The sequence below is a fragment of the Acinonyx jubatus genome, chromosome C2, assembly GCF_027475565.1.
Source record: "Acinonyx jubatus isolate Ajub_Pintada_27869175 chromosome C2, VMU_Ajub_asm_v1.0, whole genome shotgun sequence".
Lineage (NCBI taxonomy): Eukaryota > Metazoa > Chordata > Mammalia > Carnivora > Felidae > Acinonyx > Acinonyx jubatus.
This window is the reverse complement of record NC_069384.1, coordinates 118915161-119059339: the sequence shown is the minus strand read 5'-3', so window position 1 is coordinate 119059339 and position 144179 is coordinate 118915161. Positions and strand designations below refer to the sequence as shown.

General features: G+C 38.3%; 2 protein-coding genes across 14 annotated transcripts in view; one reads left to right on the top strand and one right to left on the bottom strand.

Moving 5' to 3' along the window:
• TRPC1 (transient receptor potential cation channel subfamily C member 1) overlaps nt 1–49133 on the top strand; it is a 65045-nt gene extending 15912 nt beyond the window's left edge. For 2 of the 13 annotated variants that reach the window (XM_027061678.2, XM_027061679.2), the window contains 12 exons: nt 4910–5011; nt 6438–6557; nt 9415–9617; nt 22807–22938; nt 25725–25920; nt 29556–29892; nt 31707–31846; nt 33520–33663; nt 43427–43602; nt 45263–45464; nt 46027–46221; nt 47206–49133. In XM_027061678.2, the coding sequence (XP_026917479.1) occupies nt 4910–5011; nt 6438–6557; nt 9415–9617; nt 22807–22938; nt 25725–25920; nt 29556–29892; nt 31707–31846; nt 33520–33663; nt 43427–43602; nt 45263–45464; nt 46027–46221; nt 47206–47433 (2175 nt within the window). In that variant the 3' untranslated portion in view covers nt 47434–49133. Of the gene's footprint in view, nt 1–4909; nt 5012–6437; nt 6558–9414; nt 9618–22806; nt 22939–25724; nt 25921–29555; nt 29893–31706; nt 31847–32112; nt 32233–33519; nt 33664–43426; nt 43603–45262; nt 45465–46026; nt 46222–47205 lie in introns of those variants that run through there. The other 11 variants (XM_015080430.3, XM_053221359.1, XM_027061681.2 and 8 more) reach the window with 9 other exon arrangements.
• Nucleotides 49134–59485: 10352 nt separating this feature from the next.
• On the bottom strand, nt 59486–121080 carry PCOLCE2 (procollagen C-endopeptidase enhancer 2). The gene is made up of 9 exons (XM_027061675.2): nt 120914–121080; nt 119856–119964; nt 82829–83084; nt 79074–79198; nt 76043–76179; nt 68940–69094; nt 64857–64940; nt 62319–62486; nt 59486–60063 (listed from the first exon to the last, which is right to left on the bottom strand). Exons 1-9 carry the CDS (start codon nt 120994–120996, stop codon nt 59933–59935), a joined length of 1248 nt encoding a protein of 415 aa, XP_026917476.1. The 5' UTR covers nt 120997–121080; the 3' UTR covers nt 59486–59932.
• Nucleotides 121081–144179: the final 23099 nt, after the last annotated feature.

Below are 144179 nucleotides of genomic sequence, written 5' to 3'. Positions count from 1 at the left end.
CATCAAAATAGTTTAAATTTCAAAGTGAAACACTTAAAGGCATAAGCTTCAGTGACCTAGAAAATAGTTATAAAGAAGGACCCTGATGATTCTGGATAAAAGAAGTATTATAGTATGATAATCATTTTTATCTTTTTACATACATGATCCTGTGTATATAATAATTCTGCAGTATACATGGTTCCTGATCACATTTGAACATCATAGCCAGCCTATATAGCTGTTATATTTTATAGACCGGAAAACTGAGGCTCATAGACTTTAATGAATTGCCCAAAGTTCTAAAGTGAGTGAGAGGAAAGCCAAGATTTGAACCTGATCTTCTGACTGCAAATCCCATGCTCTTTCCAGTTCACTGTGTTCTGTCTCAGGTCATCTCCGTCTTACCTATCAATCAACAGATGTCCAAAGCTTTTGGTTGGGTGTGATTGTGGAAATGAATAAGTAAAACATGAGGTCTGTACTAAAGGATATTAAAACTAATTGGACAATGAAAGTATAGTTGACCCTTGAACAATACAAATTTGAACTGCATGGGTCCATTTATATGTGGATTTTTTACAGTGTAGTACTGTAAATGTATTTTCTTTACCTTATGATTTTCTTAATAACGTTCTTTTTTCTAGCTTACTTTATTGTTAGAATACAGTATATAGTACACATAACATGCAAAATATATGTTAATTGACTGTTATTGGTGAGGCTTTGGTCAACATGCTATTAGTAATTGAATTTTGGGGGAGTCAAAAGTTATATGCAGATTTTTGAGTATGTGGGGGGTGGACACCCCTACCTAACCCCTGTATTTTTCAACTGTACATATGAATTTCTAATCAGTTAAATAATGCAGAAGTGTATTTGATAAGTACTGAGTGTATTATAATACTTGACCCTTGTGTATTACTTTGAGGTTAAAAAGTGCTATTATGTATTTTATCTTGCGTTATGCTAGTGGCTCTCAACTGGGCAATTTTGCTCTCCAGGGGACATTTGATAATATCTGGAGACATTTTTGGTTTCACAACTGGTGGATGGACCACCACTGGCATGTGGTAGGTGGAGGGTAGGGATACTGCTAAACATCCTGCAGTGCACAAGACAGCCCCACAACAAAGAATTATCGGGCCCCAAATGTCAATAACGTTACTATTGAAAAACCATGTTTTATGGTTAAACTTTTGTGCTTTACAACAGATGTTTTGGAAACATAGAAAAGAGAAAGTCACTGTGTATCTGCTATCAAGGTTTCATGGAAGTGTGTCACTTGAGCTCAGCTTTCAAACATTAATAATTACCAATATTTATGTAGTGCTATTGTATGCTAGGAATCTTAAATATATTCACTTCTTTAGTCCTCACCACAGCCCTATGAGATAGGTACTATTATTATTTCCATATTATAGTGGAGAGAACCAGCATACAAAAAGGTTAAGTAACATGCCCAAAGGTACAACACAAATGGCAGACTTGGAATTTGAACCCAGGTTCTGGCTCCAGGGTCCATGCTTTTACCTACTACTGAAACTACTCTCAAAAATGTACAGATAGCTCTGGAATAGGAGATGTGGAAAAGGATGTAAACAAAAGCACATGCAATGTATATTTTTGAGACCATGGATAATTTAGCCTTCTGAGGAAATTATTTGGGCTGGATGGTAGTGGGAAATATCTGGAAAAATAACTAAAACAAAACTAATGAAAAGGGCCTGAATGCCAGGCTAAGGAATTTGGGTGTATAGATAGTGGGGTCATTAAATGATTTTTGAGGAAGAATGTGATGTGTCCAGTAATATATTTTAGGAAAACCATTCTAGTGGCTGTGTTCAGTATAGATTAAAAAATGGAAAGTGGGGAAGGCCATAGCTTGGGTGAACAGTTTTTACAGTAATCCAGATAGGAAGAGGTTAAAGCCTGAACTAGAATAGTAGCTACAAGAATAGGAGGAAAAATGGCAGATGTGAAAGATGTTATGAAGGAAGAGTTGATAGAACTTAGTATTTAAATTTGGAGGGGAGAATTTAAAAAGTCTAGGATGATTTGGAAATGTTAAACATAGGTGGCTGGGAGAAGGATGAAAGAAGTTAAGTCAAGCGTGGGGCAGAGAAATGTGAATTCTGGTTTTAGTCCTATTTATTTGGGGGGTATCAGGCAGTTTCCAATACACAGTTACACATGAAGATTAAATCTCTAGGGAGAGGTCAGGCTGGAGAGATAGAGCAGTCATGGACATGGGATGATCACCTGCATCATGAAAGTGGATGAAATTACCGAGGAGAGCAAAGGGCTCGTGCTGATTCTTTCTCAGGGAACATCTATGCTAATAAAGGCAATAGAAGGAAAGGGTTCCATTAAAGGAGTTTGGGATAGTGCAGCATTGTGAACACCAAAGAAAGAGTTTTAATGTGTTGTTTAGAAATCAAAGAAAATGAGGGAGTAGAAAAGGCACTGGATTTTGAAACTGGCATCAGTAGAGTTAGAGAACATGATATGCATGGGTTTGAGAAATTTGACAGAGTGAGAGAAAGAAAACTTGAGTGGTGAAAAGAAAAGACAGGATCAAGTCAGCTTCGCAAGAGTGAGGAAGTATTTCATGTTTTGGGAGATGGGAGCTAGGACTGTTTTTTCTGTAAATGAAGGACCAAGTGCCTATAGAAGAAAAACATTAAATAGAATACCAAGGTGGAAAACAGCTTTGGAAAGAAAATAAGAAGCTTCTTACTTTGAGCTTAGGGGAAAGAGTATGGGAATTGTTGAAAAGACATTCTGAGATGGGAAGGAATATAGCAAGCACCCTCGTTAATACATAATAAGTATACATATTGAATACATTGGTATAAGGGAGGGATGGTCAAATATTTGTGAGAAACTGGGAAGCAAAACTAATGACCTTTTGTCCTAACAATATTTTAAACATTATTTGAAACTTTTTCATTCGGAACTTCCTTTGATTTATCAAATAAATATGATTTGTGCAGAATAAGTTAATCGTAACTCCTTATTTACACGATTTTTTTTACGCAAATAGTTTTTATTCCTGAAGCTTATCCTTTTAAGCATTAAAAGATTTAACATGAATCTTTCTTTATTCTTCACAAAATAGTGTATCTGAATATAATTTAACTTTACCATCATAAGTGGGAATTGTTGAGAATATAATTGTTTTGTTTTGCTTTATATAATCTGAAAATATTAACATGTTTGTCCTTACATTATATGGCTTCAGACTGCTCTGTATTGATAGCGATTTTGCTATATTGATATTTTATCTTTTCATTGGTCAGCTTTTAGCAATTTTTTCACTTCTTTCTACTTTGTTAGTTTTAACCTAGCTGTTTCCTTATTCAGTAAAGACTTGGAGAATACTTGGGAAAGCCAGTTTTCCTTCATTTATAGACAACTCTTAAGTCAGTATGGTTGAGGCAATTCCTCCTGGGAAATAATGCCCATGAAGTTAGTTTGTGACAGCTCAATATAGTTATTTTGGAAATTTGCAGTTGGATCCATGGCTATGTTTCAGATAGTTGGAGTTGACTGGTGCTTTGACTTGAAGAGCAGTGCCATTACTATAATTAGCTTTATAGGTTAAAATTAAGTGAAATGTTTAGTAGTAATGAATACATAATTCTTTTTGTTTGCTTCACCTGACCAAGTATGGTAAAAACTGAAGAGAAATGTTTGCAAAGTAGAAGAAGAATGATGCTAAATTCAAAGAATAGGCTACAGCCCAGTGAACCCTAAAAGTTTTAAGGGATAAAATAATTACATTTCTCATTAGAGTGGGGGGTTTTTCCTGTGGCAATATATAGGCAGTTCCTAATGATTGAATGTGGCCCCCAATTCTTTCTTTGGTGTGCTTAGTCCTATTTTTAGATATCCAAATAAAGTCTTCCATTTTTAGTCCTATTTTTGACATCTAGAGAAAGTGAATGGAAGTTTTATTCTTTTCAGCTACAAAGAATACTAAAGATCTGATAGAGTTTCATTTTCAAAAGAGAGAGGATGTTGATATAGATGGTTGTCAAAGACTATGACAGTTTTTCAAGTGTACAAATTGAAAATAATTGGGTCATTTTTTAAGATTAAAACATTATTTATCCCCATGTTTCCCTTCTCCCTTTATAGCTTTCTTTAAGAAAACAAAACAAAACAAAACAAAAAGAAACACAGAAACCTGATGTCACAGTTGCCAAGTATAATAATAGGACTGTAGACTTTGTTGCAGTGTTGGAAAGTCCCTATTCTCAGCTTCTATTTACTTTTTCTTCCAGTCAAAGTTGGAGTTTCAAAATGAACTATAGTTTGGGATTTTTAAAACTATAAAGTCACTTCTCCATCTTGTCTCTAAGGACATTGGTGGCCTAGTTTTTTGTGGCTTTTACTTGATAAGATTGCTAATATCAATGTCAAATTTGTACCATTTCAGTCAGCCATGTATGTTTTAAAGTTGAGAACAGAGGGCTCCCCTTATCCTCATGGTTGCATTGATGATAATTTTTATTAGACTGAACATACCCTGTACCAGTAGTAATAGTCCTTGGCAATTTCTTTAATACATCTGGAATGTTAAGATTCTTTTGGTTCAAAGTTCAAAAGTAAAGATCTTGAAAAAAATTTTCAACTTTAAATATGGCATGGATCCATGAATAAACCCTTCTCTTCAAGCATTTATTATTTCACCGGTTTATGCAATGAAACCAGGACAGAAATTTGTGTGTGTTGTGGTACACAAAAGTACTGCTAAGGCCAGCAAATGTACTATTTATTTGGATAGTCTAAATTTTTAAATATTTAATATTACTGTATATAATACAGTTTAAATTTAAAGAGTTTTATTTAGGAATTAGTAAAAATAAATAGTTTACCTTTTTATCCTCCATTTTCATTTTTAACCTTTTTTTTTTTTTTGAAGTCCGCAGATGCACTTTTGGTGGCAATCGACTCTGAAGTAGTGGGAGCTGTTGATATACTACTTAATCATCGACCAAAACGATCATCAAGACCAACTATAGTAGTTAGTACTCTTAAATATTTATTAATTTGGATTTTTAAACCAAAATAGATCTGCCCCATTGCCATTTTTTTCTTCCCCCAAATTTATTTTGTTCTAAAGAAATAGTTTTTTTTACTGTAAGGTATTGCCTTAAAGTAAGTAGACACTTTGAAGAATAATTAATATTGCTTTCAGGAAACCTTTTTAAAATTAGTGATATTTCCATAACTTTGTCAGTGTGGATCAGTATTTTTAGTTTTGAACATTCTATAGATTAAGTTGAAAATTCAGGTTAGTTTCCAAATGGATTTACGAATTAAATATATACAGTGAAACCATAAAACTGGAAGAAAATGTAGGTGAATATTTAAGTGATTAGGAGTGGAAAGACTTTATAAACTTAAAAGCAAAGGACAAAAATCATAAAAAGCAATGGCACAACCATTGGCTGTATAGAAGTTAGATTTCTGAAATTCAGACACTGAAAAAATTTAGAAAGCAGATGGATAATTGGAAAATATATTTCCTATATATCACAAATTAATCTTAATAATTGACAAATTGATGAAAAATATCAAGATGAGAAAAGGACATGAAAAACATCTCAGAAAAAGATTAAAAGTTACTACTAATAACACATGAAATACTAATTTTTGCTTGTCAAATTAGCAAACATTTTTAAAAATAATGATCATTGATTGCAAGGGAGTAGTACAGTCTCACACACAATTGGTAGGGAGGGTATTTTGGGAAGCAGTTTGGCAGAATGTGTCATAAACAAGAAAGATGCTCATATTTTTTAGTGCTTCCTCCTCTAGAAGCTGGTCAGAAATGTGGACAAAAATGTTAATTGTGATCTTATTTGTAGCAATGAAAAAACCATATGACACAATTTAAACACCCCCAAATAAAAGATGGGAAATAGTAATAATTACATATATATTAAAATGGTATTTTTCAAAGAATATATACAAACCTGAACAAATATCACATAAGAAGTCAAAAAATGAGAATAGTAAACTGGACATACAATATATAGTCCAAAGTTAAAAACATGCACAGACAAGGAACTATGAAATGTAGCAAAATGTTACCTCACAGCAGTCATCTCATTGCTAAATTAAGGGTATTTTTGTGTTACTCATTTTTTCTTTATTGCTTTTATAATTAGGAAGATAGCCACTAATCAAATTCTACTTTAAAAATGATATATTTGTTATATATCAAAATTTAGCAATTACAACCTTCATTATTGGTGAGGAGGTAGTAAGACAAGCAGTTTAAATAATTGCTGGTTGTGTAAACTGGCTATACTCAGAAAAATATTGTTTTACAAAAGAATTATAACTTGGTTACAGATTATCTGCCATTATCTGAGAACAATTAGAAACTCTGCTAAATTGCATACTTTATCACATATTAACTGAAATATTTTACTTTCATTTAGATATTACAAAGTTTGTGTAAGCATGACTTTCTCCAGAGGAGTGTACCAACTAGTTTAAGTTGTGGCGAGAGACCAACAGGAGCAGAAAAAAAGGCCAAGAATACAGCCCCTGTCCAAAGGGTCAGAAATATCTGGACTCCTATTCAATTTTCTGTCACCTGTCTTGCAGTCATGATTATATTTTGGTATACTTATTCCACTTTCTAGCCTTTTAACCCCTTTACTTTTTTGGCAGGGAGTAGGGGTGTAACCTGCCAGGGTACTGGAGCAGCTGACTGGCATTCTTTTATCACCATTACCACTGTCAGTCGAATCTTGAGTTGTACTCAGTGAAAAACACTTTGTACTTCATCTGTAACCAAAAGGCTTATCCAGCCTTTGCTTGAGTACTTCCAATGAGGGCAGGATCACATTTTAACAGCCCTGATACTTTTTGACAGGCAGTGTCAAATATTTTTATACACTTTTTTTTTTTTATCATTTCAGTGAATTCATTCTGTATTCTTGGCTTATCAAAATTGTCTATTGATAAATTTTGACTTTCTAATACAGGTGGGGTGTTTTTTTTGGTAGTATGTAGATTATATAATGAGCAATTAAATTATGAATTTTAATCTTCTAATAATGTTTTTCATGTTAAGTATGTTTTATAGGAAAACTGAGGACATTTTTCTTTTAAGAGAATAAATATAATTTTCTTCTCTATAACCAGTAATAAGGAGAGAAAGGGCTAAATTTTTAGACTTCTTTCTTATTTTTAAATAAATTCATTAATTTAAAGTCCCCAATAAATAAATGGGAAGTACATAAAGAAACTATTCATAAAAGAAGAGGAAAACAGCTTAAGTATGTCAAAAAATAGTAAAATTTAACTAGTAAAGTAAATTAATATTTCATGGTAGTTTTTTTTTTTGTGTGTGTGTTATAAATTGGGAATGACCATGCCTAGTGCTGCCTAGCTAAAGTGTGAAATGGGTACATTCCTATATTATTGGCAGTGTAAAATATGAAAAGAATTTTGGTAATATATATCAAAAGCTTCAAAACTGTTCATGGCCTTTAGACCTATTATTCGACTTCAGGGGTTCTGTGGTTAATGACTTTATCCTAAATTTCAAAAAAGCTGTATTCATAAAGATGTTTGTGGTAGGTTGTTTAAATAAAGAAAATAAAATATCTTGAGCATAGATCTATGAATTTTCTTAAATTGCATACTAAATTCTAAATACACGAATTTTATTTCCCAGAAATTCTGGGCTGTAGCTTTTTTTTGCCCCCCCCCCCCTTTTTTTAACAGAGGGTGAGAGAGAGAGAGAGTTCAAGTGGGGGAGGGACAGAGAGAAAGGGAGAGAGAGAATCCCAAGCAGGATCCATGCTGTCAGCATGGAGCCTGATGCAGGTCTCAACCCCATGAACCGTGAGATTATGACCAATAGTCAGACAACTGGCTGAATCATCATGGAGCCCCTGAGCTGTAGCTTTATGAGATTATTAGAAGGGTCCTTGGAGTTCAAAATATTAAGGACCATTGTTTTGTTTTGTTTTGTTTAATGTTTTATTTTTTATTTTTGAGAGAGAGAGAGAGACAGTGAATAGGGGAGGGGCAGAGAGAGGGAGACACAGAATGCAGAAACACGGTCCAGGCTCCAAGCTGTCCGCACAGAGCCCAATGCAGGGCTCGAACTCACCAACCGAACCGTGAGATCATGACCTGAGCCGAAGTCAGATGCTCAACAGACTGAGCACTCCAGGTGCCCCAAGGACCATTGTTTTTAATCATTGATGCCAAATCACTTATATCAAAGATGTCCCTAAAAGGAGGTATAATAGAGGTCTAGAAGGAGATACTATAAAATGTTTGTTGCTTTGGAGGAATACGGGAATTTTTATTCTTTCTGCTTTTCTATATTGTTCGGATATTTTATAATGTGTATGTATTACTTTTATGATATTAATAAAAATTACCAAAAAAATTCTGTGAACTTGATAAGCTTATGCACTGGAATCAAACATATCTCCTGGAAATGTGTGTGAAAAAGTGAGAAGTATTGGGAAGAGTATGCAATAGGCATAAAATAATCAACCATTTTATTTAACCCTGATTCTTTATTTACATAGTTTCTTTTTTCATGTCATGCCATCACCAGGCCCATGAGCCCATGTAGTGAAAGCAGAAAGAAACTATTCATAAAAGAAGGCTCCAGTGTAATACAGACCTGAGTTCTGATCTGCATTTTGCCACTCTGTTGCATAGCTTGGGCACATTAACTTCTCTGAGCCTCAGTTTCTTCATGGGGATTATAATGCGCAATTTTGCAGGCTAATATGGGGATGAAATGAGGTGATAAATGTAAAGTGCCTAACAGTTTCAGGAGTGACTCATTAATAGTAGTTAGGATTGTTAGTGTTTTCGTGCCTTTGTAACAGGAAGTAGTATAGGTATTGATTGGGAATATGTAGAGAATTCTACAAAATGAAGAGTGCTTCCTATTTACTTATCCCTTTCAGGCAGCTTCACTGCTATCAATGTGGCAAGATTTGCCATAGAGGTGGAATTTTTAAAATTTTTCTCATGCATTTATACTCTGCCTATTTTTAACATTTCTGTTTTTCCTTTATATTCTTTTTCTAAGATTCTTGTTATCATTGTCATGCATGTTTCCATAATCTTGTGAAAATTAAACACTTTTTTCTAAAGTATTTCTCTAGGTATCTTCACTTCTTTGTTACAAAAATAGAACTCTAGATGTATGAATGTATCCTATTGAAGATTTTTGACTGTCATGATTTATTGTATTTATTAATTAAAATTGAGTTTTCAGGTTTCAAAAAAAATTTAGTCTTGGTAAAATGTTATCATATTTCTTAATATAATTCTTATGTTCTTTGTGCATTCTGATTTTTTCATTTCATTTTCAGATAAATGTGTTGTTTTGCAGTCATAAATAATAATTTTGGACATTTATATATTTTTCAGAAACTAATGGAGCGAATTCAAAATCCTGAGTATTCAACAACTATGGATGTTGCACCTGTCATTTTAGCTGCTCATCGTAACAACTATGAAATTCTTACAATGCTGTTAAAACAGGATGTATCTCTACCCAAGCCCCATGCAGTTGGCTGTGAATGCACATTGTGCTCTGCAAAAAACAAAAAGGACAGCCTCCGACATTCCAGGTTAGAAAGTTAAGGTTTTGATGAATAGGTGTGTGATACAGTAAGGTATGTCAGTGAAATTTTTGTTGTTTATCTTTCTATGCAGCTTTTAAGAAATATGGTACTGGGATGCCTTATAAAAGCTAAACTTCTAGTTCTTTTGCTTAGTATGAGTTTTACATTTTTAAAAAATGTTTACTAAGTGATGAATAATTAGCAAAATCCTTCAAATTATGAAAGGTTTACCTCATACTTCTACTGGTGGGGCTTGAAGACACTATTTGCTTTTTGAAAGCAGAGTTTATTAATCTAAGAGAATTTTCAAATAATGGAAGGGGTGGAGATACCCCTTCTTATTTATAAGGAAATAAATATTTTCTGTCTGACTAAATATTTAACTTATTATGCCTCTTACTTCCCCTTTCACACAGTATGCAAGTTTTTTTCTCTTCCCATTATCCCCAGTCAAAATGTTGAGAACAACTGAGGAGAAAATGAACAAGAAAGTATCCCATTTTGGACAGGTTGAGCAAGATCACATACACGGGCATGTTGTATAAGGTTCTGGGCTAGACTTGAGATCTAATTTTCAGCATAAGCCTATATATAAATCATCTATGTAGTAATCAAATATAGTTGAAATTGTATCACATATAATATTTACTGTGGAAATGTGGTCTCGAAGTCCTAAGAAGCCTGTTGACAAGCTGTTTTTACAGTATATGAAATTAGCTTTAAAGCTGCAAAGTATTCACCCTTACTTCTTCCTTACCTTAAGAACAGATCTTTGGTAGATTGACAGATAGCGACAATCCATAAATTGAGAAAGTCTCCTGGGAATCAATTTAATGTTTATTTGCAGAGGTTGAGCTGAAAAATTTTTCTATTTTCAAGTTGATTTACAGTGAGATCTGTGTTTCTTTTTGATAAGATCAGGTTGATAGCTATGGCTTTATCATTTACTTTTTAGTTTTAAAATGACTAGTCTATAAGATGACCAACAGAAATGATCTTTAAGGCCTCTTCTAGTTTTGAAATCCTTTATTAATATTAAATATAAATATTTCCAGATTGTATGCTTGTTAGATAGGTGTGTAGTTGAAGCAGCTGAGGGTAGAGGAGTTGGAGCTGGAGAGAACACTCAGCCTGGCTTCGTTTGAGGTGGGGAAGACGCTTTGTTCTGAAATCTTTTAGAGAAAGAAAAGAGAAAGGAAACCATAAAACAGACTTTTAACTATAGAGAACATACTGAGGGTTGCCAGAGAGGAGGTTGGCAGGGGGATGGGTTAAATGGGAGATGGGTGTTAAGGAGGACACTTGTAATGAGCGCTGGGTGTTTATTATATGTAAGTGATGAATCACTAACTTCTACTCCTGAAACTAATATTACACTATATGTTAACTAACTGGAATTTAAATTAAAACTTGAAACAAAATAAAATAAAGTAAGATGAAATAAAATCAGGTAATGTCTTTCATCTTTTATGTTTTTTTAAATATTTTTGGTTATACTGTGTCCTTTGCATTTGTAGATAAAGCTTAGAATGAATTATCATTTTTTATAAAAATACTTGCTTGAATTTTTTTTTTAAGTAGGCTCCACACTCAACGTGGGGCTCAAACTCACAACTCTGAGATTAAAAGTCATGTGCTCTACTGACTAAGCCAGCCAGGCACCCCAAATTTTTAAGAGAAGTTGCATCAAACCAATTTGGAGAGAATTGCCGTGTTAATAATATTAAATCATTCAAACTGTGAACATGGTATATCTCTCCATTTTATTAGATCTTCCTAATTACTCAGAAATGTTTTCTAGTCTTCAATGTATAGGTCTTATACTTCTTGTTTACAATTCATTCCTAAGTATTTTATCTGTTTTGATAATACTGCACATGAGTTGCTTTCTTACTTTCATTTGCAGATGGTTCATTGCTAGTATGTAGAAATAAAACAGATTTTTTTGTATACAGGTTTTGTATCTTGTGATCTCACTAAACTCATTAGTTCTAATAGGGTGTTTTGTTTGTTTGCTTGCTTGCTTTTTAGATTCCCAAGGATTTTTTACATATAAGATTATATCATCTGTAAATAGAGATAGTTTTACTTCTTTTACAGTCTTTGGGCCTTCATTTTTCTTGCTTTATTACACTTACATTTTCTTGCTTTATTATCCAGGGTGATGTTGAATGTAAGTAAGACTGAATATCCTTGCCTTTTCTGGACTTTCTATTTGGGAAAGAATTCAGTCTTTTAACATTAAGTATGATGTTAGCTATAAGTTTTTCATTGATTTCCTTTATAAGAATAAGTAAATTCCTTTATATTTCTAGTTTTTGAGGGTTTTTTTTTTTAAGTCAAGAATTGATTTGGGATTTTTGCCAAATGCTTTTTTGCATCTATTAAGTTGCTCATATGGTATTTGTTCTTTATTCTATTTATATGATGTATTATATTAATTTATGTTCAGATGTCAAACTAACCTTGCATTCCTGGAATAAACTCCACTTGGTTGTGTTATATAATACATCTTAGGGGTTACTGAATTCATTGTGCTAATATGTTAAGTATTTTTGTGTGCATTTTCATGAGGGATAGTGTTCTATTACATCTTTTTCTATGTCTTGTCTTGCTTTGACATCAGGAGAACACTGGTCTCATAAAATAAGTTTTGAAATATTTCCACCTCCTCTATTTTCTGACACAGTATTGTTTAGGACAGACACTATTTGTTCCTTCCTTACATGTTTGATAGAATTCATCAGTGAAGCCATTTGGATCTAGATTCCTTCTTGGCAGGATGGCTTTTAATTTCTAAGTCAATTTTCTTAATATAGGGTTCTTTGGATTTTCTGCTTATTCTTGAATCTGTTTGATAATTTGTGATGGACTAGGAATTTTTCCATTCCATCTATGTTGTCTAATTTGGCATAAAGTTGCTCATATTCCTTTAATATTTTTCCTTTCTGTAGGATCTCTTTTTATTTTCTTATTTGTGTCTTCTCTTTTTTTATTGGTCATTATAGCCCAGAAATTGCCCAGCTACAGTCTTCAGGTCAAATCCAGCCCACCAACAGTTTTTATAAATTGAGATATAGCCAACCATTCGTTAATTTATTGTCTGTTGCTGCTATCACTATATAACAGTAGAGTTGAGTAGTTCTCAAAGCCTAAAATGGTTATTATCAAGCCATTTACAGAATGAGTTTGCTGATTCCTAATCTACCTAAAGGCTTGTCAGTTTTATTGATCTCTTCCAAGAAACATTAATTTCATTCTTCTCTGCTGTTTTTCTTTTTTATTGCTTCTGCTTGGATTTTTATTATCTCTTTCTATTTATTTTGGGTTTGATTTGCTCTTCTTTTTCTAGCTTCTTAAGTTAGAATTTAGCTTATTGATTTTAGATTTTCTTTATTTTTAATGTAAGTATGTTCAAGATATTTTCTAATTATTTTGTGATTTCTTTGATTATCAATATCATTATTATTATACTTCCTTTTTAAGAGAAGTTTTAGGTTTAACAAAACTGAGCAGAAAGTACAGAGTTCCTACATACTACCAAATTCACTCCCTCCCCAGCTTCCTGAAGATCAGCATTCCTCACTTAGATGAACAAACATTGACCCATAATTATCACCCAGATAATTAGGGTTCACTCTTGGTGTTGTACATTCCAAAGGTTTTGACAAATGTATAAGGACATGTAGCCACCATTCATAGTTTCATAGAAAATAGTTTTACTACCCTAAAAATCCCCTACATTACACCTATTTGTTCCTGCCTCACCTCAAACCCCTGGCAACCACTGATTTTTTTTTTTTTTTATTGTCTCAATGGTTTTAACTTTTCTGTAATGTCATACAATTGGAGTCATATATAGTATGTAGCCTTTTCATATTGGATTCTTTCACTTAGTCATACACGTAAGTTTCCCTCATGTAAGTTTGCCTCACATGTTTTCATGGCTTGACAGTGCATATCTTTTTAATATTGAACAATATTTTATTGTATGAATTTTCTACAGTTTGTCCATTCACCTACTGAAAGACATCTTAATTGCTTTCAAATTTTGGCAGTTATGAATAAAGCTGTTAGAAACATTCATGTACAGGTTTTTGTGTGGACATAAGTTTTCAATTCATTAGATAAATACCAAGAAGTGTGATTGCTGGATCATATGGTAAGAATATGTTTACTTTTACAAGAAACTATCTTCCAAAGTACCCACACCATTCAGCATTCCTACCAACAAAGAATGAGAGTTGATGTTGTTCCACATCCTTACCAGCATTTGATATTGTTAGGGTTTGGATTTTAGCCTTTCTAATTGGTATGTAATGGTACTCATTGTTGCTTTAATTGCAGTTCCCTAGTGACATATGATGTTGTACATATCTTTATATGCTTATTTGCCATCTGTATATCTTCTTTTGTGAGATGTCTGTTCAGATCTGTTGCTTATTTTTTTATTTATTTTTTAATGTTTTTAATGTTTATTTATTTTTAAGAGAGAGAGATTGAGAGGCAGAGCATGAATGGGGGAGGGGCAGAGAGAGAGGGAGACACAGAATCTGAAGCAGGCTCCAGGCTCTGAGCTGTCAGCACAGAGCCCGACGTGGGGCTCAAACCCACAAACCATGGGATCACCACCTGAGCCAAAGTCAGACGCTTAACCGACTGAGCCACCCAGGCGCCCTTGTTGCTTATTTTTTAATTGTGTTGTTTTTTTCTTATTATTGAGTTTTAAGTGTTCTTTGTATACTTTATATACAGAGTCCATTATCAGATATATTTTTTGCAAATATTTCTCTCAGCCTGTGCCTTGTCTTTTCATTCTTTTCATTCATGGTCTTATTTATTTGTTTATTTATCTATCTTATTTATTTAAATGTTTATTTATTTATCTTGAGAGAGAAAGAGAGTAGCACATGCAAGCGGGGAAGGGGCAGAGAAAGAAGGAGAGAGAGACTCCCAAGCAGGCTTCTTTCTGTCAGTGCAGAGCCCCATGTGGGGCTTGATCTCAGGAACCCATGAGATTATGACCTGAGCCAAAACCAAGAGTAGGACAATTAATCAACCGAGCCACCCAGGTGCCCCCTGGGTTATTTTAAAGTGTGTTGTTGTACTTGAACATATTTGGGGATTTCCCAGATTTCCTTCTACTGGTGACTTCTAATTTAATTTCTAATGTAATTAATTGATTGGAGAATATACTGTATTTAAAAAAACATTTTTTTAATGTTTATTTTTGAGAGAGAGAGAGACAGAGACAGAGCATGAGTGGGGGAGGGGCAGAGAGAAATAGAGAGGGACAGAATCTGAAGTAGGCTCCAGGCTCTGAGCTCTGAGCACAGAGCCTGACATGGGGCTCCAACTCACGAACTGCGAGATCATGACCTGAGCTGAAGTCGGACGCTTAACCTATTGAGCCACCCAGGTGCCCCTACTGTAATTTGTAAATAACTTTATTGAAGTATAATTCATATATAATAAAATTCACCCTTCTGTAATATGCACAGAGTTGGACATTGACCATCATTATCTAATTCCAGAACATCTTATCACTTCAAGAAGAAACACCATGCTCATTAGCAGTTACTCTCCCAGCCCCTGGAACCACTAAATTTACTTTCTGTTCTTGTGGGTTTGCCTATTCTGTATATTTCATATAAGTGAGATCTTTCAAGCTGACCATCTTAGTGGTCATTTGCTTATCTTCTTTGGAGATGTCTGTTCAAATCCTTTTCCCAGTTTTTAATTGGTTATCTGCCTTTTTATGGCTGAATTGTAAGAGTTCTTTATATATTTTGGATACAAGTCCCTCATCAGATACATGATTTGTAAATCTTTTTTCAGATCCTGTCAGTTATATTTTTACTTTCTGGATGGTGTACTTTGAAGCATGGAAGTCTTATATTTTGGTGGAGTCCAGTTGATCTCAATTTTGAAATTATAGCTAAGATACCATTGCTTAATTTGGAGAATGCACTTTTTATGATTTTGTTCTTTTTTTTTTTAAACGTATTAAGACTAGTCCTATGGCCTACTATGTAGTCTAACATAGAGAATATTCTATGTACTTTTGAAATAATGCATATTTGGCTGTTTGGGGTAAATAAATATCAGTTTGAACATACATTCCTTCATAGCATTTGAGTCTTCCTTATCCCTACTGGTTTTCTATCCATTTACTCTATCAATTTCTGGGAGAGGAATATTAAATCTCAGAATGTATCAGAATATATAATTTATCCTTGTCAGGTGCAGTGTTCTGTAGATGTCTAGTTGGTTAATGGTCTTGTTTAATTTTTCTCTTTCCTTTTTCTCTTTCTTTATATCTTTTGTCTGGTTGTTCTATCCATTTTTGAAAGTGGGGTGTTAAAGTTTCTAATTGTTATCGTTCAGTGTCTATTTCGTTTCTGTTCATTTTTTCTTCATAATTTTAGTACTTATTGTTACAAATATGTTTATAAATGTTATATCTTCTTGAAAAGGTTCACCTTTTATCATTATAAAATGTCTGTCTTATCACTAGTAACAGTTTTTTTTTTGTTTTAAACTCTGATGTTAATATGGCTACTCTAGCTTTCCTGTGGTTGCTGTTTGCATGATACATCTTTTTCCAGACTTTTACTTTCAATGTATTTGTATCTTTGAATCTTAAGACAACATATAGTTAGATTATGCTTTTTTTTTAAATCTAGTCTGACAACTTCTACTTTTGATTCGATTATTTAAACCATACACATTTAATATTATTAACATAGTTGTATTCACATACGTCATTTTTCTTTTTGCTTTCTGTATGTCTCCTTTTTTGTTTTCTATGTGTCTTATATCTTTCTTGTTCCTCTGTTCCTTCATTAGTGCTTCCTTTTACATTGAGTGTATATTTTATTTATTTTAAAGTTTTGTTTTTGTTTTTTTAAATTTTTATTTGTTTTTGGGAGAGAGGGAGAAAGAGCACAAGCAGGGGAGGGGCTGAGAGAGACAGAGACACAGAATAGGAAGCCAGCTCCAGGCTCTGAGCTATCTGCATAGAGCCTGATGCGGGGCTCGAACTCATAAATCATGAGATCATGACTTGAGCCAAAGTCAGACACTTAACCGACTGAGTCGCCCAGGTGCCCCTACTTATTTATTTTAGAGTGAGAAAGAGAATGGAAGAGGGGCAGAGAGAGAGAGGGAGAGAGGATATCCCAAGTAGGCTCTGTGCTGTCAGCACTCAGCCCAGCATGGGGCTCGATCTCATGCACCATGAGATCATGACCTGAGCTGAAATCAAGAGTCGGGTGCTCATTTGACTGAGCCACGAGGCACCATGAGTGTATATTTTGTAATGTAGCATTTTAATATTATTAATGAATTATTTATTATATGTTTTCAGGTTGGTTTTTTTTTTTTTACTGGTTGCCCCAGAGCTAATCATATGCATCTTATCAGAATCAGCTTCAGATTTTTACTAGCTTAATTTTAATATATGGAATGCTATATATGTGTGTGTGTGTATATATATATATGTAGTCTCTTTTCTATCCCTTTAATTGTATTATTGTTATACATATTTCATCTATTAATGTTATAAACCCAACAGTGTATTGTTATTATTTTACTGTCATCATTTCCTTAGTCTATTATAGCTGTAGTCCTGATCACTTATTTTGTGCTGCTGTTGGTGAATACATTACACATGTATTACATTTCTCTGTTATCATAGGCCAAACAGTACATTATTATTTTATATAATTGCTTTTTAAAATCAGTTAACAGAGGAAAATCTGTATTTATAGTGTCTTTAATAATTATATAATTTTGCTGGTGCTCTTTGTTCATGTGGACTTGTATTACCCATCTGGGATCACTTGCTTTTAAGAGCTTTCTTTAGTATTTCTTCTAAGGCAGGTCTGCTAGGAACATATTTAATCAGTTTTTGTTTTTCAGGTAAAGTTCTTATTTTGCTTTTACTTTTAAAGAATAATTTGGGTGGTTATAGTATTTTTGATAGTTTTTTCTTTGAGTGTTTTGAATATTGAATCCTCCCTCTATTGTTTCTACTGAGAAGTCTGCTGTTAGCCTTATTGGGGTTCCCTTGTAAATGCCTCATCATTTTCCTCTTGTTGTTTTCAAATTTTTCTCCTTGCCTTTGACTTTCAGCAAATTTATCATGATATTTCTGTTTGAGTCTCTTTGTATACATCCTTCTCAGAATTTGTTGAGGTTCTTAGACGTGCAAGTTGTTGTTTTTCAGTACTTGGTAAATTTTGGTAAGTTGTTAGCCATTATTTTTTCAAAACTTTTTTTCTTCTTTTTCTTGTGTCCTGGTATACCCATTATGAATATGTTGTTGTACTTAAAAGTATTACATATCTCTGTGGATTTCTGTTCATTTTTCTTCATTCTTTTTTTTTTCCTCTTTGTTCCTTGGCTTGCATAATCTCTATTGATACATCTTCAAGTTTTGTAGTTCTTTCTGTTATGTCCTGCATTATTTTGCTTAGGGCTGTCATAATAAGGTACCACACTGGATGACTTAACAGAAATTTATTGTCTTACAGTTTTGTAGCCTATGAATCCAAAGTCAAGGTATTGGTATGATTCATTTATTCTGAGGACTCTGAAGGAGGGATCTGTTCCAGGCCTCTGTTACTGGCTTGTAGATGGCCACCTTCATGTTCAGAGAGTATTCTCCCTGCATGTGTACCTGTCTCCACACTACCCCCCACGTTGTTATAAAAACACTAATTATATTGGATTTAGGCCCACCTTAATGTCTCATTGTTACTTGATTACCTTTGTAAAGACCCTGTCTACAAATAAGGTCACATTTTGAGATACTGGTGGATAGACTTCAACATATGAATTCTAGGGGTACACATCTCAACCTATTGCAGGCTCCTCTAATGAATTGAAAATGCAGTTATTGTACATTTCAATTCCATAATTTCCATTTTGTTCTTTTTCATAATTTCTATCTATTTATTGATATTCTCTGTTTGATACAACATTGTCATCATGCCCTCTTTTACTTCTTTAATCATACTTCCTTTAGTTTTGGAATATATTTATAATGGCCACTTTGTAATCTTTTTCTGTTAAATATGACTTCTGGTTACTTTCAAAGGCAGTTTCCATTACCTGGGTTTTTTTTTTTTTTTTTTTTCTTTTTCTCTTTGGGTATGAGACATGTTTTCTTATTTCTTTTAATGTCTCTTAATTTTTTACTGGAAACTAGACATTTTAGATAATATATTATAGCAACTCTGTGTGCCAGTCCCCTCCATTTTCAGGGGCTTATTGCTGTTATTTGTTTGTTTGTTTTATTTTATTTTTTTTAGCAACTGGCTGGATTATTTTAGTGAAATCTATTTTCCCCCTTAGTTGCTGTTTGGTGAGGGACAGCTTGACTTTTTCTTGCACATCTAGTATTTCTTTGTTTGAAATCTGGACAGTCTAGTATATATTATAGCAAGTCTCAATACTCTTTTACTTTTCTAAGGTTTTTTAAAAATTATTTTTCTGGTCTGCTGAATCTTGTCTCCCTGTGAGGTACAATCATTGATCTCTGTGCTTAGCTTATTTTTTTTTTCTTATTTTTATTTTTTAGCTTTGATTCTTTTTTTTTTCATATTTATTTTTTGGGAGAGCACAAGTGAGGGAGGGGCAGAGAGAGGGGGACAGAGGATGTGAAGCAGGGTGTATGCTGACAGGCTGACAGCAGTGAGCCCAATGTGAGGCTCAAACTCACGAACCAAGAGATCATGTCAGATGCTCAACTGACTGAACCACCCAGGTGCCCCTTAGCTTTGATTCTTAAGGGTCATTTTAGGGTCTCTGTAGGTGAGCCACTAATTTGGTAGAAGTTATGTTAATACACTTTGGGCCTATAAGAGTTCTGCTGTCTCCTGATGAATCTGTGGGTTAGTCAAAGTTGCAGCCATTTCTCAATAGTTCTTGTCTTTTCTTTTTACCAAACTGTCTGATGTTCTCCACATATGCCTACTACGTTAATCTGCCAGAGATCTCTGGAGACCTTGTATGAATTATTTTATGGCTTTTTTCACTTCCAAGATCTCTCTGTTAAATTTCTAGTTTGTCTACTGTTTGTTTCTACTCAGACTCTAAGCTTGGTTTTATAAAACTGCAGGTTTTCCTTGTTCATCTCCTCCAAGTCCAACCCTTTCAGCCATCAGAACTGTAGGTTTTTGCCTCCAGTCGAATTGATTTTCCCCTTTAAGCACAAAAGTACAGGTTTACCAGTCTCAGGCTGGAAAACTGCAGTTCTCCTTGACAGAACTGGGGGGGCAGAGGTGATGGAGGTAGCCTCAGGCAAGAAGACCACAGATTCGAACCATTCTTACCTGAAGCTCTAGCAGTTTTTCAGTAATTGATTCTCAGTAGAGAATTTCCACTGCCCTGAAAAGGTTGATTTTTTAAAAATACAGTTAACTCTTGAGCACTGTGGGAGGTAGGGGCACCAACCCCCTGTGCAGCAAAAAAATCCATGTATAACTTTTGACTTCGCAGAAGCTTAACTACTAATTAGTCTACTGTTGACTGGAAGCCTTACTGATAGCACAGTCAGTCAACACATATCTTGTATGTTATATGTATTATGTACTATATTCTTATAATAAAGTAAGCTAGAGAAAAGAAAATGTTATTAAGAAAATCATAAAGAAGACAAAATACATTGATAGTACTGTACTGTATCAAAAAAACCCACAGAGGTGCCTGGGTGGCTTAGTCGGTTTAGCGTCCGACTCTTGGTTTCAGCTCAGGTCATGATCTCGTGGTTTTGTGGGTTTGAGCCCTCCATTGGGCTCTGTGCTGGCAGTGTGGAGTCCGCTTGAGATTCTCTGTCTCCCTCTCACTCTACCCCTCCCCTACTTGCTTTGTCTCTCTCAAAAACTTAAAAAAAATTTTTTTTAAATCCCACGTAAAAGTGAATCCATAGAGGTCAAACCCATGTTGTTCAAGGGACAACTGTAATTGTATCCATTTGTATACATATTTTTTGTGTGTAGTGGAATCATTGACCTCTTCACACCACCATTACTTTGATAGTATTTTGAATACCAAATTGATAGATTTTATAAAATGAGTCAGCCCCGTTACTTGTCAGATTCCATCTAAGTACTTTCTGTACAACAGTACTTGATTATTACTCTAACACAATTGGTTGCCACCATTACTAGCTGTCACTCTTGCTGTGCATTTTGTCATTAATCCTTAATATATTTTGAGACATGATAATGTTGGTTAATACAGAAGTCATTTTTTTAGACATCTGATAAAATTAATATAGAAACATTGATAGAAACAGAACAGTTGCTTAGTTATACAAATTTTTCTCAAGTTTTTGGACAGTTTTGTTGTCGGCAAATATCTCTTTAGAAATCCTTAAGACAGCTATACTTGTTTTATTGAATAGCTAACTTATAATTGGATTTCACAAATACTGTTTTCTTAAAAATGCATTATACAAAATTTACTTTTATATCTTAAGTAAGACCTGAAACCTATACGGTAAATAAGGAATATTTCAGTAAGTTTGTTTAAATAAAAATTTATGGGCACCTCAGTGGCTCAGTCGGTTTAGCATCATATCCTCTGTCCCCATCTCTCTCTGCCCCTCTCCTGTGCATGCAATATTTCTCTCTCTCAAAAATAAATAAACATTTAAAAAAATTTAAATTCCCACATGGGAAAGTTCAATTGCAAACAAAGGAAAAAGACAAACAAGAAACTGGGAAAAAGTATTTAGAACACTGTGACTAGACAGAGGGCTAATTTCTTTGATATGTAGATCTTACAAATTGATTAAAAAAAACAATTATCAGAAAAATAGGCCAATGAAAATGAACAGGCAGTTTACAGAAGAAGTATAATGGATAGTGAACATACAAGGATGCTTAAGCTTATAAAGAAATGCAGAATAAAACAACTCTAGAATTACAGCTTTTATCTGCAAGAGTGGCAAAATATTGATGATGATGTAGGGAGAAATGAGCTCTCCTTATTGTTAGTGCTTTGGAAACATGTTAGAATTTAAAATACACATGCCATTTTATCCAGCAATTCTAGTATGCAAAAGATATGTGAACTAAAGAATATTCATTGCTGCATTATTTATAGAAGTAAACAATTAGAAGCAACTGAAATTTCCATTAATGGAGATCTGATGAGCTGCCATCAAATGGAAAACCATCCAGTTTTAGAAAAAAATGACATGACTCTATATGTAGTGACATAGAGTTGTTCCTTTACATAGTATGTCTGATTATGTTTGTGTGTGAATTGAAAATATCAGAAAGGTATTGACAATTCTCCATAATGTGACCATCTTTGAAGAGTAGAGTGGTGGAAGGCGAATTAGGGACCATCATGTTTCTGAACTGCTTGCTGTTTTTAATAACAAACATGTATTAATTATGTTTAAAAGAAAATACACATTATATAATATCTACCAAATTGAGAAATTAAGAATTATATGCTTACAAATTAAAGATATATAGCAAAAATTTTCTGCTTTGCTTCCTATTTATGTATTGAATATGAAACCTAATTAGTTTACAGAAGGTAAAGGGACATGCTTTTCTGTTAGAGAATGTGCATAAATGAATGATTTCGTTCTTTTTTTTTTTTTAAAGGAGAGAGAGAGCACTAGTGGGGGAGGGACAGAAGGAGAGAGAGAGAGAGAGAGAGAGAGAGAGAGAGAGAGAGAGAGAGAACCTTAAGCAGGTTCCACATCCACCACTGTGAAATCATGCCCTGAGCTGAAATCAAGAGTCGGACACTTAACCAACTGAGCCACGCAGACACCCCAATGATTTCATTCTTAAGATTCAAAATATCTTTTAAAAAATAACTTGGTTGAGTAAGTCATATGTTACATATATCTAGCATATGAAAGCAGTCTCATCACTGAGGAAAGAAAAATTTAATAATCATTCACATCATATTCAAAATGTATTAGTTATTAGCATATTTCATTTAAAATAATATTGGGTTCAGGAATAGAAATTTTTTAATTAAATTGGATTGTAGAATACAAAGACTTATTTTTTTTAAGTCTTCTTATGCAGGTTATCCTGTAATAAGTATATTATAGTTGTTTTGTACTTTAATTTTAAATTTATGAAAATCATAGGTTAAAAATATTATATGTGTATAATACATTTATTTTACATTACGGAATCGAATTTTATCACAGGTTTCGTCTTGATATATATCGCTGTTTGGCCAGTCCAGCTCTAATAATGTTAACAGAGGAGGATCCAATTCTGAGAGCATTTGAACTTAGTGCTGATTTAAAAGAATTAAGCCTTGTGGAGGTGGAATTCAGGTGGGAATGAATGGAAATTGTAAATTACATCTTTTTTTTTCAGAATCTCTTCAGCCTGAGTTTTTTTCATAGACCAAATTAATGTTTATTTTTATTTACTTCTGATCCAAGGGAACCAGACCTTGCTGCCACCTATTTGGGATTTACCTTCAGATTCAATGGAATAGACCTTGGTATTACTTAGGTCACTGCTTCCCCACCTGCCCTTTGCCATTCTTGCACCATCCTTAAGCACCACCCCCCCCCCCCCCCCGCCACCTTTATTTAATGTTGCCAAAGGCATTCTAGGACAGTGTAAAGAATAGTGGAAGTAATAGCATTAAGAGCAAATTTATTTATAACTCCTCTGTGTTCTACCTCCCCTCATTCCCAGATTCTGTAATCTTACCTGGAGCCTGATCCTTTATCACTTTCAGAAGCATATAGAATGCTTTCTGTGTTTCAGGGCCATTCCACACACACAGACATAGTCCCTTTTCACCATTTGGTGAGATTTTCTATTAGGAGACACATAACATGTAGACATTAAAATAATACTGGTTAAGAGGGACGAATGCCACTCTGAGTTTTCTTCTGAAACGAAGAGTTAAATGTAATTTTGGCACTTTGTATACTCAAAGAATCATTGTTACAGTTTCTCTGAGATAGTTAAATCGGAGGTACAGAAAAAGGCTTTGGAAAAACCAGCCTATTAAACTACTGATTTAAATATTAAAAAAAAAAAATAGTCCTTAGAAAACTACATTTTGTAGACTTGAGGAAAAGCTTTGAGACTTCCCCTTGTGTTAAAGTATCCCTGGTGCTCTCCAAAGAAGGAGGAATTGATCAACATTTCTTGCCAGTTCCTGCTGTAAGGTTTCTGGGGGGCAGGCTATGCCTATCCCTACCTTTCCTTTTAAGTGTAGCTGCTGTGGGAGCCCCATGTCTTGCATTATACTCCTCTAGTGACTTGACAAGATTGGAAAAATTCAAACTTTTATTTACTGGAAGGGCAATAAGAAGCTTGCAGTTGTCTTATGCCTTAATAGCAGTTAAGTCCTTGACTAAGAAGCAGTGTGTTCTTGATAGCTCTGCGTTCTAGAAACTTTTTAAATATACCTGTTCATAAGTGTTCAGGTTTGGAACTAGTATATTTCAATTTGGATAAATTAAAATTTATTTAAACCTGTTATTACATAAAGTATATATTTTGATGAACACATGATTAAAATGTAACTTGTTGGTACTTTTAACTTTATTAGCACATGAAGCTGTTAGTAGATTATTCCTTTTAAATATGAAGAACTTCCTGTTATAGTCGTATAATTGGAGTTCTGAGTTACCATGTAAAATAGAATTTATTCAACTCCTTCCAAAAAGGATTTAAAGCAATTGCCAAGATTATACTGTAATCATAGGATAACAAAGTTAGGTTTTGAAGTGATCATAGAAGCGATCATTTACTTGTTTTACTTGTTCCTGGTTTTTATAGACAGGAAAAGTGATCTATATAAGTTAGATATCTTACTGATAACAGCATCTAATTAGGAACAGAGTTGTAACTAGAACATAGGACTCTTGGCTTCTTGTTTACTGTATTTCCAGCTAAACTATACAGCCATTTACTAGTTTTCTAGTAATTTGTTCAAGATTAAGCAAATTAGATTAATACAATGTATTAGTTTTACCTCTGAATTTAGTGGTCTGTCAGTGTTTACCTAAAGATGGGACCTCTGTGTAACAACATACACTTTTGATGAATATTCCTATCTGTAATTAGATTCCTAGACTAAGAAGCAGTAATATTTCATTTGTTTAAGAAATCCAATTAGTATTCTTATGTAGTTTTGGTTATATAGTAAATGCAAAGAGTGGATGAGAAAAATGTTAGCCTCTGAGGAAATTTTTTAATTCTTTGAGTTATAATTTTCTGTAAGCTGGTCATAGAAAATCCTATTGTATACAATCCTATTGTAATCATGGGGAAATTTTTCTATTTTCCCTTCTTCTCCCATTAAGGAAAAAAAAAACTGAATAAAAAATTATTTTCTGAAATCTGACCCTAATTGATTCATATATATTTCTAACTTTATTTTCAAGTTATTACACTAAGACGTAAGTTTAACGAACCTGATGTTTTTAAAGAGGATTATCTGCTAAAACTTAATTTCTCACAAATTGGTTGATTTAGGCCTGCCTTTAACCAGCAGTTAAATCCTAAGTTTCAAGAAACAGTGATTCTGAAAGAAAATTCTTTACTAGGAGTATTTCAATGTCTTTTCTTCCCAACTTGAATTTTGTTCAAGTGAACACTTTAAAAGTGAATCAGAATACTATTTTAATATCAGAAGTAGCATAGAACATGTTATAGACTATTATTGAAAGCACCTCTGGTTGAGTTACATAGTAATATTTATTGGATAGCCTTATTATTATCTATTGTTTAGATAAGTAATGTAAAAGGAAGTTTTATACCAAACTTACAGAGAAGAAGAGCAAATGAGTTAAGTGAAGAACTGGTTGACAACTATAATCCGAACTTCTAAGAATATCAGTATATATAAGGAAATACTGTGCTCATCTAAAATTATCAGTGTGAGCACAGGCAGTATAATTGTGTTACAGTTTTCCCCAAAGCTTTGGAGAATTTATGCACCAGTAGATTCTTCTGACCATCAGCACAAAATGACTTCAGATTTTGTATGACCCTATTAGAATTAAAATGTTACCAAGTAAGTAATTTTCTATTGAAAACAGCTTAGAGACTAGAAGTGACATTTCTAATAATAGACTGTTGCATCTTGCAGGAATGATTATGAGGAATTAGCCCGGCAATGTAAAATGTTTGCTAAAGATTTGCTTGCACAAGCCCGGAATTCACGAGAATTGGAAGTTATCCTAAACCATACATCTAGTGATGAACCTCTTGACAAACGGGGATTACTAGAAGAAAGAATGAATTTAAGTCGTCTAAAACTTGCTATCAAATATAACCAAAAGGAGGTATGAGGTTTTCTGTGATATACATAAATTATTTCCTCCACAGTAGTGGAGTGACTCAGAGCAATTACTTAAGAATTAATTAAGGTTATGACTTAGAGTAATAATGCCTTACTGTTTAAAAATAAAGTATCAGATATCATATTTTCTGGTTCTTATTTGTTAATTCATTGAAACCCAAAGGTGGAGAGGCACATGATATGATAACTAAATTGAATCTGGCTCTACTGGCATCATCCCTTCCTATTAAGGGAAATACCTATTTCTAATCCACACACACACACGATTCAGGAACTTGACGAAGGAAGGTATGCATTTTAAATTTTATTTTTTGAGACAGTTTACTAACAATGAGTGTTTATTTGTAGATAATGATATCCAATTAATAGTATGAGGTATTGGTAAATGGTGGTTTTAAGATATTTCTTCTAAGACTCATTTTTATTTTTATTTTTATTTATTTATTCATTTTTTTAATATATGAAATTTATTGTCAAAGTGGTTTCCATACAACACCCAGTGCTCATCCCAAAAGGTGCCCTCCTCAATACCCATCACGCACCCTCCCCTCCCTCCCACACCCCATCAACCCTCAGTTTGTTCTCAGTTTTTAAGAGTCTCTTATGCTTTGGCTCTCTCCCACTCTAACCTCTCTTTTTTTTTTTTTTCCTTCCCCTCCCCCATGGGTTTCTGTTAAGTTTCTCAGGATCCACATAAGAGTGAAACCATATGGTATCTGTCTTTCTCTGTATGGCTTATTTCACTTAGCATCACACTCTCCAGTTCCATCCACATTGCTACAAAGGGCCATATTTCATTCTTCCTCATTGCCACATAGTACTCCATTGTGTATATAAACCACAATTTCTTTATCCATTCATCAGTTGATGGACATTTAGGCTCCTTCCATAATTTGGCTATTGTTGAGAGTGCTGCTATAAACATTGGGGTACAAGTGCCCCTATGCATCAGTACTCCTGTATCCCTTGGGTAAATTCCTAACATAAGACTCATTATTTCATACTCTTTTGTAATAATTTCATAATCATTTTATTATGTTCTTGGATTGTTTGGGCCAGGAATTAGGAAAGGGCACAGCAAGGATGGATAATTTGTCCTTGCTTCTCTATGTTTAGGGTCTCAGCTGGTGATAGCTCAGATGATTGGGGGCTACAATCATCTGGAGTCTTTGTCACTCAAATATCTGGTGCCTGAGCAGCAGCTGAGGACTGAGACAGGGAACTCATGAGGGGCTGGGTGCTCAGGTGGGTGGATCCATAGAGGGTGGGCCACCTGAGCACTTACTACTGGAATCATGGAGGGGCATAGCCATGATGGTGAGTTGACTATGAGGAGATGGTCTGAGAAGCCTCTGAGGGCTGCCCAGAGTGCCTGCATGTAGCCTAGGCTTCCTCACAGCATGGTAGCTTCAGGACACTTTATATGGCCGTTAATGGCTCCAAGAGCAAATGTTCATCAAACAAGGTGGAAGCTCAATGGCCTTTTGAAACCTACCCTCAGAAGTCACATAGCATCACATCTTCCAGCTGATTAAAGCAATCAAACCTTGTTGAATTGAAGGGTAGGAAACACTGATAATCCACCTCTTGATGAGAGGAGTAGCAAAAAATTTGTTACAATATTTTAAAACCACCACAAACTTAAAACATTTCCAGTTGAAATTTTGTCCTTCCAATTACATATTTAACATTACTCTTAATTAAATCATCATTATAGAGAGGGAAGACAAGGACAGCAATCAGTTCTGAGATTGCTTTGATATTTGGGGGAAGGGGAAACCACTAAGTTTGGGATGCTACTAAACTGGATAGTTTGTGAGAGGAAAAGCTATTTCTCTCCCTAGTATTTCATCTTAGAGACAAATTAAGATTCCCTAAGAGCACTGCAATCTGAGCAGAAGAATGGAGAATGAAATAAGACTTCAGTGCCAAAACAAGTATAGTATATTAGGAAATTTCTTTTCTTTTTTAAGATTTTTAAAAATGTTTATTTATTGTTGAGAGAGGGGTGGGGAGGGGCAGAGAGAGAGGGAGACATAGAATCCGAAGCAGGCTTCGGGCTCTGAGCTGTCAGCACAGATGCGGGGCTCAAACTCATGAACGGTGAGATCATGACCTGAGTCAAAGTCAGACACTTAACAGACTGAGCCACCCAGGCGCCCCCAGGGTAAATCATTTTAAAACAGAAGATTGACCTGTTAGTATTTAGATATCTGAATGACATTATGATCTCTTGTGCTTTGGTAATTTCAAACCTGATCACATTATTATGTCCAGAGTTCAGAACCCTGGTGTTGTCCTGCACAGCATGCACATTATATTGAGAAAATACTGCTTCTGAAATTTGTAAACTCAGAAGCCTTTGTAAACTTTGGTAAATTTATTTCTGTACTTAAACTAGAATTTCCCTATTATTTGGCAATATTTTTCCTTTTTTTTTCCTTACATAGAATTCAGTCTTAAGCAGATTTAAGAGTATAATACATTTTAAGAAGTTTTCAATGTTTTCATGAAGCGTAAATATGTCTCATGTTTAGACTTTGATTGCTATCTTCGTATCTTGGTGTCTTATAATTGAAATCCTATTAGTTCTTTGAGATCAGCTTTTTTCTTTAGATTGTGCTTGTTAACTTTGAAATTTCACAAACATTATGAGACTGTCTATAAATTAAAATTTGCAAAATGGCTAAGTAGGCTAGTAATAATCATTAAGTAATGACTAAGTAAGTGATAATATAATTAATACTTATATGCTGCATGCTATGAATCAGGCATTATTATTCTAAGAGCTTTACATTTAATCCTTGCTAATAAGTTTATGAGCAGAGACTATTATCACCATTTAATAGGTGGGAAATTTGAGGCTTAAAGAGGTTTAGAGACTTGGGACACCTGGGTGGCTCAGTCGGTTAAGCATGTGACTTTGGCTCAGATCATGATCTCACAGTCTGTGAGTTTAAGCCCCTTGTCGAGCTCTGTGCTGACAGCTCAGAGCCTGAAGCCTGCTTCAGATTCTGTGTCTCCGCTCTCTCTCTGCCCCTTCCCTGCTCATGCTCTCTCTCTCTCTCTCAAAAATAAATAAACATTAAAAAAAAAAAAAAAGAGGTTTAAAGACTTGCTACATGGGGCGCCTGGGTGGCTCCTTCGGTTAAGCGTCTGACTTCGGCTCAGGTCATGATCTCGCGGTCTGTGAGTTCGAGCCCCGCGTCGGGCTCTGTGCTGACTGCTCAGAGCCTGGAGCCTGCTTCAGATTCTGTGTCTCCCTCTCTCTCTGCCCCTCCCCTGTTCATGCTCTGTCTCTATCTCAAAAATAAATAAACGTTAACAAAAAATTAAAAAAATAAATAAATATAAATAAAGACTTGCTACAGGTCAATTATTAAATGGCAGAGCCTGGATTTGAATCCACGTAATCTGGCTCCAGAGTCTGTGCTCTCAATCTCTACATTCTTTTATTAAATGTAAGAAAAACAAAAAACAAAAATTATGTGGATTATATAGAATTGATTTTAAACTATTATTAAAACTTTGAATGTCAAATAATGGTATTATCAGATTGTATTTAGAGGTTTTCTTTTTTCTTTTTTCTTTTTTTGTATGTGTGTGTGTCATTTTCAGTTTGTCTCCCAGTCTAACTGCCAGCAGTTCTTGAACACTGTTTGGTTTGGACAGATGTCAGGCTACCGACGTAAGCCCACCTGTAAGAAGATAATGACTGTTTTGACAGTTGGTATCTTTTGGCCAGTTTTGTCACTTTGTTATTTGATAGCTCCCAAATCTCAGTTTGGCAAAATCATTCACACTCCTTTTATGAAATTTATTATTCATGGAGCATCGTATTTCACATTCCTGCTGTTACTAAACCTATATTCTCTTGTCTACAATGAGGATAAGAAAAACACAATGGGGCCAGCCCTTGAAAGAATAGACTATCTTCTTATACTGTGGATTATTGGTAAGTGTCAAGTTTGTCCAAAAAGTTCTGCTTTTATTTAACCATTTAATTCTCCTTTGCTTGGTGGCATTATAAACATCTGTGTTCGGTTTATAATTTTACACTGTTTATACAGCAAGAATTCGAACACTTTCATGATCATTGAAGACTTATCTAACACTATTCTAATGATATATGATCCTGAACTTATTTATTATTACTTAATTACATAAGTTAAAAATTCTTTATTTTCAGTCTCTAAAATTGTTCATGATCATTAAAAAAGAAAAATTTTGCTGATGAATGCTTTTTTTGGTATAAGGGTTTGAATCTTAGGTATTTTGAAATGTGATACATATTATACTTGGTTGCATTTTAAGAGTTAACTATTTTGTTTTATTGTATCATTAGTTTTCCTTTTAAGAACCCATGAACTTATGAGGTTACATTTTTATCTGTTATAGAAACATTATTTAAATTTAAATTTAAATTTAAAGGTTTCCCTGGTGACTCACTCTATATAAATCAGTTCTTTGTAATGATAGCCAGATCTCTTTAGAAATGACAGAGTTTTTAATATAAGATACTTTATTTTCTGAAAATTATTTTTCTAAGTATTATGCTATATGATACAAATTTGAAATGACCTGTAGTTTTTATCATTCTTGCCCTTTTCTGTGGGGAATGGAGGAGAGTTGAGGTATAATCACATCGTCTATTTATGGTCTTTTTTTTTTTTTTTTAATCTTTATTTATTTTTGAGAGAGAGGGAGAGACAGAGTATGAATAGGGGGAGGAACAGAGAGAGAGAGAGAGGAAGACAAAGATTCCGAAGTAGGCTTCAGGCTCTGAGCTGTCAGCACAGAGCCCTACACTGGGCTCAAACTAACAAACCACAAGTTCATGACCTGAGCCGGAGTCAGACGCTTAACCAACTGAGCCCCTATTTATGGTCTTTTAATGACGTCTTTATTTCCCTCTGGATCTTCAGCCTTGTTTTTAAACTCAGCATTTCTCACCCGTCTTTTCACTATTTGCTATAGAGTAAAAGGATGTTAAAATTTAGTCTTCTATGGTATAAAGCATTGATTTATCAGTATGTTCTTCATTGATTTAATAAATAAGTTGAGAAAAATTAATGTATCATTTTAACTTTTAGTTCTCCAGCTATAAAATTAATCTGCATGTTTTGGAACTTTAATTTTTTTTTGAAGTTAGTTAATTTCAAGTAACTTGATTTCAGTCAGAACTTTTACTTTTAGTGGTGTTCAGTCCATTATGCATTAATGTTTAAAATTAGGTAGATAAAGTAAAAATAATACACATCTTGGATATGTTAAAACATTCAGTTGGTGATGCAGAGCAGTCAAGAACATTGTTGAGTTTTGAAGAGGGGTTTAGAGATATTATTTATTATATAAATACAGGTCAAATTTAGAGGTATAAATTTGAAAGTCTGCCCACAGATAGTATTTAAAGCCATTAGACTAGACTGGATAAAGTCACTGTAGGAGTGAGCATAATAGAGAAAAGAGTCAGGAACTAAGCTTTTGTGGTGTGTTTGTGTGTGTGTGTGTTTCCTTATTTTTCTTATGCTTGTCTCACAAGCATCATTTATTAAAATCTCTCTCTGGGAAAGATATTGTCATATAAAACTTAAGGTTTTTTTCTTTCAAATTTTGAGAACTTTTCACTAAAAAGTTCTTATTTTTTCTTCCGGATGAGACTATAGTTTGATGTAAGTTGCTGTTTATTTAATATTTTGAGTTTTAATTATTTTTTAGTTTATTATTGAATTAAGAACATTATCTGATTTTTTTTCTTCCTTTTTTTAGGGATGATTTGGTCAGACATTAAAAGACTCTGGTATGAAGGGTTGGAAGACTTTTTAGAAGAATCCCGTAATCAACTCAGTTTTGTCATGAATTCACTTTATTTGGCAACTTTTGCCCTCAAAGTGGTTGCTCACAACAAGGTGACTATTAGCTATGTTAATTGGAGACATAAATGAAGTTTGTGTAGGAAACGTAGCTATATAACTCAAAGTTAACGTTGGCCCAAATCTGTACCTGATGTGTTTTCATTTTAATTTCACTATCCCAGTGTAAGGGAATAGTGTGTGTTGTTTCCTCCCTTCCAGTAGTTTAAAGGATGTTAATAACTTTTAAATGTTGGTTACCTATTATATGCCAGGCTCCATGGTTGCTACTTGCTATACTTTATCTCATTTTATCCTCACAGGGACTCTATGAGACAGATGTCCTTATCCCCATTTTGCAAGTAAGGAAAAGGAAGCTCAGAGATATTAAGTAACTTATCCAAGACCACACAGTAAGAAACCAAGACTGGATTTAAATCCAGGTCTGTCTAGGCATTTTCTTTCTACCAAATGCCGATTCCTTATATCTGAGTTAGGTTCATTTACCTCATTAACGTGTATCTACTTAAAGTCAGAACACGAAGATACTTCAGTTGATTAGTGTTAGTCTTCTTTATACCTGCCAGAAAAAAGTTTTATCTTTAAGAATTCATTATAGTGTTGTACACATTCCAAATCATGATTATTAAAGTGATGTAAATGTGATTATTTTTTGATGCCTCTTTTTAAATTCAGAATTTGACAAAAATTTAGTTTTATATGCATCTTATAATTTTACCAAGATGTAAGCTACTCCAAGCCCAGAAAAGATAATAGATTTTAATTATGTTTGTTTAAGCCCTAAGTTTAGAATTCTTCTAGGGTGTCACAGTCAAGGAACTAAGAGATAATAATATTTTCTTGTTTTTGGACTAATTTATGGACTATAGAAAAAGAACACTGATTCACTTACACATCATTTTACTTTGTTAAAAGAAAACTGCATACTTTTAAATGATCAGTAGTATGGAACATGTTTGTTAGGTATTTTCAATGACCAGATTTGTGAAATTACTAAGAAAATTAAAAAATGATCATACATAGATAAATGGCTCAATAAAGAGGTTGAGGGTCATTGGTGTCTTTGATCTCTTTAGTTCTAGAAGTGGAGTGCTCATATAACTTTTTATCCAAACCAGGACACTTTGAGAGTATAAGGGGGCATTAATGATTATGCCAGGAAAACTGGTATATAATTTGGGACTATTCCAGACAATTGGAACATGTGGTCGCTCTATGTCTGGGTATAATAATGCACTCTCTCTCCCTTGGTATTTGGAAGAGAGAAGAACTTCTAGGGTTCATACTAGAAACCTGAGTTAAAGGGCTAATTAAAGGTTAATTTAATATGATAGCTAATTAACTGAGAGCAAACATACTTAAATTTTACTTAATGCTTAAAGTTTGTGTTGTAAAATGTAAGGAAAACCAGTAAACATTTCATTCATAAAAAGTTTAATAACATTTTTTAAAAAATGTTTAATTTTTTAAAACCCAAGAATTTCTGAGAAAACCTCTTATTATATAGAGTGATATTGCCTCATGTATGTAGAGATCTTTTATTTAGTTAAAACAATGCTATTTGTATTAAAAGAAGAGAACCTCATAAAACCTAAAAGGAGATCTCCTAAAATAGACATAAATAGTTTGCTTTCAATAGTCAGAATACTGGTTTTTATTTTCCTAAGTTGAGAGAGCTATCTATCTTTGCCTTTTGTTCCTAACTTTAGTTTCATGATTTTGCTGATCGGAAGGACTGGGATGCATTCCATCCTACTCTGGTGGCAGAAGGGCTTTTTGCATTTGCAAATGTTCTAAGTTATCTTCGTCTCTTTTTTATGTATACAACAAGCTCCATATTGGGTCCATTACAGGTAAATAATTAATATTTCTTAAAGAATATTTGTTAGATGTCATTATTACTATATTTTTCTATTGATCCACTAGAACATTGTTCTCTCTGATGTTAAAGTTAAACTTTGCTTTTGAAAATAATTAGCAATTGAGAGGACACTGCATGTCCATCTACTTTGCTTTTGACTGAATGATAATCCTGTGCTTTCAGGTATTCAGACTTTATTAAGCTGTGGCCCATTGTCCCTCTCCCCTCAGTTCATAGACATAGATGTGTTTAAAACGTAGTTATACTTAAGACAGTAGAGGAACATGAAAATCTTGTGTTTTGACAAAATGAATCTCACATTTAAAGTTTTAAATCGTATATATGAGGGAGGTGTTGTGCACAAAGAATTCATACTTAATGATGATTTTGAAAATATGTAAGCTATATTTCTAAAATACTCTTTCACTTTGTTTAATAAATATTAAATGTAATAAGTTGGAAAATGACATTTTTAGGCTAACAAATTTCATAGAGTTCATGTAGTCCAGCTTTATGCCTTAAACTACTTTATAGCTCAAGAAATTGAGCTTTTGAGATGGTGATTTGTTCAGAGTAGAATGGTTATTATGCATGAGGGTCCAGGACTAAATGCTAAGTCCCTTTACATTAAAGAAAGGACTCATAATTGTTTGAATTTACCACAGATTGTAATAGTGATTGTTTTTAGAGAAAGGGGATCAACTCTGGTAGGTGAGTAGCTCTACATATATTGTGAGTTATGAGTCTGAGAATCTGAGCAATATTCAGTTTTTCTTGATGAGTCGAAATTTGTTAGGAATGTAGATTTTAAAAACATTTTTAAAGGAGATATTTTTAAAGAAAAGGCATAATTATGTTCTCCAAATAGAGATATGAAAATAAAATATGTAGGAAAAACTTGGTTTGATTTGGCTTGTGCTATCATCGTGCAACAGTATTTCCTGGAGTGTGAGTTCCTTAACCAAGTCCTGATTAATTCACAGTGCACATTATCACATTAAAGCTTGTAAGAAAGAGATAAAGAAACTTGTTTAACCTTGTTCAAACTATCATGACATAAACTCATTTAATGTGATACTCATTTTTCATTAGATATGTTCAGGTCTCTGTTTTTCTCCAAAAAATAGTATGTGAAACACTGATTTAGACTGTTATTTTGATTTAATTTTGCCACTAATATCTTCTATGACTGTTTTAGTCAATAGTCAACAGTATTTTTACATGCGTGTTGTTTTGTTGTTTTTTTGTTTTTTTCTTAGCTAAAAGCTGATGATATCACTAAGTTTCTTTCTTTTTTTATATGTATCACCAAGTTTCTGTATTTTTTAAAATATATTTCTACAAAGAGTTAAAAAGGAAAAAGTATGCTATTGTTTCTTAGTGAATTATCTATTTTTCTTAGAACTATTGAGTCAGGTCTTCTGACTTAATCTCTTCCCCAAAGAACTATATAGATGTGTATACAAATACTGAATAAGTAGGTTTTTGTCATTTCAGCTGTTGTGTTTTTCTTCTCCAGCAGGACAATTTAGATTGTCTCAATGGCCATAGAACTGACAGATGATTTAGGTGAAGCCAACAAATATTTATTGTGTTCTATTTTTTAAAAAGGTCTGCTGGTTACTCATAATATATGCTTAAACATTATGATTTAGTTAAGCGAATGATTTTTTAACATTATTGGGGCACCTGGTGGCTCAGTCAGTTAAACATCTGACTCTTGATTGCAGCTCAGGTCATGATCTGAAGGCTTGTGAGATCAAGCCCCACCTCGGGCTCTGCACTGACAGCATGGAGCCTGCTTGGGATTCTTCTCTCTCTCTCTCTCTCTCTCTCTCTCTCTCTCTCTCTCTCCCCCCCCCCACCTCCTTCCCCCCCCCCCTCTCCCTTTCCGTCTCTGTCCCCCTCCCCTGCTCGTTCCCTCTCTCTCTCAAAAGAAGGAAAGAAAGATTTAAAAAAATAAATAGAATAAATAATCTTTAGCAAGATATGCTTTGCATACAGTAAAATAAACCCATCTTAAATATATAGTTTGATGAGTTTTTCAAAAGTATAAATTTGTTTAATCACTACCATAATCAAGTTAGCATGTGCATCACCCCAAAAAGTTTCTTGACACCTTTTTGCATTTAAAACTCCCCTTACCCTCACCCCAGACCACTGTTGTCTGGTATAGGCTAGTCTCAGAACTGAAGGATTTGGAAATACAAATAGAATTAGTTGGTATTGCAAAGCAAATCTTCCCAGACAGAAGGTTGTCTGCAATTTTTACAGTGTTACTGTTCCTCATGGTTGCAAGCTCCCTGTTCCAAGTCATTATATCAAGTCTGTATCCTACAGAGAGAAGGGGAAAGACAGAGGGCAAAAGCCAGAAAATATGGGCCAACTGTCTTTCTCTTTTTATCAAGAGAGCAATCATTTTCCCTGGAGCCCTACCACATATTTCCACTTATAACTCATTGGCCAGAATTTGGTCATATGGTCATTTGTAGCTACAAGGAAGTCTGAGGAGATGAGTACTTTCAATTGCCCCCCAAAAAATCAAGGTCTGGTTAGTCAGGAAGAGAGCAAAGAATAGATATTGAATAGGAATCTATAGATTCATATTTTCAGGCTTTTACTTAAAGATATTTTCAAATAAAGACATTTGTGTTACAGTGTAGTCTTACTAACATGACAGATTTGTATTGCATAGTTCTTCCAAAATATTCTAGAAAAAGTTCTTGTAGAAAATTTAGAATACATTTTTCTTCCATTTTGTTCATCATAAGTAAGGAACTCAATTGAAAGGGAGTAATCCAGTTATGAATGTAAAACTAGAAGTAAAATGGAAAAAAAAATTGACAATAAGTTAATTACTTTAGCAAAAGAGCAACTTTATTCCTTTACATATATAACCTGTTATGTCAGATAATGTTTTTATGTGATTACTGTGATTATCTCCATTAACTTTTTTTCCTTCCAAATATTTGCAGAAGTTGACAGACTTTTATTTTAACTGGTTATATAACCTGTGGTAGGGGTACAGATTACTCCCTTGGTTAGAGTGACCATATTTTATCATCCAAATGGAGACACTTTGGGGAATGAAAGGGATGCTATTTATTACTAACTTGGGAAAACAAGTGGAAACTGGGACTGTCCTAGGCAAATCAAGGTCACAGGAATATCATATAGTGGAATATATAAAATGGTTCTATATTCAGCAGTGGTTGAATCCTCTATTTTAGTACTTGACATTTTTATGATTATGCTCATTAAATTTGTAACTTATGTCGTAGGTAGACTCTGGAAGGTGGCTTTCTACATCTGGCCCTACTTACTTTGTAGCCATCTGTCGCTAAACTCATCTCTGTCCCTTACTGAAGTACTTCTCCATCTGGGCCAAGACCAGTCAGTAATCTCACACATGTCCCATGCTATCCCAATTCCATGACATTGTTTATGTTATTACCCTGTTTAGAATGTCCCACCCACTCCTCTACTTGTCAAAATTTTATTCATTCAGTGAACAGTTTTTGAGTGCCTGGTAAGTACTAGACACTGAAAATACTAAAATGAGTAAGCTCCAGGGCACCTAGCTGGCTCAGTCAGAAGAGCATGCAACTCTTTGATCTTGGGGTCGTGGGTTCAGTGTTGGGTATAGAGATTACTTTAAGTAAGTAAGTAAGTAAGTAAATCTGAAAAAAAAAATTAATATGCTCCAATATCTCCTTAAAGAACTCAAGTACACTGAGGGTGACAGGCAAGCATGACATTTACAGTGGCAATTGCTGTCATAGGCACAGCTCATAGAAAGGGCACTCACTTCAGTTTAAGGCACTTACCAGAAGAGATGACACTGGAATTAAGCCTTGAAAGATGAGTAGAATGGAGGCGGGTTAGGCATTCCAGGGAGAGGGAACATGTGCCAGTGTTAGAGCTCCTGCCTCTGGAAAATCCATTCCTATGCTCTTGCTCCCCTGCTAATGAATAACTCCATCCAGTGAACTTGGTACTTTGAACCTCCAATGAGCACTTCCTAAGGCTTGTCTTAATTGTAAGACAATTAAAATTTAGCTTGTCTTAAATTATAGACGGTGTTGTCTCTACTAAATTAAAAATTCCTTGAGGATAGGGACTGTATCTTTATTTTTTCATCTGCACTTTACTTACTGCCTTGCCATAGTAGTCACTTACTATTTGATAAATTAAATGGTCTTGGGTAAAGACAAATGCTGATTGGTGTGTGAGAAGAATAAAGCTGTTGGGCTATATCTACTACCTGTTACTGGAGCTGCTTATTCAAAATAATAACAACCACCACATTTGTTTAACATTTCATGTGGGCCAGGCACTGTGCTAAGTTTTTTCGCCTTATTTCATCCTCATCACAACCCTTGTTATTTTTATTTCCATTTTACAAATGGGGGATCTAAGGCTTAGAGAGGTTAAGTAGTTCACAGAACTAGAAAGAAGTAGTCAAGAGCTGAACCTGAGTCTGTCTGAATCCACAGACCAACCTGTTCTTCAAAGTTCTTCTGCTTTTATAAAAGAAGGATGCTACCTAATATGCTTCAGCAAATGTAAGAGTCATGATTGGACATAAATCAGTAATGTTACACGTCTTAACAAAAAAAGACGTAAAGATAGAATCTAAAAATAAAGTGGTAATTATAATAATAACTGTTAACATATGGGCCCTTACCATGGATACTATTCTAAGATCTTTATTTACATTTATTACCTCATTTAATCCTCACAGTTCTAAGAGTCAGACTCTTTTATTTCCATTTTACAGAGGAAGAAACTGAGGCATAGAGATATTAAGTAACTTGCACAAGGTCACACAGCTGGTAAGTAGCCAAACTGGGATTCTAACCCAGTGGTTTGGCTCCAGAGCTAAAGATCTTCACCAATCTGCTAACTTGCCTCTCTGTTTTCATTGCTAGAGAGTAATATGATTCCCTCGTTAACTTTTATTGTACAATACTTCTTTGGGCAGGCTTTAATAATTTACAGATCTTAAAAATTCTTCCTGATTTATCCACATGTTTCAGATGAATTAAGCACTTGTAGTTGGGTCATTAGACAGAAAGAACAAGACAGAACCAACCAACTGGGTTCAAATTTTGCTCTGTAACTTACTGTTACTGTTACTCATCTCTGTGAGTCTCAGGTTCTGTGTCATTGTTGTGAGGATTAAATGGGTCAGTATATATAAGATGCATCTCATAGCAGGTTTCCTGACACATGATGAACTTTACATAAATCATTAGAGCCGTTTCTTCATTTCCTTTATAGTTAGTGGAGTTAACTGTCGCAAATCTGAAAAATAATACAAAGAAACTTGGAAAATAAGTGTAGCATCTGACACATAAACGCATACTTTATTCATAGTGAATCATTTGGCTTTACTGAATAATTAATAGATTTAATTTAGTGTTCTGTATCACATAAATGGCATATTGTTGTCATTTGCAGTGAGTAAAGGGTGATTTCATTTCAAAGTGCCTTGCATTTTAGGGTATACTGGGGATGGACATTTTTCTTTGGAAGCATAAATGTTATACTTAGAGGGAAACTTAGAGGTCATTAGTCTAGGAGTTCCCAGGTTGGTGAGACTCAGAATCACTAGGGTTGCACATCAAATCTGTATATCTAAGTCCTGCCCTCAGAGATGCTGATTAAATAGATTGGCATAAAATCTGGCCAAGTTTTAATAGCATGTAGATGAGTGAGTTTGATGTAGCATATGACCACCTCTTTTATAGGTCAGGAAACTATGGCCCAGCTCACACAATGTTAGAAAAAAAGACTTGGTGTAAAATGTTAATAGTTACATCTTTTTTGGATATTTATTCATGTATTAATTCAATAAGCTCATTACATGAGAATGAAATCCTTAATTGCACACAGCCCCCAATTTTTTAAATATAATTTATTGTCAAATTGGCTTACATACAACACCTAGTGCTCATCCCAACAAGTGCCCTTATCAATGCCCATCACCCACTTTCCCCTTTCCCCCACCCTCCCATCAACCCTCAGTTTGTTCTCTGTATTTAAGAGTCTCTTGTGGTTTGCCTCCCTCCCTCCCTATTTGTAACTACTTTCCCCCCTTTCCTTCCCCCATGGTTTTCTGTTAAGTTTCTCAAGATCCACATATGAGTGAAAACATATGATAACCTGTCTTTCTCTGACTGACTTATTTCACTTAGCATAATACCCTCCAGTTTCATCCATGTTGCTGCAAATGGCATGATTTCATTCTTTCTCATTGCCAGGTAGTATTCCATTGTATATATAAACCACATCTTCTTTTTCCATTTGTCAGTTGATGGACATTTAGGCTCTTTCCATAATTTGGCTATTGTTGAAAGCACTGCTGTAAACTTTGGGGTACATGTGCCCCTATGAATCAGCACTCCTGTATCCCTTGGATAAATTCCTAGTAGTGCAATTGCTGGGTCTTAGGGTAGTTCTGTTTTTAATTTTTTGAGGAACGTCCACACAGTTTTCCAGAGTGGCACAGCCCCAAATTTTTAATGGGAGAGCTAAGATAAAAATCACAAAGTGATGTTTCAGAAAAGCTTTTGCAAGGAGTTAGAAGCAAGAATTGAATTCTACCTCTGCCATCTATTCTGTTACCCTGAGCAAGTCACAATCTCTTTGAGCTTCAGTTTGTCACTTGGAAAAAGAGAGATAATACTAGCCTTTCTGATCCTACAGGATAAATAAAAATACATGATACCTCTTGGAAAATGGTAGAGAGTTATATAATAAGGCATATAAAAAGTAGCTATGTGCTGGGCTGGGCTTTGAAGCTAATATGCTGGGCTTTGAAGCTTATTGATATGGTGCCTGCTCTTACAGCCTGCTAGAAGAGACAAACGTAAATATTGGTATAAAGTGAAAAATATGATTTTAGAGATAATGGACAAAGTACTTTGGAGCATAACTGAGGGGGTGCTTGGAGAGAATCTGGACAGCTTCTTAGAAAAGGTGACATTTGATCTGGGCCTTGAAGGGATAAAAAGCTTTCCTGGCAAAGAACAAAGTTACATGTACAGAAACATGAAGTCATAAAAGCATGGCGTGCTTAGAGAAGACAGGATGTCTTTCGTATTTGGACAGTGGGTGGCATTTGGGAAGATGAGGCTGAAAAAAATAGACTGGGCTGGACTCTGAAGGCCTCTGTGCCAGGAATTTGAATATTATCATACATGCAAAGGAGGTTTTGAGTGTGAATGGCTTGATCAGATAGAATTTTTAGACAGGTAATTATGGTTTTTTCTGGAGGAAGATTTGGAAGGAGAATGACTAGAAGTTGTCATTATTATTGCTTCATTTTTTCAGCAAGTTTTATAATTTAACACATGATATGAACCCTAACGATACCAGCCTTCACTCTATCAGATATTTGGCATGTTTTTGCTCTTCTACACAGTGCTCTGTATGTAGGGTCTTTGCCTCTTTTAAATTATCTCCTAAGGATAAATCTCCAGTAGGGGCGCCTGAGTGGCTCAGTGGATTTAAGTGTCTGACTGCACCTCAGGTCATGATCTCACGTTTGTGGGTTTGAGCCCCACGTCAGTCTCTGAGCCCTGTATCGGGCTCTGTGCTGACAGCTCAGAGCCTAGAGCCTATTTCGGATTCTGTGTTTCCCTCTCTCTCTGCCCTTCCCCCACTCCCGCTCTGTCTCAGTCTCTCTCTCTCTCTCTCTCAAAAATAAACATTAAAAATGATTTCTTTCCAAGGTACTTCGGTATAAAGCTATCATTGATTAAGAAGGAAATGTATTTCTTCTCTTTCTCACACATGTAAAGCTTGCTGAGTTTAAAAGCTCCCTATTTCTTCTCTCAAAATTTTGCAGTGGGAAGTGAGGGAAGCACAAGACTTCAAAAGGTACTACATGGCCTAGTCAAATGTGCAAGCCATGCATATTGGACCTCTTCACTGTTGCAGAGTCCAGTTTACCAGGCTGTGGTGTGCCTAAAAAATTTTAGCACCCCTCTTTTACTTAATTGGCTGGCTCACTTTAGTGGGTTAGAGAGGTTTGGCCACTTGCTCAATGTCACTACCATTTTGTATCAGTGGTAAGTGGCATATTTTATTTTGGTAGGTTTGAGGCAGTTAGACATTTTATTTGAAGCTGGATTTAATTAACTGTGTAAAATTGATCTGGTAAGTTTTGAGGAAGGGTTATTTTTAAACCCTATTTTTTGTATAAGTAATAAATGCAAAAAAAAAAAAAAAGAAATGCATACAGTAAAGAAAATTCAAAGGAAGAAAGTCTGCCTTCCAACCCCAAGTCCTACCTTCCATATTTAAGCACTATTAAACAGTCTCTTGTGTAAACTTCCAGAAATGTACTGTGCGTATTAAATCCTATCTATACGAAATATATATCTGATTTATACTTTAAAGAAATAGAAATGGGATCTGTTATAATACTGTTCTATACCCAGCTTTTTTGACTTAATATTTTATAGACATTTTTCTACACCAGCACATATAGATGTACTTCATTCTTTTTAACAACATTTAAGATGTTCTAATTTTTTTGTGACCTCTAACAGTGCTGCAGTGAAAACCCATGTATATACGTGCATTTTGCATATTTCCTATCTATTGGCTAAATGCCAAGGGATAGAATTGTTGGGTCAAAAGGGTAATGTCAAATTATTCTCCAAATTTGTATGCTAATTTAAATACCAAGAATTTATGAAAAGTACCTATCACCCAGATTTTGAAAGAGTATTGGAGGACAATGAAATTAGGCTTGAATAAAGCTCCCAGACACACTACATGTGACTGCATTACAAAAGATACCCATGTTAATTAGACCTATTCATCTGGTTTGCACACATATTTTCTTATAATTGACCTAAAATGAAAGAAAATTGACCACCTTGGCAAAAAAAGATTAGGGCAGTCCTAGAGGAGGAAATGCTATCTTTGGAGAATTGGTTTAGAATTGGTCACAAAAAGCAAATTAAATACTTTATGTCATATGATTTTATAGTTGTAAACTTTAAGAAGCCATAAAAAACATAAGCGTTTATTTCCCTTTAGGCTTGAGCAAGGAATTTTCCTTCTATTCCTTGCAAATTAGGCCTTTTCTTAAATCTCCATGTCTCAGCCTCTTACTTCTTCCCAGCAGTGTCCTCTGCAGACCTGGTCCAGATTCAAGAAATGTGCCATCCAACACTAACAGTGCTGGCATGATTAGGATGGCTTTTTTTTTTTTTTTAATGTTTACTTATTTTTGAGAGAGAGAGAGAGAGAGAGAGACAGTGTGAGCAGACGAGGGGCAGAGAGAGAGGGAGACACAGAATCTGAAGCAGGCTCCAGGTTCTGAGCTGTCAGCACAGAGCTGGACATGGGGCTAGAACCCATGAATTGCGAGATCATGACCTGAGCTGAAGTCAGATGCTTAACCAACTGAACCACCCAGACAACCTTTTTTTTTTTTAAAGTAGCCTTCACACCTAGTACAAAGCCCAGCATGGGCTTGAACTCACACCCCTGACAACAAGACCTGAGCTGAGATCAAGAGTCGGTAGCTTAACCAACTGAGCCACACTGGCACCCCTAGAATGGCTTTTTGTTTGTCAGTGAGACTTTTGATGTCTTAAAAGTATGGAACTATCTTAACCAGATGGAATAAAAGGAGTCATATGTTTGTTTTACTTTTATTGCCTGGTCATTTAATACTTAATATTTTGTTTTCCTGATAATTTTAATGAACACCTATATAATATATTCCACAGATTTCAATGGGACAGATGTTACAAGATTTTGGAAAATTTCTTGGGATGTTCCTTCTTGTTTTGTTTTCTTTCACAATTGGACTGACACAACTGTATGATAAAGGCTATACCCCAAAAGAACAGAAGGACTGTGTGGGCATCTTCTGTGAACAGCAAAGTAATGATACCTTCCATTCGTGAGTGTCTTTTTAAATTTTTAGTAAATATATTTCTCTCTATTGTATTATATATGAATTAGTACCTATAGAAATAGAACTTCAAATTTTCTTTAAGACATTCCTTTTTAATAAATACTTACTTTTTCATTAATCATGTTGTAGTTTTCTTTACATAAATAGAATCTTAAGCGATTAACAGGCCCACGATATTACATTGTTTCCCCTGCTGCTTGTCTTAACAGAGGAGTTCTTGGCATTTTGTACACTGTTAGGATTTGGGGCAAGACAGTTTTCTGTCAGTCCTGCGTATTGCAAGATGTCTCTGCTCTTCACATATTTTTTTATTAAAAATTTTTTTAACATTTATTTATTTTTGAGAGACAGAGCATGAGCAGGGCAGGGGCAAAGAGTGAGGGAAACACAGCATCTGCAGCAGGCTCCAGGCAATGAGCTGTCAGCACAGAGCCCAACTCAGGGCTCGAAATCCCGAATTGTGAGATCATGACCTTGAACCGAAGTTGGATGCTTAACCAACTGAGCCACCCAGGCACCCCATACTTTTCACAAATTAAATGTCAGCAACTGTCCATTATTGTTACAGGCAAAACCATCTCTCATATTTTCAACACTTCAGTAGGTCAATAGAATTGAGAATCATTAGAGCTTCATGAACAATTTTTTTCTCTAATTTACTGTATCATAAGAACTTAAACAACCAGTTGTGAGGCAGACAAAATACCTCCCCTCATTTTTAAGTAGCATAATGGAGAAGGGGTGTGGAATTAGGTATTTGTTGTGTTTGTTATGTACCAACTATTCTTTAGATACTTGGATGTCATCTTATTTAAGATTAAATGAATAATAAGTATTTATTTAACACCTTCTATATAACAGACACTGTTCAAAGTACTGAGTGAATGAAGTACCAGTGAGCAAAACTGCCTCATAGAGTTTATATTACAGTGAGGTGATATAGTCAATAAAAAGAGAAATAAAATATATATTACACAATAAAAAGGACCAAAGAGACAAAGCTTGGCCAGGCTTCTCCCTATGTGTGAGAGGTTGCAATTTTAAATAGACTAGGGAAGGCCTCGCAAGAGATGACATTCAGGTAAAGATACTAAGTTGATGAAGGATCAAGCCATGAAGAAGATAGTTGGAGAAAGAGCATTCACCGATCCAAGGAATGGCAAAGGCAAGTGCCCTGGGATGGGAGTGTGGCTGGCTGTTCAAGGAAAAACCAGGAGGCCACTGTGGATGGAATGTAGTGAATGAGGGCAAGTTGTAAGAGATGGGGTCCAAAAGGTAATGAGGATCATGTAGAATGTTGTTGATCTGTGATCTTTGTAAGGACTTTGGGCTATTGAGATTGAGAGCCATTTGAAGTTTTTAAACAGAGGAGTGGCAACATCTAATTAGGCACAAACAGGGTCTTAGAGGCTGCTATGTTGATAATACAAAAGCAGTAGGAGGTTAAAGAAAATAATTTATCCTTTTAAGTGTATTTCTTTGTTTAAGACATATGTAAACTGTTGGGTTCAATCTCATTCATTTTAAAATGTATTCTTGGATTATCAATGTTTTACTTATGGAATGTTAATATGAATGAGTTCTTCATTTTTGCTAATTAAGTGCTTTAATTTTCTTTTAAACAGAAATGTAATTGTCTTTACAGGTTCATTGGCACTTGCTTTGCTTTGTTCTGGTATATTTTCTCCTTAGCACATGTGGCAATCTTTGTCACAAGATTTAGTTATGGAGAAGAATTGCAGTCCTTTGTTGGAGCTGTTATTGTTGGGACATACAATGTCGTGGTTGTGATCGTGCTTACCAAGCTGCTGGTGGCAATGCTTCATAAAAGCTTTCAGTTGATAGCAGTAAGTATTCATTCTTGTAAAAACTTTATATTCTTTCAGATCATACCAAATGTATGTAGTAGATAAGGCAGCCAAAGATTATAAGAATTAAGGATTAGTATTTTAAAATTAAATACAGATTAAAAAAAACTTTTTAACGTTTTTATTTATTTTTGAGAGAGAGAGAGAGAGAGCGCACAAGTGAGGGAAGGTCAGAGAGAGGGGGAGACACAGAATCTGAAGTAGGCTCCAAGCTCTGAGTTGTCAGCACAGAGCCTGACACAGGGCTCGAACTCCTGAATCGCGAGATCATGACCTGAGCTGAAGTTGGATGCTTAACCAACTGAGCCACTCAGGCGCCCCTAAATATAGATTTTTTAAATGTAAGTAATGTATATTAACTACAACTCTTGAACCAAATTTTTACCTACAAGCTGTGTAAACATTTGGACATCAAACATTTGGACCATGTAAAATGATATCCCCCCCCCCCTCCACATCTCTCTCTCCTTTGCCCTTCCCTCCCCCGTGTGTGTGTGTGTGTGTTCACATTCTGTGTTGCTTTTTCATTTGGCTCTTACAGAATCATGAAGACAAGGAATGGAAGTTTGCTCGAGCAAAGTTGTGGCTTAGCTACTTTGATGACAAATGTACATTACCCCCACCTTTCAATATTATTCCTTCACCAAAGACTATTTGCTATATGATTAGTAGCCTCAGTAAGTGGATTTGCTCTCATACATCCAAAGGCAAGGTTAAACGGCAAAACAGTTTAAAGGTAAGATATTAAAATTGCAACTTGGAAATTTTAACAATTCCTAATCACTGATGTTTCCTAGAGTGTAAATATGCAGGCTCCTTAAGGCCTGGGACTGTCTGATTTTTTTTTTTACTCATATATCCCTAATGCATGGCATAGTATCTAACATAAAGTAAGGATTCAATATGTGAGAGATAGAGCTATGATTTTTTTTTTTTTTTTATGAAATCTTGTCTCAAGTTTTAAAACATGGGAAATATTTAGAATGCCAATTCTGTCAGCATAGATAAAGATTGACTACTGGAGCCATCTCATTTTTCTAGTTTTTCTTGAAAGTTATTCATTACATGAATAATTCAGTTCATGTTGCTATAAACCAGAGGTTGGCAAACCTTTCTTTAAAGGGCCTATTAGTAAACCTTTTGGACTTAGCAGACTGAGACAAAATCAAAAATACTTTATGACTATAATAAGTAATATAACAAGAAAGAACACAAATTTCCACAAAATTTTTATTGGTGAAATTTAAAATGTAACATTAATTGAGTAATAATTTAATAATTTTTTGTAATACAGATCTAATGAAAAGAATGGAATTCCATTTTGGGGGGGAATAACATTTTGTTTAATTGGGTCTCAAAATCAGTATTACCTATCATCAAATTAATTATAAATATTCATCTGTAAAAAACCACTCTTGGCTCACAGGCCATTAAAAAATAGGAAACAGGATGTACTTGTCCTGTGGGTTGTAGTTTGCTAATCCTTCCTATAAATTGAGGATTCCTAAGAATATTTTTAAATCCAGAGAAGCATATAGGTGAATGAATAAAACAAATAGGCAGGCTGTATCTGTTTTAAACAAGTGATGAATATTATTTTGTAACATATAGTCCCAAAAATATAGCCCAATAAAACATGTGTTTGTATCTGTGAAAAATCTTAAAAATTCACCTCATTTAAATATTGTTTATAAAATTGTATCATATAATTGTTTTGAAGGAATGGAGAAATTTGAAACAAAAGAGAGATGAAAACTACCAAAAAGTGATGTGCTGCCTAGTGCATCGTTACTTGACATCCATGAGACAGAAGATGCAAAGTACAGATCAGGCAACCGTGGAAAATCTAAATGAACTACGCCAAGATCTTTCAAAATTCCGAAATGAAATAAGGGATTTACTTGGCTTTCGGACTTCTAAATATGCTATGTTTTACCCAAGAAATTAACCATTTTCTAAACCATGTAGAGAATAATTTTAAGTAATAAATCTGAAAGATTGGATTTGCATAATTTGCAATTAAATCAGTAAGATATATATTGAATTAAAATGAAGAATTATGTAAAAGCCATTCTTTAAAATATTTATAGCATAAATATATTATGTAAAATATGTATATAGGATTAGTTTTTTAAAACCCTCTATTAGTAGCTTTTTTGCAGGTGCAAAACAGATTAAGTAGATAGATTTTGTTAGCATGCTGCTTGGTTTTCTTACTTGAACAGTGCTTTAAATTTTTTTCTTTTTATGTTTAAGAAGGGCAGTTATAATTGTGCACATTGCCAGAAGGTTTTGTAAAGTGAAGATCAGCAAATGTGGGCTGGTCTCCATCCATAGGATACACTTGAAATATAGTTAAGTCATGGTTTTTAAAATCTCTGTTTTAGGAGTTCACATTAGTTCAGTATTTATTGTTTAGGAGTATAGTTTAATCTAAAATAATAGTCTATTTTTTTTTATTTTGTTATAATCTTAAGTAACAAAGAAAAACCTCTAATGGATATTTGAATCTGTTTATGTCTCTATAAATTTTAAGTCACTTCACAGTTTTTGTTATTGTAATATATTTACTTTTACATGGTTGTATTCACTTTATATTTTTTGGTTTTTTTCACTTAATAATATTTTATATATACATTTCCATGTATTGGTATAGTCTATATATTTAAATTTTTATGGAATTATATAGTTTTTGAAAGATATAGTCAGTAGACTTTTCATTTTATAGAAATAGAGTATTTGAGTATGTTTATAGGTTTGCACAGGTATTTCACTAAGGTTAGGCATTTGGTGGCTTTTAATTTTTCTTTATCATAATAGTGCTACAGTCTCTTTCATTTTTCAGTTTGGAGTGACTGTTCATAGTTATAAAGCTAACCCAAAATAAGGATTTAGAAGATACTTTATCATATGTGGTCACAGCGTGTTTTGTTTTTGTAAATTGGAAGACCCTTTAATGCGAGGATTTATTTATATTTGGACTAAGGTTCTTGAACTAATCTCCCAAAGTATTTTCCACAGAATTTAACATAGCTTCTATAAAAGTGACTTCTTGCTTATTTGTGGATCACTCTTACTGCTTAAGATAAAAAGCCTTGATTTTTTTAAATTGGAGAATAAGATATGTAGTAAAAAATTTTTTCCTGCGTTCATGTGAGGGATGTAGTTAAAAAAGTTTCACAGGCTATTGCTTGTATTTTCTTGCAGCATTTCCAGTTAAGAGGTTATTAGGTATATAATTATCTCCTTAACTGAATTTCAGATGGTGTTAAGGCCACAGGGTGCAGGTAACCCTAGGTCTGTAAGCCCCACTGGTCCGGGGGGTCATTGTCTAAATATATTAGTATTATGCTTCATCTTGCTTTTTACTTTTTATTTTTTAATTTCCAAGTTGTAAGTGTTCCCTCTTTGGGGCAAATTCTTATAAAAATGTTTATTGTAAAGTTATATATTTTGTCTACAATGGGATTATGCACTTCCCAGTTGGGATTTTACATCAGGATTTTTAGTCATTCTAAAAAATACCTAATTATTAAATCAAAATATTTATAGAGTGCCTACTGTATGCATGAATTACTTATAAGGTATATTTTGGATGACAGCATATTGTAAGAAAAAAGGTAAATAAAACTTGACATTAGATTATAAGTTGGTGGGATCTGTTTATTGTATTATCATATACTTTTATACTTTTGTGTTGAAATATAATTCACATGGCGTAAAATTCACTCTTTGAAAGTATACAATTTAGTGTATTTTTTTTTTTTTTAAATCATGGTTAGAAAGATCTAAAATGTAAAACATCAACATCGGACCCCTCTGTGCCCCTTTCCACCTCCAGTGGCAAACATAATGAACTCTTTTAGCTATTTCTTGTATTTATAAATACCATGTTTTGAAATAATATGTTCACACAAAGACCTGTGTCTGTGAACATTTATAGCAACTTTATTCATGATCCCAAACTAGATTGCTGAAAACAGCCAAATGTCCATCAGCTGGTGAATGGATAAACAAGGTGTACATCCGTATGGTAGGTATTTATTTACTCGGTTATACAAAAGAATTGTATCAGAGTTCAGTCAGAGAAGCAGAACTACTAGGATATTTGCAGGCATATATGTATACATGTTTGTATAGTGATTTGTTTACAGGGATTTGCTGTTACACGTTGGAGTTGGTTAAGCAGTCTCTGTGAGTCTATTGTTTGCATCTAATGCTAGAGTTAAAGTTCACATGGTAGGCAGTTGACACTGAGACCTGTGTCACTTCTTACTGTCTCCAACTTTGACGATGTGTGTATCCTTTGTGAAAAGTTGCCTTTTGCCAGGTTGCTAAACACACACCTGGCCCAGGAGTCCAAGAAGCTGAAGGAGGATCCAAGGAAAGGTGAAACAATGTAGGTCAGACTGTTGTCCCACCCCAAAAGTTGAGCCAGCAGGTAAGTTACCCCATGTTCAAGCTACAAAAGTGCCTGCATAAGAAATGAGATCACTGCCTCTTCACTTCTGCCCTTCAAATTTCACTTTAAAATGTGTCTTGTGGGGCACCTGGATGACTCAGTTGGTTAAGCCTCTGACTCTTGATTTTGGCTCAGGTCATTATTTCACAGTTTGTGAAATTGAGCCCTGTGTTGGGCTCTGTGCTGACAGCACAGAGCCTGCTTGGGATTCTCTCTCTCCGTCTCTCTCCCTTTCCCTCTCCCTCTCTCCACCCCCCTTCTCTCTACCTCCCCCCTCCCCCCCCCAAATAAACTTAAAACAAAAACAAACAGTGTGCCTTGTGGTTTACCCTAAGGGTATGTAAGAAAGACAATTCTGGGAAACATAAATTAGCCTAGCCAAGTTAATACAGGGACAAACTACCGATCTATGCAATAACATACGTCTTTTTTTTTTTTTTAAATGGTTGTTTATTTTTGAGAAAGAGACACACACGGAGTGCGAGTGGGGGAGGAGCAGAGAGTGAGGGAGACACAGAATCCAAAGCAGGCTCCAGGCTCTGAGCTGTTAGCACAGAGCCTGACATGGGGCTCGAACTCAAGAACTGAGATCATGGCCTGAGCCAAAGTCAGGCGCTTAACCGACAAAGCCCCCCAAGCCCCCCCATAGATGAGTCTTAGAAGTATTATGCTAAGTGATGAAAAGGCTACATACAGTATGATTCCATTTACATGACATTCTAGAAAAAAAAAGCTATGGAAATCCAAATCAGACCATTGGTTATTAAGATCTAGTGGGAGAAGGCTGATTGCATAATCAAACGGTACACTTAAAAAGGGTGAATTTTAATGAATACAAATTATGCTTCATTAACCTGAAAAAAATACATAAGCCTACAACTTACTAAAAGAAAAAAATAACAGTAGACCTAAATCATTATTAGTCCAAAGAAAACAGTGCTTATGCAAGTTAGTAGCCCATCATTAACAACACAGTGGGGTGAAATGTAGTAATAAATGCCAAGGTAAATTATTTTGTACTATTTTTTCAAAATAATTGGCTATTCTAGCTTTCTTCCTCTGTCATATAAATTTTGGAATTGGTCTATCAATTTCTACCAAAAAAGGTGGTTTTTATTAGAATTGCATTAACCTTGAAATTTTTGTTTTCCTCCGAAAATACATTTATAAAATCCAAATAGGCTGAGATTATAGGTCATGAGGAGTGAACCAATTGGGCCTAATTATTCAGAATTACATTAAGAAAATATTAATGGTGGGGTGCCTGACTGGCTCAGTTAGTGAAGGGTCCGACTCTTGATTTTGGCTCAGGTCATGATCTCATGGCTTGTGAGATCAAGCCCCGCATCGGGCTCTTTGCTGATAGCAGGGAGCCTGCTTGGGATTCTCTCTCTCTCCCTCTATCTCTGCACCTCCCCTGATCATGCACACACATACTCTTTCTCAAAATAAACAAAAAAACTTTCAGCCACATAAATGACAGGTAAGCTCCGTTTTCTTCATCCTGCATTCTAGGGTGTATCTGTCTGTCTTTTCATTAGAAAAGATATTTAATCCATCCTTCAATTTTAGGCAAATTATTCTTGTTGAAAGATATTAAAATTATCAAGTGCTATGTGAAAAGAATTTTAAGGAGCTGCCTCAGTAGCTCATCCAGAAATTTAATTAATTTTGTGAGGTTATTTTAATATTCTAAATTTTAAATATTTTAAACTCATCCCCTCCCCTTAATATTTCAGTGGAAATAGCAAACAGTCACTGTATTTTCTATAATGGTCATTTTAATACAGAGGATTTCCTTTTTCTAAGTTATAAAACTAGACAGAAGCAGCTCTCGTATTCTCTATATCCTCAGCTTAAGTACTTTGTTGATGGTGAATGGCACAAATTTGTTGAATGAAAATTTAGCTTTATCTGCTTGTGTAATATCCTAGACACTTACCTAACAGTTGTGTGTTCTAGAACTTATTTCAGCAAATTGGGTTGGAAGAAGACTTAGATCACCTACTTCAATCTTCTCATTTTATATGTGAGAAAATCGCCATTTTAAGTAATTTGTCTGAGATCCTGAGCTCAATTTATTGTTTGTGTAAGATACATCCCAAAGCTTTATTTTTTTGATTTATTTCTCATTGTAAGTTCATCTTGGTCACAGAGTGGAATTTAAGATGTCTTAAAAGGCCTTGCTTTTCTAAATGAATAGTTTATTAAAGACTTAATTTATGACCAAGGACAGAAACAGACCAATGAGATGAGGAAGAATTAGGAGGGAAAAGAAGGACTGTGAGGTAGTAAGCATATATAAAAAATCAGGAGGGGTGTCTGGGTGGCGCAGTCGGTTAAGCGTCCGACTACAGCCAGGTCACGATCTCGCGGTCCGTGAGTTCGAGCCCCGCGTCAAGCTCTGGGCTGATGGCTCAGAGCCTGGAGCCTGTTTCTGATTCTGTGTGTCTCCCTCTCTCTCTCTGCCCCTCCCCCGTTCATGTTCTGTCTCTCTCTGTCCCAAAAATGAATAAACATTGAAATACTTAAAAAAAAAAAAAAATCAGGAGTCAGTCCACCCAAAACATAAGCCAAGGCATGGAGGGACCAAGGGTTTAGAATGGAGAAACTGAATGATTTTATTTCTGTGCAATTTTATACCCTGATCAGTTTGGTTATTCAAGGATCTAGAAACAATTTAAAATCTGTAAGGGATCTCAGGATCCAGTTCAACTTTTTCATTTTACAGATAAGGAAACAGAAAGTTCTCCCACTGATACACTGTGAAGGAGAATACAAGTCTTTGTCTGCTTTGTCCAGGAAGCTCTTAACTGCATTATGTCACTGTTAATACTAATTTCTTATAAATTGATCAGCTTTATGAAATCTTTAAGTTTGTAAATTTTCTTAATATATTTCTGTTCTCAAAAACTTCATCTCACTGTTTAAATGTAACCTAATCTTGGGGCACCTGGGTGGCTCAGTCAATTAAACATCTGACTTTGGCTTAGGTCATAATCTGACGGTTCATGGGTTCAAGTCCCAGGTCGGGCTCTGTGCTGACAGTTGGCAGCTCAGAGCCTGGAGCCTGCTTCAGATTCTGTGTCTCCCTCTCTGTGCCCGCACTTGCATTCTGTCTTTCTCTCAAAAATAAATAAGCATTAATTTTTTTTTAATGTAACCTAATCTTAGTATCAGAATATCCCTGAAGCAAAATATAACATTTCAAAATTATAATCACATTTTAGCCTTTTTAAGCCTAATTGTTGACTTTGTTTTTTAGAGGAAGAAATAAATTACAAAAACAAGTCCAGTTTTTAAATTTTTTTAAATTGAAGAACAGTTGACGCACAATGTTACATTAGTTTTCTGGTGTACAATAGAGTGATTCGACAAGTTTATACATTATGCTATGTTCACCACAAGTGTGCTTACCATCTATTCCCATACGACACTGTTACAATACCATTGATTATATTCCCTATGCTGTACCTTTCATCCCCATGACTTAAACATTAGAACATTAAATAACAACTTTAAAATTCTTCAGAACAAATCTCTATGTATGTCCCAGAGCTACTCTGCCTGAATACCCAATTCTATACATCCATGCATGCTCTCACACTTGTACATCCTATGTTAAAAAGAGGCTGTTTGTATATGAATAATGACCCTCACATATTTAATTCAAGATGCTTAATTATACAAGATTTTTAAAAATTCAATGTTTTGTCCTTGGGTTAGGGGTTATATACACATCTAAGGAACAGACTTGTGAAACTATCAATTCTAATCACTTACCTGCAGGGTTTTGGGGGTTTTCTATTTGAATTATATCATATTTGCATTATAAAAGTCTTACTTCTTCCTGTCCAATATCATTTATTTTTCTTTCCTAACTACATTGGCTAGGCTCACCAGTAGAAATGTTGACTTCAGGCATTTTTGTCTTATCACTGATATTAAAATGCTTTCAATATGTCACCATTTGCTGGAGGTTTTCTCATCAGCATAAGGAAGCTCTTCTGTTTTTAGTTTCCTCAATGTTTATTTTGTCTTGAATAAATATTGAATTATATCAAATGCTTTTCTGCATTGTTAAGTCAAATGATTTTTCTCCTTTAATATATTGCAAGTAAGGCTAAGAAACCTTCCCTCCCCGTTAAGAGTTGACCTGTGTTTGGGGTAACTGGGCGGCTCAGTCGGTTAAGCGGTGGCTCAGGTCATGATCTCACAGTTGGTGAGTTCAAACCCCGCATCAGGCTCTATGCTGACAGCTCAGAGCCTGGAGTCTACTTCGGATTCTGTGTCTCCTTCTCTCTCTGCCCCTCTCCCCCTCTCACTCTGTCTGTCTCTCTCTCAAAAGTAAATAAACATTAGAAAAAAAAAAAAAAAAAAGAATTGACCTGTGTTTAACTCCAGCTTAATTTACCTAGTAATCTGATAATTACAGCATGTCAACTATGTTGCTAGACAAATTTATTTGTGGTATAAATGAACCCTGGTTGGTAAATTGCATTGGATTATGAGGAACTATAATTGAACTATAAATACCTGATAGGGGACCTGCAGCTTTAGGTCTTCCTGAGCATGTAACTCTTAAAAGGAGGCATGTCCTCTGAGGTGTCTGGAAGCTATGCCTATGGAGTTCATACAAGAGATACTGGTTTCTGAGGAGATATGAACTTTAAGTTGGAGTGTCTGCACCCGCCTTACGTGAGTCAAGTCTCCTGGCATCTGAGACATTATCTAGGAAGGCCAAAGAGAAGAGCTCATGTGATCTGGTTGTGTGAACTGCTGCCAGAATGCTGCACAGGCTCCTAAAGTAGAAAGTCTGACCCTGTCCTGTTAAGCTCTGATCCTTGTGCTATAGCTTTTTGGGGATCCTGCTGAACCCCAGGGAGAAAGGCCTGTGGTTCTCTTAGGAGTCTGAATGTTTAGTTGCACCTAAATCTCTCTAGTTGGCATAGCAGATCTATTAGCGCAGTGAAGTGTGAACATTAATTCCCTAATGGTAAATCGAGCACGTGTTTCTGGGGATAAACCCAACTTGATTGTGTTCTGTTTTGTTTGTTGGATTTTGTCTGATAATTATTTTCTTTTTGCACCTATGTTCGTAAGTAAAATCAGACTGGATCCTATGTTTGCTCAAGTTTTGGTATTAAGATTATACCAATTTCATAAAAAGAATTGCTATCTGTGACTTCTTTATTTATATTCTGGAATAGTATATGTGAGATTGGCAGTATTTGTCCCTTGGATGTTTGGTCCACTTTCTAAGTAAAACTATCTGGACCTGGGGTTTTATTTGAATAAAGAGTTATAGTTACTATTTGGATTTCTTTAATGGTTATAGGACAATTTTGGCATTCTGTTTCTACTTGAGTGAGTTAAGTAACCTCCCCCCTTTAGAAGTTTGTCCACTTCATCTAAGTTTTCAAATATATTTACATGAAGTGGTTCATAAGACCCTTTTGTTACCTTTTAAGATTCTATAACATCAGCAGAAATTTTTATTCCTAAATTGTTTTCTTGTTCTTTTTACTTCTTTTCTTGCTTAATCTTGTAAGAATTTTGTCAATTACTAGTCATTTTGGAGAATCCATTTTTGGCTGTTAATTTTATGTATTTATGATTACCGTTGTACTTAATTTCTGTTCTTATTTCCTTGTACCTTTTAAAAGTTTAGTCTGTTCTTGTTTTACTAACGTCCTAATGTGTGTCATTCACAAATTATTTTTCACCCTTTTATAATGTCAACATTTAATTTTATAAATTTTAAAGTGTTACTTGAAGTGTACTTTGTAGTGTTCCTCTACACATTTTTAAATTTAATGTTTCTAGGGACACCCCGGTGGCTCCGTTGGTTGAGCATCAACTTTGGCTCAGGTCATGATCTGGTGGTTTGTGGGTTCAAGCCCCAAGTCAGGCTCTCTGCTGTCAGCACAGAAGCCTGTTTCAGATCTTCTGTCCCTCTCTGCCCCTTCCTCACTTGCGCTATCTCTCTCAAAAATAAACATTTTAAAAATAATTTAGTGTTTCTACTATTGTTCAGTTTTTAATACTTAATACTTTCCATTATAATTTCCTTTTTATTATAAGTTATTTAAAAGCACATTTCTCAGTTCCCAATATCAGGTTTTTTTTCTTGTTTTCCTATTGTTTACTTTTGTTATTAATTTCTAACTATTCATTATTTTTGGAGAAGGATGTCCATATGATACTTATGCTTTGAAATTTGTTGAGATTTGTTATTTTTTTTAGTGTTTATTTTTGAAAGAAAAACAGAACATGAGTGGGGAGAGGGGTGGAGAGAAAGGAAGACACAGAATCCGAAACAGGCTCCAGGCTCTGACTGAACCACCAAGGCGCCCCAGTACATTTGTATTTCTGTCATCAAATTTTGTGATATTTTCCCTGATTTCATTTTAATGTCTTGCCTTCTTTTTGTTCTCTGCTAGTTTAAAATTTTCAAACTATGTAGTCTCTTATAGTTGCCATAGATATATTTTTTTAATATTTAAAATATTTAATATTAACAGAGCATGACCAGGGGAGGGGCAGAGAGAGAGAGAGGCACAGAATCTGAATCAGGCTCCAGGCTCTGAGCTGTCAGCACAGAGCCGAACGTGGGGCTGGAACTCAGGTACCTCAAGATCATGACCTGAGCGGAAGTCGGATGCTTAACTGCCACCAGGCACCCCTCCCTAGATGTTTTAATATAAAGGCTTAAGTTCTCTAAGTTCTAAAAGTCGTATTTTTATCCTTCTCTCTCTCAATATAAGGGCCTTAGAATACTTAGGGCAAGCTCTCTCACTGCCACACACTTCTTTAAATGTTTGTTTTCTACTTGAAGATTTTTTTTTGCAAATTTGTTGGCACGTATATAAATATGTCCATGAATTCAAGCAATAGGAGTTTCTGGCAATATTACTTAATTTGCATTAGAACTACTAATCTGAGCCTGGCTGACTCAGTCATTTAAGTGTCTGATTCTTGATTTCAGCTCAGGTCATGATCTCAGTTTGTGAGATTGAGCCCATAGTTGGTCTCCTCACTGATAGCATGGAGCCTGCTTGGGATTCTCTGTCTCCCTGTCTCTCTCTCTTTTCTCTCTCTTATGTGCACTCTCTCTCTCTCTCTCTCAAAAGAAATAAATATTACAAAAAAAAATTACTGGGGCGCCTGGGTGGCTCAGTTGGTTAAGTATCCAACTCTTGGTTTCAGCTCAAGTCATGATCTTGCAGCTTTGTGAGTTCGAGCCCTGCACTGACAGTGCAGAGCCTGCTTGGGATTCTCTCTCCCCTTCTCTCTGCCCCTCCCCACACTCTGCTGTCTGTCTCTCTCAAAAATAAATAAACTTAAAAAAAGGCACTAATCTGTAGCTGTTCTATTATAAGGCTTTTCTTTAAAGATTTCTATTATTAGTTTATTTCATTTCAGCAGTCTGGAAGGTATAATGGGAGCCCAGTAGCACTTTCCTACAGAAAGAAAAAAAGAAGATAAATGTCTTCAACTAAGGTTAACCTTTGAGTAAGGTAAGTAATGTAAGAGAATTTAAGATTTGGGAACTTTGCAAGATTCATATATTTTTGTTATGGGAATTGAATTGAATTCAAAGGATGAAAATTAAGCTCGCAAGACCCCCTGAAACACAGCAGAGGATCTGGAAATGTTTTATGATGTATTAGTATGATCACCAATTTGTTCATCATGTGTATTTGATTCCCCAAGTACAATTAGCTAAAAACAAAAACAAAATGTAGTCAATTATACTTTAAAAAGAAATAAAATTTTTAAAAGAAAGAACCCCTAAGAGAGAAATAATTCCCAGAAGTCATCTATCTAGTCTAACTCCTTCAACTCATAACTGAAGAAACTCCACTTTAGTCAAAATAAGTGATTTATTGAACAAGAAAGAAATTAAGAAATGGTTTTTGGACCAAAAAGAGCATTGTCACTATTCAGCTTATCTGTTTTGAATAATTTAATTAGAAGACAAACCAGTGCCATACATTATTAACCACTATTTCCCTAAACAGTTGAAAGTCTTGTTTCAGAGATGTCAATGATTTAAATAGTTCAGATTACTTTTCCCAGTTTTTACCTCACTGTGACTCAAGCACCCACTTGGAAACCAATGGAAGTCTTCCCGCAGGTTAACGCAAGAGGCTGATAGCTGCACACATGTTGCCTTGTTGCCTATAATGCACCAATTAGAAGAGGTGAAGGAGAAAAAAAGACTAAAATCTTTTTTCTTTTTTTTAAAGTAATCTCTACACCCAATGTGGGGCTCAAGCTCACGTCCCTGAAATCAAGAGTGGCATGTTCTAGTGACTGAGCCAACCAGGTGCCTCAAAATACTAAAATCTTTAGTAATCACTTTCATGTCTCATAACATGCATTCTTGAAAGGAAGTCACTTGCCTTGAGAAGGTTAGAGTCAATTAGACTTCTATAGTTACATCCTGGCTGGGCATAGCTGTGAAGTCCTGATGATTGGGAGGGCCTTTCTAAAAGATGGCACTGGCCAGTGAAGTTAACCACTGACTCCTGTAGTTCATCCACTTTCTCAGCTGGTGAATTCTCTGGTACCGATGGGCAGCCCAGTGGGAGAGGTTAAGGAATGATTCCTGATCCCACAAGCAGCCCACATTCACTGCTTGCTTATGCTTGCCCAGCTACCAAAACAGAGGGATTCTTCCTTTTGAAATTCCTTTTTTTTCTTTTTTTTTGGCTTTTGAATGTCTGGTCACCTGTAGGGTTGGGAATTATTGTTTTTACCCAAAAGAATATTTTCCTTATTTCTAAAACTTTGGTTGTACCATGAGAGACCTTGTGATCCAAGTCTTGTTTCATCCCTGATGTTCGTTCTACCTTCTTCAGACAGCGATGGTTTGTCCCCTCTTTCGCAGCTCCTGGCCAGCAACCTCCTACGGGTTGGTTGGCAGAGCTGTTGCAGATACAGCTGCATTTCAAACATCTGGGTGCAAACGAGGGGAGTCCTTTCAAGGCTCTTTCACTACTGAATGAAAACAGATTTTTTAAAAAGCAATAGCAGAAAGCATTCGAGTTGATATACCCTGATCCAGTTGCCTGGGGATGAACAGGACAGGAGCACTGGGCTCACTTCTAATTTCAAGTCCTATCAAACGACCAAAGACTAGGAAACCAAAGACCAAATGCTGCAAAGTCAGAATAAGAGGGTGTTCCTCTGGGGTAGAGAGGGCCTCTTCTAGAGCAGTGAGGGCACTGGGTTGGAGTCAGGACTCCTAAGCTTGGTGGCCAGCTCTTTCTCTTGGAAGATGTGTGCTCTAGACAAGTCACCAAATATACCCGAGCTTCAATTTTCTGTTACAAAATGAAGGAGTTGCACTGGATTCCTGAGGGACACCATTCTAACACTGTCTGGTTCTACAGAGAATTATAGTCTACTTACATCATCCATCTTGTCCCTGAAGTTCTTAGAATGCTCGTTCAGCAAAGTGTGAATTGATACCAAACTGATTATGTAAAAAGTACGGAATATTCTATGAAAACAACTTTAATGGCTGTGATATAATCATTTAAAATATTTTATTAAGCATTGATTTAAAAAATGCAAGAGAAGAATATAACACCTCAGAGCAAATGCTTGAAGGTAAAACAAATATCACTATAAATATTGCACTTATAAAACCTCTTTTTTACATCTTCACACAACTCATTTCTAAAATATCCTTTTACAGAGATGTATAAATAAACTGCTTCCAAACTGTCAACGCTCAATACATTCAGTTTCCTATCACCGCGCTAAGTCTGCAGGTTTTCAATCATGTATCTGCTCCTCTCTGTGCAGGCAAAGAACTTCCATCAGTGATATCGGAGGTCTCAGACCTACATCATGTGAAGAATAAATCTTTCTGACTGCTCAATGTTTAATATAAGATTTTTGTTCTACTGAGAAAAATACAGATCTTTCAAAGGCAATGACAGAATGCAGCTTAAACTGACACAGTTCACTGTTAACATTGCTTATTTTTCAAGGCATCCAGGAGCTTCTGATTCTTGGTCTTGAACATCATGATAAAGCTGTTTGGCATGATTTTGCCTCGCCCATCTTCACCCACTTGGCCCATAATAATGTAGTTTAGACCTAAAAAAAAAAAAAAAATATATATATATATATATAATTTTTTTCTCTGTGTACTATTTTGATACAACTTAGACTATAACTTACCTCTAGATAAAATGATCTGGAAATGGTATAATTAATTATACATTTGTTCTATCTAGGATAAAATCAGGTATAAGCCTCTCAGAAAAAAAAATCTAAACTCCAGTAAGGAACGTGTTCCAGCTCTGCCAACACTAGAAAGATGGAAGGGAATGATGAGGCCCAGCCATGTCCTGCTCTGCAGGGCTGTGGGTCTGAGGTATTTACTGAATACGCGCTGTGTTCATGTGAAAGGCTGTCCTTCCTCAACGGGCCTCGGTGCTCCCTGACACGCCATCCTCAGATGGCCTGTCATTATCCCATAATGACTCTAGATTTCCCAAGCATTTGGCAACTAATGATCCACGGTCTTATGTTCCTGTTGTCGACTTGAGCTTTTTTCAATATCTCAAGTATTTGTACTATGTAAGTTTCCTGAGGGCATGGTTGCATCATATATTTCTTTGCATTCTTATAGTTCCTTACAACAAATAGGTACTAAGAAGTACTTCTATCCATTATACGGTTTTTTGTATTACAGTGTATCTGGCTAAATTAGGCCTAGACTGGGCCCTAAGCTGAGGTATGTTGGATTCAACTCTGAAGATTTATACTGCCTGAGAAAAAATGTCATAAAGGCAGAGTGTATTACCGCCTCCTTTATTCTCCCTCTTCGCCTGTATGTCTTAAGAGAAATACGTGTGTCGTTTTTCTCTTGCATAATCTTCCTTTGTGGGCTAACATTGTCCTCATAGTGGTCTTGAGCCTGTGAAGGCTTGGAGGGCTGGGCAGGTGGATGCCACCTCAAGGCCAGACTGTTAGCATCATTATGAGACCTTACGGTAAGTGTCTACATGTACATTATCTGATGTTCCTGCAGTTCTGGGAAGAAGTGTTAATCTTTTACAGAGCCTTTGCTATTCCCTCTGAAGGATCCATGTGAAGCCGTGAGCCTCCAGACTTTTCTGAACAACCTGAATTGTTAAAGTGGATATTCTCTCTTCATTTCTATTGTGTGTGTGTATGGGGGGGAAGGGATTGGTTTGGTTTAGTTGTGGGGGAAGTTTGTAACAAGATTGAGGGAAACATCAGCTAAGATTGGAGACAGAAATCTTGGTATACCACACAGTGGATACCAGACATGATTACCATTACAAAGAGAGAGAAATATCTATATGTGCTGTTGATGGAAAGGTGTCTATAGATCATGTGGGGGGGGGGGCGGGAGTGGTAGTCGAACAGGTATAGCATGACTTCATTTGTCTAAGTGTGTACTTGCATGCTTCCTATAGACAGAAACTTTCTAGAGGGAACTTTTCATGGTACCTCTGGGAAAAGGAAAGGGCTTCGCTTTTTGTTTTATATCCTCTATTTACCTAAACTTTAAAAAAAAACCAAAGAACATTCATTACTTTTATAAGTTAAAGAACTTGTTAAAAAAAAATCATTTGCTCCTTGCCTCTGGCTCTGGACTTTTTCCATTAAAAAAATTTTTTTTAATGTTTATTTATTTTGAGAGAGAGAGAGAGAGAGACTGAGCATGAGCGGGGAAGGGCAGAGGGAGACACACAATCTTAAGCAGTTTCCAGGCTCTGAGCTGTCAGCCCAGAGCCCGATGCGGGACATGAGCCAAAGTCAGACGCTCAATCAACTGAGCCACCCAGGCGCCCCGGACTTTTTTCATTTTTTAACTTTCCTTTTTCCATAATTTCTCTTAAACTCATTTCCATGTGTGGATTTAATGAACCTATATCTGCAAATATTCCCAAATCTTTAATTCTAGCCCATATATACCTCTCTCTTCTGAACTTCAGCTCTGAATTTCTTGTTCCTTGATGGATATTTTCCTCTAAACATAGTATTGGCACCTTAAGTGCAATAATTGAAAATCTCTTTCCCCTGAACCGCTCCTTCTGTGTCTGTTCCCTATTGATCCAACCTCAAATGCTTCTTGGACTCATTCATCATTTCCACTATCTCATCTTCTGTCACATGTTACAAGAACTGGGCTTAGAGCCCAATTCTGCCGGACTCCAAAGGCCTTCCTTCTACACCAGAAGTGGACAACACATTAGCCTTGATTTTACTTCCCCAGTCATGGCAGGGGAAGATCCACGACTTGCTCAGACTCTCTGTCTTGTTTCCTTCTCTGTCCCTGAGCTTCCCTAAAGAAAGACTAATATTTTCCTCCCTACCTCTTCTGAGGAGAGGGCACTGCTTGCACACCACGATGACCTTGGCACTCATGTTCTTGCCAGCCTGCTGAATTGCCAGATTTCCCTCTTTATAGATGTTGATGATCGAGACTGTGGCATGCAAACTTCCACCTCGGGTGACAGTTGTGATAACAGTGCCAGCCAGTACTGCAGAAGGAAACATTTAGATATATTATGACAGTGAAAGCAAAAATGTAAGCAGAACTGAAAATAATTTTATGTTCTTCTAAGCTTCAGATAGGAAACATTCTAATGTTCAAGAGAAAGCCCTAATAGAGCTATCGAATGTGATTCTGCACATGTGTCACCAAAATTTAGGTTGAAGAAAAGAGGCCATGGAGCTGGAATGTTAGCCGGGTTGTTAGGTGTTGATGCCTAGGAGAGAAACCTAATTACCTGCTGCATTGCACTCTGCTGCTGAGAGGGGCTCTCTGCAGTGTTTTATCCAACATGAGGATCGTTTACCAAATAAGGCATAGGCTTATGAACCTTTACCTATGAATACTCAGTTAAGACCTTGAATCTTTAAGAGGTAATACCGTACTAAGCAGTTGCATGCTAGGGGTTTGAGCTACAAAGATCTGGGTCTTTGTGTCCGTGTGGTTGACTGCCTACCTTTCTGTGTCTTTCCCCTCACCCCTCTCTTCAACTGTCCTCTCTCCTTGAACTTTGGTTCATCCCATGGGTCCCCATCTCTAATTATCAGTATCTGTTTCTGGGTCTTTCATATTCTTTCTTATCCACCTTCTTTATTTCATTTAACAAATCAAAGTATACAGCTGAGGCATAACAAAACATTTTCTTGCTTATAAACAAAAACAAAAACAAAAAAACAGAAACACCTAACAAAATTCAGTTGCTTTTCATTATGTAACTCACTCTTTATTCCACTGTGATGTAAGAGGAAAGAGTCTCACTCTGGAGGCACAGAAGGAAAGATGCTGTTTCTCAAAGGCATGCTTTTGGCATTTTGTGGGTGACAATTCCATGTGGTGTAGGACTTGGCACTGAGAGACTGTTTTATGAGCCCTGTCCCTCCCCAGAAAAACCAGTAGCACCCCCCCAGTTATTGTGCCAAAACTGCTCCTTGGGGAGTGTTAGCAATGCAGGCTGAGAACCAATGGGCCACTGGTGTTAGTAGTTGGTCATTTTGCCACAGAAGAGAGTCACAATGGAATAAGTCAAAGTTTGGACTTGGCTGACATGTTCTCACTTTCAGGATAAAGTGAGAAGCTGCTGCTCATGTAGTGTGCAAAGTTCAGAATTCTTATTATGCCTTACTTTGATTCCTGGTGATAATTGTTAAATCTATAGCTAAGTGAAATCTGGTGGCTCCAAAGGATATAGAGGGGGAGATTTCCTTAAGCACCTCCCACAGAAGACTAACCTGGATGTGACAGCAATTTGTTTTCATTTTCATGCGTGTTATTTGAATTGCAGCATGCAAACCCCAGTAAGATCTAGGGCCCTAGATTCTTCAGTGCCTCACACCCTCAATTAGAATAGTTTGTCTGGACTGTAGACAGTTACCATTTAAAAGGCACAGAAAAAGCAAGCCTCTTTTGGGAGACTCTCTGTTGTGGGTGTAACCTATTTAGGCTTTAGCAACTTCCTTTTCCTGATAAGACTTTTCTTAAATGTTCCTTTAAAAAATAACCAACATAGGGGCGCCTGGGTGGTGCAGTCGGTTAAGTGGCCGACTTCAGCCAGGTCCCGATCTCGCGGTCCATGAGTTCGAGCCCCGCGTTGGGCTCTGGGCTGATGGCTCAGAGCCTGGAGCCTGTTTCCGATTCTGTGTCTCCCTCTCTCTCTGCCCCTCGCCCGTTCATGCTCTGTCTCTCTCTGTCCCAAAAATAAATAAACGTTGGGAAAAAAAAAAATTTAAAATAAATAAATAAATAAATAAAAATAAAAAATAACCAACCTAATTAAATTTGGTATCTCTTGCTCTTAAGTGGTTTTTACAATTGGAAAAAGCTCTGAGAAATTCTAAGTCATTAGATAGTATCTCCTCAGTTCCAATTTGTAAGCATTTCCAAATAGATTTCAGATTTCCAAGTTTCAATTTAGTACTCTGGAAGGACACTACAGAGGAAATACGTGAATTTCTTCTGAGAAAGGCCAGCCTGGATATGTTTCTAATTTACGTAAGTGGAATTACAGATGTGTGAAAAAATATTCCATGAGAAATATGTGAGGGAAAAAAGTATACAGGGTTTTTCAGGAATACTGAGCCAGCCAGAATACACAGAGTAGCAGTATCCTATTCCAAGAGTCAAATTATTAAGTTTATGTGAAAAAAAGCATATTTTCTGTATACATATTTTTCTCAGTTGTAAAATCTAACACTTTGAACAACACTAGCCAACTATACCTTAGTGAACAGGAAAACATTTTCGTGGGTGAATGAAGAGTGTAACTAACCCTTTACTATCACATTCAGGGCAATTCCTTTGAGACTAAGCATGCAGTCTCAAGTTTCTGATTAAAGAGAAAAGGCCCGATTTTATTTCTTACCAAAGTTACTGGAACAATAATTGCTCTCCAGAGTCCCCGTCCGTCTACACTTTTGTTGACACAGGGCCACGGTGGGTTTTAAACCTTAATTCAAAGAAGAAAGACATTAAGATTCAGGAAAATGAATTCAATTGCAATTGGTGTTTAGACCTGAATCTACTTAAAATTCCTATTTATTTCCCTGAGCCATCAATCCATCATTGCAATGGAGTAATTACACTCAAAAGAAATTCTTTATGGTACTAACTACTGTTCTCATTTCCTCAGGGTAACTCAATACTCTCTGCTGAATTTGAAACCAGAGATCAAAGATAACCCACATTTTGCCCTCTTTTCTTCTTTCGTTATACATAACACTAATCAAAAATAGATATAGCTTCCTTGCACCCTGCTTAGAAAAACCCAGTGCAAAAAATATGAACTCAGAAAATGTAGGTTAATTCTTCACTTTACAAAAGGAATCCAATGGTGCTACCCCTGAGGATGGAGGGAGTTTTCTCGGTGCCTTTAACATAGGCACCTGCCCAAATGTGGGTAGTACAAGGTTTTAGAAACTGTGTAAAGTGAATTATACCTGTAATGAGCTGCAACCCATCACTATACATCTATTTTGAGTCTGCCATTGCCTATAAGCATTTAAGAACTGGAAAGTAGACTAATTTAAAAATAAAAGTAGATACACAGAGTAGTTCTCCAACAAAGGTGATTCCTCCCCTTGGGTGATGTTTTGTAATGTCTAGAAATATTTTTTGTCACAACTAGGGGCTGCTACTGGCATTTAGTGGGAGATACAAGGGATGCTGTTAAATATCCTACAGTAAACAGGGCAGCCCCCAACAGCAAAGAATTATCTGGTCCAAAATGTAAATATTGCCAAGGTGGAGAAACTGTGGGTTACCAAGATGAAAATATTTAAATTTTTTTTTTTAATGTTTATTTTTGAGACAGAGAGAGACAGAGCATGAACGGGGGAGGGGCAGAGAGAGAGGGAGACACAGAATTGGAAGCAGGCTCCAGGCTCTGAGCCATCAGCCCAGAGCCCGACGCGGGGCTCGAACTCACGGACCGCGAGATCGTGACCTGAGCTGAAGTCGGACGCTTACCCGACTGAGCCACCCAGGCGCCCCCAAAATGAAAATATTTAATTCCCATTATTATCAATAAAAATGTTTCCAAAATATTTGCTAATTATTCACTTATATGTGGCAATATGCTAGGAAGAACTAAACAAAACAGCTGTAACAGAATTGTACTTGTTGGGCAAGAATTTGCAGCTATAACACTGCCCTTCTAATATGTTTCTGTGAACTCTTCTCTGAAGTTATTATTGATTTACTTTGTACCCATACTTAACTCCAAAAAGGATCTCAAGTGGATCACAGTATTAAAATATGTACAATTTAATGTTAAAATACATAGAATAGCATGTGTGTATGTGTATACTTTTTTTTTAAGGCAAAGAGTTCAGAAAACATTTAGAGGGAACACTGCTCCAGAAGTTGGGGACCTAAATTTACCTAATTACTGGAGTCAAAAAGTAGTGGTGCTAGTGTTTCTCCCTCTCTGATGAAAGAACATCCTTTCAGTGGACACTGGAAACCAGCTCTTCTAAATCCCAGAATGTCAATCTGGAAGCTGGGTGGCAGTCCCACCCTGCTCCTTCTCCTTCAGTAGATCCCTGCTCTCCTGCCTTTAAGTCATCACTAGAGCACCCTGACCCTTGTCACCTCCCTGTCTTCTCTCTCCCTGCACTCCTGGCATGGCATCTGGTCCTCAGCCTTCCTCTTCAAGTGCACCTGCGACCATCTCGGTGGGTGTTCCCTCCTCCCAGTGCCACGGCTCCATCCTTCCCAGACTTTCCCTCAGCTCTGTCTCCATCACCCAGTCCCAGGTTCACATTAGTCTTTCATCACCAAGCTTTCAAGTTCACACATCCTAACATCCAGTGTAGATGTCTCTTGTTCCAGCTCCTATCTTTTCAGTCTCTTTTGCCAGTATATCCTTCTTTTTAAAAAGTTGAGGTTTCTAGAGACTGAATTCCAGCAGCCCTTGTCCTTTCACTTCTAACCTCTCCCTAGGTGATCTCATTTTGGATCACAGTGTCAACCACATGTATGTTGATGATTCTCAAATTTAAATCTCTTGCTGAAATCTCTTCTAGAGGCCATAGATCGAATTGGACATGATTACTCCACTTGAGTGTCTCACAGACACATCAGACCCAACACGCCACAGCTTAACTTATGATTCTACCCCTAAACCCCTTTCTCTGCTTCAGTGAAAGGTCACACCTTCCCCCGAATTGTGCAAACCAGAGACATGAGAGGCATGATTCACACCTCCCTGATCTGTCTAGTACCAATAATCACCAATTAAAGACCTGTTAATATCTTCCAACGCTCCTCGCTTGCACAACAGTCAGAATTTCTGGACTCTCTGTGTATTTCTGTCACAGCACAGTTCACCTGGACAACCACGAGAACCTGATTGTCTTGACCCTACTATCCATTCACCTCACAACTGGCCAGAGCTATCTTCATGAAGTGGGAATCTGATCCTGAACTTTGTTTAAATCCATCAACAGTTGCCCCCACACTTAGGATAAAATACCAAAATACTTAGAAGCATAAGGAGAGAGGTGGTAGGGCCTAAAGATGGAACTAGAAAGAGAAGCTAGGCACAAAGAGTTCATGAAGGGTCTTATATATGTCATGAAGGAGTCTAGCTCCTGGGCTGCCCGATATGGTAGCCACTTGCCACATGAGGCTTCTTAAAAATAAATTAAAATTTAATTCCTCAGTATCACTAGCCACATATCAAGGGTTCAATAGTGGCTACCGTATTGGATAGCACAGGTGTAGACAATGAATTCAGGTGGGAGACATGGTCTGCTTTGTGTGTGTGGTGGGAGGCATGCAGTGGGGAGGTAAGATAGAGGAACTCAAAGATGACTTAAGAGTGTGGCTACTGATGCTGTGGACCCTGCTTGGGAAAACAGGCGGAAAAGCAGATTTGATGCACAAAATAGTGTAATAAAAACAAGTTGAGTTTGATAGGTTTTAATTTAAATGCTTAGCAGTCAACAAAACCCTAGGAGATCATTACAAATCCATGTTGGCAATTTCAGAGGTTTAGGACTGGAGATAAAATCTAGGGAGCCACTAGCAGCACGGTGCTGCCAGATAATTCAATGGAAAGAATAAGGACACCAGGTTCCACTGAGATGAGCTGAAGAAATGAGAAATACTGCTGTAATATAGCAGTACATGTCTAGGCCACAAGGTGGCATACTTGGGGAGCACTCAGAAAAATCAGCTCTTCCACAAGTGCCTATACTCAGGTCAGCCCTACCAGGGGTGCAAGCAGAGAATGGCGGGCTATAAAAGCTGGGCTCATTTCAAACTATTTTGTATCTTAACTGCAGATCCTTCATTCCCACTTTTTTCTTTCTCTCAGATTTATATTTTGAGATCTGAGGCCTGAAAGCTCAGTGAGTGGAGACTTAGTATAGGGATACACTCTTGTCTCTCCATTTCTTAGGTTATGCTCCAGACCAGTTTCCCAATTGGCTTCTATAATACCAATTTACCCCAGTTTGGGAAAAAAAAAGAAGTATTTTGTATAACACATTTTAGAGTGAAGCGAGAAAAACAACAACATACACATACACAATAAAACCCAAACCAAAAAACTAGCAGATGTGAAAACAGGCAGGTATCAAGGCCCTAGAACTTTAATTTTAAATACTACAATTCTATGTAATAAAAAAAAAAAGCCATAACTTTAGAGGTACCAGAAAAGAAAAACTGGGTTTATAATGATCTGTGCCTATAATAGGGTTCCTAGTAATTTTTAAGTGGTCATAATTTTCTTACATGACTCTTAAAAATTATTAGCTTATAAACATTTTTACACCTTACACTTTTTCATTAATGGAGTTATATTATTCTCTTAGATAAGTTTTCATTTTATTTAACTTAGTTTAGTTTCAAGTATCTTTGTTTTAATTTTTTTTTCTACTTCAAAAGAATTTTTCTTATACTCCTGAGGTGTGTGCACAAACATCAAAACAGAAAAACTTACCCGTAGTTACAGGGAATGTGGTGGTAACAGGTGGTACTGTAGTTGTAGGCAATTTTTTCGGCCTGAATTTGTAGTGACCAATAAATCCATCTGCAGTTAAACTTAAGTCTGATAAAAACTGAATGAGAAGTTCATTTCTCTCAGATACAATTGGCCTAAAAGAAGAAAAACATTAAAAAATTTTTTTAAGTGGCACCTCTCTGAATTGTAGAATCCTAGCTTTCCATTTGACAATAGATCACTATATGTTTAAAAGTAAAAGTTAAGATACTCAAAAGGTGAAAGTCTCAATGTGCTCAGAATTAATGCTAAATAGCTAACATTTACGAGTGTTCAGATGGGCACTGTTATTCACTTTCTAACAGAATAAGCAAGTGAAGTTCAGAGAGTTCAAGTGATTTACCCAAGGCCCTACAGCTAGCATGTAGGGGAGTCAGAATTTGAACGTAGGACCAGGTGACCAAAGAGACTGTGCTAGACATTGAGACCAGTGTAAACACTGAAACTGTGGCTGGTTCTTCACAAGCACCTTAGAGTCTGGCCTGACTTGGGAACCACACAGCTTCTTTTAATTAAGACTCTGGATTTGAGCTGGCCTGGGGAACTAGGGATGCTGGCCACAGGGAGTCAGATGGAGAAATGTCATAAATGAATTCCCATGCACTGTGAAGACACAGCCAGAGGGATCATTTTGGTGGGCTGGTCACCAGGGGATAAGAAAGCCATGTAGGGTTTAACGTGACTTCCATTTCATTTTTAATGAGAGCTCTTAGGCAGGCCTGAAATGGAAACATTTCTGTTTTATAATCTCAGTAGCAGAATGCTGTGAAGTTGAAAGAGAAAGTGATTGCTTTGGTGGTTATGAATGACATCATTAAAGAACTCTTAATTTGAAAGCTATTTTAGGGACTTGCTGGTTAGCTGGTACTAAAGATTTAGTGGCGATAATAACTGAGGCTCAAAAGCACTCCTAAGTCTTAGGGAATAACTATCATATAAAATAGTTTCATTTAAGTCTTCTCTATTATTATTTAAGCAATGGTTAAAAAATGCTGTTTGGCTAATTCTATTTCAAGACTATTTAATTCAGAAGTGGGAAAAACTAAACAAGTTATTTAATTGAGTTTGACTAAACTCTTTTTTGAGGCATCTTCTCAGCCAAACCACTTTGAAAATGTTGGTTTTTTTTTTTTTTACATTTATTTATTTTTGAGAGACAGAGAGAGACAGAGTATGAGCAGGGGAGGGGCAGAGAGAGAGGGAGACACAGAATCTGAAGCAGGCTCCAGGCTCTGAGCTGTCAGCACAGAGCCCAATGTGGGGCTCTAACCCACGAACCATGGCATCATGACCTGAGCCGAAGTCAGACGTGCAACCGACTGAGCCACCCAGGCGCCGCAGCCAAACCACTTTGTAGGCATCATGGACAGCCAATAATGGGGCAACTTAATTTTTTTCCCACCTGTCAGCTACTTTGAGTGGGGATGGTTGGGGGTGAGGAGGTAGATCTGTACTTGACCAAACCAGTTAGAAAAACTGCAGGATCTTTTCTGTCCTGAAGGCTATTAATTACCTTCTGAGCCAAGGGATGGGATGAAGCCAAGACTGAGCTTCGTGACCTACATTTAGCATTCTGGTCACAAGAGTGACCGAGATCATTTAAATAATGCTTCTGAGAATCAAGCCTTTATCAGAAACATTCTGTCTTGCTTTTGAAAACATATTCCATTCAATAAATATAAACAATATGCATGAAACACAATTCCTAGCCACAATTACAAAAAAAAAATATGTTAAACTTGTTTACATGATAAAATTACAAAAAGCACTTATTATATGCAGCAAAGGAAACCTTAAGACCTCATCAGGTCAGCCTTCTGGGCATGATATTATAATTATAGTGATCATCTAATGTCTTTTCTATGAACTAATCTTGGGAGCATCAAATTGGAAATTAAATTTTCTCAAGGAAGAGTATTGTAGTAACAGACATTTTTGTTATGCTGCTACTGAGCTCTAGCATGAATGTGACAGAATCACAGTGCCATAAATGTCCTGAGGGCTATGTGTGCATCCACAAATTAATGTAACAAACCACTAGAAAGGCAAGAGGAACTCTTCCTTGGATTCATTCCATACTGGCAGATCCTGGGAAGGCATGGAAGATGCTCTTTGGTCTTACAAAGCTGGCTGTGTTCACTGTCTCTGCTTTGTCATCCCACAGTCGTCGTCGTCTTCAACCACTACAGCTAGTCAACCGCCATGTCCTGCCAATCTTGCCTAAATATTTCTTGATCCGCATCCTCCTCTCCATCTCTACCATCCTTCCTCATCTCCTCATCCTTCCCCACCTCCTTGACTTTACCTGGATCTCCTGCCACAGCCTTCTAACCAGACTCTCTGCTCATGTCAAGGATGGGGATTCTAAGGCACTGGTCCCGCCATTTCCTGACTAAATGTATTTGAAAGGCTCCCCTGTCTGTAAGATGTGGAACCCAGTTCAGTGCTCCTGCCTCTCTAGGCTCCAACTCAAGGTTTGGGCTCCAGAATAGCATAGGCCTCCCCTATGTTATCTCTACTGATGGAGTGTCTTCTACTTGGAATGAGTCTGTCTTCCCTTCTGCTTATGACCAATGCCAACTCTTCCTTCAAGACTAAGCTTCAAGAGGCACAATCTCCTTCAAAAAGCTTCTCCTGACCCCACCACTTGTGCTGATTGGACCAAAGGACTCCTTGTCAGAAACGTACCTGGCATATTCCTTTGCCATTTTAACTATCTGCCTCGTTTCATCCCTCCTACCAATTATCTTTGTTTTTTATTTATTGTTGTATTCCAGCTACCTAACACAGTGCCCACCACATGGCTGAGGCTTAATGAGTGTTTCTGAACTGAATTCAATGGTGTTGATACTGCACTGAACCCGACACAGGGATGATGAAGTGATCTCACCAACCACAGCACTCCTCCTTCTCTTCAGACTTTTAACAGGGGAAAAGTCCCCCAAATAGGTTTTCTCATTTTCTGCACTGCCCCATCCCAGAAGTACTCTATGAAAAAAATATTCCTCTGGTAAAAGTGTTAGTTGGAGGACTGGCTGTCGAGCTACTCCAGACAAACTCCTCAGAAGCAAGGAGCCCCCACTTTGTGACCCCCTCCCCACCTGTATGGAGGCTATCGCTATGCTGGATTCTATGTTTCTCCTTTTCTTTACTGACAGATTTACCAATAAATATGCATCACTAAGCATGCTTTTAAACTTCATATAAATTGGGGTGCCTGGGTGGCTCAGTCGGTTGAGCGTCCGACTTCAGCTCAGGTCATGATCTCACAGCTCGTGAGTTCGAGCCCCGCATTGGGCTCTGTGCTGACAGCTCGGAGCCTGGAGCCTGCTTCGGATTCTGTGCCTCCCTCTCTCTCTGCCCCAACCCACTTGCATTCCGTCTCTCTCTCAAAAATAAATAAACATTAAAAAAAATTTTATAAACTTCATATAAATGAAAGGGTATGGTGTGCATTTTTCTGTTATTTTTTTCACACTCAGCATTATAACTGTGAGATTCATCCACTGTTTTCACTGCTGCATAGTGTGAACTATTCTCTTGTTGATAAATATTAGGCTATTTCCTCTGCCCCCCTCATTACAAACAATATTGCTAAGAATACTCTTGTGTATGTCTTGTGGTACACATGGGCAAAAGTAACGTTAGTGGGCACCCCAGGAGGGTAGGGTACATGTTCTCTGCTAAGTCACAGGATACATGCCCATCTTCAACTTTACTAGATAATGCCAAGCTGATTTCCAAAGTTGTTGTGCCAATTTACACTCTTTATAAAGATTTATTCACTGTGCAGCTTTCTTCCTTTGGGAATGTCTCTTGCCCATTTTTTTTTCTATTGAGTTGTCTTTCCTTAAGTAATTTTTAGAATTTCTTGATATATTCTGGACCTAGGGGTCTTTGTCAAATATGTTACAAATACCTGTTTCTGTTTTGTGACTTCTCTTTTCCCTCTTTAAGGTGTATTTTAACGAGCAGAAATTCTCATTTAAGGTTCCAATGCATCTGTAGTTGTGGTTCTGTGTGTATGTGTGTGTCATTCATTTTTCCCATATGAAAACAAATTGTTCCTGCTTCATTTTTCAATGAGGCCATTTTTTACCAGCTGACCTGTGGCTCTCTGCGATGTGCCCCATGTGCAGACATGTGTGGATGTGTCTGGCCTCTCTTTGGTGTTTTCATTAGTCCATTTGTCAATCTCTGTTAAAACCATATTGTCTTAAATATAACAGCTTTCTGATATGGCTCCATCACGTAAGGCAAATCCCCCTGCCAAGTTCTCCTTCAGAACTGTCTTAGTTTTGCCCCCATCCCCAACTCCCTTGCAATTCCATGAACATTTCAGAATCAGGCTATCAGGTTTAATGAAAAACCAATTTTGTTATTTTTAAATGACATTGATTTTTCCTATTCACGAGAACGGTATACAGCTCTATTTACTGACGGTTTTTAAAATACCTTTTAGTAAGGTTTTATAATTTTCTCTTTTCAGGGCTTGCACACAATTATTAGATTTATTCTTGAGTATTTTGTATTTCTGTTGCTATTAATATTAATAAACTTTTATTCAAGCTATTTAAGAAAATATATTCTTGAATAAATTGTTTCCAACAAATAAAAATATAAATCTAAAAATCATACTTTAATCTGGTAATTAAATTATATTAATAGCTTTTCTAAGTTCAAACCAATCTTGAATTCCTGGTCAAACAGCATTTTCTATACATTGTTAGATATGACTTGCTAATAGTTTTTCCATGTTTATTTATTTTTAGAGAGAGAGAGAAAGCAAGTATGCGCACATGTGGGGAGGGGCAGAGAGGGAGAGAGAATCCCAAGCAGGTTCTACACTGTCACTGACAAGGGGCTTGATCCCACAAACTGTGACATCATGACCTGAGCTGAAATCAAGAGTTGGGACACTTAACCGACTGAGCCACCCAAGCACTGTTAGGCTTTTCAACATTTTTGCCCTCTGATGATTTTTTTTTTTTTTTTTTTTTTTAACCAACTGAGCAATGCTTAAAAATTTTTTTTTTAGCTTAGGAACACTGTTTGGTATTTGTTGTGGTAGGATTTTAAAGGCTATCTTATTTTCCATATCGCTAGGAGATGACATTTGAAAATTTTTTTTAAATACTTGGATATAAAGACAAGGAGAGACATGGTAGAAAAAGCTACAGCAGGATAGGGGGTCAAGAAAGGGTTACTTTTCTTCCCCTTAATTCAGGAGAACTTAAATTTTTGGCTGTGGGAAACAAATAATAAAGGCAGAGGCTAAAGATGGAGATGATGGAGAAAAAAACAGGGCTACTAGGTAGAGGGACATTTCAAGGGAGAAAAGGAGGAGGTCAGATGGAGGATACAGATGAAAAGATTGGCTTGGAATAAAGGAGGGTGCGGTAGGCTGATATGGCACCCCAAGATGTCCTCATCCTAATCCCTTGAACGTGTGAATATGTTACCTTATGTGTGAAGGGACACTGCAGGTGTGATCAAGTTAAGGATCTTGAGAAGGAAAGAGTATCCTGGATTGTCTACTTGGGCCCTACATGTAACCACAGGTATCCTTAGAAGAGAGAGGTTTGACTCCAGGAGAGGACAAGGCAATACGATGACAGAAGGAGAGGCAGGAGTGATGCGCTTTGAAGATGGAGGAGGAACCACAGCCAAGAAATGCAGCAGCTTCTTGAAGCTGAAATAGGCATAGAAACTGATTCTCCCCTCAGAGCTTGCAGAAGGAAACAGCCCTGCTGACAGCTTAACTTTAGCTCAGTGCAAGGGATTTCAGACTTCTGACCTCCAGAACTGTAAGAGAATACATGTACTGTTTTAAGCCACTCAGTTGGTGGTAAGTTGTTACAGCAGCAACAGGAAAAAAATACAGAAGGAACACCTTTGCTAAGAGCTTAGAAATGGGCCTTTCTCTCACACATTTGGCTGCAGAGTCAAGTTTGGGTATAGTAATGTTCAAATTTTAGCCAATTTGTATGTATTAAAAATTCTTAATATTATTAAACAATATAAATGAGTTTTAATTGAAAAAATGAATTTAAAATGAAAAAGACCTTGTTTTAACTTAAATGTGTCTGGGGGAATCATAGACATGCATGTAAAATCAGGTGATGCGTATAATCGAATTATGTTTAAGCAACAGAGTAGAAAAGGGTATTTAAAAATTGACATAATGGTGACTTTGACAGCAAACTGTAGTAATGTCTTTTTTTTCCTTAAGATTTTATTTTTTTTAAAGTAATCTCAACACCCAACATGAGGCTCAAACTTACATCCCAAGATCAAGAGTTGGAAGCTCTACTGACTGAGCCAGCCAGAGGCCCTAAGCTATAGTAATTTCAACTGAGGCTTTCTCCACTGTTGTATGTGAAAGGGTGAAATATCTTGCACCAAAATACATGTGTTGCACCAATACAGAATAGGGAACTAAGAGGAATTAAGCAACTGGCTCAATGTCACACAGCTAGTAAGTAGCAGAGCTCTAAGCTCCATAAATGTTTGCTGATAAATACACAGTGCCTTTCAGGCTTACCCAGCAAACATTTGAGCGACACGGTGAGGAAGAGGTACAAAGCCACAAGAGGTCCAGGACAAGTCTCTGATCAGGTAAAACCACCTGGGTCATCATGAGCATCCAGGTTTCCGTATCTGGATCCCCAAATTGCAGCCCCCTGCTTTTTTCTCAGAATTTCCCCCTTCCACTCTGATGCTTGAGCTCACCTTTGCAGGGCAGTGATGTATCCAGGTACCTGGCTAGTATCTGACTCTGGGGCATCACCAACTCTGCCTCTGTTATCTGTTTGGCCGCTGAGGCCTCGCTACACTCATTAATGCCTCCTTACTCCCTGGGTTGGCTATTTTTTGTGCTGGGGCTGTATGGGACTCTACTGCCATGGAACAAACCCAAGAATTTGTGAACAAAACAACAACAGCATAGAATCTTCCAGAAAATAAAATATAATTGGGCAGTTTAATAAGAAAGAAGTTTAGAGCTACTAAAGTATTAATGAAATAAAACAGGTGCTACTTACGCGGGTGGACTATCACCACAATACTTTCCAATTCTCTTAGCGTCGTTGACTTCCCCACCATTAAACACAGCCACAAAATCGTATCGGCAGTAGTTATCACGCTCGACATCAAACTTCTCAAATTTTAATTCTATAAGCTTTAGAGAAAGCACCACATTAGAAATGTCAAGATAGCTTTGAGGAATAATCTCACCCAGAAATCTTCCTCCCCCCAGATCTGTAGGATATCATGATTTTCTTTTGTCAAGAAAATATTCCTTCTGTTTGAATTATTCATTTCTTATGGTTTTCATATTTCTTCTGTAGTTCACAAAACTGTGGTATTACTTTCCTTTAATTTTTAATCATTCCAAAAGGTCATCTCAACCCTAGTTAAGATCTTAAATTTAAGAGACCTGTTCACCTACAGCTACAAAAGTATGGGAACACCACACAACCCTAGCAACCTACATTAAGACCATAACTGGATATGTGTTAGAGTGGGAAGCAGAACCTATGCCAACTTCATTCTTCTCGGAGATGTTCCCCTATGTTAGTGTATGCTGGGGTGTGGTGTTAAGTGTATGCATTTGGGTGGTGGATGGAGTTGTTCCCCTTTCAAGGGAAAGAGAACAACATTCCTATCACATGCAAAGGAGTCAAATTCTTTAGGACCAGAGATTCAGGAAGTGGGGACTGACTGTGATGTCTTCTTGAAGTATGTCTGAAAAGTGTGCCTACTGAGTTGAGCACAGCCTACTTGGTGATGTGGTTGATTTTTGAAGAGCTTGCATAAAAGCACTCATATACCAAGTCAGTGTTAGACTTCTTAAGTATTTCTTAACTTTTTTTGCATAAGTACCAATAATAGTGTCCAAGTTATTCAAGTCAATAGGAAGTTTTGATTTAACAGGCAATCATTCCCCTCACAAGCAGATTTTTCCAGAGCACCTCCAACATGTGAATCAAAGGAAATCTCACTGGGTTCATAAATACCCACGGCACCCAGACAGCTGATCTCCACTTTTGCTGGGCAGCAGGTGGGCAGGTAACCCTCCCTGCTGCTTCGGGAAGATAATGGGCATTAATTCCTGTTAGGACAGGCCCTAGATATTAGCTAAAGAAGACTCACACACAGTAACCTAGATGAATATGATAATAGCAACAGCATCACGGAGGGATCAAAGGTAAATTTTGGCTTTGAACATAATTGTCACATATCTACATATTTACCCACCTTTAAAAAGTCAGCACCAGTTAAGGGTGAATAATAGCTTATTCATATTTAGCAGTGCCTTAAATCGTATTAAAATACTTCCTCTCTGGGTCCAATAACTTCTCACCAGTTGGTAATAAAATGTTTTCCAGATTATTAAAAAATTGGCTGACCTTTCTCTACTTAATCATATAACAGCTTTTAGAGAGAAGATTAAAAAATAAGTAAATAAGTAGGAGAATAGAGGGGAAGACTATGATAAAAAATGAAGGTTAAGTCTTTATTGGAAGAAAATGCCCACAGATTGGCACAGAAATTACTCAGGATTTAATTTTCCCAGTTTATTCTTCTCTGACAGCGCTTCCAGTGATTTCAGACATTACAGCAATGATTAAAAACTCAATTGGCTAAAGTAAAAAATCACGTTAATAAAATGAAACCCAAGCTTAAATTTAAATAGAGATGAATAATAGAAAAAATATGCTGAATTGTAATCTGCAAGTATAATTAAGTTGAAATTATTTAAACCAATATATTTACAAATGTCACAGAAAGAAAAGTGACCAAAACCATCTCAAGAATTACATACTGCTTAAATGTTGAGAAATGTGATTTTTAAATGTTACTTTAAGCTATAAAAAGTTAAATAAGTTTATAAATCTTTCATCAATAAGTAAATGACCAGATTTTTATTCTTAAAAATAAAACTGGGTTTGGGGATTACGATCAAAGTGTGTGTGTGAGTTCAAATCACCAATCTGGATGGTACGTTTGCCTGAATAATTTAACATTAAAAAATGAATATATGGCAAATAGTATCTGTGTAAGTGATACAAAAGATCAGTTTATTTTTTATTTTTTTAATGTTTTATTATTTATTTTTGAAAGAGAGAGAGGGAGAGAGAGAAAGGGGGGCGGAGGAGCAGAGAGAGAGGGAGACACAGGATCCAAAACAGGCTCCGGGCTCTGAGCTGTCAGCACAGAGCCCAACATGGGGCTCAAACCCACAAACCATGAGATCGTGACCTGAGCCAAAGTAGGACCCTTAACCGACTGAGCCACCCAGGCGCCCTTCAAAAGATCAGTTTAGAAAAGTTTTTTTTAACAGTATCATAATGATCACCATCTAGTGTGTGATTAAAGTCTGTAGTGTTTGTAACAATAATAATTCTTTGTTTTCCAACATCCACAAAGTAGACTTGGTCTATTCCCATGCTAAGTTTTCTCCTGTAATTAATATCTAAAAGTGGTTCCCAGAAAAGATAAAATTTCATATAACCACAAACTAATAAGCACTGGAAAACTAAGACCTTCTCTCTTGATTGTTTTAGAGGATTGCATAAAGTTATTTGTGGGGAACCTGAACAAATTTTATGTTAAACAACAACCAAAAATAATCCACAGAGCAGATTAGCTTTCAGACTTGTTCTCTGAGGGGAAGATGTGGTGTGCTTGCATTGGCTTTGTCCCGGTGAAGCTGTCAGGTGCATTTAGCTATGTGAACAAATGGCGACCTGAAACGTGTACATGTACTTGGGGATTCTAACCCTCCCGTATTTAGTCACTGCTGCTTATAACATTTTCCACAGGGTTAAACAATCTCACAGGGATTTGCTTACTATTTACATTGAATTTTAAAAATTGTATTTCTATAATTTATATAATTAAATACATGACTTTGCAAAAGCAATTTTAATCTGGGTCTTTTATGAAGAGATACCTGTGCCCAGCAGGGCCTTCCTCACCCTGCATGCTAAGCTCTTGAGAGATGGGCCCCTCATACCATCTAGGCAATTCACATGTGCATGCTTCCTTCAGATTTTCAGGGAAGCTTACCTGATTCTTTGGGGCTACAATATGCCACACACAAGTGACTCCTGCAGGGTAATCACGGTCAGGCCAGTTGGGGGTTTTAAAAGAGCCAGAAGGTCTTTCAAGGCGTCCTCCACAATACTGATCCCCTAAAGTTATCAAGTATGAAAAAAAAAATCCAAGTTTATATCCTGATATAGGTCATGGCAATGCAACTATAAGGAAATTGGGAATTTGGAAAATTGGTGATAGTACAGTAAATACAGGCAATGACAGAAGCTCTTAAATTTTTTCTTAAGAAATGGTCTCCACATACATCTCCCTGCCCTCCACACACATGCTGAATGATCTCTGTTACTTGACATATCACATCAGCACAAGAGAACATAGGAGTAGAGCGAGAGCTATCGCTTCTTTTCTTTCTTTCATTTTTTTGGGCAAGTAAAGACAAAATCTTTGGCCAAGAACTCATTCAGAAATCATGCAGGCTCAACAAATTACACAGATTTTAAGAACCCTCAAGGCAGAGGTATTTATTAATAGGATTAAAACCCAGGTGCATGGACAAAATTTGAATTAGTTGGCATATAAAACTCCCACTACCAGAAAACTTTATATGCTATACATCTTTAATATTTTTAAGAATAATTTTTGTTTGTAAAAACAATACGGGTTTATAAATTTTCAGCAATACAGAAAAGCACCAAAAAGTAAAAAATTACCCCAAATCCAACCACCTAAAACTAACCACAATATTTGAGAAACATCATTTCAGACATCTTTATGCACATGGACTGATAAGTCAAGAGAAATAATTTTAGAAAGGTATTTTAACACCAAGTTCTAAATTTAATTTTACTTGAATTTAACTAACAGAGAAAAACTGAATTCAAACTAAGGGAACTAATATACTTTAAATATTTCTTTGACACAGAAGATAATAATTCTTAAAAGGCATCTCTAAGAAAATGTGTTATAAAAATTGAGGCTGGATAATTTATAAAACTTTTACTCATGGAAAATTTCAAGCATAAACAAAGTAAACAGAATAATATAATGAGCTTCTATGTATCCATCACCCAATTTCAACAATTATTATCATTCTACTATTCTTTTTATTAATACTAATGTGCAATCCCCACCACCTGATGATGATGATGATGATGATGATTGACAGATTTCAGGGAGATAAATTCATGTACAATGAAATGCATAAATCTTAGCTGTACTAATTTGAAAAATTGATCTGCCCCTGAAAGCCAAACTACTAGGATGATATAGAATCTATTTCCTACCAAACTTCTGTATCCCTCCCCAGTCAGTCTGCTGCCTCTCCACACCACTTATCTGAAAAATTCCACCGTAGTTTTACTCTGGACCTTCATATAAAAGGCATAGTGTATTGTGTATTCTTCTGGTCTGGCTTCCCCTGCTTATAGGGAGAGGCATTCATGTTGCTGTGTGAGTTGGCAGTTTGTTTCTTCACTCCACTGAGTAATATTCCAGCATATGGAAATACCTCAGTTTGTTTACCTCTTCTCCGCTGATACTCATTTGGGTGTTTCCAGTTTGGGCTATTGTGAATGGACCTTCTGTGAACATTTTTGTAGAAATCTCTTTGTGGACATGCGTTTTCATTTTGCTCGCACAAATACCCAGGAGAGCAATTCCTAGTCCAAGAGTAGATGTAGATGTAGATGTTTAACTTCAGAAGAAACTACTAAAAATTTTTCCCTAGAGGTTGCAGCATTTAAATCTTTTATTTTTTTTATTTTTTATTTTTCCCTGAGAGAGACGGAGTGTGATAGAGGGAGGGGCAGAGAGAGAGGGAGACACAGAATCCGAGGTAGGCTCCAGGCTATGAGCTGTCAGCACAGAGCCTATCGTGGGGTTCAAATGCAAGATCAAGTCGGATGCTTAACTGACTGAGCCACCCAGGTGCCATGAAAATTTCTCTTTTTACTTAGATTTCTATAATTTTAATGTTCCTCAGTATGGCTTTTTTTTTTTTTTTTTTTTTGTCCTGTTTGGGGTTTGTTGATCTTCTTGGCCCTATAAATTAATGTTCTTCACTAAATCTGGGTAGCTTCAAACCATTATTTCTTCAGACATTTTTCCTGCACTATTATCACTGTCTTCTGGGACACAAATTACACATTAGACCACTTGATATTGCCTCAATGGTCTCTGAGGCTTTTTACCTTTAATCTTTTTTTCTCCTGGTTCTTCGGACTAGGTCATTTCTATTCAAATCCACTGACTCTTGTACCATCCCCAATCTGCTCATGAGCCCACCAGGTAAATTTTTAAATTTCAGACTCTATCTTGCAGTTCTAGAATTACTTTTATTCTTTTTTATAGTTTAGCTTCTCTTCTGAAATTTTCAGTCTGTTTACTTATTACACATGTATTTCCCTTTAAGTCCTTAGATTTTACGTCCTTAGACATATTTATAATAGCTACTTTAAAGTGCTTGTCTGCCAACTGTAACATCTGAGTTATCTTAGGATTGGTTTTTACTGACTGCTTTTTACTGGACTCTAGACACACTTTTCTGGTTTTATCAGATGACTAGATACTGGATATTATGAGATATTAGATATTAGAGATTCTAGATTCTGTTGTGTTTCTGTGAAAAATGACTTTTGTTCTAGCAGGAATTTCACTTGCCTAGACTCAAGCTCAAAGTCGGTCTCCCTGGCAGCAGGCAACAGCTGTAATCTCTGTTCACCTTCATGTTTCAGCTGATGCTTTTGTGCCAGGCCAACTGGACTCTCCTCTGCACATGTAGAGTTTGGCTGCAAGCCAAAGATTTAGGTAGATTTTATATGTATACTTTGTGCCTCAATTCCTCTGTAGCTTCCAGCCATGATTTCCTTCCAAACATTCTGGCTGCTCTGTCAGCCCCAGATTCTGTCCTCTGACCTCTCAGACCAGTAATGTTGCATGATAGCTCAAAGCAAGAACAGATTAGGGAATGACTTCAAGCTAAAGGCTCCAAATTTAACAAATCTTGCCCACTGCAGTTACATTTTTTTATACATATACAAATATTTACTTATTTTTGAGAGAGAGAGCGAGCGTGAGCAGGGGAGGGGCAGAGGGAGAGGGGGACAGAGGATCTGAAGTGGGCTCTGTGCCAACAGCAGAGGGCCTGATGTGGGCTTAAACTCATGAACCATGAATTTATGACCTGAGACAATGTCAGACCCTTAACTGACTGAGCCACTCAGGCGCCCCACTACAATGATCTTTTAAGGGTAGAGGTTTCTACCCTTGGGTGCTCATATGTACTGACATGAAAATTCCCCCACACATAGTTCTCAGTGAAAGAAAAAAAAAGCTGTGAAACACTATGAATGTATGGCCCCACTTACATTTTTAAGAAGCTATTGCAGAAGTATATATGTATAAGTGCATATACAAAGGTATGGGACCACCACCATGGCTCTAAGAGGGGACTATAGAGGAGTGAAGGGGTACGTATCTGTATCTGTATGTGTATATACGTATGTAAGCTTCCCATTTTTACTCCATAAGTTTCTGTATTTGAATTTTAATAAGAATCACATGGGCTTTAAGAAAAAGAGACTTTTTTGAATGGTTTCCTAGTGGTTTAGTGGCATTTACCAGCTATTTTTGAGAAGAACTGGTCTTAAATTTTAGATTAAAGGAGTGAACACATTTAAGGTGCCCAGAACACAGCCTAACACACAGTAAGCATCCAGTAACTGTGAGCCATCATTATTGCTGTTATTAGCATTATGTGGAAACGATACCTCTTTCATTTGGTTCGGCAGCAGAGAACATGGCCATGAAGCCATTCCCAGCTGTGTTGGCATCAGAAATCATCTGCACCATCATCTTGTTACCACTGGACACAAGGGCTCCAGGCCGGAACGTGCCACAGAAGCGCCCAATACGCTGGCCATTGGCGTGACCGTTGTACACATCCACAAAGTCATAGCGGCACAGGTTATCACTCTCAAGATCTATGAATCGGAAATTAAGAACTACTACTTTTCCCTCGGGAACCTGTAAAGAAAAAGACCAATTGGAAAACCATGTCATGAAAACAATACCTGAGGCCTTCACGTCTAGCCAATTACTAAAGTGAGCAGATGAAAGTATAATACTCAAGATGATGCTTTTCTTCCCTCAAATGTGAACTCAGCAAAGGTTTTCTACCATAACGAATTCCTAATAAAATATAAGTATTTACTCTCTTTTGGAAAATCCCACAATTCATTAGGGTACACAATCTTATGCCTAGGGAGTTTATCTCAACAAAGTTGCAAAATATTGGGCCAGTCTTATTAATTGGTAAGTCATTGCTTACAAAGAATATCAGTCCTGATTGGACCTTAGCACACATTTGCATATTGTAAAACACCATGGCACCCAGAGGTATTGCTTGGCAAAGAAACTTACAAAATATCATTTTTCACAAATAATCCAACAGGATAATCTCTATATGTAGAATCTCTCTATGAAGATCCAACAGAAGGGATTATTTGGCAATCATATATTTAACTTATACATAATTCAGTTTGGGTCCTGAAAAATCTAGATCAACTACTTACACTGATTATACTGAGTAATTAACGAATCATCTCTTCTCAAGTCACTGAGTTTTTGTTTTCCACATGAAAACTTTATACAGTAGGCAACCTTGAAACACAATGTACTAATAAAAAATATGAGTTTTCACTTCTCATAAGACTTTCTTCAGCATAATTTCTTCCATATAATTTTTATGATGCTTCCCTTCTTGTTTCCTGAACAGACAGAAAAAAATGGCTACAAAAGCATTTGGCAGGATTTTTTAAAAAGTTTATTTACTTATTTTGAGTGAGAGAGAGCAGGCACTTGTGCACAAACGATCAGAGGAGGGACAGAGAGGGAAGGAGAGAGAGAGAATCCCAAGCAGGCTCCGCACTGTCAGTGCAGAGGTCAACACAGGGCACGATCTCACAAACTGTGAGATCATGATCTGAGCTGAAATCAAGAGTCAAATGCTTAACTGAGCCACCCAGACACCCTACATTTGGCAGGATCCTAACAAAATCCCCATTTCTTTTCTAGTTCACACCATCTTTTAACTTATTCATTCAAGTATTTGATCATAAAGTCTCAATCAGATTTGTTTTACCTTTTCAACTAGATGAGATCCCCCAGTGAATGGCCTAAGAATTTCATTCTGTAAAATCTTACAGATGACAAAAGTCAGTGATTTAAGAGACAAAACAAACCCACAACCACCAACAGCGGTTGGTTTCTATTCATCTTAAATAATTATCTCATACTCAAGGGTCAATAGATGCTTTAAGATAAATACGGCTTTCCATGTTGGTGAGTTCAATGTCATAAATTCATTTTTCTGTGATAAGATGAAGTGTTTCAGTGCTATTTGCCTTTTGTATCAAACACATACACACCCCATGGTTAAAAACTGGAGTGCAGTAGTCTCAAGAGAATATTTTGGCTTTGTCATGGCTGTATTCTAATTGCTAGGAGCTTATCTTAAAAGGGTGAGTATTAGAAGCTCCAAAGCCACAGGCTATGAAGCTGATAACAGAAAATGCAATTTAATTTTGACACATTCTGAGATATCTCTTGTAGTATTTCTCTGGGCTTTTGTTGATGTTATTGTTGTGTTGATCTTTTTTTGCAGACAATCTCTAGCCTATTATCAGAAAATTAGAAAAATATGATGCCACATCTGTAACCTTAAATATAAGCAATCTATCAATCACTGAAAATTTTTTGGTCAAGAAAACCATTTCTGAAGTAGATTAATTGAATGTGGATTGTCCTTGAATGAAGAGTGACTGTATGTGTAAATGTGTAGATAAACTGTGTGGATGGTAATTCAAAGCTATGAGTCTCTTCCACCCACAGAGTATAGATATAAAAGAAGGGAAGAGGTGGAAGGATTGACCCTTGGAGCACTCTGATGTCATCACGACTTCCAGATAAGGTCAAACCGAGATAGAGACTGAGTTAGGAACCAGTCAGAAGGGTGTGGTACCCAGAAACCAAGTGAAAAGAGTGTGTTCAAGGACAAAGAACTAGCCAGCCGAGTCAGGTGCGGCTGCTGAGTCAAAGAGGATGAGGACTGAGAAATGGTCACTGGGTTTAGCAACTAGAGGTCACTGTAACTCTGACAAAGCTATTTTGGTGGAGCACCAGGGATAAAGCCTGATAAGAGAAGATCAAGAGAAAATGGGTGAGAAGAATTGGTGAAAATAAATAGGGACAAGCCTTTCAAGGAACTTTGCTGTAAAGATGATCAGAGTAATATGTGGGTACCTGGAAGGGGGTGTGGGGTCAAGGCAGGAGAGTTACAATGGGCTATGTTAAGTCTCATCTGCATGCCAATGGGAATAACTCCACAGAGAGGGCAAAACTGAGCAGAGTAGGAGAGAGGGACAGTTGCTGGGGAATTGTCCTTGGGTAGGCAAGGGAGGATTTGCTCTAAGGCACAGATTGGGGCGGTGGCCCTAGATGCACCTTTCTGCCTAGTAAGAAGAAGGGAGGCAGGTGCAGGTGGGGTTATAGGTGAGGCTGTGGGAGCAGATGAAATTTTTCTTCCGTGAAATAGAAAACAAGGTCATCAGCAGCAAACGTGGCTGTGAGAGGAACTACTGGGAGTCTGAGAACAGGGGAGAAGGTGTTTAAGTGGATCAAGGAAGGGCAGCAGGAGTGTCAGGAGTGCTGAGGGCCCATTTGAGTTAAATAAACTAGAAGTGAGGCCTGTGCTTCGGATTCTGTGTGTGTCTCTCTCGCTGCCCCTGCTCACACACTCTCTCTCTCTCAAAAATAAACAAACATTGGGGAGCCTGGGTGGCTCAGTCGGTTGAGCAACAGACGTCAGTTCAGGTCGTGATCTCACGGTTTGTGAGTTCGGGCCCCACGTCGGGCTCTGTGCTGACAGCTCAGAGCTGGGAGCCTGCTTCAGATTCTGTGTCTCCCTCTCTCTCTGCCCCTCCCCCACTCTTGCTCTGTCTCTGTCTCAGAAATAAACATTAAAAAAATTTTTTTTAAATAAACAATTAAAAAATTTTTTTAAATAAACAAAAACCTAAAAAAAAAAAAGTGAGCCCCCTCTTCATGGTTGTGTTTTTCCCCAGCTAAACACAGCCCCCTGGGTAGAGGTGCAGGGCAGGTGGAGAGTTGGATTTAAGCAGCAGGGTTGGGAGGCTGGAAGAGTGGGGTGCGGTGTGCCAAGCAAGGACTGTGGAGGAAGAGAGGGTCCATAGAGTTGAGAACGTAGGCAGAGGAATGACCATAATGATGGCCCATGGAATCTAAGCTGGGTAAGGACAGAAATCATAAATCAATGAGGTGAGGACAGTTACAACATAGATTGTGGTGGAGACGAGGATAATGGAAGTGGGTGCCAGAGGAACAATGGAGGGTAAGTGCATTGGAGGACAGAAGCTGTAAGACCCAACAGGATCCTCCATGTAGATACTGAAATTACTATAAATTACAACCAGGAAAAGTGTTGAAGACAGGGACAGTGAGCCAGGGGCTAAAATTTATAAGAAATGAGGAAGATTGTTCCAGGGTCTTTCTGCAACAAGATGAGCAAACAGGGGGCAAAAGAGGGCAGAGTCTTGTTTCACTGGTAAGTTCTCAGTTCTTTGACACTGAGAAAGTTCTGTTGATTCCTTTCTGTGGTCAAGCTGGATACTCATTTCCAGCAGGATAAGTCAGCATATGGTCAGCAGTAGAAACAAGGTTACATCACTGAAATTTTGAACACATCTTGATCCCAATAACAAACCCTGGCAAAAACTCTTTTAAAGGAAGGATGCAGAGAGCTGTATCAGTTGAGGTCTACCATAACCAGAAACAAATGCCATCTTGCATTGAAGGCCAAAGAGCAATCTATTGTGAGGGAGACGCATACTGCCGCAAACTCTCTCACCGCAACAGCTGGTCTTCATTTTTATGAGAGTAATCCAAGATTATCTGATGCCCTGTGATGTGAACTTTGCTAAGAGTTCCTAGATGGTCATTCCAAAGGACTTTGTAAAGCATATTCTCCAAAGATGACCCCACCACTATAGTCTGTACTCCTGATTTTTGTTAAGAATATATATAGAGATACATACGTAGAGTAATACAACAAACACCTGGGTACCAGCCATCCAGAATTAATTATTGTTAACATTTTGCCAGCTTTTTTGAGAGAGAGAGAGAGAGAGAGAGAGAGAGAGCACACGTGCAAATGGGTGAGGGGCAGAGGAAGGAGAGGAAGAGAATCTTAAGCAGGCTCCACACCCAGTGCAGAGCCCTATGTGGGGCTCAATCTCATGACCCCGAGATCATGACCTGAGCAGAAATTAAGAATTGGATGCTTAACCAATTGAGCCATCCAGGCACCCCCTGTCAACACATTTTTAAAGTCTCCTTAAAATTTTTGAGATAAATGGGGCGCCTGGGTGGCTCAGTTAAATGTCTGACTACAGCTCAAGTCATGATCTCATGGTTCATGAGTTTGAGCCCCATATCAGGCTCCGGGCCGTGGAGCCTGCTTCGGATTCCATGTCTCCCTCTCTCTCTCCCTCAGAAAATGAATAAAACACTAAAAATTTTTTTTAAAAATTTGTTTTCAGATAAAATGAGGTTTGTCATCCCCATCCCAGGCCTTATCTCCCCCTCCTTTCTCAGAAGCAACCACTGTCACAAATTTAGTGGGTTTCTTTCTGTGCCATTCAAATTACTATCAGGGGTGCCTGGGTGGCTCAGTCGGTTGAGCGGCTGACTTCGGCTCAGGTCATGATCTCACGGGTTCATCAGTGAAGAGCCTGCTTCAGATCCTGTGTCCTCCTGTCTCTCTCCCCTTCCCCTGTTCATGTTCGCGCACTCTCTCTCAAAAAATAAGTATTTTTAAAACATACCTCAAAGTACTTTTATGTAGGGACACCTGGGTGGTTCAATTGGTTAAGTGCCTGACTCTTGATTTTGGTTCATTCAGGTCATGATTTCATGGTTCAAGAGACAGAGCCTATGTTGGGCTCTGTGCTAACAGCAGGGAACCTGCTTGGGATTCTCTCTCTCTCCCTCTCTCTCTGCCCCTCCCCCACTTTTGCTCACTCTCAAAATAAATCAATAAACTTTAAAAAATAAACCAAAATACTTTTATTTAAATGTATATGTATCCATGCAAAATACACAGTTGTTTTGTGTCTGTTTTAAAAATTAATGAAAATGGGATAATGCTGTACATATCATTCTCCAGCCTGGGCATCCTTGAGTTTTCTGGGTGAGGAAGAAGACAAAGGGGAGAAATAAAAACAAAAACACAGACACCCTTCACAAACTATTCCTTCGGCCTAGAATACTTTCTCACATCTGCCCTTCTCTCGCCCATGCTGAGGGTCTCATTTCGAGGTCTCCTCTTCTTGAAGGTACGCACTCCCAGACTCCCAGCTCTTCCTCCCAAGATGGGCTCTGCCCAGTTAGCAGCCTGCCCTTCAGGTGCCTGAGCATGGGGTGGCTCAACCCACCTACTCCTTCACTGTCTGTTTTCCCTGGAAGATGGAGCTCAAGGAGGCAAGACTCCCTCCTGCCTTGGTCACTGCTGCATCCCAGCCTCTAGACAGCGCAGCGCGTGGCCTGAGTGGAGGGGCATCATGAAGATTTGCTAAATGAATAAATCCATCAGGTGCTAAATGGAACACCAGCTTCTTTGCACAAACCTGGACAAGGCACCTGCTTGGCGGCTCCGCCTCTTATGTCCTAATATCTCCTACCCCCACCAGCAGCAGCAGAGTTCCAGAAGGCTGCTTTCCTTTCTAGGTCATTCTTTACAAAAAAAAGAAGATGCATATCTTTTGGGAAACCTTATATTTCAAATCTCCTGTAATGCTAACACTTAATGCAGAAACTCCATTAAGATGCTTTTCTGGTGGTGATGGAGACAAAGCTGCTGTTTTGTGAGATTATACTGACCAGGGGATTCATTATCTGCCTGTAGAAAAACAATTGTATATTCATGTTTTTCCCTGTCAACAGCTGAGTCCTGTGTGGGCCACAGCCTTGTGCTGCGACAATGACCTCAGCTCACCCTGCAGCCCCTGGGATGTCCTTACTGTCACAGGCAAATGTGCCAAGTCTCCTGATGCTTATGCCAGAGCTGCTTCCAGAGAATGAACAGGAGAACTATATTTTAAGCTGATGGTCTGCATTTTCAGGATACTATGAGCAAAACGCAAATATGAGGGCAGCTTCTTTTGTAAGGAGTAGATTTCTGTAGAAATGGTAACTCTTTTGTATCTGTAGCTTTTCTTCTAACACTTTATTTACTAATGTGAGCAAAAATCTGTTTCTGAAGCATGTCTGATTTTTTTTTTAAAGCCATCGTTTTAATCTTCTGAGATTTTCCTCTTCCAAAAACAGACCTTTGGGAAGCATGCTCTAAAATACAAGGCCACATTTTTATTTACACAAAGTTCAAGAGGCACAGCAGCTCAGTGTCATCTCACATACACCCCTAAATGTAATTCAAAGAAACTTATGTGCAAACTATGCACAAATATTTGGCTATATTCAAGAGGGGTATAAATCAGAATCTTAAAAAATCTTATTCACGGGGGTACCTGGGTGGCTCAGTCAGTTAGGTATCCAACTTCAGCTCAAATCATGATCTTGCAGTTCATGAGTTCGAGCCCCACATTGGGCTCTGTGCTGACAGCTCAGAGCCTAGTGCCTGCTTCAGATTCTGTGTCTCCCTCTCTCTACCCCTCACCAGCTCACTCTCTCTCTCTCAAAAGTGTATAAACATTAAAAAAATTTTTTTTAAGATTTTTCGTATTCATGTATATTCTGTGTATACTTAAATAGCCTGTATATATTTAAATATTTGAAGAGGGATTAATGGAAATAAGGTGATGTTTTGAACATTTGGTGGGGGAGGATTAGTAATTTCACACACACACAAAAAAACCCTTTATACTCTCATGTCTGGAAGAAGGAAGGAAACCCCCAACTCAAGCCCAGACTACCAGCACTAGTGGACATTAGGTTATATACTCCTCTGCTGTAAACTAAAACTTTCCCACTGTACTTGGAATAAAATCCTCACTCACCATCTATGGCCACACACTTAGCGTATATCACATGCCAGATACTTTCCTAAGGACTTGACACATTATTTCATTTAATCTTTTACAGCAACCCTATGAAGTTAACATTACTAGCCCATTTTGGAGGTTACAGGTGAAGAAACAGAGACACAGAGAGGTTGCCCCTAACTATCTCTCTCTGACCTAATCTTTCCGTCTCATACAACAGTTTGGCAGTTCAAGGAACCCTCCAAACTAGTTTTCCACCTCAGAGTCTTTGCACAGGTTGGTCTCTCTGCTTGGCACACTCTCCTCCCTGATACTCATTATCTGCATCATCCTTTAGGTCTCAGCTCAAGTGTTACCTTTCCAGAGAGGTCTACGCTGAGCCCTTCAGTTGCTTTAGATCATGTAGCTCACCTAGCCATGTTATTTCTTTATAGATTATTTATCGTATGTTTCTCCATCAGAATGTAAGATCCAGGGATCAGAGCTTGTTGGTGGCTAGTCCAATGCCTGGCTATCAGAGGCGTTCAAAAAGTAGTCATTGAAAAAATAACTGGGATCCTTATAATCTTAATTAAAAAAAAACTGTGCAAGTCACAAGCCCTATTACTAGCACATACATGTACATAATAATGCAAACTCACAGGTACAAGGTAGGCAGCACTAGGGCCCCCGTGAGAGGTTACAAACAGCTCAGAGTGGTTATGGTGACTTACTTAAAAACCACCCAGTGAATCAGTGGCAAAGCCCAGATCTGACTTCTACCCAACTGTATTTTCCATGGCCTGTGGCAGAGACTGAAGAGATGCTCACCAATCTTGTTTCCTCCATGTGGGCACAGAGGAAGTCAGCATTTCCCAGCCTCTACTGCAGTTAGGTTGGAGCCGCTGACTGGGTCTTGGTCAATGGCATGTAGGTAGAAGTGATGTCCCCACCTCTAGGCCCAGCCATTGAATGTCTGGTGCAATCCTTCTAGAGTTCTCTTTTTGCTCTAAGGAGGGAATTCAACAGAGGAAACAGGAAGGTTCTAAGAGACAGCAGAGCCACAGAGGAGTTAATGCTCAAAGGAGAACTGCCCAGGACGGCCATCCAGCTGCACTGGACTAAGAAATTAAACATTTGTTGGCTTAGGCCACTGAGATTTGGGGGGCTGTTTGTTATAGCTTTGCACTTTGTGTTAATAACCCTGGTTAACGAATGGATAGTGACAGTCACCTGTTGTCCTTACCCAGCAGTGCTGTGACAGGTGACTATGGAGACATCCTTGTTGTTTTTGCTGCATATAAGCTCTATATGAATTAACACTGTAATACAGCCGCCAAAGGAGTGGACGGTCTCAGGCTGTGTGAATAGCAGGGTGGCAATAGGCAATTTGGAGTAATAGCACAAGTGGTAAATACAGCATCACTGAGGTACATCTGCAATTTCAATGGCCCCTTTAAAAGTGTAACCAGTACCTCCACCACCACTACCATGATCCTTTGACTCCTTTATCTGCAGCTGGTCAGTTGGGGTAAGAAGGTGATCAGCAGCCATGAGTACTTCTTGAGCTGAGAAAAGAAATAGGATCTTTTAGCTGAGGACATGGCTCTGAAATGAACAAGAGGCTGGGCTTCAGATTATGCCTCTTTTGCAAATGCTGCCCAAGGGTGAGGAAGAAAATGTCAGAGGGGAGATCAGGGCTGCGGTGGGCCCATTTAGCACTGTGAAGGTTACTGAACTCAAGCCTGCCAAGAGAACACAGATGGGAAACACTTGAAGGAAAAACAAAGCAGAATCCAGAGCAATGGGAACCCTGAGGTAGTTACAGCCAGGATGGGGAGACAAGCAATTAAGCAAAGAGTTGTGGTTTAGGTTTTGGTTGGGGGAGGAGATAAAGTTTAAATGTAGAGTACAGTAACCCCCCTTGTCCATGGGGAATATGTTCCAAGACTCCCAGTGGATGCCTGAAACCTCAGATAGTACAGAAGCTTATATATATGATGTTTTTTCTTCTACATAAAACCCTATGATAAAGTTTAATGTACAAATTAGGCACACTAAGAGATTAACAACAAACACTAATAAGAAAATAGAACCATTATAACAATATACTGCAATACGAGTTATGTGAATGTGGTCTTTCTCTCTCAAAATATCTTATTGTATTACATTCACCCATTTTCTTCCTATGATGATATGCAATGATAAAAAGCCTACATGAGAGATGAAATGCAGTGAGTGATGCGAGCACTATGACACAGCGTTAGGTTGCTACCATTTCTGGGCCACTGACTGTGAGTAGCTGAAGCCGTGGAAAGCAAAACTGCAGATAAGGGGGCAATACTGTGTTCCCTTCCACAGATGTACATCTTCTAGTTTTCCTGTGGCTGATGTCACGAGGACTCTACCATGGATGTAAGTGATGACAAATCTTTTGAGCAAGTTATGCATTCATCGTCAACTTTCTTGAAAACTAGAAATTCACTATTTCATTTTCATTAAACATGTGCTCTTGAGCTGTTCGTTCCTGAAAGGGTTTACTACAAAATAAAAAAGCATCACCAAACAATAAAACTTTAAAAAGCACTACCATACAATGAATATTTATAAAACAAAGAGCTATAAATTTACACCAAGCAGTAAATAACAAAACCACCGTAGCAAAAGCAGTCGGACTACTCCACAGCAAGACAGCTCAGCTTCCATTTCCCAGCATGTATTTCTTGTACAACAAGCCTATACTTCCCTTGTTGTCTACTGAATCAGCCAACTGGTAGCCTGGTAACTTCCGGTGTCTCCCTGGCCAGGGCACAAACCACAGCCCTGGTATCATGGGCTGACGGGAACAGCAGCATCAAATACTTGTCCCCTCTCCCACAAAGACAGGAAGGAGTAGCTGAACCTCGTGGCTAATGCCAGAGCTACCTCATGTGATTAGTGTGCATCTTAAATGCTGTCCTTGGAAGGTGTTAGTTGTGTTGGGCAAAGACACAGTTGTCTTTCACGTTTAACCAGGTGTTGACGACAGAACACTGGGCACTATGTGCATGACACATTTTTTTTTTTAATGATTATTTATTTTGAGAGAGACAGAGAGAGAGAGAGAGCAAGCACAAGTGGGGGAGGGACAGAGAGAGAGGGAGAGAGAATCCCAAGCAAGCTCTGTGCCGTCAGCACGGACGGACAGAGAGAAAGGGAGAGAGAGAATCCCAGGCAAGCTCCACGCTGTCAGCACAGAGCCCCATGCAGGGCTCGATCCCATGAACTGTGAGCTCGTGATCTGCGCCAACCAAGAGTCGGATGCTTAAATGACTGAGCCACCCAGGCGCCCCATGTGCATGATACACTTTTAGACAAAACCACAGCAGAAGATGCAAATTCAAAGAGCTCTACCACACCCATCCTGGATGATTTTAAAACAACTATTAGTAGTAATATTTCTTTTAAAACAATGAAAAATCCAGGACAAATGGTAAATCGTGTGAGATGTCCTAAATGACAGGTATATATTGGAACTTCCCAGGACAAATGAGGACATAAGGCCACCCTGGCCTTAGGGCATGCAGGCCTCTCCACTGAAGTTTGTAGCTGCCCCACTACATCCCCAAAACTGTAGATTAACTAAATGAGTAGCTGCGGAATGAATAAAAGGATGGAATAAAGTCCAAAGTCCTGAAAATAATGGTGTGCAAGGCCCACCTGAGTCGGACATGCTGGTCTCCTCTTCCCCCCAGCTCTTCATATCTTGGGTGAGAATCTCCCCATCCTCAAACACACCCAGTCCTTTTCCTTTCCCACTTCTATGAGATCACGTGTATATTCCCACCTGGAATCCTTTCTCCCCATCTCAGACTATCAACCACCACCCCAATTTCAAAGTCTTGGCCATACTACCTTCTCTAGGATCCCACCTCCCTCCCTCAACCAGTGTCCAGACTCGGTGGGGCAGGGGTGTTATCTTAACTCTTTCATCTCTCAGAACCCACTATTCTACTGTTCTCTCCTTGCTTTTGGTGGCCCCCTTAGCATATACAGGGCCCAGAGAGCCTCCCAGGGTCTGTGGCATCTTCCCTGTCTTGCAGTGAACGTGAAGCTTTCGCAGGGTAGAATTGTTCCACTCTGATTTACGTGTCTGACTAACTGAACCTACATGCATTCCTGGGCCAGGCATCAAAAAAGTGCAAAGAAAGTAAGGATGGAGATGGGGGAAAAAAGTCTTCTACCTTCATTTCACATATGTTAGATCTGTGATTAGTTTGGAGATTTCCTATGTCATTTGATCATTTCTTCTGCAAATCATCAAATAGTCATTAAATATCAGCTGCTGGCACAGCAACGTATATCCAGCTAGGATAAAACATAAACTCCAAAAGTCCATGTAACCTAAAACCTGGCAGTGAGTGCCTCTCTGGGGCAAGCTGGGGCTCCACTAAGACACGTGAGACACGGCACCAAAAGTTTGTAAAAACGCCCATCCCAAGTGGTCTGCTTTGTTATAATCTCCCAGTTAGTGTATACAGAATTATAATCTTTTATTTCATTTAATTCATTTTTTAAATGTTTAATTTTGAGAGAGAGAGAGAGAGAGAGAGCGAGCACATGCACAGTGAATGGGCAGAGAGAGGGAGACAGAGGTTCTGAAGCCGATCTAAGTTGTCAGCACAGAGCCCTTATGTGGGGCTCGAGCTCCTTAACCACGAGATCATGACCTGAGCCAAAGTCAAACACTTAACCAACTGAGCCACCCAGGCCCCCTATAATTTTTTATAAGTAAGGATATCTATTCCTTTTTTTTCTTAGTGTGTTTTGTGACAGAACATTGCAGATAAGTCACAGAAATTAAATCTTGCCAATTTCTTCACACTTTCAAAAAATGAAACAAAGGACTGGAGTCACGTTAGGATATTCTTTCAGTTTTCTAGGAGTTGTCAACATGAGTTGACCCAGAAGAAAATAAACATGACTGGTGGAGAATCTTGAAGAAAAAGCAGCCCTTCCCTAAGCCCCTGGGACACACTGGCTTAAGGATAACAGACATAAAAGCCAGGGGGTACCTCTGTTAGCTAGGGGCCTTTTTGTCATACAGCACCCTTGTTTTCTTCCTAATGACACGACTATGACTTTTTTGGAAAGCTTTTATAGGCTGGAACTGATTTCTATGCAATGCCCAAAGGAAACCTCTAAAATGATATTTTTAGGAAAATACTTTTATAATCTGTCATTTGTTTCTGAGAAATCTGTAATGGATCAGGAACACAAAATTAAACTATTTTACTAGGAATGAAACAGAAAGCCCTTCCCTTCTGGAATGAGAAGAATCATAGTAAGGTAATAAACACATTTAAAACAGAATAGATGCAAATGTGAGCAGCCAGGGTTGTCCTGAATGAGCAAGAAACAGAGTTTACATAGTAGCATTAGGCTGCTACAAGAGAGAACTAAAATTGTTTTTAAACCCAATTCTTATAATAAAAAAAAATCATGTCTATAGTTTATAATCTAAAATAGCACTATAAGATTCTAAAAAAAAAAATGAGTGCTCGCCCATCCCTGATTCCCACTCCTCAGAGGCAACCAATTTAACTCAACTGTTTTGTTCGGCATCTATCTCCTTGCTTAATAAAAGCTTGTGCTGCTATTTCTTGATTTATCCTTTTTAAACTTTCTCTTTGCTGCCTATTATTTCCCTGATGTGCCCATCAAAATCTGATTAAGTCAAGTCAGGATTTCCATTACTATGACTACATAAAATTATTCACTACTGGACTAATTGTACAATTCTTTGTTTTTCCTAAGGCTAATAGTTGCTTTGTTCTTTGAATTTCCTTAGTTTTCTCTGTAGCTCTCTCTAAAACCCCTCTTCACAATGGCCAGGCACTGGTATCTTGTCACTTCCATTTTCTTCCTGGAAACATCCATCCTAGAGCCCTCCACCCTCCTGCCCTCTCTCTGTCCAGTCTTCACTGGCCTCTCACAAGGCCTGTCGCACAGCTAGGAGGCCAGGACTTGGCTTCCTCCAACTCAGGAAATCCCCACAGGGCTGCTAAATCTTTTTTCTTGGTTGCTTTATTCCCTCATTTTGTTGGAGCTCATCCTCTTATAGTTTTCTTACAAAGGGTCAACACTGAGAAAAAGTTAAAGATCTTGCGTTTCTAAAAACACCTTTATTCTGTGCTTACATCTATCCACCAGTTTGGTAGGGTTTGGAATTGTAGCTTTAAAATAAGTTTCATCAGATTAAAAAAAAAATTTTTTTTTAATTTTTTTTTTTTTTTTCAGAGAGAGAGAGAGAGCGCGCGCGCAGGGGAGAGGCAGAGAGAGAGGGAGACAGAATCTCAAGCAGGTTCCATGCCATCAGCACAGAGCCAGATGTGGGGCTCAAACCCACGAACTGTGAGATTATGACCTGAGCTGAAACCAAGAGTCAGACGCTTAACTGACTAACCTACCCAGGCACTCGTGTCATCAGAATTTTTAGGACATCATTCCACTGCCTTCTAGTTTCTAATAGGCTGATGTTGTTCTTTTCCCTTTCTATGTGATTTTCCCCTCCTCTAGAAGCTTGTAGGATTTTCTCATCTAAGTTGAACAAAAATATGCCTTGGTGTTTGTCTTTTTCCATTCACTGTGCTGAGTAGTATCTCTTTATTCCCTCCCCTTCATATTCTCCATTCTTTTCCCCTAGAACTCTCATTAGTCAGATGGGGCTTCCTGAATAGAGCCTCTAATTTTCTTATCTTTCCTCTCCAATAGTTCATCTCCCCTCCTTTTGTTCTCTTTTCTGAGGTATCTTCTTCAAGTTTATCAATGTTTTCCATTTCCACTTATTATTGTCCAACTGTGTTTTTATCTTATTTTCTTTCTTTTTCTTTTTTTCTTGGCATTGTTTTATTTTTACACACACAATACCTCTTCTGATCTAAGGATAATAATCATTTTAAAATTTTCTTCTGCCCTGTGTTTTGTCTCTGTTTCCTTATTTTTGTTTGTATGTTTGTTTTTTCGTGTTTGGGGCTCCACCCTTTCATGTTAGAGGCTTTCCACAAAGGTCCAGCAACCCCTGACTATCTATTCATATTCAGAGCTGAAGTGAGGCTGACTGGAAGCTCTATGGCAGGGCTTGTCCCCATAATGTGACTGGGGACAGGCTGGCTTTTTCACTGGGTCTCCCAAATTATCTGGAAGTCCTATCTGAAGGGCTCTTTGTTTTCTCTAAAATCTTTCAATGTCTTGCCTGAGGGTTAAAACCTTGCTGCTGTTTTCTTGGGAGGAGCAGGGAGAAAGGTGGTTGGGAGGGCCTCACCATTCAGTGTGTAGACATAATTTCATTAACCTGTTTTCAGTGCCATACCTCGGCCTGGCCCTATCTGCCGGCTTTGCAGTTAGTTACAAGTCCAGAGCCCCTCTGGTTCTCAGAAAACAAGCCCTGCTGTGATGGGAAAGGAGACTGCCCTCTTACTGCTTGGAGCAAAGGAGGGAACCTTGAAGGCTAATTGCTCTTAAAAGGTTTTCAAACATAACTCCAACCACCCCTGCTCTGGGGCCTTCCAAGAAATGCGGGGCACAGATCAGCTTGCTTCTCTTGGGTACTGCCCCTCCCCTCTGGCAGATATATTGACTTTCCCCTCTTCTCTCTGCCAATCCAGTTACCACTGACCATCTGCTTTTTTATCTTCCAAAATTTTATTGGTATCTCTCTTCTGTTAATTCCATTCCTGGTCCCTTTTGTCTTTGTGGGTTTAAACTTTTAAATTTCCTTACTGTAATTTTGGTGGGATTTTGAGAAAGGACAGAAATAAACACATGTGTTTAACCCACCACGCTTAACCAGAAGTCACTATGATGATTTTTATTAAAAAGTAATAAGAATAATATAACACTATGTTCCTAGGTTATTTACAAGAGTATATAAGGTATAGCATTGTAAAATTAGGGGCTCCTGGGTGGCTCAGTCGGTTAAGCATCCAACTTCGGCTCAGATCATGATCTCGTGGTTGGGGAGTTCGAGCCCTGTGTCAGGCTCTGTGCTGACAATTCAGAGCCTGGAACCTGCTTCGGATTCTGTAACTCCCATCTCTCTCTGCCCCTCCCCCACTTGTGCTCTGTCTCTCTCAAAAATATACATTAAAAAAATTTTTTTTAAAACATTGTAAAATTATAGGTAAGAGCATATTTAAAAAGTAAAAGCCAGATTCTGTTAAGCACCTATAATACCAACAATTATGCCTGATGCTAGAGGATTCAAAATAACTGCAAGACAGCTATATTAATGACTTTTTGCTATTTTTTTAATGACTTTATGCTATTCTAATGTACACCTGTACCATAATTTATAGGAACAATCACATCTTTTTCTATATTTAGTATGTTTCTCATTTTTTATTAATATAAATAATGCTGTTATAAGCACAATTATATAAACCATCCTATGTTTAAGGGAATATTTCTGTTGAATAAATTCCTAGAAATGTTATTTGCTAAGTCAAGGAAAATAGGAATTATAGATTATAACAGCATATTGCCAAGAAAAGCTGAATTTATTCCCATCCCCATTTTTCACACCCTCAACTACACTGCTGCTGCCAATAGTTATCAATCAGGCGGGCAAAACAATGAGATCTCATTGCTGTTTTAATTTCACCATGAACATTTGCAAGGAGAAGCTGGGTTCACTTAAAGTGGTGGAGATGAGATGAGTGGGGGCACGTAAGAGAAGCCTCAGTTGGGGCGCCTGGGTGGCTCACTCAGTTAAGTGTCTGATATTGGCTCAGGTCATGATCTCACAGCTCACGAGTTCGAGCCCCACACTGGATTCACTGCTGTCAGCACAGAGCCTGCTTGGGTTCCTCTGTTCCCCTCTCTCTCTGCCCCTCCCCAGCTTGTGCTTGCACTCCTGTGCTCTCTCTCTCTCTCAAAAATAAATAAACATTAAAAAGGGGAGGGGAACAGAGAGGTGCCTCAACAACACTGACCTCAAGATTTCAAGCCCCCAGGCACCATTCACATTAGAATAGCAGTGGAAAGAGAGGTTTCATGTTGTTTTGTTTTAGAGGAAAGCAGTGAGGAAGGACTGAGGGCGTAAGTCTGGTTTTGAATATGTCAAGTTTAAGATATTAGAGGCATGTATTTCAGTATCAAAGCGCAGTTAGAATGATGGTTTGAGGAGGGAAGGTTTTAAAAGGTGTAGTTCTGTCAGCAAAGAGAACATGGAAAAACTTTTACAAGAGAAAACAGTCTGAGGCCACAGAAGACTCTTATACTAGCCAGATGTCTCACAAATGCGTAGCCACAAGGAAAGGGTAAGAAAGAGGGTGTGTGAAGGGCTCAGAGATGCCAGAAGCCACAACCCAAAGGGCATGTCCTGGGGATGGTGGTTAGTAGCATAAACAAAGGAGGCACCTCCATTCTTTCCGCCACTCTCTGTCCCAAACCTACCAACAACCTAGCTAACTTTGTTTACAAATTCTCCTCCACTCAGACCACCCCAAGAAAGCTTTTCAAAAAAAAGAAAAATGTAAATGAAATTAAAAACAAAAGAAAAGTGGATAAACGTTCTATTTGAGAAAAACCTCAGGATTCCCAGAGGAGAGTTTAGTCAGCAAGAGAAAAGACAGTGAGTCATTTTGCTCAGATGGTGTGACATTTAAATTAAATATTCTGTGACAACAACACATTTAGGGAAAAAAATCACACAAAAAAGACACTAGTGGATAGGAAAGAGTAAATTGGAGAGGCTCAGAATGAACTCACTAGTCCAGAATGCACATAAGTGGCACAGATGGCTCGAAACATTATGGGGAGGGAGAGGTAATTATGTTCAAACATGCCTGGCACTTCCTCCATGGTATCCCTGTCTGTCCTTGTTTCTTCAACTGCAAATCTTGAGATTGCTCATAAAATAAGAGAACCCAAGTTTCACCACGCACCCTTTCCTCAAAGCCCTCAGCTGCCTGAAGTGATGGAGGATGTTGAAGGGAGGCACTATCTTGTGTTTTTTTTAAATGGATCATTAATATTTCATTGTATGGATATATCACTATTATTTATCCATTCATCAATTGGTGGATATATACATATCCACTTTTTGGCTATTATTAGTGATGCTTTTATGAACACCTTTGTGCAAACTTTTATGGGTATGTGTATGTTCATTTTTCTTGCACCTAAGAGTGCAACTGCTGGGTCATATGGTAAATGTTTAATTTTAAAAGACTATGTTTTCCAAAGTGGCTATGCTAGTTTACATTACTACCATTAATGTACAAGAGGTGCAATTTCACTACATCCTTAACAACGCTTAACCATTATTATCTGTTTGTTTATTTGTATTTATGATAGTCATCCTAGTGGAGGTGAAGTGCTATCTCATTGTGCTTTTGAGCTGCGTTTCCTTCATGTCTGAACATCTCTTCGTGTGCTTATTGGCCACTCATATATCTTCTTTGCTGAAATGTCTGTTGAAATCTTTTGCCTGTTTTGTAAACTGTCAATCCTAAAACACTTTTAAAAGACAAAGAAAAGCATCAAAACTTAACTTGAAGTAATAAGTATCTAAATCACCCTGCACAATCTGGTTTTATACACCCATTTCATGCCAAGGAGGAGAGGCCAGGCACCCCTAACAAGCTTGTTTAACGAGGCTACTCTACAAAATAACAGTGAGCTGACAACAGCATCTCCTAAAGAATCCATTGGCTAGGAACATGGGCTTCTCACTTTAATTTCTCCATAGCAACAATTCTGCAAATTATAAAAAGAAACAACACCCTGCTAAGGATGGAAGGCCTCTCACTGTTTTTCGGAGGGCAGGATGAAAGAGCAACGATTAAAACATATAGGAAAGCTTTAGAAATAACTACAAATATGAATATTATGCAATCAGCATGTTAACTCATGATATACAGTTGACTCTTGAACAACAAGGTTAGGGCCCCCGACTCCCTGTGCAGTTGAAAATCCACGCATAACTTTTGACTCCCTGAAACCTAACTACTAATAAAGTTTGGCAATGGCAATGAGCGAATGGCAATGGCAAAACAGTCAAGAAGGCAAACAGATCAATAGTCTAGAATAGAGAGTCCAGAAATAGAGCCCCACTTATATGGTCAATCAATTTTTGGCAAAGGTGGCAAAGCACTTCAATGGGTAAAAGGTCAGTCTTTTCAACAAAGGATGTTGGAAAAACTGGAAATCCACACAGAAAAATACAAATGTTGACTCCCACCTCACACTACACACAAATTCATTTGAGACAGATCACAGACATAAATGTAAATGCTAAACCTACAAACTTCTGGAAGAAAATATAGAAGAATACTTTATTATCCTGGACAACAAGAAAGCACTAATTACAAGAGTACAAACTGACCCACTGGACTTCAACAATTTTTAAATTTCTGTGCATCGAAGGATACCATTAACAAAATGAGTAGATAAACCACAGATGGGAAGAAAATATTTGCAATACATACATCTGACAAAGAACTTATATTCAGAATAAAGAACTCATACAGCTTGATGATAAAAGACAAAATACTCCAATAAAAAACATGGGCAAAAGACTTGAATGGACACTTCACAAAGATAGACCAATGTGCATGCGAAAAGCATTCAACCTCATTAGCCAACAGGGAAATGCAAAGTAGAATCACAGTAAGACATTAACTACACACCTGCTAGAACAGCCAAAATTAGAAAGGCTGATGACACCAAATGCCAGGATGCGGAGCAAACATAATTTCCTACCATTACTGGTGGGAGGGTAAAATGGTCATCACGTTGGAAACTGATCTGGTAATTTCTTACAAAGTTAAACATACACCTATCCCATGAGTCAGCAATTCCACTCTCAGGTATCCTTCCAGGAGAAAAGAAAACATACATGCATAAAAAGCCTTATACAAGAAGGTTTGTAGTAGCTTTATTCATAATAGCCCAAATTTGAAAAAAAGCACAAATGTCCACAATAGGAGAATGGATAAACAAATTGGTATATTCACATAGTAGAATAATAATTAGCAATAAAAGGAACAAACTACTAATACAATAATGTGGATAAATCCAAAAACATCACAGTGAGTAAATTGTGAAGGAAAAAAGCACATTCCATATTGTTTTTATGAAGTCCTAGAATTGGAAAAATTGCTAATCTATGCTACTTGCCTCTTGGAAGGATGGGGAATTGGCTGCAAAGGAGTAAGAGGGAAGGAAGGTTCTGGGTGCTGAAAACATTTATTTTGATGAAGGTGTCATTTAGACAGGTGTTTGAATTTGTCAAAGACATTGAATTGCATATTTAAGATTTGTGCATTATATGTAAAGCATGCCTAAAAAGAAAAAACCCAAAACTAAAACAAGCAGAAATACAGAGTGCCCTGCAGGTGGCAGAAACATCTATCAATTTATTGTACTTAGAACCGTGCTTGCCTCTTACTTAATGCTCAGTAAATGCTGGCTAAAATTACAAGCATTATCTATCACAACAAAGCTACTAGCTAAGTGTCATCTGCATCATTGTGCAAACTTGAAACCTGCTATTTGGGAAAAGTTTGAAATCACTCAGTGATCTATCATAAAAATCGCATAATTTTTTATATGCCATATCCAATTCATCTTATTAATATCAACTGTATCCTTAATTAGAAATAACAGCCACTCCACATATACATAAAAGTAGACGATATCAGTAGGTAACTTGATAGTTTCCCAAAGCAGCTAAAGCTTAATTGTCATGGAGGGCTATGACGTGTGGTTGGTTCTTGGCCCCGGCTCAGAAAAGTATGCCACACAAGTGAGAAAAATGAAGCACAATGGTTGATGAAAACCTGTCACTGGTAAAACTCACAAGTGCAAAGGCTGCAAACTCTTCACAAATGAATGTAAGTTACTTGAGGGGGTGGGGGGCAAGGACCACAAAGGAACAATGGTAATTCTTTTGTTTTTCCCAGAAAAGCAATCCCATTTTTTTTTATTTATTCACTTTTTTTTGAGAGAGAGAGAGACAGAGAGACAGAGCACAAGTGGGGGAGAGGCAGAGAGACAGGGAGAAACAGAATCTGAAGCAGGCTCCAGGCTCTGAGCTGTCAGCACAGAGCCTGATGTGGGGCTCAAACTCACAAACCGCAAGATCATGACCTGAGCCGAAGTTGGACGCTTAACCGACTGAGTCACCCAGGCGCCCCAAACCCATTTTTTTCAATAAATTAATCAAATATTTATCAAGTACCTACTATGTGTCAAGTCATGTGCTAGCTTTAAGGAAAGGACAAAGGTAACTGCGTTCATTCATTCATTTATTCATTTCTTCCATTTCTTTCTTTCTTTTTTTAAATTTTTTTTTAACATTTATTTATTTTTGACAGAAAGAGACAGTATGAGCAGGAGAGGGGCAGAGGGAGAGGGAGACACAAAATCCGAAGCAGGCTCCAAGCTCTGAGCTGTCAGCACAGAGCCCAACGCAGGGCTCGAACTCACAAGTGGTAAGATGACCTGAGCCAAAGTCGGATGCTCAACCAACTGAGCCACCCAGGCGCCAGTCTTTTTTTTTTTTTTTAAGTTTTGTTTATTTAAGTAATCTCTACACCCAACATGGGGCTCAAACTTATGACCCCAAAACCAAGAGTTGTGTGCGCCTCCTACTGAGCCAGCCAGGCACACTGCTCATAGACCATTTAATGGATATTGGGAATATACATAATTTGTCAATTTTAGGCCTGTTTTTAAAAGTCTAAAATTAGGGGTGCCTGGGTGGCTCAGCTGGTTAGGCTTCCAAATTCTGCTCACATCATGGTCTCACGGTTTGTGGACTATTAAAAAAATATTTTTAAAAAAGTCCAAAATTAAATTTACTATCTTACAATTAAAACTATCTTCAAATAGGGGCGCCTGTGTGGCTCGGTCGGTTGGGCGTCCGAATTCGGCTCAGGTCATGATCTCACGGTCCGTGGGTTCGAGCCCCGCATCGGGCTCTGTGCTGACAGCTCGGAGCCTGCAGCCTGTTTCAGATTCTGTGTCTCCCTCTCTCTGTGACCCTCCCCCGTTCATGCTCTGTCTCTCTCTGTCTCAAAAATAAATAAACGTTAAAAAAATTTTTTTTTCACATAAACAAGAGTATGATTCCAAAGTATGCCAATACATTGGAATAGTCCCAACAGCAGTCAGTTTTATTTTTTATTTTTAGTACTACAAGTTAGAAAAGCCTAACTAAGAATAATAGGATGTCAAGAAAGGCAGCAAGTGTTTGCTGGCTTTGTCACATAGTTCTGGGTAGTCGAATCAAATGAGGACCCAGAAAAATGAGGTGATTTCTCATTATCAACTGCAGCACTCTGTAAAATGTTAGGCTGATGGACATATCACACTCAAGACCTAAAAAGCTGACTGTTTCAATCTGGGCAATAGCAGTGAATGGATTCCTGATTCTGTGTCTGATAACATTTAACTCCAGAAAGTATTTTTCATGTTCTGCCCCAGCATTTAGGTGTGGCTTGAAAATATGCCCAATAACAAGTTATTGATTTATTTTTCTGAAAAGTGAAGAAAAACATCCAGTGTTGGGAGTATGCCAAACTCTAAAGCAACCAAACCCTTTGTACAATTCAAATTCAAAAGATTCCAATACTTTATTTTCAACGTAAAATAGTGGCATTTGGCTCTGAATGATAGCTTTAGGCTTGCAAGAAACAGGATTTATTGCTATAATACACCAGAGCAGGTGTATTTGCAATAAAAGAAATGTCTTTACTGACATTAACAGTGAAGTAAAACACTGATTGTTGGTTTACTACATACTATTTTTTATTTCAAACACTTGCGTAATTACCTTTATCTTCAGCTGCCACCACACCTAAACATAGTCATGTCTGCACCCAGTCTCTTGAACCTCACCTGCCGCCATTTGATCATGTTTCTATTTTTTGTTACTTCCTAAAGCACTTATTGAAGAATAGGGAGTAAACTGTTACCTGCCACCTGTTCTCTCTGCTGGATGAGTAGTATTTGGAATGGCATTTCACCGTGGGATCTGATGTACACCTCAGCTTAACGTGTCAAAACAGAACATCTGACCTCCCCCACCAAATCTGCTTTGCCCTGGCCTCCCTGTCATGGTTGATGAATCACACCTCCATCCTTCCACTTTGCACGGGTCAGTAACTGTGAAGCCATCCCTGGTTCCTCTTTTTCTTCCTCCCCACATTTTGTCCACCAGCAATTCTTTTTTGGCTCTATTTTAAAGTACATCCAGAAACTGACTATCCCTCACCACCTCCTTGGCTCCCATGCTGGTCCAAACCATCATCATCTCTCATCTAACTACATCGATGGCCTCCTAACTAGTTTCACTACTGTCACCCCTGCACCCCAATCTCTGTTCTCAACACAGCATCCAGGGTGACCCTTGTCACTCCCCTGCTCCAGACCCTTCAGTGGCTCTGTGATAGTTTCACATTGTCAACTTGGATAAGCTGTAATATCCGGTTATTCAAACACTGATCTAGGTATTGCCATGAAGGCATTTCATAAATGTGATCTACAATCAGTTCACTTTAAGGAGATTATCTTGATAATGTGGGTGGGCCTCATCCAATCAGTTGAATGGCCTTAACAGCAAAACTGAGGTATCTCAGAAGAAACTCTGTCTCAACACTGTAGAATCAGCTCCTCCTGCCTAACAGGTTCTCCACAAATTTTGGACTTGCCAGCCATCACAATCGCATAAGCCTACTCTTGAAACAAATCTCTTTATGTATGTATGTATATGTATGTTTGTACATGTGTGCATGTGTATTTCTAAGTACACATGTATATCTTTCTATGTGTATATGCCTGCATGTATATGCATATATATCTCCTACTGGTTCCACTTCTCTGGTGAATGCTGATAGAGCTCTTTGTGTCAAATATCTTCTATTTGCCCCTCCAAGTCCATTCTCCTCCTATTTCCACCCTACTCTCCTTTCTGGGTGGTTGATCTGAATGAAATCATCAACAATTATCCTTCAGTTGCTTGTAGCCATGGGAAGCCCCAACAGGAATTGCAAATAGGGAAGGGAGTTGGGTCAGGATCTTTACTTCCCTGGTTCTTTCTCTATGAAGTCACCTTAATACTGTACATTCAGTAACTAAATCCCCAAAGTGATCCTATGAGGTAAGGGATATTCTTAGCCACATTTTATTAGATGAGGAAACTGGGGCACAGAAAGATTAATAAACTCAAGGCCATACAGCTAGTAAGTAACTGTTTTGGTAATCTATTGCTACATAAAAACCACCACAAAAGTCAGTGGCTTAAAACAATGTACTCTTTTTCTTTTTTTTTTTTAATTCATTTTGAGAGAGAGAGTGAGCACAAGCCGGGGAGGGGCAGAGAGAGAGGAAGAGTCAGAGGGAGAGAGAGAATCCCAAGCAGACTTCATGCTGTCAGCACAGAGCTGGACATGGGGCTCAAGCTCACGAATCATGAGATCATGACCTGAGACACAAAATTAAGAGTCGGATGTTTAACCGACTAAGCCATCCAGGCACCCCAATATGCTCTTATTTCTTATGGTTCTGTAAGTTCACTGGCCCCAGCTGGGTTGTTCTTGCTTAAATTATCTCATATAACTATCATCAGTTATCAGCTAGGGCTTGAGTCACCTGAAGGCATAACTGGGCTGGTTCTCCAAGATGACTTTTTTACTCCAGGGTCTGGCACCTCAGCCAGGGAGACTAGAATAAGTGGGGGCTGTCTGGGCATCTCTGTCCTCTCTCTCCTCTTTCTCTCCCTCTCCATGAAGCCTCTCTACATGGTTGGCTTGGGCTTCCTCACAGCATGGTGGTCCTTACATGGCAGCTAGCTTCCCCCAGAGTGCATGTTTTAAGAGACTAAGGCAAAAGCTTTAAGATTTCTTACACCCTGGTCCCAGAAGTCATGTAGTATCACTTCTGCCCTACTCTGTTTGTTTCATAGGGCCAACCCAGATTCAGTATTTGGAGGTATTAGAAAAAGGCATGAATACCAGGAGGTATTGTGAAGGTATGATATTGTGAAGTATGATATTGTGAGATATGATATTGCGGGGGGGGGGGGGGGTGGGTCATCTTTAAAGACTTACCACCACAATAGTGGAGCTGGTATTTGAATCCAGGCAGTCTGGCTCCAGGAACTATACTCTTAACCACTCTATCATGAGGTGTCTCTATTAGGAATAAGTGAATAGTGGGGACTATTCTGATGATTTGAGGCTCCAAAGGTTAATTAAAGTCCCTATCTCTAAACATACAAAATTATTTGCAATTTTTAACTGACAATCCTTTCTCTGTTTCTAAATATCCTAGTTTCAAAAGTTAAGGGGCACTTTTGGTTGGTGCTGGGCGGGAGGTGTTTGGTTGAGGGGACATGGCTTGAGGAAAAGCAGGGAAGATTTGGAAGTACTTCTGTGGACAGTCTTATGAAAGATCATATTTTAAGTGAAGAAAGGACATAGTGAGTAGGAGTGGGTATTTCCAATGGGAGCTAGCCATGCCCCAAAGGGATTACCATCCAGCATGAAATGCACTGGCTTGTAGACAAGTTCTACACAAACACCACCCTTTTATGCCTTATTACAGCCCTGGAAGAGAGGTTAAAAAAAAAAAAAAATCACCATCACCACCATTTATTGAGTGCATGCTTGCACCAAGCACTGTGCCAAGAACCTTCCATCCACTATCTCCTTCAATCCTCACATTACCCTTACAGGGCAGGTCTGACCATGATAAACAACTTTGGAAAGTTCTGGAATGTATATCACATACCTAGTAAATAGCTGAACAGTGTATCAGTATGACTTTCCAATGCCCATTCTTCTAGTCACTGAGTAATGCCACATATACAACCCTTGATATGAAACTTACCACCCTGTGTCATTGTCATTCATTTTGGGGACATCTCCCTCACTAGTAAGAGCCTCCTTGTCTCCTCCCCTCTCATTCAGGGATATGGATTTCTTTCCATTGCAGTCTTTTGTGCCCAACCCAGCACCTGGTCTCTGGTAGACACTTTAAAAATGGTTTTAAAGAATAAATTATGATTTTTTTCAGAGAAGGTAAATCTCAGCCTAGGGCTTTTAGAAGGTCTGTGTCTAGCAATAAGACTCGTATCAATTCATTTTTGGGAGGCATAAGCAGAAAAATTATCTCCACTGGCTTCCCTGTGCCCTTCTTGTCAGCCTTATTCACAGAACAGCCCATCTCTGACTAAAAAGTCTCTCCCTCCCTCCACATTTTGGGAAACACTATTTTATTATATGCAGTGCTCAGGAGTGTCTTGGGGGTGAGGGGATGAAAGAGAGGTGATATTTAGTGGCAGGGCTTGTGCTGTTTTAATTCCAACTCCCCACTTCTCTATGGGTGTTCCATTTATTTTTAGATGTTTATACTGGTTTTCCAAAGACTTGCCAACATTGACTATCATGATTTAACAAATAATATATCTGAAGAAAACACTCATTTTCTCCAAAGTTCCTAGAGTAAGACATTCAAGTATACCCAAAAGAGCTATTGCCACTGTTGTTAAAGCTGCTAAATTATAAGGTGAAACCGTGTAAGATAAAGGTAGTGATTACATTTATACATATGAAACTTCACTGTGCCAGGAACATGGGACAGCAACTATTCACAGGAACACTTTCCTAACTAGGCAGAACAATGTGGGGAAAAAGAGAACCCTTAAAATTAGGAGCTCCCCTATATGCTTCTCTGGTCTCTAGCACAGAGAAGCCAACAAATGAGACCTCTCTCTCTCTCTCTCTCTCTTTTTTTTTTTTTTCTTTTTTTGGTATTGTTAATTCTTGATAGATTTTGAGGAATCTGCAAAATTTATGGAACAATTCTAATTTGCCCATAATTTCACATCATAAATTGAATTCTGGAGGTGGGCAAGGAATGTGAAAGCGATTCCATCAGTCTTCTTAATAATACATTCTTTAAGACCCTTTCCGGGTGTTTTACCTCTGTTAAATGCCTTCTCAATTTATACTGCCTTTTGACAGAGAGGTTTTAAGTGTGCTATTTTTGTGCTCCATTATTAAAGTGATAGTTCAGGAAAGAATGACTTTTTGGTCACTAATATGTTAGTAAGGACAATCTTTTTCAGAAAAACATGAAGACTTCGTTTTCATGGTGTCTCATTTTCCTTCTACTCATTAAGCCCTTTCTAAGGCTCTGCTTTAGCCCAGCACTAAAAACTGCAGGCAGTACAAATAAGCACATTTATAACATTAGGTTTTCAATCAATAAAAACATTTGATTTTCATGTGAATGAGCAAAGAAAAACAAAACAAAAACAAGCAACAGAAGCCCTTTTAAAAAAAGCAGAAAACTAAACAAATTTAGAAAAACTGGACTGAGGTCCCAATGGGAAAATGTCACCTCCTTGCTTATTTATTTGGGATTTGTGTTCTCCTTGCTTCCCAGGAAGATTTAAGGGAGCAAGGGAAATGTTTTAGTTCTTCCAATGTCTTATCAACTGAAACCTAATCGGGACAGTGTAAGTGCCCTAAGAATCACAAAGTATCTGAATTATACTCTCTTAATTAAAAAACCCAAACAAAAAACAGCTATAGTGCTCTTATCCCATTCATATGGTCCTCAAGCTTGGGTATGCAGACATTCTCTGTTAATTATTCCCATCTTTACTAAGGAATTAGATGTAAATAATATTAAGTCAAGCACCAGGTTAAATTACTATTCAAGGCAGCTGAAATAACCAGGCCTAGTCCAACAAATATATGCGTACATAAAAAAAAAAAACCCATAGTTAAGATTGGAATTTAAGTCTCTATATAATTCTAAATTCTACATGTAGTTTAAAGCCAGGAAATATGTGCTTAAGGCCAAAATTCCATTCCCCTATCTGTCCTGCTGTGGTTATGCCAGGCAAATAATAGTTAAAGCAATTTTAGAACCTCTTGCTATACTCTTAGGTATAATTAAGTGACTTAAATGTTGAGTTCCTGTCTAAATTCACTATTTGTATTCTCAAATTATATACCCAGCACTGATCTTAGTAGAACATCATTATTTGTTTCAATTTTCACACAACCCCATGCCCCACCACTGCTGACTTTCTTCTCACGAAGCCATATGCAGGTTATTGGGAAAATATAAATCCCAACTACATTTTTAACCTATCATTTCTTTAAAAATGTGAAATCCATTTAAATTTAATCAGGCTTTTGGAGGATAGATTCAGTATGATGACTTTAACACACATTAAAATGTAGTTAGCAAAACTACCCCCAAGACAATAGTATAGGAATGTCTTTATATGATTACTTATCAGACATATTTGAAAATATAAAGCAGGTGTTGTAAAAGGGCCCTATGATGTCAAACAAAGGACACAGTACCAATTTCTCAAGTCTTAGAGTAGCACAGATATAAAATGGGTCCTAACATCTTTCACTCTTTGCATAAAGCAATAATAATCTAAGACATTCAATAATCTTTTAAAAATGTAAATAAGACTTATTCCACATTATCAATACTTAAAACTACTTACAGTGAGCATCGTAGCTATTTACACACATAACTGCTACTGGTTTTCTCTAACTCCCCACCAGTTTATAAACTCCTTGAGGACAGAAACTTTGCCTTGTCTTTTTTACCCCAGGGCCCAACCAGGGCTTAGTTCACAGCAGATGCTTAATAAGCATCAGGTGAATGTTAATTTATTTGCTAAGTAAGCTTGTGATAGTGCCTTTGTATTAGTAAGCTGAAAAATTTTGTGCTAGTCTTTTCATACCTGTGCAGGAATGACAATACTGCCAAGTTATGAGTTCTTTAGACCTCAGTTTCCCTACATGTGAAATGGGCATACTGATACGTATGCCACTGACATCACAGAATTGGATGGGAATGAAATACAATGATACAATGTATTTGAAGGTATGCTGAAAACCACAAATTATTATTTTATATCTACAATCTATAAAATAACTAGTATTGATCAAAGGCAAAAGGAATAAATTAAATTTCCTTATAACTTATAGCCCATTGACAAGTCCTTGAGACAGAGTGACCTGCCTCTAGGAACTCAACCACCTCGATGATGACACTTTGCTAAAGGCAAAAGGCAATCTTAGCTTAACATTATCCCGACCCCCGGGATCCTGTAAATCTACGTTAACATATAAAAATTCCTTTGGAAACTTCCTTTATCTCTACCCCCAGGACAGAGTTTAGCAATCATCCTCCAAGCATATGGCCCATTGATACACATCTGAAGGGTCTCATGACTAGGCTTTTACTAGACAGTAGTAAATGACCTTTTCCTGACAACTAGCCCCTCAAGGTCCTGGAAATCTTGCTTCCAAATTCCTTAGAGACCTATGCTATCCCTAACACCCTCCCAACATGAAAGTATATAATCAGTCACCTGTCACTACGCCAGTGCAGCTCTTTCTGTGCAAGGTCTGTCCCTGTGCTTTAATAAAACCACCTTTTTGCACCAAAGACATCTCAAAAATTTTTTCTTGACTATTTGCTCCGAACCCCACCATTTCCACATCAGTATATTTAATTCCAGTTCAAAAGAAAGAATAGTTATCAAAATGACCGTACATGGATTACCTGGGAGCCTGAAGATCTTCAACATATGATTTATGCTTTTTCTTCTGCATGAATTAGCTAAAGAAAATTTTGCCACACACTTCTAGTTTAAATGCAAGTGATTCTATTCATTGCTATAAGTGTTCTCCCATTTCTGGCAAAGGTCTGTGACCTTCTGACACTCCCACATTATTTAATTCAGAGTTAAAGGAACCTCCACTGCCAAATTTTAAACTCCTCAAACGTTTGCTGATTTTTCCCAAGCCAGATTTCTGCTGAAAATAATAACTGAAACCTTCAATAATTGGCTAATTTCAATACCTTAAAAAAATGTTTTTTGAAATAAAGAAAAGTGTTCCGTTGGCAGCACGTATACTAAAATTGGAAATAAAGAAGAGATATAAATAATAAATAAGTACTTTGGAATTCTAATGCTGATTTATAACAACAGGACAACATAATATGAAGTATCTGATTTTAAAAACTTTTGTAAATCATGCCCAGCTTTAAATCTAAGCACAAATCATTTTCACCTGTATCTACATACCAACTGCTGTTTCTGTTAGATAAGGACAGCAAATGCCTAACACACTCAGATGCCACATTTAGTTTTAACTTTGGGAACCAATTTAAAATAACAATTCCTACGTATCTATTCAAGATTTCCCAGAAGGTTCTAGGCTTCCAGTTTCCTCTAATTTGCATAGTTGCTATAAACAAAGATTCAGCTGGTTCCACTTAACCAGCCATAACATATGTAGCCCAAGTCAAACTCTGAATAGTTGCTTTCACAAGGTATTATTTTGCTACTAACGTCTATTTTTTTTAATTCAAAAACTGTGTCAAACCATCAGTATGAATCTGTAACTCTACTATGGGATTATAAAATGAACAAGTTATGGATGAAAAGATCAAGGAACAGAAAAAGTATTGGTGATTTGCCAAGTTTGCAATGAATTTATAATGAAACCATTAACGGAATGGAGATCGTTGTGTCAGAGCTACCTGTGGAGCCTCACTCCCACTCGGAGCCTGGGGAACACGTCTTCACAGGCAGCCCCCCTACGTTTGCATCTCATACATATTCATCTGTATATCTCTAGCACCATACCTGGTGCGCTCTTCAAAAATGTCTTGTCAACTCAGCAGTGAACTTCATCACACGGGCTGTGTTCTTGTTCACAATGGTCCACTCTTTTCTGCTTCGTTTAGGGATCTCAGAGATCTCTTACTGTCTCCTGCACCGTCTGATCCCTATGCACACATGCACCTAGCAGGAGGACCACTGCGATAGAGGGTCCACGTAGTGTTAATACTCAGAGCTTTGTTTCCTGTTACAGGGCTGGCTACAGGTGGAGTTACTGGTTCTCATCCTTAAATCAATTCAGCTGAACTTTGTCTCAACCCAAACCTCCTTAGAAGAACCAACCACCATTTTCCGAAGTTTTATGTACATTAGCTCTCAAATCCTACTTAACTAACTCCTGTCCCCACCACCTATGTCAAATAAGTATTTTTTTATACAGATGCCCCTTAACTTCCAGTTCCAAAAATCAACTCTCACAGGAAACTAAGAAACCTTCTACCCCATCACGGATTACAAAATATTTAACAATTTCATAACCCTCTAATTCTCTGGCTTAACCTCTAACTGTACACTTTTGAGAACATATTCAGTAAGATTAATTAGTAAAACCTAAGACTAGTTGAGGTCACCAAGAGTTGCAGCCAGAAAGATGCAGCTGAGTCAAGAGGCTTGAGTTCCAGTCACAATTTCAACTCTCCATAGAACAAGTGTCAGCTTCTCCACTTGCAAAGCAGAAGCACAACGAAGCAGCACGGAGCACCCCTGTCCTGAACATACCTTTACGTGAGTAAAATTAACCTCACTATCCAAAGAAGTTTTTGTGTTGAGGGAAATATTCATATTATATACTGCTCAATATGGTAGCCACTATCTATATGTGGCTACTGAACAATTGAAATATGGCTAATGTGGGGGCACCTGGGTGGCTCAGTCAGTTAAGCATTCACCTCTTGGTTTTGGCTCAGGTCATGATCCCAGGGTTGTGGGATTGAGTGTTGGGTTGGGTTCTGAGCTGTCAGCGTGTAGCCTCCTTGGGATTCTCTCTCTCTCTCTCTCTCTCTCTCTCTCTCTCTCTCTCTCTGTCTCTCAAGATAAAATAAACAACAAAAAATATGGCTAATGTGATTTAGATACTGAATTTTTAAATTAATTTGGCTAATTAACTTAAATAGCCAATGTAGACAGTGTTTGGGACAGTGCAGCTATCCAAGAACTAGCTATGAAAATTTTAAAGTACTATAATTTAAGGACAAATCTAAATTTCTAATCTGTAAGCTGTATTTCCATACTGAAAAGTCTATTACAATTGGCTAGAAAGTTTGGTTGTGACAGGCAGTATTCAACTTTCTTTTTTTTTTTTTAACTTTTATTTATTTTTGGGACAGAGAGAGACAGAGCATGAACGGGGGAGGGGCAGAGAGAAAGGGAGACACAGAATCGGAAAAAGGCTCCAGGCTCTGAGCCATCAGCGCAGAGCCTGACGCGGGGCTCGAACTCACGGACCGCGAGATCGTGACCTGGCTGAAGTCGGACGCTTAACTGACTGCGCCACCCAGGCGCCCCAGTATTCAACTTTCTTAAAGTAAACAGATACTACCATTAGACTCTCTTCAATCTCCTACTAAGATGTTGTTCAATGAAAACGATTTGGTGGGGAGAGCCACTTTGCGGGAACACATCTCCAGTATGGAAGAACCACGATGAGAGGAAGGTAAGGAGCAAGAGGCAGAATATTCCTCTTCAACTATAGGAACTAGACTTTTAGGACCACTCTTGAGACTCCCATTTTGAGGCATCTCTGTGATGTTTCAATAAATTTATTTTTAAAACTTTTTTAAAGTTTATTTATTTTGAGAGAGAGGGGGTATGCACATGCACACAAACATGAGCAGGGGGGTGGGCAGAGAGAGGGAGAAAGAGAATCCCAAGTAGGCTCAATACCGTCAGCGAAGAACCCAACGAGGGGCTCGATCTCACAAACCGTGAGATCACGACCTGAGCCAAAATCAAGAGTTGGATGCTTAACCAACTGAGCCACCCAGGTGCCCCTTTTAATAAAATTTATATTGAATTAGCCAGTAGAAACTCCGTTCTTGGTTTACTGACTGCAGGAGCAGGAAAATGGACTGATCCTCCTCCGGCTTTGGGAAAGCCTTTAACAGACCGCCTTCCCTGAGGCCACACCAGAGCTCAGCCCTGCCTGGAGCAGCTGCCAAGCAAGGGTCCTGAGCCTGGTATATCCAGCCTCTTGGCTGGTGCCACTACATCCTAACTGCATTCAGAACTGCTAAGCCAACTGCTTTAGGCAGAAGAGTCCATGTTTCATCTTCTTTGTTACCGCCCTTGTCTAGTCCACTATCTCCTCTCTCCTAGATGCCACATTAGCTTCCTAATTGGTCTCCCTGTTCCATTCTTAACTCCCTACAACTCATTCTATACAGCAGCCAGAATGACCTTTCATTGTTGCGCAACCATCGCCACCACCATCCATCTCCAAAACTTTTTCATCTTCCCTAAGTGAAACTCTGTATCCATTAGACATTAACTCCCCACCCAGCAGCCCCTGAGAACCACCATTCTGACTCTATGAATTTGACTACTCTAGATACCTCATATAAACAGAATCATGCACTATTTGTTCTTTTGTGATGTTTACTTAACTTAGCACAATGTCTTCAAGGTTCGTCCATATTGTGGCATGTGTCAGAATTCCCTTTTTAAGGTTGAATAGTGTTCCTTTGTATGTCTACACCACATTTTACTTATTTGTTCATCTGTGGATAGATACTTGGGTTACTCCCACCTTTTGGCTACTGCGAATAATGCTGCCATGAACATGGATATATAGGTATCTGCTCAAGTCCCTGCTTGCACTTCTTTGGGGTATATACCCAGAAATGGAATTGCTAGATAATATGATAATTCTATGTTTGTTTTTCTTTTTTATGGAAGTATCAATGACACCCAAATGTTACATTAGTTTCAAGTGTACAACACAGTGACTGGACAACTCTACACCCTATGCTGTGCTCACAAGTATAGCTACCATCTGTCACCATACAACGTTATTACAGTACCACTGACTGTATTCCCTATGTGGTACCTTTCATCCCCATGACTTATGTATTCCATAACTGGAAGCCTGTATCCCCCACTCGCCTTCACCCATTTTGCCCATCCCTCCACCCACCTCCCCTCTGGCAACCATCAGTGTGTTCTCTGTATTTATAGGTTTCATTCTGCTTTTTTTTAGGTTTAATTTTTTGAGAAAGTGCCATACTGTTTTCCACAGCAGCTGCATCATTTTACATTCCCACCACCAATGCACAAAGGTTCCAATTTCTCTACATCTTGCCAACAAGACTTGCTATTTTCTATTTTTTTATAATAGCCATCCTAATGGATGTGGAGTAGTATCTTTTTTTTTTTAATTTTAGAGAGAGAGTGAGAAAGAGAAAGTACGTGCAAGAGGGGAAGAGGGACAGAGAGAGAGACAGAGAATCCCAAGCAGGCTCCAAGCTCAGCAGAGAGCCCGACAAAGGGGGTCTATCTCACCGTGAGATCATGACCCGTGCCAAAATCAAGAGTTCAGATGCTCAACTGACTGAGCACCCAGGCACCTCTATTTTATAGTTACAATGTATTTCTCACTACTTAATATCTTATTATTTACTTGTTTATTTAAATATTAATTGCTCATCTCTCCAAACTAGAATGCTAGCTGCATAAGGGAGGGCAAGGAGTTTGCCTGCATTATTTGCTGCCATAATCCACATAGTATCCAGCACTCAAAACACATCTGTTGAATGAATGAGAGACCTCAGGATTACTAATTTTAGCACTATCACGGTCCTCCTCTTTTTATGTTCCCTAGGATGTACAGGAGCTCGAAGTCCTCTTCTGCTCCTCCGACAAACTAGAGGACTGTGAAGAAGAACCGAGAAGATGAATTAGTGCTATTCTCTGTGAAATATGAAGAAATAAAAATGTCAAACTAAGACCTTGAGAGTACTCAGGGCCTTTGGGAATAGCAGAGGCAGTAATTATAACCAGGAGAATGTGCTGGACTTCTCTGGAAGTTCTTGGTAGCTACTCATATGCAAACACAAAAGACACAGGCCCCTTGGAATAGAATAAACTCAACTGGCTAAGAGTGAAAACTATTAAGCTTTTTTTAAGTAGAAAATCAAGTTGTGTAATCCTTTTTTCTACATTACCTATACTTTCTAAAAAAATTTTTTTTCTTTTTTTTTTTCTTCCGCCAAAAAAGGCTGGCATTTGTTAGTCAACTTCATGAACATGAGTTCAGGCAGCCTGAGAAAACCACAAATAAATATGTCACAGAGACTGCTTGTCGTCTGCTTGTTTTCCCTTCTTTCCACAGTTGATAGAAAACTTTTACTCAAAAGAAAACTTTTGAATTTTAGCAGAGCACCTGGATGCCTGAAATGAAGACTACATTTCTCAGTTTTCTTGCAGCTAGAAGTGCCATGTAACTAAAAACCAGCCAATGAGATGTAAGAGGAGAGCTGCATGTAATTATGCACAATGTCCTTAAAGGGAGGATACATGCCCTTGTTTTTCTTCCTTTATTTTGGCTAGAACAGAAACATGATGTCTGGAACTTGAACACGCATCTAAGTATGGCCTAACAGGGAGAGACAAAGATACTGAGTGCCTAAAGGTTTGAAGCCGCCACACCAACCTTGCATTGCCTACCTCTAGATTCCTTTATGTGAGAGAGAACCAAACTTCTGTTTGAGCCATTGTTATTAGGGGTCTCTGTTACCAGAAGCTAACCTAGTCCTGACTCACACAGAATACCTTCAGTATGATTATAGAACCCAACCGCAGAAATAAGATCTTCCTAGATATAGATATATAGATATATAGATATATAGATATATAGATATAGATATAGATATAGATATAGATATAGATATATAGTAGATTGTTCCATAGAAGTCTGAGTTGTTTTGAGCTGATGCCAAGCCCAGCTTAACCAATGAAGTAAGTGGGTAAGAGTGATCTGCCATATCGACTGTAAGTCAGAAGGAAGGAGAAGTCAATACCAAACAATAATGATAATGAAAATGATAACAGTGATGGGTAACATTTATTAAGCACTTATTATATCTCAGGCACTGAGCCAAAGGCCTTTACGTGCACTAATTGGTTTTAATTTCACAACAATCCTGAGGTGTTTGGGTTTTTTTTTTTTAATGTTCATTTATTTTTTGAGAGACAGAGTGTGAGTTGGGGAGGGACAGAGAGAGAGAGGGAGACACAGAATCCGAAGCAGGCTCCAGGCTCTGAGCTGTCAGCACAGAGCCCGATACATAGCTCAATCTCACAAACTTTCAGATCATGAGCAGAGCCGAAGTCAGGCAATTAATGCAGAGTCACCCAGGTGCCCTACAATCCCGAGGTTTAAGAAAGATAAATCCTGGTCACACAATTTATCAGTGATAGAATGACAATGTGAATCCAGGGAAGACTGACTGGTGGGCCCATACACTTAACTTTTACATTGCATCCAAACAGAACATCCATTATACTTCCCCTCCTCCCACATAAGAATATGGTAGTCAGGCCTCTGCTGAAGCACACCACTGCTTTACCAAGGAAAACTTTCACTGGACACCCTCCTCCCATCGACATTTGATGCCATACCACCTATGCCCATAATACCCCATATATAGCCAACCATAAATTTCTACTTGTTAGGCACATGATGCCTCCCGGCCATTAATTTCCTTGGATCATGTATAACTTAAAGCCATTAAATTACAATTGAAACACAACTATAATATGAAAACCAAGTTCCATGTTTATTTTGAAGACTTATTCACGCTCACACTAATATCACTATTTCAAAGCTACTTCTTATGACTCATTCTCTCCTGGCCCCATGTGTTGCAGTAACATAATGAAATATGTACCAGTTCATCAGACAGTCAATATTTTATAGGGGAGCATCAACACATAGAGGAGCCAAGTTTTATATTAAGGCAGTGGACCCCTCATATTGCCTGTCAAACGACCTTGTTAAAAATGCCCCATTACAAAATAGGTTTCACTTTATGCAAAGCTGAACTTACCAAATGTTTGATCAAGTCAACTTATATAATTGTTCTAGGCCTCAGTTTCCTATCTATAAAATGGGTACAGAACAGTTACTTTTCAGAGTGATTTCAAGGATTCAGTGAGAGTATATGAGTTAACTACTTGGCATAGTGTCTAGGAAACAGTAAGTGCTCAGTAAGAGGGAGATACTTTAAAAATTATAATCAGCCTGTGGCACAATCTGACTGAATAAAGGTCTCAGTGAACTAATGTGTTCAATTACTAAACAACTTCCCAACAACGAAAAAATGAAAAAGACTCACCATCATACTGACTGGAAAGATGACTCAATCTAGCTGATTCTAAATCCAGACTATTTTTTTTTAAGATGGCTGTCTGGAAATCTGACTGCTTATCTTGACTTGGCATAATCTATGCCATTACTAACCAGCATGGGCATTTTATTAGCCTTTGTTTGATATTTAGACTTTACTGCCCTATTCCACAATTATTATTATTCTCTATTCTCAGATTGCCATTAGTGGTGGTTTTAAATCAGGAACATTAAGTGGGATTTTTTTTTTTTCATTTTCTTTTCCCTTTTACTCATAATGGGTATAAAGTAGTTAGGGATGAGCATTACCTTTGATCTTCTGTTCTCCACTAGGAGACATTTATGCAGGGCACAGGCAACAAATGGATTCCAAAAGTCATTACAACAGGCCTTTGAAAACAGCCTTAATTTTCAATCTATGAAACTCAACTGAGTCAGGATGAGTTTTCAGAAACACATCTGCTTTAAGAATTTATTCCTTCAACAGTTATCTTGTGCCCTTTCTAATCACTAACACAGGATGCCACTAGTTCTATTAATAAAAATCTCCCACATAGTTGAGGTAAATCCAACATTTCACTATTTCAGGCACTCGCCCCTTACCTAGATCCTTACGCCAGAGGAAAAATGTAGCAGCCAATACCCACTTCCAGGAGAATACCCTTAAAAAAAATGCTTACTGTGATTTTCCAAGTACATTTGCTATTTGGAGGGTACACTCCAGGAAAACCTTCGCTGCCAATAAATCCAGACTCTCCAGTAAGAATGCCGCCACATGTGAAAACAGGTCTGGGAAAATAAAAGAAGGACACTTAATTTGAAAGTGGGTCTAACAATCCAATGTCAACTTCAGAAAGGTGTAGCCTATTAAATATGGATAAAGTTAATATTGATTAATAAATGCCTGCACTGTATACGGGATTTGAAATACTTGCTAGCTTTTAGAATATTTAAATTATAGCCTAATAAAACATTCAGTCCAGTTGCCATCGGTCTCCATCCTAGTAACACAACATCTATTTATCCATCCATCCATAAGCAAATCCTCCACACAGTGGTAAGAGCTTATAGGAAAATGGTAAATGGATAAACAAGCAATTGGTTAACATTAAAAAGTTTTAATTTCCTAGATGTGGAGAGATGCCTACTTCTCTCCTTTTCTGAATTTCATTGACCATTGGCAGGGCCTCCCATTTACAAACGGAGGTGGCTGGTGATGGAGGTGGAAGAGGGGATGCCAAAAGTGGGTCCCCCAGTCCAGGACCAGGGCCCTCCCTCAGCTCTGATGGAGGTGGCGAAGAATTAACTTTCTGATGGAGGCGGCGTGCGGTTGCCCGCGCGCGCCGCGCGACTCGTTTTCCCCAAGGCTTCATGTCTCTAGGCCAAGCCGCCCGGGAGAGGAAAACAGAAGTAAAAAAGCAAAGTCCACAGACTTGGGCCCCAGTGCCTCCCTCCGCCCGCATAAGCACTAGGGAAGAAGAGGCGCAGGTCAGCTCCAGCCCCCGCCACGTGGTGGCCCGGCCAGCGGCAGGACCGGGGGCAGGCGGAGCTGGGGGGCTCGGGACCCGGCCCGGGGACAGCCGGCGCGGGGACGGGGGACGCCAGAGCCCGGGTGAGCGCGGGGTCGCGCGCTGGTTCCCTGGGCGCCCCGACGCGGCTGCAGGGAAGCTGCGGGCTTGGCTGCAGGAGAGCGGGAGGAAGGTAGGAAGGGAGGGAGCCCGGGTGGGGGTCGCGTTACCTCTCCGGGGGCTGCTGCCGCGACAGCTGCGCGGCGGCGGCCAGCAACAGGCAGAGCGCGGCCCAGGCGCCCGCGCCCCTCATGGCCGGTGTAGACGCACGCGGCTCGTTCCCACCCCGGCGCGCACGCCGGTACACACACCGGCTCGCACCACCCCCCCTCCCAGGCTCACACTCCGGCACACTCGGGCAGAAACACAGGCTCGCACGCCGCACACGCCCCGGCTGCTGCTCCCCCCGCCTTTCTTTCTCTCTGTCTCTCCCCCCCACCTCTCTCTCTCTCTCTCTCTCTCTCTCTCACACACACGCGCGCGCGCGCGCGCACACGCACACACACACAGACACGCAGCCGCGGGGCAGCCCAGGTATCCGGGTGTGCTCGGCAGGCGGGTGGGGGTGCTTTTAAAGACGATTACGGTGCAGGCTGACTCGACGCTTAATTTCCCCAGAGGAGTTGCTCTGGCAGCCACAGGCCACTGCTGAATATCCCGTTTGTTCTCCGGCGGCGGGAGGGGGCGGCTCCGAGGGCAAGCCGCCTCCTCTCCTGGGGCAGGGCGGGCGTCTCCTCCCTGACACCCCAGGACACACGGCCCCTGTGACATCCCGCTCGCAGGGCCTTGGGAAGAAGGAGGACAGGGGAACCCCCTGCCGAGTGGTACCCTAGCGGGACGTGGCCTCGGGATCCACAGATGATAAACAGAGAGGGGGTCATGGCTTCCTCTGTGGAGTGTTATTCCCTAGTTGCTTATTAAAAAAAAAAAAAAAAAAAGGTGTTAGCGCTTGCTGATTGCTGGGAAACTGGGGTTCCCTCTTTATTTCTGCTGCCTTCAAGCATCCAGATCTAAGGCCAGAAAGGGGGGAAGCACAAGAGGGATTCAATAACATTTTAACTCCTGCCTTTATCCTCTTACTTTAAACACACACTCTGAATAGATTCTTCTCTGTTTTTACTAGTGTATGAGAATAGGGAGACAGTTTCTGTGCTGGGATTTCAAAGTGCATTTTCAGCCAAGCGATTTGTGAGTGAACCGTCATTAACTATGGCAGATAATGAAGACAGAACCCAAATCATCAGATCTCACCATCCTGTGCTCTGTTCTGAAAATGGTGTTTCTTTGCTGGCATCTCTCTGTCCTTAAAAGATCTTTTCCAACAATTTATTTCTGTAGCATTGACCAGCTAAGATACATAGAGAATTTGTTTTTCTAAGGATAATTACAGCCTTGTGGAGGAACCAAGGCTTTCCTTTATTTAATTAGAGAAAAATAATTTTAAACCTTTTATTTTGTTACGTACTTTCCAATAACTAGGGATTAATAAAAGAAAACAAGAACAGAATGGATCCATTAAGATTTTCCACAACCATACCACCACAAGAAGGATGTAGCTGAATTTATTTTTTAATATAATTTATTGTCAAATTGGCTTATATACAACACCAGTGATATAGCTGAATTTAGATGCCTCATTTGCCCTCTAAATTATTTTCACCTTGCTAAGCAAAATAATAATAATAATCATTAAAATATTACTTATCAAGCCTTCATTTCTAGTACTGAGCTTACAATGGTAAGAATGTAAACACACCTAACAAGAAAATAAGTAAAAGCTAGCTACAGAGAATAATATGACTTTTAATACTGGGGGAACCCAGGAGCCAATAGCAGGAACCAAAACTTCCCAGTGGTGTTTAGATTATCTTACTATTTTTGAAAAAGTGAAGGAAAAAAACACCAAGAACTACAACTTTTAAAAAATTCTCTAAAGGCACCACACCCTGTATGACCTTAAAAAAAGGGGGTGGGGGGGTTACAGAATTTGGCAAACTACATTATATCCTGAAACCTACACCCTCAACCCAATAAAAATTGCTTTAAAACAGCAAAGAGGAAAATAAATGATTGTTTATTTTGCACACATTTCAAGAATATGCTATCCAACAGCATAAGTGTTTTAGATGATATTTTGTTAAAAAGTCAAAGTTTTAAATTATAATGTGAAAATATTGCTCAATTCACTTTCTGGTAATGATTTGAAGTCATCCTAGCCAGAAAACACTTCATTCCTAGGACTAAGCTAAGTTTTCAAAATTTAAAATTCAAAGACAAAGTATTAAACATGTCTCAATAAATAGAAAGCTATTTGAACATAAATATGCAACTGTATTTTCTTTTCTTAATTTATAGAATGATAACTGTGTTCATATCTTCACTAAAGAGTCAGGGTTCCAACACTGATGGTTCTGTTGTTGTTGAGACACATAGGAAGACATTGATGTTACCATATGATTTTAAAAGTTTACCAAAGGCCATATTATTTGCTTTTAGAAACACATATTTGACTTGGAACTAGAATTCTGACCAAAATTATAATCTTTAAATGTCCTAAGAAGCCTAATGTGTTAAAATTGAGACAGACCCAAGTGGACTTTGAAAGTGTGTATAAGGTCCATTTCTGTGAGAACAATTTCTAGACTTTCACCATGCAGAATTGGCATAATGGGCAGGGAACCAAAGAACTCCAGGCAGTAGGAAAGGGGAGAGGTAGAAAGGACAAAAGCCCCGTGGCAGATTCTAGAAAGAAAAGCAGAGTGGTAGGTGAAGGGACTCTTATTATCCAAAGTATATATTACCCAATCTCTGCAGTTCACTAGGTTGCACAGGGAATCAAAGTCATGGAAATATGGAAATATTCACCAGTGAACCGATCACTTACAAAATTAGTCCCCTCTCAAACATTCCTTGCTGCCCAATATTAGCATCTAGGTAGGCCCAGTATGTTAACATCTTTGTTAGTTAGTCTCTGGTCAATTCATCAACCTTGTAAACATCTGAAAATGCAATGTAAATACAATGCACATTCAATCCACGGTGCAATATTGATTTTGTAAAAGATTCAGAATTTCATAAAATGGATGCAAGTGATGCTGTAAGAAGTAGGAGAATGATGGGCTTTTTTGACAAATAAAGCCCCGGATGAGTTACTCCAGTGGACAAGTGAAGGAAAGAGCTAAAGAAGATTGCTGACCAACAGTCCCTTCAAAAAAGAGTGATTTTTTAATGCCCAAGTATCAAAGAGAAGCCCATGAGAAAAATGAAGAAGCCCTATGATAAGTTTTCAAAAGTGATTTTCACTACATCATAGTGCTCTGAAAGTCAAGAGTGAAAGAAAAGATGTTTGTATTTTGCTAGAATGCATTTTGCAGGGAAAATTATACTCAAAAAACCCCCACATTTATTCATTCTTCGTTCATTATGAGAATTGGCACACAGTTGCAAATATAAAGGAAATGTTGAATTTTCTGTTCCATTTTTGAAGATAAACTCCTGAACAATTTTTCAGTATCTACTATGAAAATTTGGAGCCTGTGTCAAGTAAATTTTAAGTGGCTTTTTCCAGTATAGTTAATCTCAGATATGGGCACTCTCCAATTATCTTGAAAGATGCCTGAACAACAATCCAGGGCAGTCATTAGATTGAAGGGGGGAGGGTGAGAGAGGAGAGAATGAGGGGCTGGACTCTATCCTTGGATCCCTCCTGTTGTTCTTTGAGGCACAACCCACATCTAGAACTTGGGTATAGTCTGTGCTTCCTTAAAAGTGACCCTCCAGCTGTACCACATGGAGCTCTAGCCTTGTAAGTGCTACAAATGTATAAAAGAAATGAAAAGTATCTGGAAAGCAATTTGTGTGAAAATTCTTTTATGCAGTCCTAGTGACAATGCAATGTTCATGATATTTCCATAACATCTGTAGTTCTGCAAAACCGCCAAACTGGAATTTCCCCACTTCCTTTGTCTAAGAAAATATAGAAGTATAGACTTATGATATTAATACTTTAGTGATGCAAGTGCCTCTTCTGAATTCACCTTTTTGGATACTATCAACATTTAGGAACTCCCCATAATCTTTGAATTCTTGTGCACAGACCCATCAGTAAATATTCTTGTGAAGGAGGCTTTTTAGAATTAAATATAGGTTTAATGTTTTTTGATATTTGTCAACATAAGCTATGAAGTAGACCTCCCCACTTCTTCCCAAGAATAAAACATTGGAGGCAAATTGTGTTGGTTAGGCTTTTTAGCTACAAACAACTGAGTCCATTCTGGCTAGCTCAAGCCATAAAAAGGATGGATGCATTTTTAAATAGAAGGTAGTTTACATTACCTTTAAGAGAATTGAAGAAATTATGTCAAGGCTAATGACCAAAGCCTGGCTTCCAAAATGGCCCATTGAGAAATCAGTTGCCATTGCTGCTACCAAGACTAAGCAATAAATGCAAGTACTCTAACTTATTGCAATTCTGATGACTGTGAGCACATCAGATGCATTTCTGCCCTGGGAAACTCACCTTTGCAACACTCCTACCCCAAAGGCGAGATAACTATGCTGCCACCTACAGAAGGAAAGCTCATCACAGACCCTCTTTCCTCAAGTTTATTTCTTAAATCCAAAGTCTCATGCAAGTGTATATGCATGGTAATGTCTATGTCACATGACTGTGTTTCAGGTGCAAGAGAGGCTAGGAATTCAACTGTTTGTGGGGGAAAGGGCCATATAATGTAGAAATTTCCCTCAATATTAAAGGTTATTAAAAATATAATGGGCAGGCACAAATATGATTAATGCCCATGACAAGGATCTACAAAGTTCAATTAGCCTCTCTCCTTGCAACCCCTTCCTGAGGAAAACAGCCCCAAGTGAGTCTTCATGTGTAAGGGTGCTAAGGCAATGCAATGTGTGTTGAATGAAACCAGCTCCACTCACCTGCCCATGTTGGGCAAAGTCTCCTGCTCTTTGTTGGTTTGGAGTGGAACTTTATCCAACAGAGGAACTTCATCATCATCCCTAACTTTTACTGAGTACTTAATTAATACACCAGGAACTGCATCTTGGGACCCATGCACTTGGAGATGTTGGGTGTGGTGGACAGATATATACTGTTTATCCACCCAGAATCACTAATTTCATTCATTGCTCCTCCAGACCTTGGATGGAGCATGCAACCAAGAACTGTTAAAATCAGGGAGCTCTCCCAGGACTTTCCTACTGGACATATTGGGGAAAAGATCCTTCTACTCCACCCACCCTCCACCCCCACCCCCACCCCCGCTTTTTTCCCCTCTGGCAACAGTGTGTAAGCAAATGATTTCCTAGGGAAAGAGGAACCAGCCTTAAGTGAACGCCTCAGAGCAACAGCCACCCACCTTCCACATGGAGATGGACCTAAAGAATTTGAAAAAGACTCTTTTGAGAACCCAGGATTCTACCACATTATAAAGAGACTTGGGTATAAAAAAAGATACAAAAGGCAAGTTTTAATTAAAAAACTAGCTTGATCCTAAAAAATCTTCAGTGTGGGACATTGATGGTAATAAGGACCATGAAGTAAGAAATATAATTAACAGCACCAAATCCAACCAAAACACCTTGCCTATAAGAATGATAGTTTTTTGTTTTGTTTTGTTTTAATGTCTTATTTATTTTTCAGAGAAAGAGAGACAGAGCACGAGCAGTGGGGGGCAGAGAGAGACAGAGACACAGAATCTACAGCAGGCTCCAGACTCCGAACTGTCAGCACAGAGCCCGGCGCAAGGCTCAAACCCAGGAACTGTGAGATCATGTCCTGAGCCAAAGTCAGACGCTTAACCGACTGAGCCATCCAGGCGCCCCAAGAATGATTAGTGTTAACCGTAGGTAAGAAATATATTTTTATTTCTTAGATGTACTCTCCATATTTAAATAACCGTATCCAATATATTGATCCAGTTAGTCATTCAGGTTCTTTTGTAGCTAACTCATCTAGCTATCTCACCAGTACTGAATATTACTATAATCATGAATCATACTGAGATGGTAGTTGTCTGCAAGGAAGACAATGCAATAGGGCCACATGGAGGAAGTGCTAGGACCCCTGAAGATGAAAGGAATACCACCAAGACTGGCCTCTGACAAAGAGCCAAAAGTCTAGAAATGTAAAAGAGGAGCAAGAATAACACCGTTGACTTTGCCACTCAAAGACAACGCTACTGCCACTCTAGTTCCCCTTCCTTTCCAATGTGTCTCTTCTACAATCGAATTATATCTAAGGATTTGAAGAGTTTGTTTTGATTCCAGGCCCTTCTTTGCTTTTGGAAAAGTCACAAATAAAGAAGATTAATGATAATTATTCTATAGTGTAAATATTACTACAATCACAGCTGACTTAGAATGACTTCCTAAAAGAATTGAGAGTGGATCTTTTTCTTTTTCAAGTCCATTCACAAGTAACTTCCTGTTTACTGATTGCTCTTCTTTTTAAAAAAATTTTTTTAAGTTTTTATTTATTTTTGAGATAGAGAGGGAGTGAGAGAGACAGCATGGGGGGGGGGGGGTTGTTGCAGAGAAAGGAGAGACACAGAAACTGAAGCAGGCTCCAGGCTCTAAACTATCAGCGCAGAGCCCAGCTCAGGGCTCAAACCCACAAACCACGAGATCATGACCTGAGCCGAAGTTGGCAGCTCAACCGACTGAGCCACCCAGGAGCCCCTCATTTCTTTTCTAAACTGCTGTTTGGAGAAACCACTTCTAATCACAGACAGAGCTGGTAAACCTACCTCAATTCAAACATCCCTTGTTTGTTCCTCGAGGAATAGATTCACATTCTCCTTAAACATCTGGAATAAAAGTTTGTATTTCCAGTTTGAGCCTGGTTTATTATGAGCTGCAGGAGATTGCGTAAGGGTTATTGCTTTTGAAAAATAAGATAGCTACATAAAAGACATTATCCAAATAAATATCATGTACAAAGGCATTAGAACTATGAGCCTGAGCCATTAAGAGACTCTTTAGCGTTTGAATTTAAGAGAAAACCAACAGCAAAATTCAAAAAGGCATACCTTTGCAGTTTTCTTTTAAGAATTTCTCTAGGGGTGCCTGGGTGGCTCAATCGGTTAAGTGACCAATTCTTGATTTTGGCTCAGGTCATGATCTCACGGTGGTGAGATTGAGCCCCAAATCCAGCTCTCTGCTGATGGCACTGAGCCTGGCTGGGATGTGCGTGCTCTCTCTCTCTGTCCCTCCCGTGCATGGGCTCTCTCTCTCTCAAAATAAATAAACTTAAAAAAAAAATTCTCTAAAGAATTTAAGGATTAAAGAACTAAAATTAAGTTAAAATTTAAGGATTTCTGTAAAAGATTCATATATAATTTTAAAAATAGATAAAATTGGGGGCGCCTGGGTGGCTCATTCGGTTAAGCTTCCGACTTGGGCTTAGGTCACGATCTCATGGTTTGTGAGTTCAAGCCCTACGTCAGGCTCCGTGCTGACAGCTCAGAACCTGGAGCCTGCTTCGGATTCAGTGTCTCCCTCTCTCTGTCTCTGCACCTCCCCTGCTTGTGCTCTCTCTCTCTCTCTCTCAGAAATAAACATTAAAAAAATTTTTAATAAGTAGATAAAATTTTATATAACAATTATATAGAGAGAATTTATGCATGTAATTTATACATTGTAGATATAATTTATTTACATTATAAATTATATATTATAGTATGTATAAATTTATATATATTTATAAATTTATATGTAAATATACATTATATACATATAAATATATTTTATATATATACAAAATGATGGCTATGGACACAGTCCTAAATGCATGATATTAATAAAACTAGTTTCACATATAAACCCTGGGTCCTTTGCCCTTAAAATTCTAAAAACATTTTACATTCCTGTAAATGCTTTTGAAATAACCCCAACAAAAACATACTTCCTAAGAAACAAGTAGACTCCGAATACATATTTTTCCATTAAGATAATTGCAAAAGAAGATATATGTGGACAAACATCATGTTCAGTAAATTTTCAATAAAGCCCAAATGCTTGAACATCAACATATATTTATTGTGGGTATTAAATGGTTATTAATTTTAAAAATTAACATGAGACTTGTTTGATGGAATTTAATAGGATTACATCTCTTGATGGAGTCCAGAGCCTTTTCTGAGGGACACTGCAATTGCTGCTTCTTAACTGAGGGATATTTGCCAGATGCTAATGACAGGCATATCCTAACCCAGTGGGTAGGACTAATTGCACAAGTGGGAAGTCGTAGCAACAGAAGCCCAGCCTGGAGCTGGCCTTTGTCTCTGTTTTCTCAATTGGTAATGTTTCCATTGGAAGCACTTAGGGATTTTTTTTGTTTCATTTTCCATTTACCATTGTGGTATATTTAGGTATTATTTGTACACATTGAGAATACTGAGGAAAATAACAGAATGTAAATATGTGTACTTTACATATGACTTCCTGCATGTTATCATTTATGCGTGTGTAGATGTGGATGCAGGTGTGAATGTGTATATGCGTCTGTGTGTGTACACATGTCTTCCATAGACGGTGCTGGAGATACACTAACATATTTTCACCCTGTAGAGTTCCGTTTTCTAAATTCTAAACTGACCATCCTCTTCTGTCTGCTAGTTTTTCCTCCTAATGCTATAGCATTTTTTTTTTTTTACCTTTACTAAAGCTTGATTAGATTTTAATCTCAGTAATCCAAAATCTTTCTTCTCTCCCTCCCCCTGTCTTTCCTTCCTTTTCAAGTTATTGAGGGCCTGCTTTGTGCCCAGTCTGCACTAGGCCTTACAGTAGAACAGACTTGGTTCATATCTTCACAGTCGAGAATGCCGTTTAATGTTGTTTCTTCAAATAATTAATCTCATTCATTTTGTATTGTGTTGGTCCTCTAAGAAGCAGACATCAATACAGACTTAGGTGTGCAAGAGACATATTTGGGGAATTGCCTGTGGGGGAAAAAGGGAAGAGGAAATGTGAGTAGGCAGAAACCCTCAGACTGCACTGTAGGTCTGATACCTGTGAACAGAGTCAGTGAAATAAGGGGGATTGTCTTGGAAAAGCTTCAAACCACTGTGCATCATCGGCCAGGGCAATGAGGAGCTCCAGCAAGGAGCCTATTACAGGAGACTTGTGTTGGATAGGAATGGCATGACTCTGGTCCTCCCACCTTGCTCAGCCATTATCCAGGAGCAGCCTGGGTAGAGGTGGTCTTGGCACCCATCCTGCAGCAGATCCTGAAGGTATGGCAGCTGGAGGCTGCCAGCTAATGACAGTCCTTACAGCAGGTTCTCTCGTGAAGGGAGATCTACATGGTACACTCCCATGGCTGCCATAAGGGTAGATTTTAGAGCTTTATCCTCAGAGGAAACTTGATTCTCAAGCTCTTGGTATAGGTGGGAATAGAGTGGGAGGAGAAACGTTTCACTGCTGCCCCTGGTGAAGACTGCAGATATCAAGAAATTAACTTTGTGACACTTACATGAGTGCAGACCTGTGTGCTTCCCAGTTTTATCAGAGAGGTCATTATTTTGGGTGAGGCAAAACACTGGAAGTGCTACTCCATTGGAAGGGTATGTAGGAAGTGTATGTTTGTAATGAGGCATTTCTTAGGAATCCTAAGGCTCTGAATCCTTTTTGCACTCTGGTCCCATAGTAGACACCTACCAACAGTCAGGTATAGAATTATATACACAGTAGGCATCTTGCATCACCTATGTCTTCCAGATCGCTCATGTCATGGTTCTTCCTGGGCTAAAAATCTAGGGGCATCTTTGTTTTTTTTTTCAACGTTTATTTATTTATTTTTTTATTTTTTGGGACAGAGAGAGACAGAGCATGAACGGGGGAGGGGCAGAGAGAGAGGGAGACACAGAATCGGAAACAGGCTCCAGGCTCTGAGCCATCAGCCCAGAGCCTGACGCGGGGCTCGAACTCACGGACCACGAGATCGTGACCTGGCTGAAGTCAGACACTTAACAACTGCGCCACCCAGGCGTCTAGGGGCATCTTTGGATTGCATTTCCCATTCTCTTAAAACAAAATAAAACCAAAACCAAACCATCTCACATCACTACCACCAACAAAAGACCTGCAGCAGAGAAAAAGAAAGACTGAGCATGAAAAATGAATTTAAAAAGAAAACCTAGAAAACCAAGTGATTATTTCAAGAATAATTAATGACCCTAGTGCACTTTGACTGAACCTTTCTGCAGGTTGCCTCTCATCAGATAACATCAGATAGAGGTTCTGAGAACTTAGGCGGCCCACAGTATTTTAATGAACAACATACCAGGCAAATAACTCCCCGCATTCAAAATTATTACTACCAAGAAAATGTTTAAAAAACCAGAGCCAATAGTCAGCTGAACTCTTCAGAGCAAAAACAGACAAGCAAACAAATAACTGAATCAGTAAGTGTCTAGGTATGTAGTATGTCAGATGAAGATCTGGTGATTGGACTTTTTTTTTTTATGTCTGCAAAAAACACTAGAGAAACAGGAGAAACTTGCTTCTTGGCTTCCAAAAAGCCAAGGAAATAGGAGAACACCAGACACAATGAAGAGCTAAGAAGGTGATGAGGACATCGTCTCTAACTGTTGCCTCTTTTCTACGTTTTTTGACATTGGGTCTTTATGTGTCCCAAATACTCACTCCATTATGTTAATTAATTTAGAAACATAACTGTGATTCCTTTAATGTTTTCGAAGAAACAATAAATTAGAATGCTTAGTAAAATTTAACTAATTATCTAGATCTGTACTGTCACTAGCCACATGCTACTATTTTAATTTAAATTTATATTAATTAAAATGAATTGAAGTTTAAAAACTCAGTTCCTCAGGTGACTAGTCATATTTGGAGTGCCCAATAACTACAGCTATTGGACAGCTCTGATCTAGGTGATTGATTAGATTTAAAAATAAATTGGCCTGGTATACAGGATAGTCAAATAGCTTCTCACTTGCAAATGATTAAGTAAACACTGCATTTTTTTTTGTTTTAATTATTTAAGCAATCTCCATACCCACTGTGGGGCTTGAACTTACCACCCAAGATCAAGCCAGCCAGGTTCCCCAAAGAGCGCATTTGACTTTAGCAAAGGCTTATTACTTCTTGCTGTGAGAACTTCCCTCCCTGCTTTCCTTCCTCCCTTTGCTTTGTTTATCCTTTTATTGTCTGGTGAGGAGAGTTATGCTTCCAAACATTCTCAGTGGGTATAGCCTCTACCTCCCACCTCTGGTGCTGACAGCCCAAAAGGAAGGATAAAGAAAAAGAGAGACCTCAGATCAGTTAAAATATCAAAATAGCAATCAACTGGAGATTGTACCCTTCCTCCTGGAAAGGACCTTTCTGATCTGGTTAAATTCAAGTTTTTTTTTTTTTAATTAAACAAAATTACATTATCTTAATTTTATATTTTATTTATTTATTTATCCAAGCTCAGAGTTATAAAAAATGAAAAATATTTTTGAAAATCAAGAGAAACAACTGAATTATATTTTCAGAACAGATTTTTAAAAAATCAGTGGCTTATTTCTAAAAATTTTTACAATATGTTTTAAAGAAATCAAAAATATTTTTATATTTAGTTTGGTCAAATGTCATATATCCAATTAGGACACTAGTCCTATTGCTTAAATCATTAATAAAATCTTACCCATTAAAACAGGTACTAATTTTGAATTGAGTAATGTTTGCATGAATAAGAACATTCATTCATTTTATTAATTGTGCAGCACATGTGAATCTTACAGTGATAGATCTAACTCTCACAGAAATGGAACTTTCTCTATTACTCTACAGCTGAAATTAAACCATCTCTTAAGCCCTATATGGCAGAAAGCCTCATCTTGCCTATTGACTCTAAACTCCATCACTTCCCGATTTTTCTCAGTTAATTTTGGGTAAATCCTCCAGCAAGTCAACTGTCATCACTTCCCTTCTCTTCCCCTTCTCCAAGGCATGGTCTCATTTATTCACTTATCAAGTATTTGTTGAGCTCCTACTATGTACCAAGACCTAGGAATTGAGAATATGGTAAAGAAGACAAAAAGCCCTTGTTTTAAAAATTTTTTTTGTTTATTGTTCATTTTTGAGAGAAAGACAGCATAATCAGGGCAGGGTCAGAGAGAGAGGGAGACACAGAATCTGAAACAGGCTCCAGGCTCTGAGCTTTCAGCACAGGCTGCGAGATCACAACCTGAGTGGAGGTCGGATGTTTAAATGACTGAACCACCTACGCACCCCAGCCCTTGCTTTTATGGAACATATGTTTCAGGTGGGGAGCTCAGTGGACAGCTCTGGAGCTGAAGAAATGGAGTTGGATAAGAGGGTGATGGAAGAGTGTCTAAGCACTTAATAAATTCTCTTTTTTTACGTTTATTTTATTTTTGAGAGAGAGAGAGAGAGAGCGCAAGGAGAGGAGGGGTAGGGAGAGAAGGAGACACAGAATCTGAGGCAGGCTCCAGGCCCTGCACTGTCAGCACAGAGCCAGACACAGGGCTTGAACTCACGAGCCATGAGATCATGACCTGAGCCGAAGTCGGACCCTTAACTGACTAAGCCACCCAGGCGCCCCAATAAATTCTTATTGATCAACTGAATTTGTTTCTTACAGGCATTTTTTCTCTCCATTAATATGAAAAGTTGTATGGAATTGAAAATATGCCCAATAGCAGAATAAAATGACATTGAGAGATATAAATAGAAAATGTTTGTAGGATCAAATGATTTTCTAAAAGTATCCTCAAGACAATATCAGTAAATAGGTCTGATTATCATGTTTTGGTGTAGTGATCTTGTTGACTTTTCCTGTGTCCCAAATCTGAAGGTCACCGACCCTGAGCTCAATCACCTATTAGCCAGAAGACCTTGAACAAGTCATTTAACATATCAAGGGTAAGATTTTATCACTGTTTGAATAGGACAATAAAACTATCACCCCTACTTACATATAATAGTTGCAGTGAGGATCAAGTAAAAGGAGAAAAGGGGACCTAAAATTAACTCGCATGTCCTTTATGTTCCCAATCCTGTGCTGCTTGGCTTATAGATTCCATCTGTCTTGACTTTCTTGGTTGTAAGTGAAAAACAACCCAAATGGCTTTAAGCGAAAACACAACACATTGTCTCTCTTAACTGAAAAATCCAAAGATAGATCTAGGCTCAAAGGTGTCGCTGGAGCCCAGTCACTCTCTCACCTCTGTTCTTCTCAATGTTGGCTCAGTTTTCAAACATTACTGTCCCTTGTGGTCACAAGATGCTTCCAACAGCAGCAGACCTCATTCAAGTCTATTAGACAGAAGTAATTTTCCTTTTCCTAGGATTCCCAGCAAAAACCTCAATGAGTTTTATTGACTCTTTTGGATCATGTACCCATCCCCAAACCAACCATTGCTACCAAAAGAAAAGTCATATTCTTTCTAATTGGCTAGGATGAGTCACGTGCCCATATCTCAAGCCAATGGTACAAACAACACCACCATCATTTTATGAACCGAGAGAGGAGTTGGTAATCTCTCTGAAGGAAATTGTGCTATGGTTTCCAGTAGAGGGAATGGACAAAGCAACAAGTATCAATTACCTGTATATAACTTTTAAGGCCCAGGCCCCACACAGGATGATGGTAGTGCTGGGAGGCAGATGGGAGGGATAAACAGTGTCACAAGACCATACAAACTAGCATTCCTCTGTTTTTACCTCCACCTGCTATATGAGAACATGAGTCCCTCCCAAATTATGGGAGGAAATGTCAGCTTCCTCCCAAATTATTCTGAGAGTCCCTGGAGATTTCAGCAAGGAGTCTCATGTATACATGTGAAACATTTCTTTTGGGTAGCACTCGGGACTTGTAGCCTTTTCCCCCTTTGCTGTGGCTTCCTGTGATGTTTCTGTGGCTGTCAAGGCTGAGGTGCTCAGAGCACAATGCTGTTGCTGCAGTCCCCAATGCCCTCCAAAGAACAAACACTGCCCATGCAGCTGAAAAAAACAAACCCTTTAAAAAGTGGTGTTTCTTCCCATGTCTCTGGCAGGGACTCTGTGTGAGGACAGTACCCTCCACTGCCATTTCTGCCATCTGGTTCCTCTTACCTGACAAATGGGGTTCAGGTGGTGTGTACCCAGCCAACAGGTAAGCCTGGGCTGGGGCTGGGGCACAGCTATTTGCGATTGTAAAGCCCAGTATATGGAGCCATGGAGCCAAGGGAAATTCCTAGATGCAGTGCCCTTTTCAAGTCCCAGTTCAAAGCCCACATACAGGGAGATGGGGGGGAGCACCAAGGTAGAGAGATGGACATGAGCTTGAGTTGATTGCCTGATGATTTTCCCACAGCTGCTCTCCCAGAGCTTCTGGCCTGGGCAGGCATGGTATTCTGGGAGGGGAGGTACTTAATTCGGCCACAGGCATTTTAGTCAGTCAGCCTGGGTGTCTCCACTTTTTCTTGAAGTTCTGTCATGCTATGAGTTCCTGGGGACTGCGCTGGCTGTCAAAATACACAAGAAACTTCTGAAAATCATGCCTTTCCTTCAGGGGTAGCTTATTCCTGCTTCTGGGGCAGGCCCAGTGTTACAACTCTTTCTCTCTTAGGGCTCCTCCTTTCTGCAGATCCATGCCTGTGGCAGTGATAGCAGAGGAGTTGATTGCCCTGCTGGTCCTCCAGGCAGTCCTCAAACATGTAGCATAGACATTATAAATAATAATAATGATGGGGCGCCTGGGTGGCTTAGGTTAGGCTTCTGACTTCAGCTCAGGTCATGATCTCACAGTTTGTGGGTTCAAGCCCTGTGTCAGGCTCTGTGCTGACAGCTCGGAGTCTGGAGCCTGCTTTGGATTCTGTGTCTCCCTCTCTCTCTGCCCCTCCCCTTCTCACGCTCTGTCTCTGTCTCTGTGTCTGTCTCTCTCTCTCTCTCAAAAATAAACATTAAAAAATTTTTTTAAATAATAATAACTATATCTCATACTAACTGAAAGCTTGCTATTATTATCCATAGTTCGAGGTGAGGTTCACTGAGGCAAAGAAAAGTTTAGTAAATATACCTTTTATCCCATGAGACCAGATATTTTTTGTGTCTCGATCCCTGATGTGTTTCCAGTGCCTAGCACAGGGCTGACCAATAATAGTTATTTAGTAGATTTTTTCTTTTTTTTAAATGTTTATTTATTTGGGAAGAGACCCCACACACAAGTCGGGGAGGGACAGAGAGAGAGAGAGAGATACTCAGTGCTGTCAGCACAGAGCCTGACGAGGGGGCTTGATCTCACAAAGTGAGATCATGACCTGAGCTGAAATCAAGAGTTGGATGTTTAACTGACTGAGCCACCCAGGTGCCCCAGTAGGTACTTTTTTCATTGATGGATGTGCAGCAGATGCTGTGATGAGCCTCCTTGATCTCTCATTTAGGACCAAGTCATTTGTTCCCCCTGCTGCTGGGACATCAACTGCTATGGGCTCCCAGTTGGCATCTGTCAGGAATTTCCCACAGGACAAGATTTATAACCCCTCACTAAGGACTGCACCCAGTGGCTGGTCTGTGAGGGAGTCAGAAGATCAGTCCCCACTTGGGACTACTCTAGAACTATCCCAGTTCCCACTGAAGATGAACTCAACTCATCCTCTGTCGCATCTGCTTCGCAGTTCAATCTCTCCCTCTGCCCAGTCTTGCTTCCCTCATTTCTCTATAGGGACTGTCACTGACTACAGCCTTCAGTGAACCACCTGAAGCAAGTCTCATCGAGTTTGTTGCCAGGGAACTTGGCCCAAGGCACATGGAATATGTTATTTACTCAGCCTTGTGGCTCTGACCCCAGCAATCCTGTCTATAGATTTGTCCTTTTTCTAATGCTGTTTGAGGTGACATGGCTGCTGGTTGTTCCAAAATGTGCTATTGCTGTTATAAATGTCTTTGCTATCCTCACTGAAACCTTGAAAATTCAGGAAGATGCCACTTCTCATCTCACCTGCTCTCACTAACCTAGGAATTCTTTGTTCAGCTCTGGGAGCCAGGGATGGCTGTCTCACCCCACTGCCCCAGAGCAGATCCCTGCCAGGCTGCAATGATAGCTCAAGACATAAAGAAAGATGCTTCTTCCCTTTGAGGTCCTCTCAGAAGCCGCCCTCCCCTCCTGCCCCAGCTTTACAGCCCTTCATTTGTACCCTCCACCCTGGCAACCCTCTTGGGTCATGCCAGTTGCCAAAGCTTCAGTGACCAGCTCCAATGCTCCCCAATGAACTAATGGTATCTCAGCCATTAGCTCAGTCATCTCTTTCCCACAAGGCAAATTCCCTTAAAGCTCTCTTGCTCTTTCTTCCCATCTGCCTGTTGTCAGGGCCACATTATGTACTTCTGAACCACAAAGTGGGTCCACTTCCTCCCCTTAGCTCCTCTATAAATTTGCCTGACTCTCCACTTCCCTCACCTCTCCCCAGGAACCACCAGACTCTGAGAATATTGAATATGTTAGAGCAGAGAAGGAGGGTGAAGGTGGAAAGGACAACATCTACTGAGACAGGGTTGAGACAACGTCTTGTTATATACAGCAGAGGAGTAAAGAAGTCAGATAAATCTGGCTTGCTTTCTTACCCATCTGTGAAATGAGGACACTTCATTAAGTGGTTAAGATAAATAAGATAATGTATGTAAAGCACTTGGCATTGTGCCTGGCATGGAGTGGGTGCTTAATACCTGGAATTTGTACTAGTTCTAGGTTTTTGTCTTTCAGTTCCAGTCCACTGTTCTATTCTCTGCTTTGTGGTGCTTGGTCTCTCTGGGACTCTACAGACCACATTTCTGCATAACCAGCTGCTCCTTGTTGGACGCTGCCAATGGGGAAACCAGAAGGATATCATAAGACCAGAGGAGGGAGAAGGAACTTGCTCCTTCCCTGGGGGCTTATATCTACTTCCTGTTCCCCTGTTCCACATCAGCAGTGCTCGCTCATCTCCGCAGAGGCAGTTCCTTCCTGGAGGAGTCTGAACCCATTTTGCAGATTCCCCCTCACTCATCGGAGCAGCCTCATTGCACCTTCTCAGAGACACCAGCACCAGCCCACTGGTACCCTATCCTCAAGGGTCTTGTTCCCCCTCCAAGTTCTTCTCTTACCCACCTCTAGGGGAGGTAGCTACTTCCCACAGGTGCTACTGCTATGATTTCTTAGTGTCTTTGTTTACTTTTCAGTCACTTAGTTAACAACTTTATACCTAGGTAATAGGTTTTTTTTATTTTATTTTGAAACAATTTTTAATGTTTTTTATTTATTTTGAGAGAAGCAGAGAGAGAGAGAGAGAGAAAGAATCCCAAGCAGGCTCCACACTGTCAGTGCTGAGCCTGATGCAGGGCTCGATCTCACAATCTGTAAAATCATGATCTGAGCTGAAATCAAGTGTCAGATGCTTAATGAACTGAGCCACCCAGTCTCCCCTGGTTAATAGTTTTTTATATTACATTCTCATTGCTCTATAACTGGTATGGTTTCTGTCTGCTGACTAGACCTGCTGGATACAAAAGTTTTTCCATTTTGTGAATAAGAAAACAGGGATTTGTGTGGGATTAGGCATCTCCCAAGGTCATGGAGTGATTCTTTGGGCTTTGAATTCAGGTGTACCTGACCCCAGAACTATACAGGCACACTACATACCATATAGCATGGCTGAGATAAACCATGTTGCTTCCACCAGGTCATTGTCACATTTTCATCCCTGCCTTGGCCCCACCCCGTTGTGGCTGGGATGCACTCCACCTAGTACCCTGGGGCCCAAAGCTAAGGATAAAGCACAGGTGCTGCACAGCTGAAAATGTGACATTGAGCGCCTCCAAAAATGTGACATCGAGCGCCTCCAAAAATGTGACATCGAGTGCCTCTGAAAGCTAGGTTCCTCTTTGAAATCCCCTATTTAACTAAATTATTTTAACCAAATTCTAACATTTTCATTAAGTAGAAAGGAAAAAATAGTAAATCCATTACAAAACTTTTAGATGCTAGTGGATCTCAAAGGATTTGCCGAGTGTTATAAAACTGTTGTGATTGGGGGCGCCTGGGTGGCTCAGTCAGTTAAGCATCTGACTTCAGCTCAAGTCATGATCTCACAGTTTGTGAGTTCAAGCCCTGTGTTGGGCTCTGTGCTGACAGCTCAGAGCATGGAGCCTGTTTCAGACTCTTTGTCTCCCTATCTCTCTGCTCCTCTCCCCCTCTCAAAAATAAATAAACATTAAAAATATTTTAAAAAACCCCACAAAACTGTCGTGATTGAAACTGATTCTGTAGGCTTGATCCAGAATTCGGGGGTTGGGGGCTGAATGTCAAAACACAGTTATGTTAATTTCACTTAAAAAATTTTTTTTAACATTTTATTTTATTTTTTTGAAAGAGAGAGAAAGAGACAGAGCGTGAGTGGGGTAGGGGCAGAGAGAGGGAGACAGAATCTGAAGCAGGCTCCAGGCTCTGATTTGTCAGCACAGAGCCTGATGCAGAGCTCAGACCCATGAACTGTGAGATTATGACCTGAGCCAAAGTCGGACGCTTATCCAACTGAGCCAACCAGCTGCCCTCAATTTCACTTTTATTATTTTCTAAGTAATCTCTATGCCTGATGTGGGGCTCAAACTCGTGACCCCGCGATCAAGCATCACATGCTCTACCAACTGGGCCAGCCAGGCGCCCCTCACTTTTATTTTAAGAAGTGGTTCATGGAGTACTTTTTGATGGAAGACAGGTGGTCAGAGAGGAGAAAGGGAGTTAGGCCAAAAGAGACATCTTTCACATCAAACAAGGATGGACTGCTCATCTTTAAAAGACAAGAAACCAGCATTCTAAGAGACTATTTGGGGAAAAGTCACAACGACATTACTGGGAATCTGGCCAAAGTAAAGACTATTACTGGATGTTTCTGATTTTGTTCAGAATATTCCTGGAACTCACTGTCTTTATAATGCCATACAGATAGAATTTTTTTCTAATATGAAGAATGCCACAGTCCATTAGTAAAAATTAAGCTACATTTTAATTTTATTATAATGAATATCTCATCAGAAATGGAATCCCAAAGAAAAACAAATGAGTTGTTAAATGATCATTGTCAAGAGATAATGAGTAATGTTACTAGATGAATGGAAAAAGCGATAATGCAACATGTTTGTGAAAATAAGAAAATACAATCCAACTCCTGGATCATTACCTAGGAATGAGGGCAGGGTTCTCATTCCAGGCAGTGATAAGTTGTTATGCTTGATGTTTCTCTGCTAGAAAAATCATGTAAACAAAGAGTCATTTTTACAAGGTCAAAGAACTAAGGCCACCTAATTTTGTGTCACCATGAAAAAATGTTCCTAGGAAACTCACTGACACATGTAATTTTTGCAAGAAATTCGTTCTTAGAATCATTCCAGGGAGTTGAACACTCAGAATTTATTAAATATTAAGTGTTGCCAAATAAAAGCCAAGAAAAGTGAATATTTCTCCTATCTGGCTGCTTATCTCCTCTCTCATCTTCCAATACCTTAATCTTTCACTGTATTCTACCTGGCTATTTTTTGGAGGTTGTTATTATTTATGCTAGTTACTTATTACTGAATTTTAAAGGACAAATGACAGAATCTACTGACTTTTCTACTGGTCTGAAAGGGCTTCCTAAAGTAGCATGTTTTACAATCTTCTGTAGGACAGTTACTGAGAACACTGTTAGGGCGTTTCCTAAAATTATTTTTCTCCATTCTTTAAGTCAGCAACAAGAGCAGAGAGAAGTCAGCAAGGTCAGGGTGGTGTCTTAATTTGGAGTCTTGGTTCAATCATTCTTTGGCTATGTGACCTTGGGCAGGTTACTTAACCTCTCTTAGCCTGAGTTTACTCACTTATAAAATGGAGTGATGATACTAGCCTCCTCTCTCTCCTCCACATCTTTCCCTAAGTGAGGGATCTCACTTTTCCTCTTTGGTTCCACATTGCTTACCACTTCTGTGCTGAGGATACCCACACCCCCACCTATAGCCCAGCCGTCTCTCCTATGCTTCTGAACTACATTTCTGCTTATTTTGCAAACAACTTCACTGGAATGTCCCTCAGGCACCTTAAATACATTATATGCCTGGCACGTAGTATGTGCCCAGAGAGTTACTATTTAATGAAAATGCAAGAACTCAGAACAGGACTACAGTAGGGTTGCCTCTTGCCAGGGCACCAACTGGATATGATAAAGAAACACTTCTATGGAGTTCATTAAAACTTTCATTCTTTCATGGTTGTTGAACTCTACTGCATAAAACAAGGAATCTACAGTCAAGTAGGGGCATAAAAGAAACATCCAAATAACTTAGGTACAGAAGATGAGGAGGGGTATGAGAATGGGACAAGCATTGAGCCCTGCAGAATCAGGTTGTAGAGTAGTGGGGTTTCCAAGAGCCAGAGATGGGCAGTGCAGCAGAGATGGGCAGTGCAAGGTTGTACCTGGAGAGATGACAGTGCCATTTTGGGTGGAGGAAATAATATAAACCAAGAAATGGTTGTGGTGAACCATGCATTTTACTTGGGGGAACAGTGACTAACCTGTTTGGCTGAAGCACAGAGTGATTTATGGTAGGAGAATAATAAGAAATAAAGCTGGTTGAGCCAAATTTGGAGAGCCCTGAAGAGTAAGTAGATCAGGAAGTTTTTCTTTTTTTAAGTGTTTATTTAAATTCCAGTTAGTTAACATACAGTGTAATAGTTTTAGGTGTACAGTATAGTGATTTGACACTTCTGATCAACAGCTAATGCTCATCACAAGTGCCCTCCTTAATCCCCATCACCTATTTCACCCATTTTTTTAATAGGTGCTATTACGGAGCCACTGGTGGCATTCAGACTCACTTGAGTCTCTTGCCTTCTTTTTCCCTTCCAACTAGGCCTTCTCTCTTCTCCTTTCAGCCATACTTCTTGAAAGCCATGCATACTTTGTCTGAAATTCTTATCTGCTGCAACCTGGCTTGTCTCATCATTCTACTCGGATCTGCCTTACCAAATTTGCCATTTGGTTGTCCAAATCATGCTGACACACTAACTACTCCTCCTTCACTGTCTTCTCTTGGCTCCTGTAACCCAGCATGTCCTTGGATTTCATTCAACATCTTGGACTGCTCTTTCTTATCTCCTCAGCAGGCTCGTCCTTCTATGCTCATCCTTAACTATCAGTATGCTTTGGGCGTCTGACTACATGCCTCCTCCTTCTCCTCTACATTTCTCCTTGAGGGATATCACTGTTCTTCTTCAGTTCCATGTCAGTTACCACTTCCATGGTGAGATCCCCATCCACAGCGCCACTATCTCTCCCATGCTTCTGAATTACATTTCTGCTTATTTTCCAAACAACTCCATCTGTATGTCCCTCAGGCACCTTAAACCCAATGTGTCCAACTGAACCCATTGGCTTCCTCTGTCCTGTAGTCTCTGTCTTAAATGGTACCACAATCCACACATTGCCCAAACCAGAAATCTGGTGTCATCAGACCTTTTCTCGTCTCCTTCACTTCCCACATCCAACCACCAAGGTTTATTCATTGCTTCTACATGTGCCTTAAACCCATTTGCCTCTCTTTATCCCCACTATCATTGTCTTATATTTTCTGCTAGTCCTAAGTGGCCTTCCTTACAGTCTTGCCTTTTCTGTCCATCTATTCTTTACATTGTAATTTTTTTTTCTTGAACTGCAAATATTGTTACCTTAGTCAAACCCTTTGATGGCCTTCATTACTCTTAGGGATGAGTTGCAGACTCATCACAGCTTACATGCCCTATAGGATCTGTAGATCCGACACTCAGATGGGTTTATCTCAAGATTGTTTAATTGTTCCCCATTGCCATCAGAATACAGGCCAAATGTAGGGGTCCATAAGATGTTTCATTCCCTGGCTTCTGCCTGCCTCTCTCATCTCTGGACTCACACCTATGTGTACTCTGTCCCCCTATCTTCCTGAGCCTTTTCCAGGTCCTGGGATGTGCCACAGTCTCCTCTGTGCCCAGCCTGTGCACCTGCTCCATCCTCTGCATAGAGTATTTATATTCCCCTCTGCACTGACATGTCCTGTTTATTTTATGATTTTCCATGGTCTCTTCCTCCAGAGAGAGTTCTCAGACTTTCATGTCTAAGTTAGAGGCCGCTACTGTGTGCTGTAATAGTCCTTTTTGTTTCTCATAGGTTTTATGCTTTTGCATTGTGACTGTCAACTCACTTGTCAGATTCCCCTTTTGGACTGCATGGAAAGGACTATGTCTATCTATTTATTGTTGTATCCTCAGCACCCTCCACCAGTGTACAGCACTAAGTAGCTATTCAACAAATATGCATAGGGGGAATGAATGCATGAACACAACAGAAGCTACGACTATAATAACAAAAATATTTAGAGACAGCAGCTGTTAAATACTACAACTCATCCATTCATTCAATCATTATTTACTGAGGACCTACTATGTGCCAGGCATTGGGTTGAGAAACTAATTATGAAAAAGCTACAGAAATATAAAACAGGTTTATAATACAATCTGATGTAAAATAAATAAATAAAACGAGAATACAAAACTTTATGTAGACTACGATTATAATTCTATAAAATATGTAGGCGGCAGCCTGGTGTTGTGCAGTGGTTTTTAAGGTTTTCCATTTTTAGTTACAGGCTTTTTGTTTAAATAAAATCTTTGAGGCTCAAAACATGAAACAGAAAAACCAGAGGTATATAGGGGTGCTTGATACAGGGGTGGGAGCCAGAACCTGTCCATGCTTCTCTTCCCCTTCTCTCCTCTGCCCCTGTGCCACCACCTCTACTCCCAGAGGTGAAGGCAGTCTCTGTGGCATGTTCAGAGAGGAGGAATATTTGAAAAGCCCCAGCACAGACTTCTGTTTAAACACTGAAGTTTAAAAACACACACTTTTCTTTGATCCCTTCCAAAATGCCACTAAAATGACAGCAAAGAAGTGGAAAAGGCCAAGGTCCACAAGAACAGAGGGAATGGGTGGAGTCCATGTCCACTCTTTTTGGAACATGGACAGGGGCTAGATGAGTGGAGACTAAGCCATCAGAGTTGTGAAAACTGAAACATAATTATCTGAAGATGGGGAACTGTGAAGAAGGAAGCCAGTCTGGGGCACAGGACCCTGGAAAGGTCCTGGAATTGGAGGCACAGATTCTTCTGAAAGAGAGGGTAAGAGGCACGGCTACAAACAGGAAGTTTGTGCAAACTCTTCTGCAGGAGCGGTCAGATCACAGATTCCTTCCCTTTCTCTTAGCAGCCAAATGACTACCTTTCTCCCACCCCAGCAGAAGCTGGCCTTATGCTCAGAAAGTGAACCAGAAGCAGCTCCAGACTCAGCAACAGAGGCCAGGCCAGAGTTGTAGAAACACCATACTGAAAGGAGAATTAACTGATTGGTTTAGGGTTAGACATGTGACACAAACTGGGCC

What these genes read in the sequence shown, in the direction of transcription:
- PCOLCE2 (XM_027061675.2), bottom strand. Translation starts at nt 120,996, where the DNA reads ATGAGGGGCGCGGGCGCCTGGGCCGCGCTCTGCCTGTTGCTGGCCGCC. An exon ending in TGTGGTGATAGTCCACCCGC is followed by an intron (nt 69,095 to 76,042) that starts GTAAGTAGCACC and finishes TTCTTCTTTTAG; the next exon opens with GCCAATTGTATCTGAGAGAA. An exon ending in TTATTGTTCCAGTAACTTTG is followed by an intron (nt 62,487 to 64,856) that starts GTAAGAAATAAA and finishes TTCCTTCTGCAG; the next exon opens with TACTGGCTGGCACTGTTATC.